The sequence below is a fragment of the Rhineura floridana genome, chromosome 16, assembly GCF_030035675.1.
Source record: "Rhineura floridana isolate rRhiFlo1 chromosome 16, rRhiFlo1.hap2, whole genome shotgun sequence".
NCBI lineage: Eukaryota > Metazoa > Chordata > Lepidosauria > Squamata > Rhineuridae > Rhineura > Rhineura floridana.
Window position 1 is genome coordinate 39,103,373 of NC_084495.1, and position 144,179 is coordinate 39,247,551.

Consider the following 144,179-nt stretch of genomic DNA (forward strand, 5'->3'; position numbering starts at 1 on the left):
CAAACCATTTACTGCTTTATATGAAGACCAAAACCTTGAATCGGGCTCAGCAACAGACGGCCAGTGCAGATCTTTAAGGACCAGGGTTGTCTGGTCTTACACAGCAACTGTTGTGGCTGCATTTTGCACTACCTGCAATCTCTGAAACTTCTTGAAGGGCAGCCCCACATAGAGCACCTTGCAGTAGTCTAACCAGGACGCTAGCAGGGCATGGGCTGCAGGAAACAGGCACTCTTTTCCACTGCAGACACTTGTGCCTCCAGCAACAAGTCAGGACCAAGGAATCCCACTGACTCTGTCCTTGCTCCTTTGGGGGAATGCAACCCCATCCAGAATAGGCTGCTCCCCTAATTACTTGGGCCACTTAAGTGGGTTGTTTTGTGCTTAGTTTTACAATTGCAGAAGAATGGAGTGTGCACAAATGGCAAGATCTTGAAACGAGTGGTTGCTGCCCAGCTCCAGGCGCTATTGGATGAAACCAATTATCTAGATCCATTTCAATCGGGTTTTAGGCCCGGTTTTAGCACCGAGACAGCCTTGGTCGCCCTGTACGATGACTTATGTTGGGAGAGGGACGGAGGGAGTATAACTCTGTTGATTCTCCTTGATCTCTCAGCGGCTTTTGATACCATCGACCATGGTATCCTTCTGGAGAGGCTCATGGAGTTGGGAGTTGGGGGCACTGCTTGGCAGTGGTTCCGCTCCTACCTGGCGGGTCGTCTCCAGAAGGTAGTGCTTGGGGAACATTGCTCGACACTGTGGGCTCTCCAATGTGGAGTCCAGCAGGGGTCAGTTCTGTCCCCCATGCTTTTTAACATCTACATGAAGCCGCTGAGTGCGGTCATCAGGAGTTTTGGAGTGTGCTGCCACCAGTACGCTGATGACACGCAGCTCTATTTCTCCTTTTCATCTTCTTCAGGTGAGGCTGTCAATGTGCTGAACCGTTGCCTGGCTGCGATAATGGACTGGATGAGAGCTAATAAACTGAGGCTAAATCCAGACAAGACTGAGATGCTGTTGGTGGGTGATTTCTCTGATCAAATGGTGGATATGCACCCTGTTCTGGATGGGGTTACACTCTCCCTGAAGGAGCGGGTTCGTAGTCTGGGAGTACTCTTAGATCCTTCCCTGTCACTCGAGGCTCAAGTAGCCTCGGTGGCATGGAATGCGTTCTACCAACTTCGGTTGGTAGCCCAGCTATGTCCCTATCTGGACAGGGAGGACCTCACCTCAGTTGTCCATGCTCTGGTAACCTCTCGATTGGATTACTGCAATGCGCTCTATGTAGGGCTGCCTTTGAAGACGGTTCGGAAACTACAGCTTGTGCAAAACGCGGCGGCCAGGCTGATAACGAGGACCAGGCGGTCCGAACATATAACACCTGTTCTGGCCCGCTTGCACTGGCTACCTATATGTTTCCGGGCCAGATTCAAAGTGTTGGTTTTGACCTATAAAGCCTTATACGGCACGGGACCACAATACCTCCTGGAACGCCTCTCCCGATATGAACCTGCCCGTACACTACGTTCAACATCGAAGGCCCTCCTCCAAGTTTCGACTCATAGAGAGGCTCGGAGGATGGTTACAAGAACCAGGGCCTTCTCAGTGGTGGCCCCCAAATTGTGGAATAGTCTTCCCGTTGAGGTGCGCTTGGCACCAACATTGCTATCTTTTCGGCGCCAAATTAAAACCTTTCTCTTTGCTCAGGCATTTTAGTTTAATATGTTCAAATTGGTTTTAGATTTGTGGATTTTTATATATATGTTTTTGTACCGATTTATGTGATTTTATTGTACATACCTTCTGTTGTACACCGCCCAGAGAGCTATGCTAGTGGGGCGGTATAAAAATCTAACAAATAAAATAAATAAATAAATAAATACAAATGAAGTGATTGGCCCATGGAATGGCCAAAAAGAAAGGCTGTTCTTTCCTCCATGTCATTTTCATTGCTATGGCTCAACTGCATCCTACGCATGGGACTTTCTACCCAGGACCTCTTCCTGCCTTCTGGCCTGGTGCAGGCAAGGCAAAATGGACAACCTTAGGGGAGAGGAAGCCTTCCCACAATCCTAACCTAGTCACAGTGAAAGCCATTTCTGGTGTTATCTTCTTTGCTCTCAACTGTGCAAATTGTAAGGAGGAAACAAACCAGGTACTCTGGTGGCAGGACCCAAACACTTTACTATGCCACTGGGGCACTTCTTAGGTAGAGGGAATTATTGGACCATGCTTGCTGTGCTGCAGTGCCATCCTACAGTAGCCAGAGAAGGTACTGCTGCTTTTCAGCCTAGCTAGAACAGGTGACTTGAAGACCCAATAGGAGCCTTGAGACTTCTGTATAACTTCTTTAGTCTGAGCAAATAGTCTTACTATTAGAATGCCTTCTCCTTGTCCTTGTCTGCTGGATCCAGAACCTGGTTATCAGCCTGTCTTGGACCATGCAATCTCCCTCTGAACTTGCTTGGCCTCAAAAGTGCCCAGGAATCACCCCTCTAACGAACCATATTATTTTGGGGTGCGGGGTAGATATTTATATCTGTGTCTTGCCTAGAAGTCAAGACTTGGCTATGCTGAGCAGTTGTGGGGATTCTTGTCATACTTATTACTTAGGACTAGGGCTGTACACTGATTCATCTGAATCCCAAACTGAATCAGGCTGATTTGGGCTGATTTGTGTCCTGTCCAGATCTGGTCAAGGCAGTTACAAATCACTACAGAGTGGGTCGGATTGATCTGAATTGATTTGTAGCAATTTGTGCTGATATGTAGCTCAAAACAGTCTCTCAGAAAGCCAGGCAGACTGTCTCCAAAATGTTGCAAAAATTACAAACACCACCATATAAGGAGAATGCTAGGCTGGGGAAAGGGGAAGGGGATGGTGGAGGAGGATGGGAGCTGAACATTTCTTATTAGAGCTGAAGGGATAGTATCTTACCCCACCCAACACTCTCCAATCACAGTGCTTGAGGGGAGGTACAGCTTTAAAATGCAGAACCCTTTTGTTTGAGAAAGAATTTGGTGGCATTTGTTCAGCTTGTGCTTTGTTTCCTTCACAGTCGCCTACCCAGCCTTATACCTCTTTGTTTCCCATCATTTCCCAATCACTACCAGTCCTAAAGTTACTTAGTATTCCCCCTTCCTTTGTGGCTCTAGTTTTTAGGTAAAGATTATTTACAGCTGTGTTCTGTTTTCTGTGTCTGCTTTATTAATACTTTGTTATGTGTGTGTGTATCAGTAAGTCTTGTGAGTACATTGAACACAATCCAGTTCACTGTACACAGTCAGCACATATACAGTGTTATATTACATACATCAGTGCAGTATAGTATTTTAAAAAAATCTTTTTTGAAAAACAAACAAACCTTAAAGGTGACTAGTACACACACACACACACACACACACACACACACACACACACACACACACACACACACACACACACACACACACACACGAACAAACAAAACCCTGGAGCTGCCTGCCTGCAATTTGTCAGGATTAATCCCCTCTTGAGGGTCAACCATATCTCCAAATTTCATGCACCTATGTGAAACAATAAGAAAGTTATGGCCATTTTAGCTTGGGTCCAAAAGGGTCTGATCCAGATCTACAAATTCAGATCACAAATCAGATGGGGGAGTATCCATGCACAACCCTGCTGAGGACCAACCACGCATGTAAGTCCTTTTGGCATTAGGAGTTGTGGAATCCAAATGCTAAGTCTTCAGACGTTGTAGTCTTTCATGGTCAATATAATTAAGAAATGGGAGGAGGAGAGTGGTGGGGCCAGCACTGCAGGCACAACTTTTGTTTCCTCATCCCCATGGATCAGGGCCAAATTCACAGCTAGGTAGATGAGAGGGACACATTTGGCCAAACCCCAAGTGCCTTCAGGAGAACAGCCAAATGCTCTAACTGTGGAGTCCTCACGGTGCTTTTTGCAACCTCCTATCATGGTCTTTTTGTTTACTTGCAGTCCATCAGCTCACAAGACTTCTCATTCTTCCCTTCTTCAACTCAGCCTCTTTTCCGTTAGTGGAGCGAACCCTCGACAGAGTTGCCCACTGTATATACCCAGTTAAGAGAGGGAAGGTGTGTGTTTCTTGCAGACCATCACCTCCCAGCTTGGCAAAGGAGGCTGGATTTCATTTAGAAAACTAGCAACTTGGGAAACTGCTCCTGTCAGCAGAAAACAGCTGTCAGGTGAACATGGGCAGGTTCTGTACCCCATCCGTCACGAGGGAAGGGTGCAGGAGACCAGCCATCACATCTCATCACTTAATTGTACTTAACTGCCACTGTTAATCATCGTTTCATTAACATGGAGCATTCCTAGCGCTCACTTTTCTCATCCTCCTGCCCTTGAGCCTACTCTTGCACTGCACACAGCTAAGGGTTGCACTGCACACAGCTAAGAGATGCTGTCACTCGGGAAGTGCCCTGACCTTTCCCCTCAACTCAGCGGAACCCTTCCTTCCTTCCTTCGAATACACCCGTGGGGTGTGCCCAAAGTGTAATGATATGCATCCAGTGACTGTGTCGATGCCCACAGAGCTCTTCTCCCTCTCTTCTAACCTTTCTGAGAAGAAAACACAACACTCTCTCTGGGGTGGGGGTGAGGTATTTCTCTCCTTTTTGAAAAATGGAAATGGACTGCCTTCAAGTCCATGTCAACATGCTATTCATAAAAATTCTATGTAACATTTGCCTAATGATTTTGGGGGGAGGGTCTTCTTCTTTGTGCCCCACTCCCTTTCAGCACAACCCTTGATATGTCTACTTACATTTGTGATTTGAGTGCTGTATGAAAGTCCTAGTGGAGCCAAGTGCATCTACTGAACTTGAGCAGGGTCTCCCTCTGAGTGGGAAAAGCACACATCATCCTCTCTAACCAGCCAGGAAAGACCCCAAATGACTTGGCTCTTTATTTATAATGGATTTTGGTGGGTGCTCTGTGCATTTTGGGCCTGATCCTTGAAACAGGCTGGGGTAGGGCAGCAGGAGTCATTGCTGAACTGAGCTGCCTGGTTAGTGATGAACTGTTGCTTTAGGCTCAGATGCTGCTTGAAAGCCACCAGGCATTCTAAAATTTATTTTAAAACATTGTTACCATCTTAAGTGCATTAGCTTTCCTTGGCTTCTAATTGTACATTATCTGCTGGCTGTTTTGAATGTTTCATTATTATCACCATCATTATTATTATTAGCCACCCCCTCCCCAAAAGTGAAACTTCAAGCAACTTACAAAAATAATCTTGTTTTGATTTTTGTAAACTACCTTGAAATCTCTGATAAAAGATGGTATATAAACGTTTTCCTGAATAAATAAATAGTGGACTCAACAAAAGGCAGCTTAGGCAGACCAGGTGCTTAGGGGAAAGCAGCACATCCCTCCCACAGCTGCCTCTCCTTGGCAATATCTGCAACACAGACAGCTAACAAGCAAAACAAAAATGGCTCCATCACTGAACTACCAGTGTGAGAGGTGAGCTTGCCCCATGTGGAACCTGAGTTTAGTTTACCAACACTCTCCCACAATTCTTCAACTGATTAACTATTAGTGTCATTCAAACAACGATGTCCAATCAAGGAGGCCATCCGAATGCACAAAATATGATATAAAATTCCGGCTGTGCTCTGATTCCCGGCCATTGTATGTTTATAATGCAGACATGTATGCAGGGAAGGAAGAAGATGCCCCAGCAACTCAAAGCCTTTGCCAGGCAGTGGCTGATAAACTATCAACACGTTTACAGTGTTCTGGCTCGAACACAGCAAATGAGAACTTCTTTACCAATGTGCTACTGGGCTGGGGATTAGCTAAGAAAACACTGACTCTGGTTGGCACATTGTGAAAACAAACCAGAAATGCCTCCAGAGATCCTTGCCTGCAATGCTGACACAACAGCATATTTGGTTTTCAAAAATATATGAAGCTTGGAAGTTATGTGCCAAAGAAAGAATGGGCAGTAATTCTCCTTTCTTTTTGGCAGAATGATGCAGTAATCTCAGGCCAGAATTCCAAGCCTGAGACAATTCTCCATAAAATGAGAGGAGGTGTGGACACCTGTGGTGTCCACATACACTTCCAAATGCATGGTTAAATGTCAATAGTGCTTTCTCCCTCTCAACCATAAGATAGACATGTCTGCTTAAATCCTTATATTGTTTGAAAGGTGAACAACCGACAGTGGTATGAACAGGGCTGGCACCAAGCATGACTGGGCCCTAGGGTACCAGCCTGGCCAGGGCCCATGGCACTGTAGTGTTACGAGGCAGGGCCATGGAGCCTGCTAAACTACAATTCCCGCCCCACACCCCCACCTAATGGTATGGCTGGTTATGCTTTCCCAAGAGGTTTTGTGCAAAGAGTAACAAGGGCAGAAATTAAGATACAAAACTAAAGCTACAGCATAAATGTTCTGCATAAATGTTATCTCTTCCTTTGGCAGACTTCCCTCACCCACAGTGAATCCCATTGTTTGTTAGGAGCCTTAGTTTTCAGGGTCAGTTAGAGATGCACACACACATACACAACATCACCAGACTTTCCTACCCCCCTTGGCAGGAGGGGGAGAGAGGAAAAAGTCTTTTAAAACCCAAGGCTTGAAGGTAGAGAAAAAAAGAAGAAAGGAAAGAGGAAGGGGGGCCGAGGAACATCAGAGCTCCCACACACGTGTACGAGCTCTCAAGAAACACATCAAGGACTGCAGGGACAGAACTGGGGAGACTCGGGTCTCGGTGCAAAACCTTGAGACCAAGAGATTCCTTCCTGGTTTTGGATCAGAGCTCTTCCACATAGCTTCAGCTGCATTCAACCGCCCACTCCGGGCATAGGATAGGTAATCTCTCATACCTTTCACCTCTTATAGTAATAGGGCCCTTTGATTTCTTAACTTTAAAGTTATGAATGGGTTAGGGTATTAATGATTAATGCTGCCACACACCCAAGTAATTCTGTAATGTTTTTCTACTCTTTCTCTCAATAAAAGAAAGCTTTGCTTTATTTTGGTTTGCACCTGCATTTCTTGGGTTAAATAGATACACCATTTAGGCACATTTCAGGGCAAAGCGCTTGTTTTATCCCTAGCAAAAGATCCCCTCCTCTCAAGGAGGTGTGTTTCATGGGACATGAGGGTGGCAAATTCACACACTCAGGTTCCCAAGAGCACATGTCGTAACAGTAGCTCAACACCCTCCTAATACAGGCGGCGTGCAGCTAATAAACCTACCTGCGCACCACACCTACCTCTTGTGTCGTGTAAATTATGTGTGTGTGTAGTGTGTGTAGTTATGATGCCTGCCATCAACCAAGATGGTAGCAGGGCCATTAACCCCTTAGGAAAGCCCCCATCACCATCTTGGGTGATGGCAGGCATGCCTGCACAGTGCACACAGCATTCACACTGATGGGAGAGGTAGATGGGGCTTGTGTGCAGGCTTATGAAGTCCACACTGTCTGTATTGGGGGGGGGGCTGGAAGCTCCCTCTCTGCAATCCACAGCAGGGTCTGCTTGCAGGACCCAACCCTATCACAGATCAAAGATCAAAGAACAGGAGTGCTACCCTCTCACTCTGAGGAGGGACCCTTCAGGAGCCACTTTGGGCTTCAGGGGCCCTTGGCCAGGGCCCAACCTGGTCACTCTCTGGTGCTGGCCCTGGGTGTGAACATCCCAAAAGATTGTCTTCCTAGTATTTCTACGTCCAGAGTTGGCCAAGCTCTGCGCTGAGGCTAGAGACATAGTCAGTTTGCCTAGGATGTCAAAACAGGCGGCCCCAGAGCTCATAAAAACAAAAAATCATTGCAACAGTGTGTGCCATGTATCCATTTGTCTGTCCTACTCATGTAGTTGTGAAATGTGGTGATTGTGCCATAGACTGATCAGGTGGTGTGAGCTATGGTTGCAAGGTTTGTGTGACATGTATTGTTGTTTCTAGTCATTCACAACTCATGATTTTTCTACTGTTATGTTTGTGCAACCATTATAATTACATGTATGTTACTGGCACAATATGATTTTTATCATTTTTTTTAAAAAAATGTGGGGTCTGTTACACCCCACAAATAACATGCATCAGTTTTTGCACTTTGTGTTGAAAGCTATTGTTGATCCTGATTAATTATGTGCAACTATATTGTTTTACTTTAAGGGAAGGTCCCAAGAAAGGCACAGCTGCCTTATACGGAGTAAGACCACTGGCTTCATCTAGCTCAGTACTGTCTACACTGACTTGGCAGCAATGGCTCTTCAGGGCATCAGGCAGGAGTCTCCCCCAGCCCTGCTGGGAGATGCATGGGCGGTGTTTTTCACTGGCAAATGGTGTCATGTTTAATCCTCCTTGAGGTCTCAGTGGCTTTCGATACCATCAGCCATCGTATTCTTCTGGAGTGGCTGGCTGAGTCTGGGGTGGGTGGCATTGCTTTGCAGCAGTTCTGCTCCTACTTGGATGGTTGCTGTCAGAGGGTGGTGCTTGGGGAGTATTGTTTGGCCCCATGGAGCTTTCAGTGTGGTATTCCACAGGGTTTGATTATATCCCCCATGCTATTTCAGATCTACATGAAACCGCTGAGTGGGGTCGTTGAGACTCGGAATGTGTTGTCAGCAATATACTGACAACACACGAATCTGTCTCTCCTTTATATCTCCAGGTGTGGCAGTGGATGTGCTAGATCGATGTCCTGTCTCACTAATGAATTGGATGAGAACCAATAAACTAAAACTTAGTCTAGACAAGTATGAGGCACTGTTAGTTGGTGCTTCCCTAGACCAGATGGGTGGGGCATGGTCTGCTCTGTAGGAACAGGGACATAGCTTGGGGTACTCCTGGATCCATGACTGTTACTTGAGGCTCGAGTGGCCTTGATGGTGTGGAGTGAGTACCTTCCATTAGCTTTGGCTGGTGGCCCAGCTACGACCCGTTCTGGATGGAGATAGCCTGACTTCTGTTGTTTGCACTCTGGTAACCTCTGGGTAAGACTACTACAGTGTGTTATATGTGGGGCTGCTTTTGAAGCCAGTCCAGAAGCTGCAGCTTGTGCAGAATTCAGCAGCCATATATTCAGCAACCACTGGGAAAAGACGGTCTGAGCACGTAACACCAGTTCTGGCACAACTGCGCTGGTTACCAGTTCGCTTCCAGGCTCAGTTCCACGTGCTGGTTTGGACCTATAATGCCGTATACAGTGCAGGACCCCAGTACCACCACAAGGGCCGACTGTCCCCATATGAACTAATCTGGACGCTGTGCTTGGCACCTGAAGCCTTTCTTTGCATGCCCCCCGAGGGAGGTGTGGAGGGTGGCGACACGAGAGTGGGACTCCTTGGTGGTGGCCCCATGTTTTTGGAATCCTCTCCCCAGGAAGGCATACCTGGTGACATCATTACCTATTTTTAGGCACCAGGCAAAAACATCTCTCTTCTCTCAGGCATTCAGCTCCTAATCTTGGAGGGCTGTTGATGCTGTAGCCTCTTTTATGGGGTGGGCTGTGTCACTACCTTCACATTTATGTATCTTTTTAAAAAAATGTTTTAATATTTTATTTACTATAAGTCACTTTGAGATCACCTTGTAAAGAAAAGTGACTAACACATTTAATAACTAAACAAATAAACAAAATGTTTAATGATTTCCACCTGCCATTTTATTTGAATGGCTTTCTTGGCATACATTTTGCCCCAGAATCAGTTAGCAAAGTCATTTTTTCTATCAACAGAGAGTTAATAATTTTTTTTCTTGGCACATAGAAAGAGATGTCTTTAGGAATGTTCACACCATCATGGTTTCCAAACAACATAAGCATTTATGTAGGCAATGACTATCCTATTTGAGGAAAAACCTCTGTGGACCATTATTTGATCATACACTTGGAAATGTATGTGTTTTTATCAATTTAGTTAATCCTTTATCTTCCCGCAATTGCAATTTATATAATAAAATGTTATTCTCCAATCTTCATTATAATATATTGGTATAAGCAGGGATAATCCTCAGCTTGTAGTAGAAGGGTTTTCCTTGGTAAGATCCTGCCAAATTCACTGCAATTCTAGAGTGTTTTTTTTTTTAAGTTCAGTTGATATATCATTCCAAGATCTATATTAAGGCAATGCCTTTGCTAGGTCAACCAAAACCAGAGCTTGGAAAAGTTACTTTTTTGAACTACAACTCCCATCAGCCCCAGCCAGCATGGCCACTGGATGATGAACAGGGAGTTGTAGTTCAAAAAAGTAACTTTTCCAAGCTCTGAAAATATCACAAAATGATATGGAAGCTTAATACCTGTTTTCCACCTACCAAAGGACCTGCCGTTTTGTCTAAGGATGGAAACAGGCCTGGCTAACAGTCAGGTCTTGTGTTGTGAGAGATGGAGAATCAGCCTTTTTCATGCTTGTGCCCTTGATGCCATCTGGAATGCATACAGCACCTAAACAGCCTCATTTGAAGATGTGCTATTCATCATTAAGACTGTGACCAGATGCACTTTCCATGCCTTCAGTGTCAGCAAAATAAAGAAATACCCCCCTCCCCCGTTGCTTGGATTACCATCTAGCTTGATGAGTTCTGGAAAACTCAGACACTCGCACACAATTTTGTGATATTTTTGTTGGACTAATAAAAGATATTGACATACTTTTGAAAGTTTCTTATGCAACAAAATAGCTACCTTTGCTTTTTTTTTTAACATCTCATGTATTTCCAGAATTATTGCCTTATCTGGATTAATAATACTTTTTTAATATACTGCATATGTAAAGGAGGAGTGGGGAATCCAAAGCAGGCCTCCCTGCCTTGCCCATGGGAGCCTGCCTAGGTCACACCCTGGCCCTTCCCCAACCACCCCCCTCTCCCCATGTCACACCCCTCACTGGCAGTGCTCCAGGCCCTCCCGGAGTGGGTCCCTGATGGCTCTTTCCTGGGTGGAGGACAGAGAGGAGGGGTGTGTGTGTTTAGAATCCCCCTACTGTGCAGAGGTAAAATTTGCATCCGTTGCTCCGCCTGCTTTTGCCTCTGGCCCTGCCCACCACCACTGGCACGTGGCCCTTGGGAGGCTGCCCAGAAGAAAAAAGATTTCCCCAGCCCCTAATGTACAGACCCCGCCCCCCCGCTCTTTCATTCATTAAAGCAAAACACTTTCTATGGGTTTCTTCCCATTCCATAAGAAATTTGGCATCGGGTTTTTTTTACCAATTAGTTATTGCTATAGTAGGTACTGGCAAACGTATTTTTAACCCCCCAAAATAATATTTTATAAAAATATTATTCATTTTTAAATGTATTTGTTAAATTTAAGGTAATACATTCATTTTTAAAGCCAATATTTTTTTCTGTCCAAGAAATCTTTGAGTATGATCACTGTGTTAAGTCTTCATGGACTTCCTGCATGAGTTTGCTAGAGGATTTAGAGTTGTTGTTGTTATGTGCCTCCAAGTCGACTGCGACTTATGGCGACCCTAAGAATCAGTGACCTCCAAGAGCATCTGTCATTAACCACCCTGTTCAGATCTTGGAAGTTCAGGTCTGTGGCTTCCTTTATGGAATCAATCCATCTCTTGTTTGGCCTTCCTCTTTTTCTACTTCCTTCTGTTTTTCCAAGCATTATTATCTTTTCTAATGAATCATATCTTCTCATTATGTGTCCAAAGTATGATAACCTCAGTTTCATCATTTTAGCTTCTAGTGATAGTTCTGGTTTAAGGATTTAGAGTTAAATCCTCTGAATTTTGTGTGATCCTAATATCTGACTGGGGTGAATGTGTCTAAATTAAACATGATATGTTATTTAATTCCTTGACATTCACTCAGACTTTGTGATATTAATTTTGTCTCAGGAAACTATATGAAATGTGCTGAAAAGGTTTAAGAGGTTTGCAAAAGACATTAAAATGATTGATAAAACAGTTAAAAACAAAAACATTTTAAAAACAGCAACAGACAAAAAATTAAAACACAAATTTTAAAATTTTGATTGAAAAGTGTAATAGGTTTATAGGACAAATCCTGGTTTAGGCAAATCCTATTATTCTGGGCTTGAGGAAGAAGCTTTGGGAAAACAGTTGACCTGTCAGTACCAGAGGCTTTTGTGTTATTTTTCCATTTCTTTGGTAGCTTTTCTGTCTATTTTTAACTGACATCTTACTCACTCCCCCCCCCCCATTCCATGCCCTTTCCCTTTACACAGAGTGGCAGGAGCAGAGCAGGCATGCCATATATTCCATCAGAGATGGAAAGGTGACTATGGCACCGCCCATGTAAAAACCCAGGAAACAGTCTTTTCTTACAAAAACAACACACACACACCGTGCTTTGTACTTTTGATGTTGGGCATATTTGGGCATTGGGTTCCATGTCTTTGGGGATATACACAAGGAAATGTGGTGGGCTGTGGTTTTTTTTGTGTATTGATGTCATTTGTCATCAGCTATCTTGGACTTCCTCATCAAACCTTTCCTATGAAAACTAATGTGAGTTGAGCTGTGGCTCTTTCCACACTTTTGGCTCATTTGCAACAGAATTTATCTCTGTTTAGCTGCAATCCTAAATATATTTACCAGGGATTAAGTCTTATTGAATACAGGACTTACCTCTGAGTAGCCATGCATAGGATTGTCCTGTTAGTTGTTATATTCATCTCTCTTATCTGTTTTAACTGGCTTTTTATATAACCGTTAATGTTGCTGCCTTTGTTAGTTTTAATTATTTTCATAATTCTGTATTCACTGTACTTTACGATACTATTAGTATTGTAAAGGCAACATATAGATCATTTTAGAAATAAACACATAAATGTTTGTCGGCCTCTTTGCTCTTTTTCTTGCCCCATGGTTATTTTTTTTTAAAAAATGTTATGACTTTTTTCAACTGCACCTTTCATCCAGTAAGTTCAAGATGATACCCCTCCCCCATCCTCTTGAGTTTGGCTAGGCTGAAAGAGAGAGAGTTTTGACAGGCCACAAAACTGACTAGGTGATCTTGGGCCAGTTTTTGTGGCAGTTCTCCACAGATTTAGTCCAACTCACTAACAGCAACCTCCCCGCCCCACCCTGCAAACAACAACAGCCCTGGCTATTAATTTCTAACTGAGATACTCCTTAAGCTGGCCTTTGATGAGCTGCCTCCTTATATCATACTGGTATTGACTTGCTGAGATTTTAAATGGTGGGTGTGATATACTTTGCACATGTTCAGTGGCAGTTTCTTTCTTTTTTTATTATTGCTGCACACATTCCAGGGCTGAATGTCTTCCCCCACATCTACTCCCACAAGAGGCAATGATGGCCACCAACTTGGATGGCTTTAAAGGAGGATTAGACAAATTCATGGGAGGATTAGGCTACCAGTGGCTACTAGCCATGAGGGCTGTGCTCTGCCTCCACATCAGATGCAATATAAACATCCCACAAGCACACCAGGATGAATGCAGGGCAAATGTTTACTGTCATATAACCTCCCCACAAGCAAATCAGAACAAATGCTCAATAATCAGGTCCCCTGGAGGGCCCTTCATCAGATGCCTGAAGTGCTATCCGGAGTGGCAGGTACATATTCATGATTGGGGATAGGAGGATCTTAAAAAGTTAGGCCAGAGGGAACTGGAATTCCAAGGGGGGAAAATGGAAATGGAAATAAAACTGAAATCCTAAGCATCCCCCCCCCACTTAAAAAAAACAATAGGGCTTCCTTCAGAGAAAATATGGTACTGGTTAGATTAATATCAATGTGAAATATATCATTATTGAAAATGTAGAGGAATGCTCCCTCCATGTCCTTTTACCTGTCTGTGTCTCCCTACATGTTTCTTTCTAGAACAGCCTCTAGTCAGCGGGGTGTGTGTGTCTTTTGAGCACCTCTGTCACTGATAGCCAGGAAATCAGGAGAGAGACCCGTCATCTCTTCACTTGACTTCAGCTCACTTCAAGGCTTAAATGGGGTCACAACCCCCCAGAGGAGGTTTCAAGAAGGGGGGAGAGGAAGGGACAGGCCTCCACCTGGTCGTCTTCTTTGCTGGATGTGGTGATGCGGAGGCCAGAGGGGTGGTGTCCAAGAGCACGCAGAGTGGGACTGATACCCAGAGAGTGTATTTATTTCCACCACAAGAAATCTGTTGGGTTGGGTTAAATGGTTGGGCTGGCTCTGAAGTGCCAGCAGGGCTAGAGTGGGCAGTTCTCAATCCCCATCAGAGATGGCAATTTCTCTCCTACAGGGTTGTAGTCGTCCAGGGTCTCAGGTGGGACTTAAACCCTTTATGTTTTGGGGAGCAAGGTCCCCATGTCTCCAGCATCCTGTGAGCCAATCAGCATGAAAAGAGAGTGTGTTAGCCACTGAGAAGAGTCTTCTAACATGCTTCCTTGACCTTCCTGCTGATTGGAGCCAGAGTGAAAGGAGGTGAGTCAGCCACTGAGAAGATTCTCCTCAGTAGCTAACACTCTCCCCTTTTGTGCTTATTGGCTCCTAGGGATGTCTGTTGTGGGAGAAGGCATTAACAAGGATCTCATTCTCAACTCAAAGCAAGAAAGGGAAGGGGGCGTGGCTGTGTCCAACAAGAATTTATTTATTTTATTTATTTATTTAATTACATTTCTAAACTGCCCTATAGCAATAAGCTCTCAGGGAGGTGTACAACAAGTTAAAACCACAATTAAAATACAAGCAATTGTAGATTATAAAACATATTAAAAACAAAATTAAAATACAACTAAAAATAAAAAATACAATAAAATTAAATTTAAAATTAACATTAAATTAAGGTTAAAATGCCTGGGCAAAGAGGTAGGTTTTTACCTGGCGCCGAAAGGATAACAAAGAAGGCGCCAGGCGTATCTCATCTGGGAGGGCATTCCATAATTCGGGGGCCACCACTGAAAAGGCCCTAGATCTAGTTGCTGATCTCTGGGCCTCCTTATAAGTTGGGACCCAGAGAAGGGCCTTAGCTGTCGAGCGCAGTGAACCGGTAGGTATATAGCGGGAGAGGTGTTCCATCAGATATTGCGGTCCGATGCCATTAAGGGCTTTATAGGTAAGAACCAACACTTTGAATCTGGCCCAGAAACATATTGGTAGCCAGTGCAGTTGGGCCAGAATAGGTGTTATATGGTCGAATTTCTTCGTCCCAGTAAGAACTCTGGCCGCAGCATTCTGCACTAGCTGAAGTTTCCGAATCGTCTTCAAAGGTAACCCTACGTAGAGTGCATTACAGTAATCCAATCTAGAGGTTACCAGAGCGTGAATAACTGAGGCGAGGTTCTCCCTGTCCAGATAGGGTCGTAGTTGGGCTACCAGCCAAAGCTGGTAGAACGCATTCCGTGCCACCGAGGCTACCTGAGCCTCAAGTGACAGGAGCGGATCTAATAAGACCCCCAAACTACGGACCTGCTCCTTTAGGGGGAGTGTAACCCCATCCAGGGCAGGTCTGACATCAACCATCTGGGTAGAGTGCCCTCCCACCAACAGCATCTCAGTCTTGTCAGGATTGAGTTTCAGTTTATTGGCTCTCATCCAGTCCATTATCGCGGCCAGGCAGCGGTTCAGTACATCGACAGCCTCACCTGAGGAAGATGAAAAGGAGAAGTAGAGTTGCGTATCATCAGCATATTGCTAAAAACGCACTCCAAAACTCCTGATGACCTCACCCAGCGGCTTCATATAGAAATTAAAGAGCATGGGGGACAGAACTGAGCCCTGCGGGACCCCATATTGGAGTACCCAGGGACTCGAGTAGTGCTCCCCAAGCATCGCCTTCTGGAGACGATTCCCAAGATAGGAACGCAGCCACCGCCAAGCAGTGCCTCCAATTCCTAAATCCGTGAGTCGCCCCAGAAGGATACCATGGTCGATGGTATCAAAAGCCGCCGAGAGATCAAGGAGAACCAACAGAGTTACACTCCCTCTGTCTTTCTCCCAACAGAGGTCATCATACAGGGCGACCAAGGCCGTTTCTGTACCAAACTCCGGCCGAAAGCCTGATTGACATGGATCCAGATAATCAGTTTCATCCAAGACAGCCTGGAGTTGGTGAGCGACCACACGCTCTAGAACCTTGCCCAGGAATGGAACATTTGCTACCGGTCTATAGTTGTTGAAATTATCGGGGTCCAAGGAGGGCTTTTTTAGAAGCGGTCTCACCACCGCCTGTTTCAGGCAGGGTGGGACCACTCCCTCTCGTAAGGAGGCATTAATCACCTCCTTGGCCCAACCGGCCATTCCATTCCTGCTAGCTTTTATTAGCCATGAGGGGCAAGGATCCAGAGCAGAAGTGGTCGCCCGCACCTGTCCAAGCACCTTGTCCACATCCTCGAGCTTTACTAACTGAAACTCATCCAATAAAACCGGACAGGACTGTGTTCTGGACACCTCATTAGGTTCAACTGCTACAATATTGGAGTCAAGGTCCCGGTGGATGTTAGTGATCTTATCTTGGAAGTGTCTCATGAATTCATTACAGCGGGTTATTGATGATTGAATTGCATCCGGAGGACTAGAGTGTAGAAGTCCCCGGACAACTTTAAAAAGTTCTGCTGGGCGGTTACAAGATGACTGAATAGAGGCAGAAAAGTACTGCTTCTTTGCTGCCCTCACCACCTTCACATAACGTTTAGAAGAGGCCTTCACAAGAGCATAATTACAGCCGTCGGGAGTTCGCCTCCATTTGCACTCAAGCCGTCTCCTTTCTTGCTTCATCACTCTTAGCTCCGAGGTAAACCAAGGGGCCAATTGAGCTCTGCAGCGGAGAGGGCGCACCGGGGCGATTGTGTCAACTGCCCGGGTCATTTCTGTATTCCACAGAGTGACCAGGGTTTCGACAGAGTCGTCAGTTTTATCAGCCGGAAAATTCCCCAGAGCCCTTTGAAATCCCTCAGGATTCATTAGTCTCCGGGGACGGACCATCTTAATTGGTCCTCCACCCTTGCAGAGGGGAGAAAACAGTGTGAGTCTAAATCTCAATAGGCGTTGATCTGTCCATGACAAAGGAATAGATGTAAGATTCCTCACTCCCAGATCACCATTCCCTAGCCCAGTGGCAAAAATCAAGTCTAGAGTATGTCCCGACACATGCGTAGGGCCAGTAACAAATTGAGACAGCCCCATGGCTGTCATGGATGTCATGAAGTCCTGAGCCGCTCCAGACAAGGTGGCCTCGGCATGAATGTTGAGATCCCCCAATACCAGAAGTTTGGGGGATCGCAACACCAAATCCGAGACCACCTCCGTCAGCTCAGTTAGGGAAGCTGCTGGGCAGCAGGGTGGACGGTACACCAGCAGTATTCCCAGTCTGTCTCGCTGACCCAACACAATGTGCAGACACTCCAGGCCATTAGCCACCTGGATAGGGTGCCTAATGAGAGGAATGGAACTTTTATAGACCACAGCGATTCCCCCTCCCCAACCCTCGGATCTACCCAGATGCTGGACCGAATATCCAGGTGGGCACAACTGGGAGAGATTAATACCTCCCAGATCGCTCACCCAGGTTTCGGTAATACATGCCAGATCGGCCGCCTCATCCACAATTAAATCATGGATGAGGGAGGTTTCGTTATTTACCGATCTGGCATTAAGAAGCAGCAACTGGAGATCCGAGGGTTGGCTGATAAGACTACCAGCAATCCTGTGGATGTGAGGAGGACCGGAACACGGTACAGCCACCAATTGTCTGGGCTGAGTTCCCCTTAACTGGCATGTCTTCCTCACAACGCCATACCTCCCATTACCCGTCACTGCACTAATTGGGGCCCCCTCCAAGGAACAAGAAGGAACCCCGCACGTCTGAATTGGACACCACACAATTGCTCTCCTATAGTAAACATGTATGTATGTATACACTACTGTGTTTGATCAAGGTGAACAAATTGCCTTCATTATATATGTTTCCACTGAAAATGTCACAATGTGATGTCTCAGTCACCATTTGTGCTTCTTCACCAATTTACTCTTGATTTTTTAAACTAGGGGCTCCCTATTCCTCCTTTTCTACAGAGTGAGTAGCTATTAGAGGAACCAGAAGCTGGATGGAATGTGGAGCATGTGCAAGGTGCTATATTATCATCTCCACCCCACCCCCCGCTGATTCTCAAGCCCAATCCCCCATTCGTGAGCCACCTCTGTACCTTGGGGCAATGTATCATATTAACAAGTGTCTAGTCAGCAAATGCTGCCTGCAGACCAGAAGGTAGCTGCACATGACTCTGCCAAGTGGTCCAAGGTGCAAAGAGGGTAACAGCCTATTGAAAACTTGAAGCCAAAGAGAAAAAATTTATAAAGACTGACAGAAAGCTTAGACTTCCCAAAATGTGATGCTTCTACTACCCTGTTTCAGGCCACAACAAGACCAGTAAAACCAGAGTCTTCCAAACAAGACTTGCTGCTGAAATGCACAAAATGTAGGTTTTAGATGACTGACAAGAAGCCCTAGTAAATCCAGTTCAACCTGTAGGTGAAAGCATTGGCAGCAAGTTCTGGGCAAAGTTTGGCTGAAACCATGCCAGTCTTTGCACTGATGCTATCAGGAAAGGACCTGGCTGGAGCCAGCTCTATACTGTGGAAGACTCCCGGAGCAATCTGCTGGGATGAGACAGTTGGGATGCAGTGGCTTGTTACATCCTGTGCCCTGGATGAGCCAGACATATGCTGGGGTACACCTCTCACCCCTGCTTATCCAGGGCTCAACCAGCATCCCGTGTACTGGCGTAACTTGCTCTGGCATAATTACCAAAAAGGGGGCATTCTGGCAAGGCAAAGAGAGATGGACACCCTGTTCCAAATGAGATGCAACTCAGTTTGCTGGGGTTTTCATGTGGAAAGATAGACAGAGGGGAACCTCGGTGCTTCCTAGACTGTCTTTCTGACATGACCTGTGCTGACCTTCCTTCAGGTGCTAGAGTGGTACTCTTAGGGTTGCTTGTTATGCATTAGCAATTTACCTGAGCTCAGCGGAGATAAGAAGTGCATGCTGCATGATTTTCCTGAAAGGAGTAGGCTTTTACCCTGCATTCAAATCACTGAGATGTTGGACACTGTAAAATTACGAAAGCTGCTTTATGTATAGAAATACGTAGTTGATAAGAAAGGCATAACTAGTTCGAATTAACTCACTAAGCTGGAGGCACAATGGCCAGGCTTGACTATTGCTCTCTTCCTTCTGGAGAGAGGAGCAAAGACAAAGCTGTCTCCTCTCTCACCTGGATGAAGAAGAAAGTGAACAAGAAGGAGAGTCAGAGATGAGGTCAGCTCCCTGAGAGTATCAGTTTACAGGAAAGAGGACAGATAAGATGAGTACAGGTCAGTACAGCCTGGCCACCTTGGAGGACTCCATCTCCCCTCAGGCATACAAGAGAACCAAAAAGGTGTTGCTCTTGCCACACTTCCCACATTGATGACCTCATTTCCTGCTCCCCCCCCTCTTCTTCATCATCCCATCTTTCCTTTGTCTCTCTCTCCTGCAGAGGTGAAAGTGCATGCCTGGCTCTTTGCAACTCCAACTTTAGTTAGCTAGAACTAGGATCTTTCCTGCCCAGCATGTATTTTCTACAATAAATGTTAAGCTTTCTTGTTTTCCTCAACCCAGAGTCTCAGTGTGATTATATCCAGGGCAAAGTGGTCTCTTCACCAGGGATCCTGTTACAGTTCAGCTTCTGCCAAGCATTCAACTCCAAATGCTAACACCAAACCCCTTCAGCTCAGTCATATAGCTGAGTAATGTGGCAGGAACAGGCAGGCAAAAAAGGTGATGTAAGTCAAATTCCTCCTGAATGGAGTTTGGAATAGAGCTAATTTATACTGGCATAATTTATGCTGTCATAAATTATACTAGCTTTCTGTAGTTAGGATTGCTTTGTTAGAGATGATGGTACCTGCTTCATAGAAGGTTGATATGATTTCTAAAGGCACCTGTCATGGTTGCTGGGGATGCAGAATGTTGGGTGCTTCTTTTGTTCATAGGTGGGATCCTGTATCAGGAAATGGTTCAGATATAGTAAATGTTATCCATCATATAGTGGGCTGTCTTTTCTGAGAGGAGCCAGTTGTCCTGTTGGGAAGACCTCTTAAAGTCAGACAAGTTGAGAGATAGAACCTGATAAGCAAATATACTCTCAGATAAGAAAGAACAATTGATTAAAACATGGAAGTGGCAAAGATGACATGGAGAAAATAGGCTCAGAATAAATCCTTTTGGGTAAGAATTGGCTAAAATGTGTGGGACATTGAAACTCTTGTTTTTGCTCATGTTTTCAATATCTAGTAACCTCCAATAATCATGGTGCAATTTCCCACTCTTCCCCCACCCCACTCGCATTATTGTGTATTTTGTTATTTCATTATGTGAAATTTAAATAAAAATATTTTACAAAATGCTGCCACCCTTTCAAATGGCACAGCCAGAAGAGGCTGAGGAGGAGAGCTGTCCAGTCCTTGGAATAGTTGCCCTGGTGGTCTGTGTGCCAGGGTGGTGTGTGCTGCAGAACTTTGAACATGGTCATGTGTCACCTTGTGAAAGTTTTGGGCCTGGCGGCCTCCAGCCTTTGGCCTAATTCCTACTGCCTTCTGCAAATGCCTGCTGCAAGATCTCTGTCAAGAGCAATCAGCCTCTCCCTTGAACATCTCTGGGCAGAGTGGAGAAAAGGGGTGGCCAAGAGAAAGCAAGAGATGGAAAGTGGGTGGCAGAAAGGGGGGGAAGAGGCGGTCCTGCCCACTTGTGGCTCTGGCCCTGATCACCACTGGCTTCAGCTCCACCTAGGCCCATAGCGAGAGGCTCTACAGGGCCCCGCCACCTTCAAAGTTTTCTGCCCCCTATTTTATTTTTACAAAAATAAATAATTAAATCCTTCCCCCTACTTTTTTTTTGCACCCCCTGAACTTCTAGGCTTGCTATGGGCCTGACTCCACCCACTACCAACAGAACCAACTCCCAAGGGAAATTGGCCTTGAGAGACAACAGTCTGCTGAACCCTGGTCTAGACAGTTGCTGTGGTGCACTGCTTATGATGACATGTAAGAAATGTCTCCACTAGTCCTTTCTTGCCACTGCAGATGTGGCCAGTGTTGACTGTTGAGCTTCCTCACCAGGGTTTATTCCAAGCTTTTTTCCCTCCTGCACAAGCAGTCAGCGCACTGCCCGGCCCTGAACTAGTCAAGGAATTATTCCAATAATATACTATTACTATAAGGTTATGAAGATTTTAAAGGAACAAAAATCTATTTTCATTTTCTATTTCTTATCTTTTCTTACCTATTTCTTTTTTAGAAACAACCTAGGCTCCTTATTAAATCCCATATGTCCAACTGCACAAAAACATATTTCACGCTGCACTTTTTTTTTTTACATTGCACAAAATGTGTCGAGCTGCATGTTACAATAAACCCTGCTCCTCACAGGTTAATAATGCAACAGGTTTACAAAACAGGGTTCTATACAGTTCCTGGGTGTAGCTTTAATCACAGGCCTGCAGGAGGTTTCTCCTACCCCAAGGAAAGAGAGGAAGAGGGCGGTCTAGAAGTTGGGCTGCCTAGCAGACAATGCCCAGTTAAGCCCTTGTGCCAATGCAATCCTGGATTGTGGAGTTTTCCCATCTGTCTCTGACTGTCAGCCAAAGATCCACCACCAGTGCAATTGATTGCTCATGTCTTTGACTTGTTGTAAGAGAGAAGCCAGAAGGAGACCCCCAGAAGACTCCCTGTTCTTATCTTCGGTTCAGAGTGAATCATAGCCTCACTTTGTTCATGGGGTGGTATAATCCAGACAGTGTTGCCATGTAATGGGAACGGCACTCTAAGCCAAGCATAAAAGGGCAAGATTGTTTTTCTGCCACACCTTCATCCTGTGCAGACTAGGAAGCTCCAGCCTATGACACAGAGTGAGGCAACTGGACTGGGCTTTCCCCACTGGGGCCTGAGCAGAACCATGCAAAAAGGTGTTTCCTGGCTGCTAGCATTGTGGTCACAAGCTACTTTCCTTGTTTGGGGAGAAGCAGTTCCCGAAGGCTGTGGTTTGGGGCACAACAAAAACCCCACCCATTGTCCCCCGGGATAAAATCACAGTGGGGAGCATGTTTTTTCTACACCTGTGCCTAGGGAGACCGGCTCAGAGGGATGTCTCTGCCCTCATGGTGTCTCTGTGCCCCTCTCATTTGTCTGTTGTTACGCAGTGGTCTCCAATCAGGACTTCTGTGTGACGGGGTCATTGTCAAGCGCCAGAGCAAATTCTGCTGCCTCCTGGCCTGTTCAGTTCCTCTGCTGTTTCTTATGCCTCTTTCTCCCTCCCTGCCTCCCTCTCTTGGCATATTCCTGTTGCTCCACCTCCTTCCTCAATTTTCCTCATGTGTCCCCCCCCCTCCCCTGATTCCTACGTTCATAGACTTGGAAAAAGAGCTCCCTGCATTGCCTCAGTGGTCCCAGTCAGTTGCTAAGCAACACAGCATCAAATGGAGTTCACTCAAATATACAGAGGCAATTTCCCATCTTCTCCTTCATGTTGGACACTCCCAGCCATCTCCCACATTGGCGGCTGGGCAGTTCACACCCTCCCCCCGCAACTCACAATGCCAGAGCAGGAGGGGATCCCCTCTCCCCCATGCAATGTGGGGCCTCTGTCTGCAATTGCAAAGTAACACAACACCAGAGCCAACCTGTGCCATCCAGGAAAGCCCCCCCCCCGTGGGGAACCAAGGGCTGCTGGCCTCTCCCACTGATGCACAAGGCAATGCTTGCCATTCCAGGGTAACGAAAGCCAACCTGAAGCCATCAGTTTTGCATGAGGAATCTTTGGGGGTCTCACTAAGCATGTTGCTAAGGGTGATCTGGCAATACAACAGTATAAAGGAGGAGAGCCTTCCCCAGCCAGGTGCTGTTGCGCTACAGCTCCCATCATCATCCCCATCCCTGCCCAACGGCTGTGCCGGTGTTGCTGGGGCTGATTGGAATTAGAGCCCAACAACCTCTGGAGGGCATCAGGTTGTGGAAGGCTAGAGTAGGATTTTGAAAAAAGCTTTTAACAAGCTCTTCCTCACCAAGACGTTTTCCTGCAGTAGAAAATCCGCTGCTGCTGCCCCTAATGCTGGCCTGCTTTTTCCAGTAGCTGTACCACTTGCAGATGGCAGGAAGAGGGATGGCCATGCAGCTGCCAGCCCAATGGGATCAGGTGACCTGAGGAGCCAATAGGGTCCCTCCTGGTCTTGTAGAAGTGTTGCTGACTCTGGCCAGGCCCCTTGCGTCCAGCAGCGTTGAGTTCCTCTGTTCAGGCTGAACTGTTCATGGGTGTCTTGGAGACCCACGTGAACCTATACTGGACTGCTGGCTTGCCTACTTGATGGTCTACAGCACTCCCAATGCAGCCCCCTGCCCCCTTGAAAACTAGCAGTGGGGCCCCTAGTCCAAAGGAGTTGCCCACCCATCAACAAGGGGTTTTATTTATTTATTTATTTGGTTTATATTCCACCCTTCCTCTTAGTAGGAGCCCAGGCCGCAAAGGTATACTTGAGGAAGCCTCCAGTTGCTCTTTCTAGAGGGAGTCTCTGCTTCAAGTGAAGCCATGTGGAGTGCCTGCCTTACCTCTGGCTCTGCTGCTGCCATTGTGGCCACCAGCACCTCTAATTTCCGTCCAGGCTCCATCACTTCCTCCGCTCCTTTTCCTCTGCTCTTCTGCCGGCTCCTTGGCTTCTTTTGAATATTCTGCATCCCAGCTCCCAGAAGGGCCTTTCTCTCTTAACTACCTCTCTTGTTTTTGGCCTCAGCACTCCACTCTGGAGGCTTTCAATTATGCATGAGGACAGCATATACTTGCAATGAGCTTTGCTGGGGCAGGTAGTGACTTGATGCCTCTTCATCTTGCAAGTGCTGCTTGGTCCACCCTGCTCCTAGGTGCATAAAGGTGCGGTTCTCTGGCTGCCACTTGGCCACCATCTCTTTACCTGCTCTGGAAATACTTGGAAAAATGTTCAGGCAGGTTGGTAAATCCCAAAATCTTCTAAGAAAACAGCACTTTTCTCTGTGAGATGCTTCTGCTTACAAGTTTAATATTTGAGTTTCTCTGAAAGGCTGAGCCAAAAGATTGTTTTTTTCATGAATTCTTTTGCAGTCTACAAAAGGGTGCACCCCTTTTGCCAATGGGGTGGGGGCCCTGTGAGCAGGGCCAGAGCATTTGCTGAGAATTGGCTTTATGATGTTATGTAGCAAAATCTAACTGGTTGTGTGAGATCTGATGTCATCATGTTCAAAATGTAATCCCCAATTGGCTGGGATCACATCACCAGGAAGATGAAAAATTGTGCTGAGAAGCAGCAGGTTGGGGGGTGGGAACAGGGGTGGGCAACATGAGTGGGAGGCATTTCAAGAAACATTTGCCATCCTCCTCCCCAAAAGCTGCCCCTTGAGCCAAAAACTTCATACACAAACATTTCTGTGCAACACCGTTATTTTATTTATCACATTTTAAGCTCTCTTCCTCTAAGAAGTGCAGAGTAGCATGCAAGCCCCTCCCCCATTTCATACTCAAAATAACCCTGTGAGACCTAGTCACTGGCTCACGGACACTATAGACTTTTTGGCTGCATGAAGATTTGAACCTGGTCTCCCCTGTCCAACCCCATATTTCCTGGATGCCTGCCTCCCCCCTACCTTCATGGACCCATGGTCTGGGGGCAGGACAGCTATTCCCCTGCTAAGGACGGTTGGATCTGTCACCTTCCTAACCTGTTTTTGGTCTTGGAGGATCAGTCAAAAGTCTGCAATCCTCTGTTTCCTGCAGGAAAGTGGGGAGACCCCCCCCTTTTCAGACAGGGCAAATGGTTTGACTAATGTTCATTTAATACTTAAAATAAGCATGTGAAGTGAGCTCTCTTTTGCCTGAGTTGGAAGCATGGCCCCAGAGTCACAGCCCCATAACCGTCTTGGCAGAGGACCTGCTCTACATGCAGAGGGTCCCCATGCTCTCTGGGCAGGGCTAGCAAAGGCCCCTGTCTACCACCCAGAATGCTCTTAGTCAGTGGAGACCATACTGGGCTAGCTGGCCCAGTGGTCTGACTCTGTATAAGACCAGCTTCCTACATTCAGTGTTCCCCCTGGCCCTACCTCCAGACCAATGACCCAATACAAGAAAAGTGTCACTGCACTCTTCCCAAAGGACCATGCAACAGCCCCCACCCACACTGATCTCTCGCTGCTCGCAGCATTACAGGCTCTGACCCAGCCTGCTTACTTGGGATTCAGACAACAGACTCTGATGCTCCGGAAAGCTGCCTGTCAAGCTTTTTGTGCCCAGCTGTCTCAGACTAACCGCTGTAGAGCAGGCAGCGTAATCACCAGAAGCTGGTGCGCCTCTCTTGCTTCCCTTTACACAAGAAGCGGCCTATGGAGTCAGGCCCTGGGGCTGTCAGCTCAGTATTGCCTGCACGGACTGGCAGCAGTGGCTCTCCAGGCTTCAGGCAGGAGTTTCTCCCAGCCCTGCCTGGACACGCCACTGGTGACTGAACTTGGGACTTTCTGTGTGCCAAGCAGGTGCTCTGCCCCTGAGTGACAGTCCTTTCCCAGGTGACATGCATGTGATCTTTAGGAGGATCAGCACCTCTCAGTTTAATTTAGACTGGAAATTGGGGCAGGGGTGGCAGGGGGGGATTACTAGGAAACAGATAAATGTGTTTCACTTCTGCATAATACTGGAACTAAAATGCACCACTTGAAATTAACATGTTATAACTAACAAGGGATGTTGCTGTAAACTTATTATTTGGCTTCCCTGCAAAGTGCTCAAGGGACATACAACTCATTTGTCTTTGTCTCCCACACAACATCCCTTGGAACTCCCTGCTACAGGCTCCTTCTGGGAGGAACGGCGGGATATGCTAGCCAAATTCTGGGAAAGAAATGAGGCAGAGTCCTGGGGGTTGGATTCTCAGTAGCCAGCTATTGCTTCAGGTGGACAAGAAGAATCATGGAACCCTAGAGTTAGAAAGGGCCTATAAGGCCATTGAATCCAACCCCCTGCCCAGCGCAGGAATCCAGCTTAAAGCACACTCTACAGGTGGCTGTCCAGCTGCCTCTCGAACGCCTCTAGCCTGTTGGAATATATGGGGTTCAACTCCAACTTGTGGGTTGAGGCTGCATGGGGCTAAAGGCGTAGCTAGAGAGGAGACCTCTTGGTTGCTAGGCTATACCTGTCCTTTGATCTCCTGCTGTCTCTTCCTTCCTGCTAGACTGATATGCAAAGGATGCTGATCCCTGTTCCTTCCCCCCTTCCAGTTTTCTTCTTTCTCGAGAGGGGAGCAGACATATTTCCTTTGTCTCTCCCTCTCATCCAGCATGAGGGCTAGCACTGGGACCAGTGCCAGCTGCTCCAACATAGGTAGTTAGTGAGATATAGGACTCTTTCCTATGAAACATGTACTTCCAGAATAAAGTAATTGTTTCTTATTTTAACACTTAAATCTGTTGGAATGTATGAGGTTCAACTCCAACTTGGTGGGTTGAGGCTGCATGGGGTTAATAAGGGTAGCTAGAGAGAGCTAGACCTCTTGCTGGTTGAGGCTATACCTATCCCTTTGATCCTGCTGACTCTTCCCTTCCTGCTAGGCTGATAAGCAAAGGAATGTTGATCTCAGTTCCTTCCTGCCTTTCTCAGTTTTCTCTTTCTCTCGAGAGGGGAACAGAAATCTTCTCTTTGTCTCTCCTCTCAAACAGGATGAGGGCGAGTACTGGGACCAGTGCTCGTTGCTCCAGCATAGCCAGTTAAGCTAGATATAGAACTCTTTCCTATCAAGCATGTACTTCCAGAATAAAGTAGTTGTTTCTTATTTTAAAGCTTAAAGTCTCTGTCTGACTAATTTGCAGGGAAGGTAGAATCTTAGCAAAGATTCAAACACACACACACAGCTCGCTTAATACTCTCCGGTCCGCAGCGCTATGCAACTTTGCTACGCATCTCAATAGAGAGAAATTCCGACAAAAGCCTCTGTCTGACTAATTTGCAGGGAAGGTAGAATCTTAGCAAAGATTCAAACACACACACAAGCTCACTCAAAACTCTCTGTTCCGCTACGCAACTCTCTGCAGGGTCCTACAGGACATTGGGCCCAACGTCCTATACAGCCCACCCTCATCTGCCCTAACATGCTGTGACTGGCATGTGAACATGAGAAATGGTCACCACTCTTCTTTTCTGGGGCTCAGCTTGTGCTGCCACCTAGTCAGCAATGGTCAAAAAGCTGCTGTTGCTGCCTCTGCAGCCAGCGTGGGGTCCAGCAACCTCACACCATCCAACACGGGTCCATCTAACGGGCAGGGCTCCCTGGGGCAGATGGGGCACAGAGCAGAGTAGGGTGGCTGGCGGGTGGGCTTCAGGGGGCACCCACAGACCACACAACCCTTTGCTGATCTACATGGCCAACTGCTTTGTTGCACCATCCAGGTTTTGCTTGGGGTTTATCTCAAAAACATGCCCTCCAGAGTTGATGGGCGGCAGCAGCAGCCCAGGAGGAAAGGGATGGCCGTGGGGAAGCTGCTTCTGGGGTGAGGATGCCTTCCCATCTTTGGAGAAGCCGCCTTCCCTCTCAGGGCAGAGCCTGGGGTGAAGACCCAGGTCTGGATTGCTTCAGCCTCTTTGACCCAGCCTGGGCACTTGGTTGCCACACATTTAAGCGGGAAAGTCTATTTGGAGGTTGGTGGTGATGCCATTTCAGTAAGCAATTCTAGGGCACAATTAGCCACCCTCACCCCAGATGGATCCTTTCTTGCCTTCCCGCCAAGCAGCGCTTGCCTGAAGGCGATCTTCCCTTCCCCAGCCGGCTGCCCCCAGATGCCTTTCCCAGGCTGGCCCCGATGGAAGCTGGAGTGTAACAGCATCTGGGGGGCGTCGGGTCGGGGAAGGCCGCCTCAAGGGATCCCTCTCCCTTCCTAGGCCCTTCGGGGCGGGGAAACCCTCCCGCTCGTCCACCGCTTTGCTTCCAAGGGCCAATATCGGGGCTGGGACTGGGGGAAGACAGTTGCGCACATTCCAGGCTTTTCACAAGCCAGCAAGGGTTAATGTTCTCAGATATGACGTCAGAATGCATTTTTTGGGGGGGTGAAATTTGCCCAATCTTTCCCCAAACTGCTCCTGCCTGATTCCGCCCCCCCCCGTGACTGTTCTATGCATCGATCCGGAACAATCCGCGTTCAGGTTGCTCTTGAGACGCAGCTCTGCATAGGCGCGGGGAGGGCGCTCCTCCCCCTTTCTCTGGGTTCTCCCTTCCCTTTTCTCCCCCCCCCCGCTTTCAGCCTCCCCCGTTCCAGCCCCAAAGTGCCGCCTTCCTCTTCCTCGTCTCCCCCACAAACCTCCGCAACTGGTCCTGGCCGCGGCAAAAAGCCTCTCCTAAAAATAGAGACCGGGACACGCGGAAGGGAGGAGAGGTTTCTTTCCCGGCCGGCCGGCCGGCCAGCCTTCCTCCTCCTCCTCTGCTCTAGGCTTCTCCTTCCTCGCCCCCCCCCCGGGAAGGCAGGAGCGAGGCAGCCTCTGCAGGGCTGGACGGCGGAAAAGCAGGCGGGGGGGAGCGCGACGCGGGGGGAGCCGGGGGCTTTTCCCTTCCCGACTGTCCCCCTCCCTCCTTCCTTCCGTACGCCTCGCCGTCTGCAAGAGTGGATTTCGCGTTCCGCTGAGTCCATTCGCGGGCGCGGATTCCATTCCCCCCCCCCCCGGGGACTTTATCCGCCGCCTGAGGATGCCTCGCTGAGAGGATGCTGGATGCCAGAAGAAGCCGGTCCTTCCGTGGGCACTGAGCGCCGGGGATTTCTGCCCCGCGCCTCTTTTTTAAGCCGCTTGGTGCGATTTTAAGAAATAGGGCGAGCGGGCGGGCGAGTCGCCGCTTGCTCCTTTTTCCGTCTTGGGAGGGCGACCGACGGGGGGGCTGCCTCCCCCTCCCCCTCCCCTCTCCCCTCCCCGTCAGCCCGTCTTTCCTTCCCTCCATGGTGGTGGTGGAGATGTGGAGGCTCCAGGCAGACAGGCTGAGTGGATGCGTCTCCGCCTTGGCCGCTCTTTGTCTCGCCTGCTGCGCGCAAAGGTAAGAGGCGCTTGGCCTGGCCCGGCCTGGCCGGGGGGCTGCGGGGCGCGGGTGGGCGGCGGGGCTGCCGGGCACGGGCATCTCCTCCTGCCTGGCTTTCCGGGGGCCTGCACGAGGAGGGCACCCGCGCGACACACGGGGGCTGGTGGCCGCTCGCTTGGCAACTCTGCCTGGGAAGAAGCAGAGGACGCGAAGGGAGCTCCAAAGACCGGGCAGGGAGACGAGCCCACCCAGAGCCAGCCGGCCGCCCAGCCGCACACCGCCTGGGCATGTGCCGGCGCTATCAGAGCCCTGCATGCGAATGGCACGACAAAGGGACCCCGGGAGCTCGCCGAGCCAGGCACGGGCAGCGCCGCCATTCTCTGCCACCTGCCCTTGCCGCGGAAGAGCCGCCTCCGTCTCAGCCGCCGCCGCAGCCCGTTTCTGGGGAGGGACGTGGAGCGAAGGGAAGGCTGCCTGGACTCAGAGGCTGGTGCCGGCAGCTGGTGCCCACTGGCCAAGGCGGGCTTGGCACATGGTGCAGAGAATTGCTGAGGCTCCTGCCTGCCTGCTTGCCTGCCTGTCCTCTCCCTCAGTGAGAGAGATGGAATCCACAGACGGACTGACAGACAGACAGACAGAGAGCGAGAGACGGTATCTGCACACCTGATTCAAATCCCGCACAGACCAGCATTCCCTGCCGTACATTGGCCTGTTCCCTGGAGCCTAGACAGAGATGCCCCACCTTTAACAAGGCCTTGGGAAGGGTTTGGAGAGATTGAAAGCAGGATAGATGGGGAGAGTGAAGGGAAGGGGGTAGCATTTCTTGCTCAAACAGACTCTGTTTGTGAGCTCCAGACTTCAAAAGAAATGAATGCTGGCGCTTGAATTTCCAGGCCTTACTGGAATCTTGTTAACAAAAAGCAGAGAAGCTGGCAAAGAGCAATTTGAGATGATGACAAATTCAGCACAGTGACTTTTTGCCGTTTTGGAGGAAACTCCCCCCACCCGCTTCCCAAGATTGTCTTCAGACCAGGCTGAAGATTCTTCAGCATCTTTTCTGAATGAAAATGTATCCAGATTGTGCCCTTGAGGGTTCCAGGCCCTGGTGCACACACTCATTTCATCACCTCTCACCAGGACTGATGGGCCCAGTCTAGACAGAAGCCAAAGCCTAAAGGAGCTTTCTGGACATCCAATTGAAGCCTGGAAAGTTAATATAGGAAAGGACTTTGCGTCTGAGGCAACCAGTATCCAGATTGGCTAGCTATGGTTTTAAAACAGGATAGCAAGCCTTCCCAACTGATGAAGAGTTCTGTGCAATTCAGAAGCTTGCAGCAAGTACAGCTGGCCTAGTAAGGTGCACAATCTAAACCAGGTGTGGGGAGCCTTTGGCCCTCCAGATGTTGCTAAATGGCAACTCCCACCATCCCTGGCTATTAGCCATGCTTGTTGGAGCTGATGGGAGTTGTAGTTCAGGAACATCTGGAGGGCCAAAGGTTCCCTACACCTGATCTAGACCCTTATTGTAGCACTCACGCAGGGAAAATTTTGCAAACAGCTGACGTCTAGGCAAGCAGGCACAGTCATCTACTTTCACATCTACAAGTAGGCATGGCTTAACCTGGGTCTACACACAAACATGTAAGAGGAAGCAAGACCTACTCCATAGCAATACATTAATCAGCAGAGACTTGATGCCAAAATAACCTGTCGGCTTTCTCTGACATATCCCAATGGAAGATCCATGTCTCAGCAATTCATGTGCAATTCTAACCCATGTTCCTAGATTTGCATCCATGCACACTTGTGCTGCATATACCATTACTAAACGTAGCAATCACTGTCAGCTCCCGCTGGGGCTGCATGATGCTGGGCTCCTGCTGTTGCTGCTGCTGCCTGCATCTGTGGCTTGCTTTGCAACTGCCAGTGTCTGGCGTGTCTTTTCTTCCAAGGAAAAGGGGTACCTTGCTTGAGGCCAAGCGGCAGCCATGGAGGAGAAAAGGAGCCTGAACTACCATGACCTGCATCTCAGTTGGCTAAGGAGCCAGGTGCTTGTCTGATTTTGATCTAGGATTCCAGTTCTCTCTCTCTTTCTCTCTCTCACACATACACACATCATGGCTGCATTCATGGGAATAAGACCAGGCCTCCTTTGCAGCCATAAAAACATGCCTGTAGAGGTGCAACTTGCCATTCCCATCTACACTATTAATATTATGTCCGTAATGTATATGCCTCATATCCAGGTATGTGAGGAGGAGATGGAGCTGCCTTTATTTGGATATACATTACACTCTCAGGAGCCAGCTCTGTTTGGGTGGGCAAGTGACGTGTTTTCACCTCCAGCAGGAGCCTGACAAAGGAGCACCTGTGGGCTGTCAGAGAGGTCTTTTGCCTTAGGACTTGGAAATCACTCTCATGCTGGCATGCAAACCCAACCTCCTTGCATAAAACAAGGCTCACAGCTGGATTTGGAGGATGGGGTGTAGAGGCAAAGTACACTCCAGTTGCATTTCTTAACGTGCAGTCCTCCCCTTCCTCCACTACCATCACAGTGCTTTGCTACCTTGCCTGCTTTTCCCCCCTTGGCATTTGTAAGGTCCCCCACCTCACACACATGGCAACACGCACATGCCTCTTGGTGGAAAACAACAGTGAGCTTCAGCCTCTGGGTGGGAAACAGCAGCCTTAGGAGCCAAGGCTGATCCACCCACCATCACACAGAGGCAAAGATGGAGCTTTTCCTTTCGCAGGCTGCATAAGGCCACTGAGCAAAGAACATCCATTTTCAGAGACTTACAAATGACGAAGTGAAAATAGCAAACTGGGTTGGGAGGGGGAGTGTCAATGAGGTGGGTGAGGCAAAAGCAAAATGGGACTATTTTGTGTGTGTAAAAGGCGGGTGTCGACTGACTGAATGAGGAGGCTTGTGAACTGCATGCAGAAGCTGTACATAAGATGGACGGAACAAATGTTGTGGTTTGTAGCAGACTGTTAGTAGGGCAGACAAAGGGAACCATAATGAGAATTTGCTTAGGGAGGGGCACCCACAGTGTTCTGTGTCTAGTGACAGTGAGAGAACAGGCTGTGGATGCCAGTAGCATGAGGGAAAAGATTAAGGTTTGCAAGAGGTCACTGTCATGGAGGCCTGTGGTGTGGCCCTGGAGACTTCAGTGGGGCCCAGGCCAGATTGAGCCTGATAGGTCAAGGCAGCCTCCCCCCACAGGCTCTTCTGGTTGTGCCCCCCCCCCAAAGCAGACTCCTGTGCAGCTCATGCATGCCTCCAAGAGAAAGCCAAGAGTGTGACCTAATCTGTGTATGCATCTTCAGGTGTGTGTGCGGAGGAGGAGGAGGAGGAGGAAGGGTGGGGCTCTTCGTGTGGCACAAGAGAGATGTCAGGCATCTGCTTGTAAGAGTAGATCCAGGTGTGGAACTTCCATATGTTATTGTTGCTTCCTTGTCTGCTCTTAAAACACACCCTCATGCTGAACTCCCTCACTTCCTGCAGTGGTCTGCATGGTACCATGAAACGCCTGCCCTTTGAGCCACCATCCCACTGGTCAGCTCCAATACAGGCAGGAAACATGCTGGCTTTTCACAATGTGCCAGGATTGATGCCCTTCTGAGATTCCAAAGGCCAGGCAGTTTGTGAGTGGCCTTTGTGGTGCACTGTGGCTTGTGTCTTCTGTATGAATGTGGGTGTGAGGCAGTGATGGTGACCAGGCCATGTTGCTCTTCTCTCTTCCAGTCCATCCACTGGGAATATTTCGGTGGTAAAAGACATTGTGGACAAACTGCTGAAAGGGTATGATGTCCGCCTCAGGCCCGACTTTGGAGGTACGCAGATCTTGTTTTATTTTATACTCAGATTAAGGGACATGAAGGCATTGGGGGCCATTCTGACTTCCTTTATCACAGGCCATTTGCTGAGAAGGCACCGTCTGAGACTCTTCTGCGTCCCACCTCCCCTCTTTTTGTGCACTCTTCTATTGGCTTTCCCAGAGTCTCCTGTCCCCCCTTTTCTCATCTCCTTCCATGCCCCCCCAGCCCCACTTTCATTCCCCATTTCCTCCTCTGGCTCTGATCTGCAACCAGATGAAGGACAGGTCAAATCCAGCCTCCTTCATAGTCCACCCAGTGCTGAGTTGGGGGAAGTCAGCCATTGTCTGGGGCTGGCATTTCTGCAGTGGCTGCAACTCTGATGCTGCTTTGAGACACATCTGTGCTGTGCTGGTTGTGCTCCCCTCCCTGCAAGACTCAAGGCCCTTCCTAACCTCCACACACCTCCCTCTCTCACAACTGGCTGGCTTGGCCACATGTTGGCCAATCCTCCATCTGTCCATCATCCATCCATGTTTCCTCAGGCTGAGTGACTCGTGTATGTGGAGCACTCACTTGGGTTGTTTCTCTCAGGGCTACTAATACAGGATGAAATATTCATTCAGGAACAGCCAGCTGTTTGCTCTGAGATGTTGGAGTCTGTTAATTACTAAACAGGGGAGCCTCAAGACAGCCCAAAGAATTAGAAAACCCTTCCAGTTCTGATGTGATGCTGGTCAGTCCCACAGTTTGGCCTTTGATTGGCATGATGCTCACATTGGAACATTTGTTATTTTGTTTTGTTGGTATAGAATCATAGAATAGTAGAGTTGGAAGGGGCCTATAAGGTCTTCAGGTCCAACCCCCTGCTCAATGCATAGGTTATATACTGCAGATTACTTCACCTGCTTATGCAATCTTGATGCCCCATCCACATCCACTGTTATCCCCAGTGAGGTGTCCAGTGCAACATCTGCTGCAACTTCTTGGGAACGGTTTCAGTTGATGCAGTCTGATGATGTGGACAAGGTGCTTGCGATGATGTGGCCAGCAATGTGTCCTCTCGACCCTTGCCCTTCTTGGCTTATTAAAGCTTGCTGAGGGAGTTTGACCGAGTGGTTCCAGAGTGTGGTCAATGCATTGTTGTGGGAGTGAAAGATGCTGTGATCCGACCACTCCTGAAAAAGCCCACCCTGGACCTATTGGTTTGTGACAATTACTGACTGGTCACAAATACCCCCTTCTTAGGGAAGGTGATTGAGAGGGTTGTGGCACAGCAATTGCAAGTACTCTTGGATGAAACAAATTATCTTGACCCATTCCAGTCTGGGTTCGGGCCTGGTTATGGGGCTGAATCAGCCTTGGGCGCTCTGATGGATGACCTTTATTGGGAGAAGGACAGGGGGAGTGCGACCCTGTTACTCTTACTTGATCTCTTAGCAGCTTTTGATACCATTGACCATGGTATCCTTCTGGGCTGACTTGGTGAGATGGGTATTGGAGGCACTGTTTTACAGTGGTTCTGATCCTATCTCCGGGATCATTTTCAGAGAATAGCATTGGGTGATTGTCTTTCGGCCCCTGGCAGTTGTGCTGTGGGGTGCTGCAGGGTACCATCTTGTCCCCCATGCTGTTTAACATCTATATGAAAGCCTTGGGAGTGGTCATCAGGAGATTTGGGGTGAGCTGTCAGAAAACTCTGGAGGAACAATAGTTCCGGATGCATGAACTGAGTGCAATGGTGCCAGGTTTTATTGAAAGAACCACAAAGACCCAGTTCCCATGTGCAGTTGGGTAGCTACTTGAAGCACAATCATGTGGGTGAAGCTTCTAATGGCAATCCACTTATACGAATTAACTTTCCATTCGGTTGCACTATTAAAATTTCCCCCAAAAGAGGCGTAGCTTCAGAGAGCTGAAATTGCTGCAGCATGAGTGAGTGTGTATGGGTGTGTGAGTGTGAGAGATTGCTTTCGAGTTCTGCTTTCAACTGGCTGCCAAATGACAATGTGTGCTGTGTAAACTGGGCCAAAGTGTTCTTCCTTTTAACTGACTGACTCCAATCACCCACATGGATCCAACTACATCTGACCAGTTAAGAACAGTAGAGATGAGAAAAAACTGGGAGAAATTCATGCCACAACCTAAAATTCCAAGGATCTTCTGGCAGGAAACAAAGGCAACTTCTCTTAGCACTTCCACTTGTGCCTGGAGGAAACAGCCCTCATGAAGGACCAGACCCGCCATCACCTGTGGAACTCCTTCCTCCATCCTTTCCATGTCCAGTCTCAGCATCGGGGAGGCCACGCAGAACATAGGTTGATATGGCTCACAAAGTCCCTGCTAGGCTCCAGGCATGTTGGTGGCAAGTCAGAGTATAACAAAGGCTCATTGGCATTGTTGGGCTGGAGAAAGAAGGAAGTCTGGGTGCTGTTTATCCCAAGAAGGAGTCCCACCATGGAGGAGAGGGGTGCCTGGCTAGCTACAAGGCAAGAGCTGGGCTTTCTTTGTCAGACCAAAGGCGTGGATCAGCATTGAGCCCTTAATGACAGCAGGAGAGGAGAGGATTAAATTAATGCAAGATAGCTGTATCAAAGGCCCCTAGCCACAATGGCTGCGCTCTGCCTCCACTGTCAGAAGCAGGATGCTTCTGAATAGCAGTTGCTGGAAACCGCAGGAGGAGAGAGTGCTCTTGTACTCAAGTCTTACTTGCAGGCTTCCCACAGACATCTGGTTAGCCACTGTGAGAACAGGATGCTGGCCTAGATGGGCCATTGGCCTGATCCAACAGGCTCTTCTTAGGTTCTTAAACATAGTTTTGTGTTGATGGAAGCAAAATGTAGGTTGATAAGTAGGATGATGAAAGCCAGGATCTTCAAGGTAGCTTCATTTGAAATACTATCTGTTCTATGTGCAGGGCCAACCAGAGCTTGGAACATTACTTTTAAAAAGTAATAAATTACAATTACTGTTACATGGCTCCCAAAAGTAATACATTACCATTACAATTACAGTTGCTCTAAAAGTAATTGATTACTTTATCGTTACTCAAAAGTAATCACTACAATTGCACTTGAGTTACTTTTTAAAAAATGGAGTGCCTGAAAGCTGACCTTGGCTGCTGCACGTCTAAGTAGTCTAAAACAACATTAAAAATAAACACACATGCACACACACATATGGGGGAGCAGAATATTTTTTTAATCCATAAGATCAACAGAATGGCATAACAGAATCAATCCCCCACCTCCACCCCAGCAATGGCGATACCCCAACACACGTACACTTTTTCATCTGAAATAAAATTTTACATTTGAGATGCTGCTTTTACAATACATTTCTGTTATGTCTCATCTTTGCTCAAAGAGCACGTCAGACAAGGAATGTCTCTTTACAGTCATTATGTTGCCACCAGTACTGAACAGGCGTTCTATTGCACCACTTGAAGGCATGCCTGTGTTGTGCTGCAAAAGACAACGCAGCACCCCTTTCAACTAAAACACATTTTTATCAATATGGCAATGCCCTATCATCAAAGAATAATGCAAACTTTAGTACTTTACTAGTCGCCTTGGTAATTTCGTTTTGGTCAACAGTATAACTTGGAGGTAACAATCCTGTACTACTTACCTGGGGGTAAATCCCATTGAACTCATTTGAACTATCAGAGGTAGAACTTAAGAGACATAATGTAGGTAAACAGAAAATGCACATATCAAAAGTAATCCACCAGAATAAACATTCTCCCTTCTCCTGCAATTAAAAATGTAGTCTTGCACAGCATATAGTGAAAGTGAAACGATGGAATTTGCTACCACAAGAAGCAGTGATGGGCACCAACTTGGATGGCTTTAAAAGAGGATTAGACAAATTCATGCAGGATAAAGCTATCAGTGGCACCTAGCAACGCTGGCTATGTTCTACTTCCCCTGTCAGAGACAGAATGCTTCTGAATATCAGTTGCTGGGAATACAAGTGAGGAGAGTGCTGGTCATGCACTCAGATCCTGCTTGTGGGGTTCCCTTTAGGGCATCTGATTGGCCGCTGTGAGAACAGGATGCCAGACTACGTGGGCCACTGGTTGGATCCAGCAGGCTCTTCTTATGTTTTTGTATGTATTGCAACAAACAATAAAAGTTACTTGTGGGGCAGTACAGACCATGGGTAGCCAACGTGGTACCCTCCAGATGTTGCAGGACTACAGTTTCCATCATCCCTGATAATTGGTTATGTTGTCCGAGACTGATGGGAGTTGTAGTCCAACAACATTTGGAGGGCACTATGTTGAAGACCGCTAGTGTGGTGTAGTGGTTAAGGTGTTGGACTACAACCTGGAAGACCAGGGTTCGAATCCCCACACAGCCATGAAGCTCACTGGGTGACCTTGGGCCAGTCACTGCCTCTCAGCCTCAGAGGAAGGCAGTGGTAAACCACCTCTGAATATCACTTACCATGAAAACCCTATTCATAGGGTCGCCATAAGTCAGAATCAACTTGAAGGCAGTCCAAGAGTGGTGTTGAAGACCTAATTAGATTAACACAACTTCCTTCCCACCTACCCACTTGTTTCCAACACGTCCAGGAAAGTATGTCTCTTAAATTCTATGTCTGACAGTGCATTCCTTTCAGAGGTAAAAATTAATCTGCGATCCTATATACTTAGCCATTTACCTCAATGAGGCTTAATTCGGAGTAGTCATATATAGCACTGGACTCCACCAGAATACATTTCAGCATTTCAGGGGCTATACTTTATTAATGCTGTACCAACTACAATTACCAACTGCTGTCTCAACTTAACCTACCTCATAAGGTTGTGGGGAGAATACAAAGGTGGAGTGGCAGGATTAAAATGTAATAAATAAAGGTGTCAAACATCTCCTTCTTCAGAAAAGTGTTAATTCACAGCTGAACATGAGCGCTTCCCTGAGATCAGCATTTGCAAAATGCTCAGATGCACAACATCTCTTGGAAGACGGGGTAGTGGTGGTGGTGGTGGTGGCTTTCCCACCCCACCCCCCACCCCAGTGCATTTTCCCCATCTGGACAGGTGCTTGGAAGGACACTTCCTTTCATGATCAGGGCCTGTTTGATTGCTACATATGGGGTGGGAGTCTTCTGCCTGTCTGGCTCTGGTTTTTAGGGGGAAGGGGGAAGAGGCACCTCTTAAAGGTGGAGAGCAGGAGGGGGTGGTTGCCCTAAAAGGGAGAACTTTACCAGCTGCTGTAAAACTGCAAAGTCCCTAAAATTGAGGTTTGGTCAAATATGCAAATATGTTCTGAATCCAGAAAGACTTCTTCACACAATACAGTCAAACTATGGAATCCAACTATCACAAGACGTAGCGAGTGTGACTGCCACCAAATTGGATGGTTTTAAAAGGAGGTTATACAAATTCTTGCAGGGTAAGACTATCAGTGGTGACTAGCTATTATGGGCATGTAGTATCTCCAGACCTGGAGGAATATGCCTCTGGATACCAGTTGTGGAGAAGGCTTCCCAGGAGAGGCATCTAGTCGGCCTGTGTGAGAACAGATGCTGGACTTGAAGGGCTTTTGCTCTGATCCAGCAAGGCTCTTCTTATGTGCTTAACAGACACACCCAAGATTTCGGCATTTAAGCAAAACTATGGCAATGCAGATGTCATTCATTCATTGGTGATCACTCGTGGCCGAGTAAGATTGTCTTCCAAAATAAGGTCTTTAGCAGTGGGTCCGTAAGTGTCTGTGGAGGCCAATTCTGGATCCACACAGCCTCCCACTGTGAGGACATAGGTTTCCAGATGGAAGATGGTCGCGATGAGGATTTGTTTGACGTGCCTTCTGCCTAGCTCCTTTGTCCCGTTCGCCCTGTATTCGTGCTTCTTCAAAGTCCACAGCACCTTTGATAATAGCCAACTTCCAATTGGGATGTTCGTGGGCCAAGACTTCCCAGTTCTCAATGCTCATGTTACATTTTTTTAGATTCGCTTTAAGAACATCTTTAAACCTCTTATAGGATAGGGGATACCAGGTGTAGCAATAGTACATGTGAAGAGGATCTCAGGATTGCAGCTGATCACAGTCTGAATGTGAATCAGCACTGTGATGCAGCTGGAAAAAAGGCTAATACAGTTATGGATTGCATTAACAGAATCTGAGTTTCTAAGATGTGAAGTAATAATTTCACTTTTATTCCACACCAGTAAGGCTTCATCTGGAATAGTGTGTCCACTTCAGGGCACTACAGTTTAAGAAGGATGTACCCCAGCTGGAATAGGTTCAGGGAAGAGAAATGAAGTTGGCCAGGAGTATGAAAAGTAAGTTCTACAAGGAAAGGGTTGAAGGAACATGCTCTTTAGCTAGTCTTCCCCACTCCAAGGCACTGGTTGAATTGTATTGCCTCATGAGCCTACATTCAACTGATTGCAGAAATCCAACTCTGGTTAGCCCAACATTGCTTCCCATGGGGAGGGGGGCTGTGCTTCAAGAACAAATGTGACCTTCTATAACCTGGCACCCTAAAAGAGACCTTCTGGGGGCAGAGCTTGAACCACCTTCTCCTTGTGGCTTAGTATTTGTAAGTATTTAATAAAATGTGTTATCCACTTTTCATTCTAAAATAATCTCAAAGTAGGGTATAGTTCTGATAAAACACAATAGAATCATACTATCTCTCTATAAACAATGCACAGCCAAGAGCACTTACACAGTCAAATAGCTATGACAAAGTGTAGCCACACAGATTCATCGAAAAGCCTGAGTGGATAAATGGATCTTCAGCTGATACTAAGAGAGCTTTAAGACTCAGCACCAACTGTAGCTGAGGTGGGAGGGTGCTCCACAATCAGGGTGCTGGTACTGAAAATGCCTCTCTTGGGTTGTCACATATCAAATCCCTGGCAAGTGTGACATCCTCAGGAGGGTGTCCCTTCTAGATCTTAATATATGGATGGGTACATGAGACAGAAGCTATTCTGGTATCCAGGTCCCAAACAATGCACAGCTTTATGTGTCAACACCAGGGCCTTGAGCTTGGCTCAGTAGCATATCAGGAGCTTGTGCAACTCTTTCAGAAATGGTGTTATAATATGTCTTCAGCAGGCTGTTCTGTGGTGTTTTGCACTAGCTGCAGCTTCTGGGTCAACTTTAAAGGCAGCCCCCCAGACTATATTGCCATAATCCATTCTCTAAATTACTAATGGTCAGGCTATCCCTATTGAAGAATGGCTGGAGCTTGCACGCCAGCTGGAGCTGAAAAAAGGCACTCCTTGCCATGGAGGTCACAGTGGTGGATTTAGGAGCAACCTTAGACTATGCACCTGTTCTTTCAGAGGAAGTGCAACCCAATCCAGAACAGGGTACTTCCCTATTTCTCAGACAAGGAAACTGCCTATCCACTGTGTCTCCATCTTATCATAATTCAGCCTCAGTTTATTGGCCCTCATCCAGCTCATTGTGCCTCCCAGTCACTTCTATGAACCAGAATTTTCCCAGGGACTGATGTCATGTTGATTGGACCTGGGAAGTACAGACCAGTCAGCCTGGCATCAATCCCTGGGGAAATTCTGGAGCAGATTATAAAAAGGTCAGTCTGTGAGCACTTTGAAAACAATGCAGTGATTACTAGAAGCCAACATGGATTTATCAAGAACAAAACCTGCCAGACTAATCTTATCTCATTTTTTGATCTGGTAATCTCCCTGATAGACTGTGGGAATGCTGTGGACATAATATATCTCAACTTTAGCAAAGCTTTTAACAAAGTGCCCCATGATATTCTGATTAGCAAAATAGCTTGTGGGCTGGATGGAACAATTATCAGGTGGCTCCACAGTTGTCTATAGAATCATACTCAAAGAGTGCTTATCAATGGTTCCTTTTCAAACTGGGGGGAGAGGTGGGGTACCACAGTACTCAATCCTGGACCCAGTGCTCTTTGATATTTTTATTAATGACTTGGATGCAGAGGTGCATGGAATGCTTATCAAATCTGCAGATGATACAAAATTGGGAGGGATAGCTAATACCCTGGAAGACAGAAACAAAATTCAAAGTGATCTTGATATGCTGGAGCATTGGGGTGAAAACAACAGAATGAAATTTAACAGGGATATGTGCAAAGTTCTACATCTAGGAAAAAGAAACCAAATGCACAGTTATAAAATGGGGGATTCTTGGCTCAGCAATATTACATGCGGGAAGGATCTTGGAATTGTTGTCGATCACAAGCTGAATACGAGCGACCAGTGCAATGTGGCTGCAAAAAAGGCAAATGCTATTTTAGGTTGCATTAACAGAAGTATAGTTTGCATGTTGCGTTAAGTACAAGTTCTCCTATTCAGCACTGGTTAGGCCTCATCCTGAGTACTGCATCCAGTTCTGGATGCCACACTTTAAGAAGGATACAGACAAACTGGAACAGTTCAGAGGAGGGCAGCAAGGATGATCAGGGGACTGGAAACAAAGCCCTATGAGGAGGGACTGAAAGAACTGGGCATGTTTGGCCTTGAGAAGAGAAGTCTGAGGGGAGATATGATAGCATTCTTCAAGTACTTGAAAGGTTGCCACACAGAGGGCCGGGATCTCTTCTCGATCGTCCCAGAGTGCAGGACACGGAATAATGGGCTCAAGTTACAGGAAGCCAGATTTCGACTGAACATCAGGAAAAACTTCCCAAAGATTACAGTGGTACAACAATGGAACCAAACAATGGAGCCAATGACCTAGGGAGGTGGTGGGCTGTCCAACCATGGAGGGCTTCAAGAGGCAGCTGGACAGCCACCTGTCGGGGATGCTTTAAGTTGGATTCCTGTACTGAGCAAGGGGTTGGACTCAATGGCCTTTGAGGCCCCTTCCAACTCTACGATTCTATGTTTCTAAGGCCCACTTTGGCAAAGCCCTCCAGAGAGTTGGCCTTGCCTTTGCTGGCAATTGTTCTCCCTTTTCAACCAGGGAGGGAATTTGTTTTTTTATTTATTTAAAAATAACCCACCCTTCATCAATATGGCACAATAAAGAACAACCTTGCAATGATAACAGCATTTCAAACATAACATCCAAAATGAAGGCAGGTAAAAAACCCAAGAAACACAGATGACAGTGATGATGATGAGAATGAGGATGATGATGATGATGAGTCAGACTCTTAAGCCTCTGCAGGCAAACAGGTATGTCTTAACCTGGGGCCGAAGCAATGACGACATCAGTGCCAGACATACTCCTTTAGCCCACTGCCCCTCCGCAGAGAAGACTTACCCCACCCCACCCCACCCCCACCCCAGTGAGGAAGTTCTGCCCAGCCCGGTGGTGATGATGATGAGCTCTGTCTCTTGAGGATTAGAAACAAAAGCATCCCCCAGGGAACATCCTCGCTATCCTCCAGGCTTGCCCATGTATTGACTGTGTGGAAGGAATTTGCTTTGCTGCAAACATTTGGGTGGGTCACCTCATCAAGGGAACTGGAACAGATGTTGCCAAGTTGTGCAGTCAACCCAGGCTCTAATCCTGCCTCCTTGTGTTTCAGGTAACCCTGTTACAGTGGGGATGAGCATTCACATCTCAAGCATCGATCAGATTTCAGAAGTCAACATGGTAAGTACTAAAACCAGTGATGAGAGAGTCATCTGTGGCTATAGCCAGATTTCTAAGTGTTGTGCTCTGACAACTCCAAACATGCAGCAAATCCAGCACAGCGCCATTAGGACCGGCAAGGGAAAGGCTGACTTTCCTTAACTGACTTCACTTGCAAACCCCAATAAAGGTTCAGTAAGCAACAGGGACAGGGAAGAGACACCTCTCTCTCTCTCTCTCTCTCTCTCTCTCTCTCTCTCTCTCTCACTCACTCACTCACTCACTCACTCACTCACTCACTCACTCACACACACACACACACACACACACACATTTTCTTAACCTTCTTTTCCATGTGCTTTTCCTCATGGGAACCTTTCAAGCACCTTCCCTCCTGGTTGAGGCAAACGTTATGCTAAAGGAGGCCTTTAGGATGCAACAGAAAGATCTGCCTTGAATTGACACAAGGTCCTGTGCTGTATTCAAACTCTGCATTGCAATCTTAACTTGAGCCCAGACCCTCCCTCTCCCTTTGGACCAAGAGAAGCCCTGCTGCAGGCTTGGGTTAAGAGCCCTGCCACCAGGGAAGTGTATAGAATCTGGTATGTTACCAGGAGCTGTGTGGGGCCTGAACCAGCTGTCAAGGTTTAACACAGATGCAACTGGCCATTTTGGCAAGCCTGCATAAACTCAGTAGTGCTCAGGGTGCTGTTATGGAGAGCAAGAGGAGCTGCCCTGGAGATGGGAGCAGGAGGCCAAAAGCTCTGCTCGGTTTGGCTTTGGGTGTTTTAGGGACTAGAATTAATCTGTTTGTATTTATATGTTGGAGCATATATTGATCACCTTTCCTCACTTGGATATCCCTCCAAAACTAGATAAAACTTTCCATGTTCTTTGTGATCTTTCTGTTTGTGCCACAAATGTGGGATGGTGAGGTGGGCTTCCCTTCTGTTTGGATTGCATGAAGCTAAGGTGGTGCAGATTCCGACATTTCCCTGATGGAAATAGATTGTAATCAACATGCTTTTTGGCTATGCAAAATCTTGTACACTTTCCCCCTCTAAAATTTGTCTAAAACTGTATCTGTGGAGAAAGGGTAGAAGGATTTTTTTGTTATCATCAGCTTGGAAAGAAAGGGAATAATTTTGAGTTTGGACTTGCTGGAACAGGTATCTAAGAGGTTATTGAGACTGGTGGAAACATTTTCCAGGATGCCAGATGGTGACCTGATGTTCTTGCTTCTCATTGTTTATTATAAAGGGCACTACAAGCCCCCAAACTCCAAAGGGAAACAGACCTTTAGAGCAGCCAGAATGATCAAAGGGATGGAGCAGCTCCCCTATGAGGAAAGGTTACAACGTTTGGGGCTTTTTAATTTAGAAAAAAGGTGAGCAAGGAGGCACATGATAGAGACATATGAAGTTGTGTGTGGTGTGGAGAGGGTGGACACAGACAAGCCCCCCCCTCTCATAATACGAGAGCCCAGTTGGATCATCCAATGGAGGTGAATGCTGGAAGATTCAGGACAGATAAAAGGAAGTCCTTCTTCACACATTACATAGTTATACAATGGAACTGGCTCCCACAAGAGGCGGTGATGGCCACCAACTTGGGTGGCTTAAAAAGAGGGTTATAAGGCTATCAATGGCTACCTCCACTGTTGGTGGCAGTATGCTTCTGAATGTTAGTTGCCAGGAATCACAACTGGGGAGAGTTGCTGCTGCACTCATTTTCTGCTTGTGGGCTTCCTTTTGGCCGCTATGAGAACCGGAGACTGGGCCAGAGCGGCCACCTTTGGAATGATCCAGGTACAGGACTTCTCCTATATTCATCTATCCTTACCTTGTAAAAGACAGTCCTGGGATTCCACCTGCTGAGGAAAAGTGGGGAGCAGCAACAAGGTATTGATAGGTGAATAGCTGTATGGCACTTGAGGGTCAACATAGTTTCCTTATTAGCAGCCTTTGATGGCTGGTGGCCATTCTAAACCACTGGAATTTGTGTCACATTCCCCTGCCAAGGTTCAGGCAGAAAGGAAGTGTTTGGACCTGCTTGAAAAAGGCAGCTAAGGAGACAGCTGGACATGATCCATGATCAGCTCTCCTATGGGCTTTTTGAGGGGAACCTGCAGCTGTGGGGTGTCTCCAGGTTCTGGTCAGGCCTGTGAAATGGGGGAGGGAAGGGTTAACACTCTCTGCATGCCATTTCGGTAATGCAGATTTCCCCCACTGGAACTATTTGCCCCATGGGGGAAAAACTTGGGGTGCCCAGTGTTGTGACCTGTGTGGATGCCCACCACTCCTAAGCAAGGGTGGAGCAGAAGTTCCTCGTTCCCCAGGTGGGCAACTCAGTAAGGCAGGGCAAAGCAAGGGTCAGCACCTTCGAGGGAGATCAAGGGGGTGGGTTTCAGGACCATGGATAGTGCTCCTGCAGGGGATGCCAACCATCTGGGTTTTCTCAGGGAGGTCCTAGAACAGCTGACTGAGTTGGCTGGGGAGTCACTGACTGGAGGCCACACCCATTGAGTGCTGCCTCCTGGCCAGTTAAAAGAGCCAGTGGTGCCTCTTTCTGCAGCCATTGGCTTGTTTGGGACAGTGAGATTACCAGCAGTGGGGATCTCTCCTCAAGCCTCTCTTAGTCCCCCAAGGAGCCTGGTGGCAGCAGAGATGTCTTCTCAAGGGAGGGAGGGAGGCCCTGGTACCTGTGGACTCACACAGGATGGACCAAGGAATGTATCCATCTCCTCCCCAGAGCTGCAGTTGCTTCTGAGGAGACCTGGTATGGGAAAATGACACCCACATGGATGAAAGTTTTTTTTATAAAAAGCTCTTCAGCCCTCAGCCTGAATCAAGTATGCTGCATTTGCTCTTAAAAACAAAACAAAACAAAACACCAAAGTGATCATGGATCCTGGGTGCAAGAAAATTCAGAGTATGAAAATGGAAACTCTGCAGCTGAAGGGGAAGGAGTCTGGCTAGACTAGAGCTATGAGGAGGGCAGAACTTCCTTACTGGAAAGAGTCAGCAAAGTTTTTTTACAGTAGGGTCTCTCCCCATGTCCCCCCACCCCTGGGCCCCTTAGCCACCCCCAGCTGAGCAGGAGCAAGCTTCCCGTTGGCTCTCCTTGGGGGATCTGAACTCTGGGCACCAGCTGCTCCCAGGCGCAGACAAGCTTCTTTCAAGCCTTTGTGCTCCATATGGGAACCAGAGCTGTGCTGGTGCCCCAGGCTCAGAGCCCTGGAGAAGTCGCATCGGAATACTGCTCCAAGGGCTCGTGGAGCTCTTCCTGGTTGAGCTGCATGTCTCTGTTCTTAACTCTTTATTCCATACTTCAAGCCCAACTGAGATAACTCAAAGGGCAGCTTGTTTGGAAAAAACAGTTGCAAAAAATGAGGCAACTGAAAAACTCCACACATTATTTATTTATTCCGCACCTGTCTTTTCACAAAGGAAACCCAAGGTGGCTTACATATGGTTCCCAGGCGGCCTCCCATCCAGGCACTGACCAGACCTGACTCTGCTTAGCTTTAGCAGGGAGCTGGCCTCATGGGCCTTCAGACCAGCTAGAGCTCCCAGGACCAGTGAGAGATGTTTGCTTTGGGGTAAGGCTGTGTGATGTGCAGGGCACACACATTTTTAGTAGGTGGGAAAGAATTAAAGAGATAGACATACCACCGAGCTAGTATTTCTGTTCCAAGATCTGGGCAAAAGAAGAGTCCAGAGCCTTGAGCAGGACTTTAAGTGTTAAATCTTTTCTCTGTTGCAGAAATTGGACTCCCAGACTCACTGTTCAAGAGCTTTTCTAACTCCACAGCTTTTCTAACTGTCATGATTATTAACAGAAGAGATAAAGGCAGATTGTTCCAAAGGTGAAACTTTGCTTGGTTCTCTATTTCTCCCACAGTTTAGAAAAACAGGAGGCAGCCTCTGGACTGAGTTGGCCCATTGGTCTATCTAGTTCATTGTCTACACTGACTGCCAGCAGCTCCCTGCGGTTTCCAACAGGGGTTTATCCTATTGAGATAGATGGCATTGGGGATTGAACCTGGAACCTTCTGAAGATCTAGAGTTGGGGAGAACAGTCAGTGTTTGCTTATGATATCAGATTGTTCAAGGTTATTAAAACAAACTGGGTGAATGGATAGTAAAATGGCAAATGCAATTCAAGGTAAGCCAATGTAAAGTGATGCACATTGGGGCAAAAAATCAAAGTTTCTCATTTACTCTCATGGGGTCTGAACTGGCAATGACCGACCAGGAGCGAAGTCATAGTGGGGAATTCAATGAAGATGTTGACCCAGCATGAGGCAGCTGGGAAGAAGATGAATGCTATGCTGAGGATCACTAGGAAAGTGATTGAAAACAAAACTGCCACTATCCCAATGCTGTTATACAATCTATGGTGCCACCACACTTGGAATACTGTGCACAGTTCCGATTTCCTCATCTGAAAAAGGCCATTGTAGAGGTAGAAAAGGGTTAAGAAAGGGGCAACCAAAATGATCAGGGGGATGGAGTGACTCCTCTGTGAGGAAAGGCTACCACATTTAGAGCTTTTTAGTTCAGAGAAAAGGCAAGAGGTGACATAACATTAACATGGTGTGGAGAAACTGAAAAGAGAAACATTTTTCTCCCTCTCTCAGAACACTAGAACTCGTGGATATCCAATGAAGCTGACTGTTGGGAAGATTCAGGACAGACACAAGGAAGTCTTTCTTCATGCAGCGCAGAGTTAAACTATGGGATTCGCTCCCACAAGAGGAGGCAGTGATGGCCACCAACCTGGATGGCTTTAAAAGAGGATTAGACAAATACATGGAGAATAAGGCTATGGATGGCTGCTAGCCATGATGGCTATGTTCTGCCTCCACTGGTGTAAGCACTTTTCTAGCTCTATAATTTCCTTTTTGTAGCATATTGCAGCAATTGGAACTGGACACAGTATTCTGAATGTAGTCACGACAGATTTTTTCTAAATGCAGTTTTATTTCTATTTGCTTTCTGAAAGAGATGCAACATGGAATTCCTCGTTTCCTTTGTTTTTTTACATGTGCAACAAATTGGGATTCACCCTAACCCCAAGATACTTTTCTTGGTCATGCGATGCCAACTCAGATCCCACTGTGTATATGTGAAGAAGCTGGATATTTTGCCCCCTTGTGCATTGCGTCACACTTATTTGCATTGAACAATACTTGCCAGTTGCTGCACATTCACCCAGTTTGGAGATAACCTTCTGAAGATGTTCATAATCCCTTTTTGTTTTTACTGGGTTCACGCTGGGAGGAAGGGTTGGATATAAATCAAATAATAAATAAACAAATAAAAAAATAAAATACCACCCTAAATAAAAGCCACCCTTATCAACATTGCTAGCTATTGGGGGTTAAACAGTCAAGCCCTGTTAGGGAATCCAATGCTAACCTGGTGTCAAGAGCAAATTTGTTCCTTGCCTGAGGTGAGATTCTTACTTTATTTTGGCTGCATAATGAGCTAGACCCTGTATCAAGGCACGGACTATACTGGCAAGAAAAGCAAGGTCATTGCCCATGCTGTATGTAGTGAAGCAAGGACCAATCACACAAAAAACTGAAGGTATGCAAGCACAGCTGAGTTGCTTTGGAGATGGGCTAGTAACTTCTGCTGCTGTACAGTTCCTTATAATACCATTAATCCCTAAATATACCTCCATCAGAAGAGTTCCCTTTAGATCTCAAGCAGTACGGAGTAAGAGGCCCCAGTGTAAGGAGGTCCTTGTCAACAAAATTTTGCAAAGCATTTAGGACCTGTTTGCCAACCATTCAAATTCTAGTCTCATGATATGCTGGAAATTAGCAAGGGGAGATCAGTATGCTCTTGAAAAGATCTCCCGCTTCTAAGCTTGTAGGCTCGGCCTGCCTCTTTCCAACCAGGTACGTGTAGGTGGTGGTAGTAGCAGTAAAAGTAGTATTCTCAGCACAGCCAGGCCAGGCCAAGAGAGTTATGAATGTGAAGCCTCACCTGTTTCTAGGACTAGGGAGATGGACTTCCTTCACTTCACAAAGCTCCTTTGCTGGCTACATATATACCACCATTTTGGGACATACACAGCTTTCCCCCATATCCCCAGAGTCTCATTCTGCCGTCCTGTCCACAGTCCCCAAAATTCTATAGATTGTTTTAAAAGGCAAGAGTCTAGCAGATCATTTACAGACAGGGAATGATGGAAAGAAAGGAAGAACTGTAATCAAGTCTGCAATAATATTTCAATTAAATTCTCATACTTTGTGGAATTTTGGGGACAAATATAGGGTTTTCATGTTTTAGGGTCTCCTTTCCTTATTGCAGTACTAGCAAAGGCGAGGGTGAAACTCCTCTTTGCCAATATGCATTTCTTCCAGATGATGCTTGATTGCATCCCGAATTCTGACTGCCACCTAGCAGAGGAAAGGCCTCGGGCACAAGCTATCTGGGCTGGGAAGATGTTCTTTGAAGGAAACCAGAGTGGTACCTCTTCCTAGGGGCAGTTTCTCTTTCACCACCTCCAGGACCATTTCTTATCATAATTGCCTTTAAGGAAGAGCACGCCTTTTGGATTCCTTTCAACTATCATCCTAACATCCAAAAATTGGGACTAACTAACATGATCAGTTACCCTGTACCCTGTGACAGAAGCCACTTAGATTCTAAGGCTGGTATTTCACCTCCAAAAAAAAGACCAGGGACGAGCGCAAATGCCACTCCAGCATCCACTCATACTCCACCATATGTATCTACATGTCAGGAAATTCAACTTGTACAGATGTGTGCAGGTCATTCTGAAGATACAACAGATTCAGGGTGTTCCTCTGCTTGTGGAGCTTTTGGAGAGACCAGGGCTCAGAGGAGCAGCCCAACCTCTGCATGCAGAAGGTTCTACCTCTCCGCTTGAGAAGGACAGCAGGGATCAGAGGCTGTGGAAGAACCTTATTTCTGCAAGAGGCACTGTAGCAGGCTGTCCTGGTTAGATGGGACAGGGATCTGGCTCGGAACAGGCGGCTTCTCTGGTGCCTAGGGGTCGCACTGGCCATCCTGGGAGACTCAGCAGCAACCTATGGTGACAATTGCTCAACTCCAAAAGAGTCAAACAGAGCAAGTAGACATGTGCAGGATTGCACTTTAAAAAGGTAACTGAGAAGGATTCCTGCATTTATCAGGGGGTTGGACTTGATAGCCTTGTAGGCCCCTTTCAACTCTACTATTCTATGATTCTACGAAGGACAATAGGGAGGCAGACAAGCAAAGCTGGCTTGCAAGCCATCAGGGGACACCCACAGAATCTCTGCACACTTCAGGCAGAGAAGCCAAGGAAATTACGCTTCACCTTCTCAGTGCAGTTAGTAGGGCATGGCAAAGGCACTTTTTCTTCCAGCAATCCAGGCAAATTACACCTGAATATTAAGTGTCCTATATTAAACTATAGCAGTTTGGTACAAAGTACTCTCCCCAAAACCTCTTTCCCCATTCTTTCACAATTGTCTACTAACACAATTTTCTTCTCCTTTCAATATGTAATCCCAGTGGTTACAGGGATGGAAAGATCTGTCAATTTCAGTTCTCTCAATTTCTCATTTTTCCAATCTTGAATTCAGTTCTCCACATTTCTGCAGCGATTTGCATTTAAAAAATAATAATAATGCAAATTTCTCCTCATAAGCACATTTTTGTAGGGAGTTTTGACTAACACACACATTTTTGCAAGTCATTTCTCATCATATAATGCCATTTATGCATTTTATTTTCACTCATATATTCATTTTATGCACACCTTTCCCCAATATATGTATTTTTGTAAACTCTGTTGGGTTGGTAAAATGCATCTCAAAATTCAAATAAGTGCAAATTTCGAAGGATGGCTGTGTTTCAGTTCTCATATTGTTTGATAAAGTTGGCTTGAAATGCAAACTGAATCAAAATTCTCACTCATCCCTAGTGGTTACCCAGAGATTTACCCCCACACATGTTACAGAAGTGGCTGGTGCCCACCAGACCTGATAGGGCTGCTAAGAGGTCACAGAGGTATGGCCAAGTTATCCTTGTTTCTCCTCATCTTCCTCACAAAGCTACTGTGGACACTTAAGCATTACAATTTTACAAATAGTTGGCACCTACCTAAGCTGGTTCAGAAGGGGCTTCTGCTGTCATAGTTGCTTCTCTGTTGGGATGAAAGTGGTGTGGCCCCCACCTTTTCTGGGTCTTTTCCAGTCCTATCCACCTCCTCTGTAAAGAAACAGTGGACATGTAAACACTGCAGTTTTATTAATACTTTGCACTGAAGTGTTTTATCTTGGTTCAGAAGGGGTCCCTGCTGTCATAATTTCTAGAGTAAATTCATGTCTATACATTATTCAGAATGAAGCCCCACTGATCTCCACGGGGATTGCTCCCTGATAAGTATATACAGGGCTGCAGTCTGAATTGGTCAATCTTAAAGGTGCCACACAGTACTGTTAACAAGGCCCCCCATAAATTTCCATGCTTATGGGAAAAGATGATTCCCCTTCCCCAGCTAATTAACTTCTATTTTCCCCCTTCCTCCCAGTAGGAGCCCAGGGGTATGACAGAAATGATCTATATGCAGGCAAAGTTTATGAAGTAATGCAGATCCACATAACACATATAAAGCACATCCAATCCACATATAAAACGCATGACTTCCTCCAAAGAATCATGGGAAGTGTAGTTTCCCCCTTACAGTTATAGTTCCCACCACCCTTAACAAACTACAGTTCCCAGGATTCTGTGGTGGGATTCATGTGCTTTAAATATATTATGTGGATCTGCCCTAGTATGTTGTGCATTCATTAATGAAATGAAATGAACAGTTTCAAAATATATATTTTTTAAACAGGGCTGTAGCTCAGGGGTACAGGCTTTGCATGCAAAGATCCAAAATTCAATCTCTGGAAGAGACTCTTGCCTGGAATCCTGGAGACCCAATGCTAGTCCATGTCAGCAGTACTGAGCTGGATGATACCAAAAGTCCTGACTCAGTATAAAAGAAGAAAGAGACCCAAGGGCCACAGTGACTCAGAAATCTATTTATATATTTTATTTACAACATTTATATACTGTTTTATTGTAAAAAAACCTCAATGTGGTTTACAGAAGGAATTAAAACAATAAAATTATTGGCAAAAACAGTTAAAAGACAGGTATTTTAAATCATTCAAAATAATAGAACCAACAATGAGTTGAAAACAGATAAAAACACAATAGCTTCTACCTGCCTGGGTAGGGTTGCCTGAACAAAAATGTTTTTAGCAGGTGCCAAAATGAGTACAATGAAGGCGCCTGCCTAATGTCAATAAGCAGGGAGTTCCAAAGCGTAGGTGCTGCCACACTAAAGCATTGACTTCTTACAACAGCAGAACAAGTACTATGTGGACCCCATAACATGGAAAGCACACCTCGAACTTGGCCTGGTAGCCAATCAGCAACCAATGCTGATTTCAGAGCAGAGATATTATATGCTGATGGGTGTCACTCAGAAGTCAAAAAAGAGATGCAGGAGGGCGCTTTGTGTCTTGGCTTAGCCCGTTGGACTCAGACTCGCTGATGTATTTTTCTCCAGTATGTTTAATGAAAATCTTCAGTTTAGAGTGCTAGACAGTTTTCACTGGAGCATTGGGCCAAATTCCTTCCCACCATGTTTCATTGATCTTTATTCTCAGGTCCTCCTCCCAAATTTCCCAAAGGCCTTTTGTGTCTCGTGTTAAACTATCTATAAGTTGTTTATATATTTCCAAGGCTGCCGAAGTAGATCTCTCTTTAGCTGCCGAGCAGATCCAGCACATAAAGCCTCAAACACTGTCAGGGAGCGTAGACCCATACCTGGATAAGCCTGCCAGCAAAAGCCTGAATCTGCAAGAGCTGGAACCAATTAACTCTAAAACACCTTAATTGCTGTTGCAGCACTGGCACTGAAGTGGGATGGGCCCATACTACAACATCTTTAATTTAACATAAACCTTTGGACTTCCACGCTTCAAACTGTTTATATTTATCTGCATGCCAAACATTAGAATGGTTCAAAATGGGGGTGAGAGGAGAAACCCCTGGAACCCACTTACCACTCCAACCCTGCCACACCAACCTAGTCACTTTAAAAAACAGATTTTTGAAGTTTACGTATAGCTGCCCATGGAAGCCGCGAAGAAGGTAGCACCTGCAAGACTGGTGTGGAGGGGGTAAGTTCCACTTGCACCCATGGAATATGTGTGGAGCCTTTTATTATGCAAGTAAGTTGCTTCAACTGAAAGGCTTCGTAGTAGAGGCACAAACTAGGTGTGCCCAAGCCCCCTTTCAGACATGCCCTATACATAGTATTGTTTGTAAGCCTACTTTGTTTCCCTTTAGTGGTGAAACCATTTATTAATCATTATCATTTTTAAAGACTTTCCTTAGGAACACGGATTGGGAGAATGACTGGTCTGGAAACCAGTCAGCCTGACATCAATCCCTGGGAAAATTCTGGAGCAGATTATAAGGCGGTCAGTCTGTAAGCACCTTGAAAACAATGCGATGCTTACTAGAAGCCAACATGGATTTATCAAGAACAAATCCTGACAGACTAATATCTTATTTTTTGATTGGGTAACTTCCCTGGTAGATTGTGGAAATGCTGTGGACATAATATATCTCAACTTCAGCAAAGCTTTTGACAAATTCCCCCATGGTATTCTGATTGGCAAAGTGGATCCACAGTTGGCTACAGAATCATGCTCAAAGTGTTCTTATCAATGGTTCCTTCTCAAATTGGGGGGAGGTAATGAATGGGGTACCACAGGGCTCAGTCCTGGGCCCAGTGCTCTTCAACATTTCTATTAATGACTTGGATGAGGAGGTGCAGGGAATGCTTATAAAATTTGCAGATGATACAAAATTGGGATGGATAGCTAAGACAGAAACAAAATTCAAAGTGATCTTGATAGGCTAGATCATGGGGCTGAAAACAACAGAATGAAATTTAACAGGGATAAGTGCAAAGTTCTACTCCTAGGAAAAAGAAACCAAATGCACAGTTATAAGATGGGGGATACTTGGCTCAGCAATAGTACATGCGACAAGGATCTTGGAATTATTGTTGATCACAAGCTGAATATGAACCAACAATGCAATGTGGCTGCAAAAAAGGCAAATGCTATTTTAGGCTGCATTAACAGAAATATAGTTTCCAAATCGCGTGAAGTACTAGTTTCCCCTATTTGGCACTGGTTAGGCCTCATCTTCAGTACTACGTACAGTTCTGGACACTGCAATTTAAGAAGGATGCAGACAAACGAACCGGTTCAGAGGAGGGCAGTGAGGATGATCAGGGACTGGAAACAAAGCCCTGTGAGGAGAGACTGAAAGAACTGGGGATGTTTGGCCTTGAGAAGAGAAGACTGAGGGGAGATACAATAGCACTGTTCAAGTATTTAAAAGGTTGCCACACAGAGGAGGGCCAGGATCTGTTAGAGATTCAACAATGGAACCAAAGACCTAGGAAGGTGATGGGCTCTCCAGCACTGGAGTCATTAAAAAGTCAGCTGGACAGCCACCTGTCAGGTCTGCTTTAATTTGGATACTTGGACTGAGCAGGGGGTTGGACTCAATGGCCTTATTGGCCCCTTCTGACCCTGCGATTCTATGAACTTTGGTAGAATGGCCATCTTTATAGTGACAAGCCTTCTAGCCAACTTAGATTCAAATATTTCCAGCTTTTTAGCAGGGACCAATTATCTGACCTCTACATGGGCTTTTGGACCCTGTTCTCTCCCAAAAATCCATGCAGCCAATTCACACACCATGTTGCTTGATAAGCCAACTTGGTTGGGAATCAGTTTCAGTTGATGTGGCCTGATGACTTTGACAAGGTGCTTGCGACAATGCAGCCAGCAGTGTGTCTTCTCATCCATTGTCCTTCTTGGCTTATTAAAGCTTGTGGGGGGGGAGATATGACTGAGTGGATCCAGGGCGTGCTGTTTGCTGCCCTGAAAGAGGCCACTTCTGAAAAAGCCCACCCTGGACCCCTGTTACAATTATGGCTCGGTTGCAACTACCTCCTTTTTAGGGAAAATGATCGAGAGGGTTGTGGCGCAGCAATTGCAAGTACTCTTGGATGAAACAGATTATCTTGACCCATTCCAGTCTGGGTTCAGGAATGGTTATGGGACTGAATTGGCCTTGGGCACTGTGACGTCCTTCCCTGGTTCTCCCTGCCAGGTTCCCACCTGCTTGTGGCTACTGCCTTTCACTAGGCACCACCAGGAATACCACCAGTCCGGACCGTCCTTTATATGGTTTCTCACTCCGCTCTAGCACAGATCTCACTAGATCCCCCTGCTAGGCAGCACCACCAGTCACGTCCTATAACCAATACTCCCAGAGACTTTGCCTGAGTCTCTCTCTAGCTGGTTACTTTTGTGACTGCGTGCTTATGCTGTTCCCAACCCCCTTGTATCTTTATAGATAACGCATACAACTCTGGGTTGCTCTGGATACTTGAATTGTTATTATTCCTCCCTTCACCGCTGCCACCATTAGATACTGTTTCTGTTCAGCCTTGGTAATTACCTTGCCCTCCCTTCTGGTATGTATATCCCCCAGCCAAGGATCAGGCCTTTGGTAAACCAAATAAGTATTTATTAAATATCAGAAATAACAAGATTAGTTTTAGAATGTTTCACAAGCGTATGGTTTCATCTATTCCTGTTTTGTACTTGACTTATTATTAATCAGAACTCCAATTCCCTCTTTCTTCACACTCCTGACATCCCCCCTCAAACACCTCTTTCTTCACACTCCCAACATCCACCTAGATTCAACTGTCATTCTTCCATTTATACTCCCAGCCATTCAAACGCTCAGCCAATCATCCAGCATTCTACTGCTCATGTACTCCCCCCTCCTCTCTAACTCCACTTACCATATGTCTTCTATATAAACAGCGCTTACCATATTTACATTATAAGCAGGAACATCACAGGCACCCTGATGGATGACTTTTAACAGCAGAAGGACAGGGGGAGTGCGATTCTGTTATTCTTATTTGATGGGTGTCGGAGGCACTGTTTACAGTGGTTCCGATCCTACCTCCAGGGTCATTTTCACAGAATAGCATTGGGTGATTACCCTTTGGCCCCTTGGCAGTTGTGCTGTGGAGTGCCACAGGATACCATCTTGTCCCCCATTATGTTTAACATCTATATGAAGCCCCTGGAAGCAGTCATCAGGAGATTTGGGGCGAGGTGTCAGCAGTTCATTCATTGGCGATCACTCGTGGCCGAGTAAGATTGTCTTCCAAGATAAAGTCTTTAGCGGTGGGTCCGTAAGTGACTGTGGAGGCGAATTCTGGATCCACACGGCCTCCCACAGTGAGGACATAGGTTTCCAGATGGAAGATGGTCACAATGAAGATTTGCTTGACGTGCCTTCCACTTAACTTGTTTGTCCCTTTCGCCCTGTTCTAGTGCATTGGGTGATTACCTTTTGGCCCCTTGGCAGTTGTGCTGTGGAGTGCCGCAGGATACCATCTTGTCCCCCATTATGTTTAACATCTATATGAAGCCCCTGGAAGCAGTCATCAGGAGATTTGGGGCATGGTGTCAGCAGTATGCTGACAATAACCAGCTCTATTTCTCTGTAACATCTGAATTGGGAGAGGCCATGCAAGCCCTGAACCAGTGCCTGGGCTCAGTGGTGGGCTGGATGAGGGCCAATAAACTGAATCTGAATCCTAGCAAGACAGAGGTGATGTGGGTTGGTAGTTCCTGAGTTCACATAATTGGTCAATTGTCTGCTTTGGATGGGGCCGTACTCCCTCTAAAACAGCAGGTCCGTAGTCTAAGGGTGCTCCTGGATCCACCTTTGTCCCTGTAGGCCCAGGTGACCTCAGTGGCTGAAAGTGCATTTTACCAGCTTTGGCTGGTAAGATACTTGTGGCCGTTTCTGGACCAGGATAGCCTGACTACTGTTGTCCATGCACTGGTAACCTCCAGGCTGGATTACTGTAATATTCTCTATGTGGTGCTGCCCTTGAGGTTGGTCTGGAAGCTGCAGCTGGTGCAGAATGTGGCAGCGAGACTGCTCAGTGGGGCAGGATATCGCCAGCATGTCACCCCACTGCTGAAAGAACTGCACTGGCTACCTATTAGTTACCAGGCCAAGTTCAAGGTGCTGGTTTTGGTTTACAAAGCCCTGTACAGCTTGGGACCAGGATAGACCATCTTATCCCTTATATGCCCAGTCAATCACTGCGCTCTGCATGTGGGGGGCCTCCTGCAGATACCATCTTATCAGGGGGTCTGTTCTGCACAACATAGGAAAGGGACCTGTAGTGTTCGGGCATCTACCCTTTGGAATTCCCTTCCCTTAATTATTAGACAGGAGCCATCTCTGTTATCTTTTCGGCACCTACTGAAGATTTTCCTCTTTCAACAAGCCTTTTAAGTAGAGACATTATACCAGGCCGTCTTGGAATTACTTTTTAACATGTTTTTTAAGCATTTTTGAAAAGATACTTTTATGATGTTTTGTTTTAAGATGTTTTTAAAGATGTTTTGTTTTAATATTTTTAAAAGTCTTTTGTTTTTGTTTGGCACCCTGGGTTCCTTCTGAGAAGATGGTTGGGATATAAATTTAATAAATAAATAAGATGTACTGCCCTTCCTCCTCCTCCTCTTCCTCCTCCTCCTCTCTCCCCCCCTTATCATTCCTTCCTCATGTCCCAACAGAACGCCACTTCATACACCCTGGCAGTGGCAACAAAGAGAAAGACCCTCTCATAGTCCAGGGCCACTAGCCCTGAGCCCTGGTAGCATCAACCTCCCTTCTGGCCCTAAAAGGTTTGAGGTCAACTGAAGGTAGGTCATACTAAGGGAACAGAATGCCTGCCAAGATTCCCTAGCAAACATAGAAGGACAGTTATAGCCTTTACTGGACAGTATCAGGAATGGTCAAGATCCTGAAAGTAAAAAGGCATGTGTGGGTTGCATGTGTGGGTCACCTCAGCAGCCCTGCTGTGGCTTGGGCAGTTGGTTGACAGGCATCAAAGCAACATGCGTAGAGTCCCTCGTGGCTTCAGCCCTGCTGTGGGGACATCATCATCTGTTGCATAACTGTCTGTTCTGGTGTGGAATTTGTCAAGGATGTAGGAGCTTCCTGAAGCAAGGAGGCTGTCAATCTCATGGAGGGAGAGCTGTAAGCACCCTGGTCAGGGCCAGTTCCAAAGGGCGGCCAGGTGGGGCACTGGCCCGAGGGCCCCGGACTTACAGGTGCCCCTGAGGGGGCCGTGAGGGGCCCTCTGCTCTCCTTCTGCGAGCCGCCCGAGCTGCCCACCCCCCCGCTTCACCTACCATTCTCTCTGTTGTTTTTTGCAGTGCGCACAGGGTTGCCATCAATAAAGATGGCAGCCGAGGTTTCTGTAAGGAGCTGAAGCCTCTGCCGCCATCTTGATTGATAGCAGCAATGCGCGCGCTGCATGCCATCAACTACGATGGCGGCAGAGGCTTCAGCCCCTTACGGAAACCTCGGCTGCCACCTTGATGGATGGTAACCCTGTGCGCACAGTGCGCGCAGCCACAAAAAAACAGCAGAGAAAGGTAGGTGAAGTGGGGGGATGGCGGGCGGCTCGGAAGCTCCTGTCCAGCGATCCGCAGCACGGCTCCTGCCGCGGATTGCAGAAGGGGAGCAGAGGGGCCCGGGGCAGGTTGATGCCCAAGGGCCCTGGCATGCCTGGAGCCGGCCCTGATCCTGGTCATGGCTGCTGGTTGGGGGAGATCTTCCCTCCCAATCTGCAAGGAAGGGGTGGGGTGGGCTGGATCGTCCAACTGTGGGAGAGGGAGGGGAGACACAGAGACCGGCAAGCAATAGTTGGCAGTCAGAGCACATTGTCCCTGAGGGTGGTTGTGCAGTAGTAGCAGGTGCATGAGAGAGGGTGAGAGAGAGAGAAGAGGGTGTGGTCCCACCTGGCTGCATGCTCCGCCAGCGTTTGTGCCTCGGCATTCACACACACCCTCCCCAGTGCCGCTGGGCCAGAGGGGGAGACTGCAGTGGCTGTGATGGTGCACAGGGTATCATCCCTTCCCCCTTGGTGGCTACAGCAGTGGAACTCTGGCTGTATGGTGGTGCTGACTACTTGCTCTGCTGTGGTCTTGCAAGGCAAAAATGCCCATCATGAATGTTTGGCCAGCACAGCAGTGTGTGTGGCTGGTGTGATGAAAGGTGTTTTCCCTGTGTGGGAGACACTGGTCCCTCCTGTGGAGGAAGGAGGAAAAATGGGGAGGGGGGGCTGTGGAAGAGGAGGGTTAGCAGTGTTCAAGATCTTCACAGTGTACTGGAAATAATAGGACTGCAAAGTGCTCCCTTTGTGTGCGAACTGTCCTTCCTCCTTGTTTCCCACCACCAAAACCCCCTCTTTTGAGTCTTGACTGTGTGGAACATGGAGCCACCCTGCACACTTTGTCCTGTTAATTGTTTTCTCCGTGTGTGGAGCATATATGCATGGTGTGCTGTCATTTGTTGCTGAGTTATGCTACAGTCTATGCTCTGTCATAGGGACATGGCATGGGGTGGAGAGGTCTTCATTGTAGCAGCTATTTTTTTTAAAAAATGTTCCCCTCCCATTGAAGTCACCATATTGCACTAGGTCCAAGAATGGTGCAAAGTTCTACTAGCAATGGAGGAGGTGTGCTCATGGCCTGGTGATGATAATGTTATACCATCTGATACACAGGGCTTATCCACATGGAACATTTCTTCGTACTAAAGATGCTGCTTTTACCATCATAATAGATTTGCAAGGTCCACACTTCATGCTCAATGGTAGCTTCAAATCCACTATTTTTCATTCAAACAAGCAGGCGTTCTTCTGGGAAGGATTAGTGTTGCTGTTTCCTTGTGGCCCTGCCCTCTAATTTTACATTTTTATTCCCTCTGGTTGCTCAGTTACTGGGCATGTGCAAATATTTTTGACCTGAGCAGTATTTCCACTCCCTCCTGCCCCCACCACTTCCTGAAGTTTGGTGGTTGAAAAGAAGTGGGGTCATCTCCTCCTCTTTCGCCACTGACCCTTACTTTTTCTGTGTTAATTTTTCCCTGCTGAAAAAACAAATCAACATAATATCTATATATATATTTAAAAATAAATATCAATATATTCTGAAAATATCAATATTGATATTTTTGAGGCAACTTTCTTTTTTTAGGAAATAAAAGGAGTGAAGGAAGTTTGCTCGGGGAGAAAGGGAGGAAAGAAGGGAGGGCTGCAGTAAACTGTGAAGTGGGGAGGACAGAGCAGTCGGAAGTTGCTGGATAAACCACTGGAAACAAAACGGAATTCATGGGAGAGTTAGTGGATGGAGAAAGGAGAACAGCTGAAAGTAATGATTCACCCACCCACTAAAAAGCATAGAAGCAAACCGTCTTCAAAGATGTGTGGAGCAGAGTAGAGCTGTATTGTTCTAAACTTTTCATATTATCAGTGGATTGGGCTAGTACGGATTTACAGGGGGAAAACTTCTGTTTGTCAGTAACTTCATGTGAACCATGAGAATTAAAAGGGGATGCAAATAGCACTAAACATACACTAAACCACAGTGTAGATGAGCCCACAGCGTCATTGTGCTTCTCCCCCTTGGCTACTCTGGGCATGCTATGTTAATTTTATGTACCGCATAAATAGTTTTTCCAATAGTCAAAAGTAGTTGAACTGAAGTCTATGGCTGGGGGGAAAACAATAAATGTACAGTGTGATATAAATGTTATATGCAAACAAATTCAAAGCTTTATTAGGAAATAATAATTAGGATATGTTTTAAGAATTAACTCAAGCAGCTTATACTTCCCTTTTCATGTTTACATTTGAAGAAACAAACTGAAGATACCAAAAACTGTCAACATATTAATTTTAGTGTGCCTGGAGAACTATGTGTGTAACTAAATGTGCTTCCAAGTACCTGATAAAACTTAATTATAATGCTGTTTTTTTTTATTTGGCTAGTATGGTACCCATTCCAGCTGCCATAGATGTTATGTCCACTCATCATGTTACTAATTAATTATATGGAATAATGCATTTCTATAGATGGATTTTTTTGGTGTTTGTTTCCACTATAGGAGTAAAAAATTTTCTTCTGCATATCCCTGATGTAAATAAACAAAATAAAAATTTATCTCGCTGCTGAATGACCTAACTCCCCCCTCCCCCACACATCTGGGTCAGAGGTTGCAATCAGATTTGCAGATCAAACCACTCCCTTTAGATGTTAACCACTAGACTCTTCTGGCTTGAACAGATCTCTCCAACCTCCCCTTTGGTCACTGTGCTGCCCTCACACATCTCTCTTTCTCAAGCCCTTGAAGCATCTCCCTGCACTGCAAACCTACATTCCACCACCACCCGGATCCAAGCCCACCCCCAGCGTATGTCTTCCAGCCTCCAACCTGCAAGAAAAGTTGCCTGCTGCCAACCTCTTGTCACTCAAGTTCCCTGTCACCACACTGTGCCACTCCTCCTCACCTCATCCTGGACTGCATATGTTGGCAGGGTTAATTGACAGGACACCTGGTGGCAGGGGGCAGAGAAAAGGTGGGTACTGTGTTGTCCTAAGGTTACAGTATAGTAACCAGAGCAGATTGCTCTGTGTGTGTTACAGGTTATACTGGGGTCCCTAAAGGACCTGATAACTCCCCCCCCCGAGTCAGGAAGTGAAATGTGACATGAAGAGAGAGATAAGGCCAAAAAGGTAGCTGTCACAACACATTTCATACAATGTCTTGTGACAGCATAAAGACTTGGTTATCCTAGCACACGTTCATTCCACTTTGTCAGATGCGTGAAGTTATCCTCACTTAGGCAACTTGGATGGCCGCTTTGTCCTCATATCTACTCTAGCAACCCTATTACAAGACTGAATAATGTTAGCCACAACATCACCTGCTCAACGAACAATGTGATAGGTGTTTGGTGCATCATCTGCTGCATGGTATGTAGTACAAAGAGGCCAGTCTGAATGCAAAAGAATACAGTGGCATCAGAAATGGCAACATCTAGAAACTAGTAAGAGAGCATTTCAAGCTATTAGGACACTCAGTAACTGAACTTATGGTGGCCATCCTTGAACAAAGGAACTTCAAAGGAAAACATCAGTGGGAAACTACAGTTTATCAGACAATTAAGTTCTGTAGCCTCTGGCTTGAATCAAGATGGTGTTTTTTTTTTAAATCACACTACATGGATCACTTACTTTACCGATGCCAGGATTTGTGCCACCAAAGCTGCCTTGTTAATTAGTCACTTTTTGTTTTGAGGTAATCATCACTGTCTAATCTCTTTGCAGTTCATTTCCCTCTGAATCCACTCCCCATCATTCCTGCCTCCCCTCTCCTGGTCACTGTCATGACCCCTAGACCACCAAGGTACTGGGTTCATGCATCAGACTCAGACCCCCACCCCTAGGGAAATGAGGCTGGAACCAAAAGTTACTACTTCACCCTTGCCAAGGCTGTGTACGCTCACAACAACCCTGCAAGGTAGAAGGTAGGCTGCCACCACCCCTGTATACTGGTCCACTCAGAGCCAGGGGATCTCTGAGCCCAGAAGATATATAAAACCAAGGTCCTAAAAGGCAAGTGTCACAGTTACACTCCTTGCCAGGCACCTCTGGTTTAACACTTAAAATCCAAGCCTTTAACTTCTTAACCCTCTTTGGTAGTTAATGACTGAGATGGGTCAAGGTACTGAATCCAGAACCACCCTTTCTCTCAATGAACACACCAGGTTAAATAGAAGTAGCTTTATTAAGATATATAAGTGCACATAACATATAGCAGCAAGTAATCCTTTAAGACCATTCACCCAACAGGGGTTTAGGTTCTTACAAGAGAATTCATACACACAACAAGAAAATAACAAACTAACTCACCTAACTACTTACACACGAGGTAGTTTATTTATTTTATTTATTTATTTATTAAATTTATATACCAATTTATATAGTTGGTTGCGTGGCACCTCTCCTAAGAGAGATGGATGTTCAACATAAAGCAATGGAACCAGACATAGGTTGCCTTCCCATAAGCAACCCCTGGAACCATAAGGCAGAAAGGTTTGGAACTCTGGTGCCAGTCAGCATAGGCAGAGAACAGAGAACAAAGGCTATGGGTCTCTAGCCCTATACTTAAAGAAAAAGGATCCTAATAGTCCACGTTTAATTGACCAATCAGGAATTGGCTGATGTAATGTTCTTCTTGATGTTTCTCACATTTTCGCGCCTTGCGGGCCCCTCTCCCAACTGTGTTTTCCAACTGTACAGGCCAAGGATGACCTTGGGTACCAGGCACTTGCTAATCAGCAAAGATAAACAGGTGCAGCTTGTTAAGACTTCTCTAACCATCTTCAGCTGGGAAGTGAAACTCAGAATTGCAAATTGGCAAAGGCTTGTCTTTTCTAACTGTAACCATCTCCCAGAGTCCCTTGCTGGAGCCAAAGTATTGCTATTAAATTTTTAATAACTCATGAACATTACAGGTTCATGACAGTCACCATGTGTAAAATATGCTTACCCATTCAGAATAATACTTCATGCATTTGATGAAGTGACTGTGGCCAACACTGGTTAGTCTCAGGTGCCATAAGAATCACCACACCCAAGCAGTGATTCAGGACATTCACAGCCTATCCAGCATCTGCTGGAAAAGAGACATAAAGCTGGATGTCACCCACATATTGGAGTGACACCTCAGACCAAATTTCCAGCTGACTTCTCCCAGTTTCATGTAGATGTTAAACAGCATGGGAGAAAGAACAGAACCCTGTGGGATCCAGAAGGACAACTGCCAGGAGGCTGAGCAATAGTCCCCCAATGCTACCTTCTGGAATTGGTCCCCCCTCAATCAATGCCCCATCCAGCTCAGAAAGGATACTATGGTTGATGGTACTGAAAGCTCCTAAGAGGTCCAAGAGAATTCAATAGGGTCACCGTCCTTCCTTCCTTCCTTCCTTCCTTCCTTCCTTCCTTCCTTCCTTCCTTCCTTCCTTCCTTCCTTCCTTCCTTCCTTCCTTCCTTCCTTCCTTCCTTCCTTCCTTCCCCCCTCTCTTTTTCAGTAAAGCTCATCCCACAGGGAGACCAAGATGGTTTCAGTCCCAAAACCATTCTGAACCCTGATTGAAACTGACCCCCAAAATAGGTTTCATTCAAGAGTGACTGGAATTGACCAACACCCATCCACCCCCCCACTCTCTTGAGCAACTTGCCTGGGAAGGGGATGTTGGCCATTGGCATAGAGTTCCTAACCTCTTTCCAGTTGGGTCCAGGCTAGGTTTCTTCAGGAGCTGTCCTCAAGGAAGAGCCCTTCCCTTCCTGCCTGCATTTTGGGGACACAAACTAATAGGGACCAAGAGAGCTATGATATGCAGCATCCATTATCAGATCTCCTGATACACTTCTTTCTATTTTCTTTTAAAGCAGCAGGGAGTGTCTCTGATTTTGTTTGTAGCAGTGGCATTGGCAGAGGAGAACCCTCCCCATCCTCATCCCCCCCATCTAAATCCTCCTCAGGTGTCTTGGTCCCAGACTCAGATGCTTCTGATGCTATGGAGAATGGGTATATTTGGGGGCAGGACCCATTGCCAGAGAGAGCCTTGGAAATACCCCACTTGCTGGATACTCCCACGAGGGGAGAAACCCGGAAGCTGGTGCTACAGGCGCTGAGGAATTAGCTCTGCCTCCCGCCTCAGCCTCAGCATCCCAGGAGAACATTCCATGGAACAGGAGAATGCTTCTTCCCCACCGTGCAGAGGCAGCTGTAGGCTCCTTAGCCCTCACGGACCAGCAACTGGAGGACAGGGAACAGCGCCTTTATGTTGCAGCAACCTTCCATCAAAGAAATGAGCGGGGCGGGTGCAGGACTATTAAAACTCATGTTTGGCTTCAGGCCATTGCTGGAGTAGCATCCCAAGCATGCTTGCTTGCCTCTGGCTTCTGAGGATTGCCCAGTCTTGACCCCATGCAATGGGTGTGTCCTCTTGAAGGATCAGGGTCCCAGGCTGATGTTTGTCCCACACTCAGGAGTAGGCGGTGGTGGTGGTGGGGAGGAACAGTGATAATTGTAATGTGCTATGTCTTCTCCCACCATACCTCAAATGGGACAAGCAACAGCAGCTTAGGAAAGAAAGCCTGCAGCCCTACACTTGAACACCTGCCCAGGGTCTCCAGTTCTTATTGGTACCAGATGTCTCTCTCTGTCTCTGTCTCACACACACTGCTAAAAATGAGGAGGAGATAATTCTAATGTCATTCTCTTATGTTGAACTTAGGTAAAAATTCTCAACTAAAAAACTTTACTTCCGCTTTTTGGAAAATAACTACAATGTTAAATGTGTGCAAAATTGTGTTTTAGCTCCAGTTTAATCAAATGGAGCATCCCTTGGTAGCAGAAAATGTAAGAGGAGCTAGAGTGCTGGATCAGGCCAAAGACCCATCTAGTTCAGATGCCCTAATGGAACTTGAGTGCTACAGCACGAACATCACCATACCTGCTTTCAATAATGCCAAACTGGATATATATGAACTGAAGAACTGTTCTTTAGTATGGGTGGCTTCCATTAGTGATCAACTCTTTCACACCTAATATTATTTCCATACAAGTATCAGGAGGAGAAGGTGCGGGCCCATCACCTGAGAGTTGTCTGTACATGTGCACATGTTTGGAAGCTTTGTAGTGCTGCTCTGTTTTCCAAACAAAGCAGAATAGATTCATTTGCAGCACAGGCCACCTCTGTGAGTGCAGGAGGCCATTGTTAGGAATCTTGTCAGATAGGAGCGAGTGTGTGTGTGTTCCTCTCTGCTGTGGACATGGTGGCAGATAATAGAAAGCCGAGTGACTCTGCTGGAATGAGGCACTCCTAAATATTTATTTCCAGTCCATCCCCCCCACCTGCTTTCATGTTTCCAGGACCCTGGAGAAGTCAACTGCATTCACAGGGGCGATGGCAGCAGCGATGGTGGGGGTAGGGGTGGGGGATGCTTAGTATTCAAGTCTATGTGTAGTTGCTAGGCAACAGGAAAGGCAAAAGTGTGGCTGTGGAAGGGAGAGGATCCAGTAAGATCATGGAGGATCAGGTCAGCTGGGCTCTCTAGGCAGACAAAAGGGCTGCAATTATGCGATAGCTCATATATAGAATTTAATGGGAAGGGGAGGGGACGACTCCTGCATCCATATTCTGTAAGCAATGCCCCTCCCTGCAGGAAAAGGGGTGAGCACAATGCCGGGTACTCACCCACACCCAGAGATGCTTCCTTCTCATATAAGAAATAATTGTAATGCTTATTATTGGTATAGTGCATGCATCTAGGTGCTACATACACAGAATTAAGGGGATGGCCCAGCCTTCTGGTTTAAACCTGCAAAAGAGCCAGCAGGTAAAAATCTAGCAGAAGCAGCCACCTTAAGCCCAGCATGCACAACAGTGGTAAAGACAAAATTGGTGTAAGGAAATACTAGGGAAGGGGATTATTACTTCTTTTTTTATTAAATTTCTAGCTCACCCATTGCAGCTTTACTCCCAGAAAAGTGAATATTGCATTAAAGCTTCATATTGGGAAGGTTTTCAAAACAATGCCCTCTTGAACAGCCCAGGAAAATGTAAACTTGTTTGACTTCTGGCACACAAGAGAGAAAAAAACTGAAAGATATATTCTTACTCAATTTATGCAATTTTTCAGATAAGCAGGAAAAAACAACAATTTTCTGGCATTGCAATGTGGTCTAGGCACTACCTGGAGGGCAACAAATCACAACCCTGACTTCACTTATTGGCTACAAACCTGAAAGGGCAGGATTAGAGCAGCCTGCTATGAGCAGATTTAAATGAAGTTGTGGGGGGGCTGACATTTTGGTGTATATCTCATGAACCAGACCACCTAGAAACGTTTTTTTAAAATGAAAGCTGGCGATTAAGGTGACTTACCCAGAGCCCCAAAACTCCCCAAATCCAGAGTCTCTGGACAAAAACCGGACATCTGGCAACCCTAGATGGAACTGCTTTTAAGGATGTTTTTATAGCTTTTTGTTTTAATATTATTATTATTATATTACATTTATATACTGCCACATAGCTAAAGCTCTCTGGGCAGTTTACAGCAGTTAATATGTTTGTAAAGATGCTTTGTTTTAATATGTTTTATTTATTTTTTGTTTTTAGGATGTTTTAGAGCACTTTCAGTTTTTGTTTGCTGTCCTGGGCTCCTTCTGAGAGCAAAATTCAAAGAAGCATGATTTTTGAAGGATGGCTGTGTTTCAGTTCTCATATTGTTTCAGAAAATGCACATTTGATAGATTCAGATTGAAATGCAAAGTGCCTCGAATTTCTCACCCACCCGTAATTCATATGCTGCCTTTATGGGACAGGGAGCCATTGCTGTGTGGTCCCATCATGCTCCGATGTTGTTGTTATGTGCCTTCAAGTCGACTACGACTTATGGTGACCCTATGAGTCAGGAATTGGGTTGAGTTGGGCTGGCCTGGCATGATGGCAAGGGTCCTTCCTCCCCAGGGGTGGCAGGGAGCACTGGCAGGCCTGTCCTTGCTGTGACCTCCTTTTCATAGACAGTGTGAGACTGGGGCACTTGGAAGTGGATCCCACCCTGCAAAAATATAGCATTTGACTTGAACCAGACCATCTTCCAGAGGCAGCTGCAGGCTCTCCTGTTTGAACAGATATTTTGTGACTGAGTGTGAGAAACCAGTTTTTATATGTAATCACCTCGCTTTCCCCCTTTCTCACTCTTATAGGGGTTTGTTCACTTTCTTCCATTCATTTGTAACCAGCTCAACCCAAGAGGCTCAATCCTGGCAGCAGCAACCCTTCAAACAGTGTCCCTGGCCAGGAGAAGAAGCAACCCATGAACAAACACCAGCTTGTTCCCCCAGAAGGAGGAACTGTTTGACCCCCCCACACACACTGTCTGCAGCACATGGATTGTGGGACAAATGCAGGAAATGGGCCCTCCTGCCCCAGATAATTCAAAAGTTAAATGATGTAATGTTCTCTCTGAAGCTTAGCGAAAGCAACTAGCCAAGCAAAGTGGCACTGCTGCACTCTCTCGCTGTTTCTATATGCCTGCAGCCCTAACATAGTGCAGCACATTCAGCCACTGAAAACTGTAGACATGCAGCACTGGAGAGGAGCTGCTAGCAGGTCTTTTGCACAACAGCTTCTGACCAGGCAGCCCAAACTTGGCATGTCAGCAGCAGCAGCAGCAGACACATCCTGATATCTCCACAACCAGACTAAATCTACCCTGCCATTGGTTCCTGGGATAAGAGGGGCATGAAACTGAGAGTCTGCTCCAGCCTCAGAGATCATTTTCTACTGCTCTGATGATGGGCCACTTCCCATCGCCAGCAGACCATCTTCTCTACTAATTTTTTTTATTTATTTATTAGATTTATATCCCACCCTTTCTCCCAGCAGGAGCCCGAGGTTGCAAACAAAAGCACTAAAAACACTTTAAAAAATCATAAAAACAGACTTTAAAATATATTAAAACAAAACAACCATTAAAAACATATTAAAACAAACCATCTTTAAAAACATTTTAAATTGTTTTTTAAAAAATAAAAAAGGTTTAAAAGCATATTAAAAAGCAATTCCAACACAGACACAGACTAGGACAAGGTCTCTACTTAAAAGGCTTGTTGAAAGAGGAAGGTCTCCAGTAGGTGCCAAAAAGATAGCAGAGATGGTGCCAGTCTAATATTTAAGGGGAGGGAATTCCAGAGGACAGGTGCCACTACACTAAAGGTCAATTTCCTATGTTGTGCAGAACAGACCTCCTGATAGGATGGTATCTGCAGGAGGCCCTCACCTGCACAGTGCAGTGATCAACTGGGTATATAAAGGATAAGACGGTCTTTCAGGTATCCTGGTCCGAAGCTGTATTGGGCTTTGTACACAAACACTAATTGCCTTTCTTATTCCCACCATCCCAGCCAAGCAAATTGTGGTGACTGGATTTCCTCCCTTCTCCCACTTCCAGATGAGCAGAGACACAGAGTTTTCTTTCTTTCTTACTGGTTCACTGTTGAGAACAATGTTTGCCCATGACTGGTGTCTCCTGGGTCCAAATGCCATTCCTCAAGCCCACTGTAGGCAGGACTGCCCTTGGCATGGTTTGAACTGTGCGTCCTTGCAATAACGCAAAAGGTCGAATGTGATGAAAATAGTCATGAAAAATAAATGCAATGAATTATACCCTTATATTATGAGATGCCAGCCCAGTCCAGCATTTATGCTGAAAGTGCCCTGCCCTCCAAAGGGAGAGGGATGATTTATTTGGTTAGGCTGAAGGGTCACGTACAGCAATTAAAACCTGCAAATTAAAATAAACCTGGCCTGACAGCAAATCGATAGGAGGAGAACTCCAGGAAAACAAGTCCCCTGGCAGCCTGATTAACTTGTGCCCATTAAGACAAAGGCTTGGCTCTTGCAGCAGCTTGGCAATGAGCCTCCAAAGACAACACTACATAATGGGACCATGTGCCAAGAGGGTCTGTTTGGAACCACCACTCTAGGTCCCAGTTAGAATTACATTTGGCACTGGCGCACACACACACGCCCTGGACCATTTCAGGTTGCAGGAAGAGGGCGCCTCCCTAAACAAACAAACAAAAACTTTCCTCGTACTTACAAACTAGCATATTAGAGGGAAAGCTGCCATTTTGCCTCTCCCCCATCCCACTGTAACTAGTTTTGAACAAGTGTTGTGTGTCTGATTCAACATTATGATTTGCCTCCTGAACCCAGATACTGTGTAGCTAAACTCCACCCCAAGAGACAATGCCCAGCCTCTGTGGAAAGAGATGGCATTACATGTGGCTTACTCAAATTAGTTGACTTCTTGCATAGCATAAGGTTTGATTGCAATGTGTTTCTATTTAATAGCATTTAGACTAGCAGGTTTTAATATGAATAATATTTGCACCCAATTCAGTCCTGACACAACTGAGGTAAGGAGAATGGTGACGTTCTGAAGTCTAAGCAGGGCTGTTTTCCCCATTTGGGGCTTGCTCTGAAGAAAGTGCTCTGAGGGGCCCAGGCTAGAGGCCAGCCAGATGGGGAGAGTCCACCCCTAACAGCCATTGCTTCAGTTGCTGAGACCTGTGCTCTGATTTTGATTCCCATTTGAGCACCAAAGACTGTGCTTTAGTTCTGTGAACACATTTCAGGGCATCTTTAGTCTGCTGCCATCAGCCTCTCTTCAGAAGTAACTCTGGATACAGAGTTCCCAAAACAGGCTGTTTTCAAGGAGAGTAACCAAACAATCTAGGCAGGGTGCAGAACTGAACCCCTTTTTGGACATAGCTCTTATGAAGTAGAGATGATTTATTATAGCAAAGAAGATGATAAAAAATAGCACAATACAGGAGTCCTCTGTCAGTTCTCTTTTTTCACCACCTGGCCTGGATGGATGTGCCAAGTAGGGCTGAAGGCTTACATATGTGTTCCAAAAGTCCTTTGGCTGAAGTCTTTTCAAAGTGTGCAAAGTGGCTTTCCCACCCAGGCAACAGGAAAAGTGGCAGCTGAGATTCCCAGAACTGCCTCCTCTTTAAACAGCTGAACCCCTTAGGATTGTGTAAGGAGTATCCAGCCAGGAGATCTGAATTAATTGCTTAGAAGCCTGTTCTGGCATTAAGAATAATCATCGCCATCAATAAAAGAGAGAGTGAGAGAGATTTTGTGAAAAGGCAAGCAGGGAAAGCACAAGATATGGTGGATTCACATAAAGCACACAGAGTGTAGATCAAACCATGGGAAAAATAGTTTGGCCAAAATGTATAAACTTACTCCTAGAGTGTGATTCAGAGGGAAAAACACAATAGAACTGACAGGTTAGCTGACTCCTAAAATGGAGTTGTGTGTCCTTTTAAAATGGGGACCGGTATTGTCAAACTGGTTGGATATAGAACTAATATAGGTCAGGAAAATCACAGGGTTTGTGGCAACATTCATTCAGAGCTGGGAGAAAGATGTCAATCACTCCAGACCCCATTGAGAATTTATTTATTTATTAAAATTATATCCCACCCTTCCTCCCAGAAGGATCCCAGGGTAGCAAACAAAAACACTAAAAACAGTCTAAAACATCTTAAATACAAAAGACTTTAAAATGTATTAAAACAAAACATTTAAAAACATATTAAAGTAAAATAGCTTTACAAACATCTTAAGGCTGTTCCAACACAGACGCAGACTGGGATAAGGTCTCTATTTACAAGGCTTGTTGAAAGAGGAAGGTCTTCAGTAGGGTGCCGAAAAGATAACAGAGATGGTGCCTGTGTAATATTTAAAGGGAGGGAATTTCAAAGGGTAGGTGCCACATGACTTCAGGTCCGTTGGAGGAATGTGCAGGAGGCCCTCACCTGCAAAGTGCAATGTTCAATTGGGTATATAAGGGGTAAGATGTTCTTTCAGGTATCCTGGCCCCAAGCTGCATAGGGCTTTGTACACCAAAACCAGAACCTTGAACCAGTGCAATTCTTGGCGATACCCTGCCCTAGTGAGCAGTTGCGCCACTGCATTTTGCACCAGCTGCAGCTTCTGGACTAATCTCAAGGACAGCCCCACATAGAGCGCATTGCAGTAATCCAGCCGGTGCCTCTGATACTCTCCTCACCAGAAGGCTCAGAAGGATAACATGCTCAATGATATCAAAAGCTACTGAGAGATCAAGTAAGAATAACAGGTTTGCACGCCCCCATCCTTCACCTGATAAAGGTCATCCATCAGGGAGACCAAGGCTGATTCAGTCACACTATAGACCTGAACCTGAAGCCAGATTGGAATGATAATCTGTTTCATCCAAGAGTACTTGCAATTGCTGCGCCACAACGCTCTCAATCACTTTCCCTAAAAAGGGGGTATTTGTGACTGGGCAATAGTTGTCACAAATCAATGGGTCCAGGGTGGGGTTTTTCAGGAGCGGTCAGATCACTGTCTCTTTCAGGGCAGCTGGGACCACTCCTTCCTGCAAAGACACATTGACCACACCCTGGATCCACTCAGTTGTACCCCCTCAGCAAGCTTTAATAAGCCAACAAGGGCAAGAGTTGAGAGGGCTGGCCGCATTGTTGCAAGCACCTTGTCCACATGATCAGGATGCATCAACTGAAACTGATCCGAAGAAGTTGCAGCTGACGTTGCACTAGACAACTCACTTGGAACTACAGTAGATGTGGATGGGGCATCAAGATTGCTATGGAGGCGAGCAACTTTACCCTCAAAGTGCCTTGCAAACAATTCACAATGGGCATCAGAAGGGTCTAAAACTCCATTTCTTGGAGCTGATGTCAACAGACCCCTGACAATACAGAAAAGCTCCACTAGATGGCTGCTTGAGGATGCGATGGTGGCAGAGAAGTGGGTCTTCTTCACCACCCTCACTGCCACACAGTAGGCATGGTTATGATGTTTTACTCATGCCCAATCAGGCTCACAGCACCTCTTTCACCACCTGCACTCTAACCATCATCCACTGGCACCCTTAGTTCACTGGAGTACCAAGGTGCAAACCAGACTCCACAATGCTGGAGAGGGCATTCAGGGGCAACCTTGTTAAGAAATAGCACTGCACATGCACATCTGGGTGCACATATGCATGCACACACACTCATTTCCATTTTTTATTGCAAACAATGCAAAATGAATGCACAGATTAATGTTGTCAGTGAGAATCCAATAGGAGAGGCATCACAACCCCTTGCAGAATCCTCCTCCCACCCCCACCCCATTGCAACAACAGCAGCATCTAAATACACCACCACCACCTCACCAGCAGCAGATAATTGGGAGGCACTGGCACCCTTACTCAGCAGCATCAGTGGTAGCGGCGGCTTCCATAGTCTTGTCCTATACAGTGGCCCTAATGGCTCATTGCTGTACCCCAGGCAGACCCTGCTCCCGGATGTTGTTTGTTCTTCATGCATAGGCACTGTCATCCAGATCTGTGACTCCCCCCTGAAAGCCCTCCCACCCCCTAGTCTGCCTTTGGGCCTTTCCCCAGGAGACCCCATTTTCTGTAAAGTGTCCTGAGATCCTCACTCAGCACTGGAGCAGGACAGAGCCAATTGGGCCACTTTTCTGAGATTTAACCATTACTATGTTTGTCCTCCTAGGACTACACCATCACCATGTATTTCCAGCAAAGTTGGCGAGACAAGCGTTTAGCCTACAGTGACCTGCCTCTGAACCTCACACTGGATAACCGTGTGGCTGATCAACTGTGGCTTCCTGACACCTACTTCCTGAATGACAAGAAGTCCTTCCTGCATGGGGTGACAGTGAAGAACCGGATGATCCGTCTCCACCCAGACGGGACAGTCCTATATGGCCTGAGGTGAGTCTCCTCAATCAGCCCTCACATTGTAAGGAAAGGTCAGGCTTGAGAAAGCTTCACTGCTGTGTGATTTGATGTGATATTTCATCCCCTGATTTGACTGCATTTAAATTTTTTTAACGTACCAATGTATTTGTGTTCCAGTAGGTTATGGACTGCCTTCAAGTCGATTCCGACTTATGGAGACTCTATGAATAGGGTTTTCGTGGTAATCAGTATTCAGAGGGGGTTTACCATTGCCTTCCTCTGTCCAGTAGATTAGTTAAATAAATTTAATCTGAGTTTTGATGATTTGTGCTGCTCCACAATGCAAAGCCTGATGGCCTTCCAAAATTTCGGAGCTCTAAGTACCAGTTAGAAATGAAAACTGGTGGACCCCCCAACTAGTCCATTAGAATGTGTGTAGAGAGAGGGGCTGTGATTTTTCTCACTGATTGGGGGGGTTGCACTTACAAATTGTGACCTAAATGACAATTTACATGGGTCACACAAACTCATTATCTGAATGTTTACAGGACAATTGCAACTCCTGCACAGAGTTCTGAATTAGGTGCAGCCTGCACGGAAGGCCTCCCTTCTTCTTTCAGGTTCCCATGTCTTGGGAAAATTGTTCATTCCATGATCCTGTATAAGAAGCATGGAATGTGTCCACACAGAGCGGGGATGATCTAGGGCAATTGCCTAGGATGTGGGTTGGATTTGTACTGTGCTGTTTCACTTTCATTCATTCTGAGAATTTGTGCAACGATCATGGATCGGCTGGGAAGGGGCAGAGCCTTACATCAGACATTGCTCCTTTCAGACCAACCACACTGCACTGCAACAACATTGAGATGTTCAGATACTTGTTATATGGAGCTAAAATTGCGATGGACTGAAGAAGACTCTTATGTAGTGCTGTGTGAACTCCCACTGAGCGCAGGATATTGGACTAGCTGGCCCCCAGGGCCCCTCCAACTCTATGATTCAATATTTGGTTTACTGTTGTAGTTGCAAAAGAGCTGATCAAGTCATGTCCCCAGTAAAATAGGATCTAGAGAATGAGCTGAAGGCCCAGGGTGTTGCTGCACTGCGAAAACTATGTAGGTTTCAGTGTGGATGGGATATAAACCATTCTGGTGCTCCTGAAGAAAGTGCACAATGTAAATGTAATAAGCATGTGACTAAGATAACATTCACTACACTAAGGCCCCGAGACAAAAGGAAAACTTTGGATCTGAACACAAATTTTGGCTTTCTGAGATTTAGGAATTCTGCTGTGCTTTTGTTCAGTTGTTTGGACTGTTCTAAATGGAATAACATTTTATTGGCTTTTTAGTTTTAAATTTTAATGTTTATTATGTAATTTGTAGCTTTAATTGTCCTGATGAGTCAAGGTCGCCAGGATTTCATTTTATGAAAGGCAGTTTAGAAATTAATATAACATAAATAAAATTACTATGAACTTATAAATACATAAATTTCAATATGTCCATTTCCATGGAGTTTCACAGTGAGTGAATAGGAGTGGAAGGAGTTGCCTCTGTTCTGCTGTCTGCCCATCTACCTAGGTGCCCACTTTTCACAGTATTGCAGCCCCATAAGAATGGAGTTCTCCTTTAGTATGAACTCCAGAACCTAGAAATGCTGCCACCTTGAACGCCTCTTTGACTTGTAAAGCCACAGGTTTCTTCCACCAGATGTGCTGGCAGAATGAATAACTGCAGGAGTCACTTGGCAAAGCTGAATAATTCCAAGCATATTTCTGAGGAGCAGGGGAAAAGAAATAAGTTGGAAATGAAGCACAAATGTAAATGTTTCTACAAGTTCAGATTTATTTTTTGCTACAAGAAAGGTCTGTGCCATCGGATGGCCCCAATCCTGCCACACCACAAGTGAATGGGAAACCAGCCTCCACCCCCTGCCCCAGCCATCTCCACAGTCCCCAATTCAGTGCCCAGGAATCTGTGTCATAGAATCACAGAATAGTGAAATTGGAAGGGGCCTCTAAGGCCATCAAGTCTAATCCCCTGCTCAATGCAGGAATCCAAGTTAAAGCATCCCCAACAGGTGGCTTTCCAGCTATCTCTTGAATGCCTCCAGTGCTGGAAAGCCCACCACCTCTCTAGGTCATTGGTTCCATTGTTGTACCGCTCTAGCAGTGAGGAGGTTTTTTTCCTGATGTTCAGTCAAAATCTGGCTTCCTGCAACTTGAGCTCATTATTCAATATCCTGCACTCTGGGACGAGTGAGAAGAGATCCTGGCCCTCCTCTGTGTGGCAACCTTTCAAATACTTGAAGGATGCTATCATATCAGTCTTCTCTTCTCAAGGCTAAACATGCCCAGTTCTTTCAATCTCTCCTCATAAGGCTTTGTTTCCAGTTCCCTGATCATCCTTGTTGCCCTCCTCCAATTTGACTGCATCTTTCTTAAAGTTCGGTGTCCAGAACTGGACGCAGTATTCAAGATGAGGTCCAGCCCATGCTGAAGAGAGGTGAACTTGTACTTCATGTGATTTGGAAACTATATTTCTGTTAATGAAGCCTAGAATAGCATTTGTGGTTTTTTTTGCAGACACTTCACACTGTTGGCTCATATTCAGGTTGTGATCAACAACAACTTATGAAATTTTGTGATAGTATGGAAAAAAGATATTGCATGTGAAAATGGCTGCAACAGCTGGCTTTTGAGGAGACTCCCAGCCCCCACCTGATAGGCATTATTCACAACGCTTGCCCGAGCAAGATTCCTGGGGGTTTGGACAGCAAAAAGGTGTCAGTGGCCTGTATAGCTCTTTGCCCCATTTCAAGATTAGCATCATCATTATTATAAATTAAGCAAATCTGTGTCACATATCAAGGTTGCAGAATTCTGTTTCTCTTATTAGACTCAAACAAGGTGAGGGCTCCCATTCTACACCTTTCTTTTACCTTTTTTGAAGACCTGAGCATGGCAGACAGTTCCAAAGCCTTCCTGGCCTGCAAGCCCCTGACAGGTTGTTTATTTATTTATTTATTATTTATTGCATTTATATACCGCCCCACAGCCGAAGCTCTCTGGGTGGTTTACAACAATTAAAAACATTAAAAATAAATATACAAATTTAAAAACACATGTTTAAAAAGCAATTTAAAAACATGTGCTAAAATGCCTGGGAGAAGAGGAAAGTGTTTGAAAATGGAGGTCACTGACTAGAGCCCTGTCCAGGCAGGATCACCTGAACATTGTCTTCATTTGGTAGCTCCCCCTTGTCTGTCTTTGGCATGAGAAACCTGAGCCCCCCCCCTCAAACAAACTGGTACTGCTGCTTCCAAAGGGGTGGAGCCAGGAATTTTTAGACTAGGGTGGGCAGAAGGGGCAACTGAGCCCTCTTGAAAGCCCATAAACCAGGTAGAACTGAGCTACTGCTGCGCCACTTCCATGCATAGTGAGGAGGAGGAGATAGTGGCGTTGTGCCCCATGCAAGTGTGCAGTCACAGGAGATAGATAACCATTGTGTCAGGGGGTGGGAGAAGCAGCACCAGTTCTTTCTTTCTGGAAGAAGACAAGCTCCAGCTTGTGCCCTTTTTCCCTAGTGCAGCCTCCTAAATCCACCCTTTCCCAAGGTGTAGCTGTAGGTAGCTCCACTTTCTTTGGCAAAGCGGGGCTAGGCAGTAGGATTAGACTCCAGATCCAGGCCCACTCACCTGCAAAGGATACTATCAGCCCATTCCCATTCCATGTTCAGCCCTTAAAAAAAAAAAGGAACAAAAGAGCAGTTTCCCACAAGTTAAAAAAGAGGTTGTAAAATGGAAATGGCCCTTAGTAATGTCATAGTGGCAATAATTACTATGTAACCAAAATTCACAGAGCTCTGCAAACTACAACAAATGTGTGTGTGTGTGGGGGAAGGGTTTCATTTGATCAGCTGCTTAGCATTGTGTTTTGAGCACCAGCAGTATGAAATTTTCCTGCAACAGCAGCATTACTGGTGGTCAGATCTGTAACCACAATGCAAAGATGTCTGGATTCCCACAATGTGTAAAGCCTCTAAATCTGTTGCTGAAAAAAAATCATCTGACAAGGCCCTAAGAAACATCTCCCATGTTTTTACACATCCTTCTCTGTCCAGTTCAGACATCTGATGGAATAGGCTATTAAGTAACATAGTGAGGTTCTTGCCGCAATGAAATGCATTTCACTTGAAGATACCAAGGGATGTGTTTACCCGCAACAGTGGCATTCTTGATGAGCAAGGAGGCAGGGTCTTTTCTGATGCAAAATCGGCAGGCTGAGCTGCTGCTGCTGTCAGTGTAAAGGCAGTCCATCCAGCACATTCATGGGGCCCCACGAGCCTCCTGATTGCAAGTGGCAGCTGATTCCTTCCTGCTGGAAAGCCAGAGGGACTCTTGAAAGCCAGACCAGGCTTTCTTGCAACCATCCTTGTCTCGGCATTCATCTTAGAATGAACCTTCAGGGAGGTTTCAGCCCACAGGGTCCTGCACATGAGCTGGAAAAACATCATGTAATGCATTTTTGCATCTCACACTAGGGGGATAGAAGATAATGCCATTTTGGCTGCTGCTGCTGCCCACGGGTGCAGTGTAATATATGCAGAGCAAGCGATGTGTGGCAGGCAGGATGAGTCACAGGCATTTGCAGCCCCTCAGTCTTCCAGAGCTGCAACTCTCAGAGAGCTGGGAATGCCTTGTGAGGATGGTTCCCCTGCTGGTGTCTAGGAACAAGATCCAGAAGAGGCAAGGGGTGAGGGTGGGGGTGGTCTGGCATATTGTTTCCCACAGAAAGGACAGACTTGAAACCTGGCAGCACTTTACTAAATAGAACCCACATCTCCCCCAGGTTGTTGCAAATGGTTCTTGCACTGCCATCCTACAAAAGGGTTAAGCACCTTTCCCCACCCATCATTTGCAATGTAGCATCTCCACTCTGTGAGGATATATATAAATTCCCTCCGTCTCTTTGGATCTATTTATAGCACGTCAGGCAGAGGCACTCCTCAAGGCTTCCTACAACCATCATCACAGACAGCAGAGAGATATATTTAGTACACCACAATTCTTAAAGAGATAGGGGCTTGGTCAGGCTGCTCCCTTCCCTCCTGGCTGTCTACTATCCTGCCTCCATCACCCTTTGCCTACCCCCTTGCTCCCCCCCCTTGTGATCTCTCTTTCTCTCTTCCTCCTCCTCCAAGGCTCATGGGAGGAGGGAAAACAAAGCTTCCTGGTTAACAGTTGGCTGGTTATGCTTGCATCATAAAATGTGCTGCTGCTTGATTAAAGCCTTATGGATGATTGATTGACAAGGGTGGATGGAAGCTGATCATCATTCATCCCTGGATGGATGGGCTAGGCACACAGGCAAGTGGGCCAGGACAGACAAGGGCTACCCTGGGAGATTTCAGGGGCTACTAGTAGGGATGGACAAAAGTTGCCCAAGATGGATGGGAGTTTCTAAAAAAGTAAGTTCTAAAAGAGTAGTGGCAAACAATTCCATCAAGGAAAAAAGGTGGAAGACAGCAGAAGAAGCCAAAGTGGCATCACAGAAAGCTTAGAGAAGACCTGAAAACAAAACAGGACACATATAGGAAGTGGAAGGAAGAGTCCAGACAGGTAGCATGGAACTGCAGGGATGACATCAGGAATGCTAAAGATGAGAATGCGCTGAGGTTAGCAAGAGATGCCAAAAGCAACAAAAAAGCTGGCTTCAGGTAACATTCATAGTAAAAGGCAGAGAAAAGAAATGGTGATTCAACTTCTCAGTGAGGATGGCAAAATAATAACAGATGACAAAGAAAAGGCAGAAGTGCTCAATCCCTACTTTGGCTCAGCCTTCTCCCAAAAGAGGGTCTGTGACTCCCCTGGCAAACGTGAAGTTGAAGGGCAAGTCCAGGGCTTGCATGGCCTCTCCCAATTCAGATGTTACAGAGAAACAGAGCTGGGTATCATCAGCGTCCTGCTGACACTTTGCCCCAAATTAACTGATGGCCCCTCCCAAGGGCTTCATATAGATGTTAAACAGCACTGGGGACAAGATGGTACCCTGCGGCACCCCACAGCACAACTGACAGTGGCCTGAAAGACAGTCACTCGATGCTATTCTCTGAAAACGACCCTGGAAATAGGATTGGATCCAGTGTAAAACAGTGTCTCCAATACCCATCTCAGTCAGCCCAGAGGAATACCATGGTCAATTGTATCACAGAAGCAATGAAGATGAAAGCTGCTTCTCCTTGCTGACTCAGCCAGAAAGCCTCTGGGGAAGGGGCAGAGCTGCATATGTTGAGCATCTGCAGTTTTTGAAACTGCCTCGATTCTGCATATGCAGCAGGCAGGCAGACTAAAATTCTTAATTTTCCCAGGCTGGCTATGGTGTCTGTCATTGACTTAAGAACAATGGAAGGCAAAAGCAGGCTGATTTCTCATAAAATTGACAGCAGACTGCCTCCACATTTTGCTTTGTATCTCTGGATCCACAAGGGCTAGAGACTTGCTTTTAATTTTAAAACAAAAGCTGGGAATCTGGGCCACCTAATGGGCTAAGCGGGCAATGGGTAACATGGCTAGAATATGTAAAACCCAGCTTACTGGACAATATGGCAACCCTACTTTACCTGCACATTCCTTTTTTGCCACCCACTTTATATGTGAACAGGGCAGGCGTGTGAACAAACACATCTGCTAATAATGTTGCTGTCACATCTAGTTTGGCCCCAAAGGCTGCTTCCAGATTGAGGGCTTCTTTATGTTGCAGTGACACACTAGCTGCCTCTTGCATGGTCTTGGTAATGCTAAGGGATGTAGTCATCTGGGATGTTGAGGGGTCTTAGACTCCTTTCTTTTTTGGAGTAGGGTCTCAGTAGGATCCTCATGTCTCCAAGGTCATACAAGCCAATGAGCATGGAAGTGTGTTAGCCACAGAGAAGAGTCTTTTAACATGCTTCTTTGTCCTTTCCTGCTGATTGGAGCCAATCAGTGAAAGGAAGTGAGTTAGCCACAGAGAAGACTCTTCTCAGCAGCACACTCCCCTTTCATGTTGATTGGCTCTGTGGAGTGTCTATTGTTGTGGGAGAATGTTTGCACAGGAAGGACTGAGGAGTGTGCTGAGTGAGGCGACATGGCTGTGAAGGGGCATGGCATGACTGTCATGAAGGGTCCCTGCCCTTCTGAACATGCAACTACCTACTGGTAATGATTGAACAAAAATGGCTGGAGGTTTGCACTCAGTTATCAGAGCACAGGAGTACACAATCTTCAAGACCAGTCTATTATTTAGGCAAGTGCTGTGAACTTTTATTGCTTTTGTAACCCTTAATTTAATTCTACCTAACTGATTTTTGCTGCTGACCTTTTGTGTTGTTTTAAGATTATGCACTTTTATTTTATTTTGGGGGGTCTTATTGTTATTCTGATGTATTGTAAACCTGGTAGAATAAACATTTAAAATGTATTTTTATTTATTTTAAGATATTTATATATACACTCTTCATAAGAACATAAGAACATAAGAAGAGCCTGCTGGATCAGGCCAGTGGCCCATCTAGTCCAGCATCCTGTTCTCACAGTGGCCGACCAGGTGCCTGGGGGAAGCCCGCAAGCAGGACCCGAGTGCAAGAACACTCTCCCCTCCTGAGGCTTCCGGCAACTGGTTTTCAGAAGCATGCTGCCTCTGACTAGAGTGGCAGAGCACAGCCATCATGGCTAGTAGCCATTGATAGCCCTGTCCTCCATGAATTTGTCTAATCTTCTTTTAAAGCCATCCAAGCTGGTGGCCATTACTGCATCTGGTGGGAGCAAATTCCATAGTTTAACTATGCGCTGAGTAAAGAAGTACTTCCTTTTGTCTGTCCTGAATCTTCCAACATTCAGCTTCTTTGAATGTCCACGAGTTCTAGTATTATGAGAGAGGGAGAAGAACTTTTCTCTATCCACTTTCTCAATGCCATGCATAATTTTATACACTTCTATCATGTCTCCTCTGACTCGCCTTTTCTCTAAACTAAAAAGCCCCAAATGCTGCAACCTTTCCTCGTAAGGGAGTCGCTCCATCCCCTTGATCATTCTGGTTGCCCTCTTCTGAACCTTTTCCAACTCTATAATATCCTTTCTGAGATGAGGCGACCAGAACTGTACACAGTATTCCAAATGCGGCCGCACCATAGATTTATACAACGGCATTATGATATCGGCTGTTTTATTTTCAATACCTTTCCTAATTATTGCTAGCATGGAATTTGCCTTTTTCACAGCTGCCGCACACTGGGTCGACATTTTCATCGTGCTGTCCACCACAACCCCGAGGTCTCTCTCCTGGTCGGTCACCGCCAGTTCAGACCCCATGAGCGTATATGTGAAATTCAGATTTTTTGCTCCAATATTCATAATTTTACACTTGTTTATATTGAATTGCATTTGCCATTTTTCCGCCCATTCACTCAGTTTGGAGAGATCTTTTTGGAGCTCTTCGCGATCCCTTTTTGTTTTAACAACCCTGAACAATTTAGTGTCGTCAGCAAACTTGGCCACTTCACTGCTCACTCCTAATTCTAGGTCATTAATGAACAAGTTGAAAAGTACAGGTCCCAATACCAATCCTTGAGGGACTCCACTTTCTACAGCCCTCCATTGGGAGAACTGTCCGTTTATTCCTACTCTCTGCTTTCTGCTTCTTAACCAATTCCTTATCTACAAGAGGACCTCTCCTCTTATTCCATGACTGCTAAGCTTCCTCAGAAGCCTTTGGTGAGGTACCTTGTCAAACGCTTTTTGAAAGTCTAAGTACACTATGTCCACTGGATCACCTCTATCTATATGCTTGTTGACACTCTCAAAGAATTCTAATAGGTTACTGAGACAGGACTTTCCCTTGCAGAAGCCATGCTGGCTCTGCTTCAGCAAGGCTTGTTCTTCTATGTGCTTAGTTAATCTAGCTTTAATAATACTTTCTACCAGTTTTCCAGGGACAGAAGTTAAGCTAACTGGCCTGTAATTTCCGGGATCCCCTCTGGATCCCTTTTTGAAGATTGGCGTTACATTTGCCACTTTCCAGTCCTCAGGCACGGAGGAGGACCCGAGGGACAAGTTACATATTTTAGTTAGCAGATCAGCAATTTCACCTTTGAGTTCTTTGAGAACTCTCGGGTGGATGCCATCCGGGCCCGGTGATTTGTCAGTTTTTATATTGTCCATTAAGCTTAGAACTTCCTCTCTCGTTACCACTGTTTGTCTTAGTTCCTCAGAATCCCTTCCTGCAAATGTTAGTTCAGGTTCAGGGATCTGCCCTATATCTTCCACTGTGAAGACAGATGCAAAGAATTCATTTAGCTTCTCTGCAATCTCCTTATCGTTCTTTAGTACACCTTTGACTCCCTTATCATCCAAGGGTCCAATTGTCTCCCTAGATGGTCTCCTGCTTTGAATGTATTTATAGAATTTTTTGTTGTTGGTTTTTATGTTCTTAGCAATGTGCTCCTCAAATTCTTTTTTAGCATCCCTTATTGTCTTCTTGCATTTCTTTTGCCAGAGTTTGTGTTCTTTTTTATTTTCTTCATTTGGACAAGACTTCCATTTTCTGAAGGAAGACTTTTTGCCTCTAAGAGCTTCCTTGACTTTGCTCATTAACCATGCTGGCATCTTCTTGGCCCTGGTGGTACCTTTTCTGATCTGCGGTATGCACTCCAGTTGAGCTTCTAATATAGTGTTTTTAAACAACTTCCAAGCATTTTCGAGTGATGTGACCCTCTGGACTTTGTTTTTCAGCTTTCTTTTTACCAATCCCCTCATTTTTGTGAAGTTTCCTCTTTTGAAGTCAAATGTGACCGTGTTGGATTTTCTTGGCAATTGGCCAGTTACATGTATGTTTAATTTAATAGCACTGTGGTCACTGCTCCCAATCGGTTCAACAACACTTACATCTCGCACCAGGTCCCGGTCCCCACTGAGGATTAAGTCCAGGGTTGCCGTCCCTCTGGTCGGTTCCATGACCAACTGACCTAGGGAATAGTCATTTAGAATATCTAGAAACTTTGCTTCTTTTTCATGACTGGAACACATAAGCAGCCAGTCTATGTCTGGGTAGTTGAAGTCACCCATTACTACCACATTTCCTAGTTTGGCTGCTTCCTCAATTTCATATCTCATCTCAAGGTCTCCCTGAGCATTTTGATCAGGGGGACGATAGATCGTTCCCAGTATTAAGTCCCTCCTGGGGCATGGTATCACCACCCACAACGATTCTGTGGAGGAGTCTGCCTCTTTTGGGGTTTTGAGCTTGCTGGATTCAATGCCTTCTTTCACGTATAGAGCGACTCCGCCACCAATACGTCCTTCCCTGTCCTTCCGATATAGTTTATATCCAGGAATAACCGTATCCCACTGGTTTTCTCCATTCCACCAGGTCTCGGTTATGCTCACTATATCAATGCTCTTCTCTAAGACCAAGCACTCCAGTTCTCCCATCTTGGTTCGGAGGCTCCTAGCATTAGCGTACAGGCACTTGTAAGCAGTGTCTCTCTTCAAGTGTCTTTGGCACTTGTGGTTAGGCCTGTGGTAATTTTGCTCTTCTGAATTTATATCCTGTGCCCCTGCTCTCACAATGCCTATTTCTAGGCCTACCCCTTTTAAAATTTCATCATTTCTTTGGTTTTTATCCCAGGGGGGAGGTTTATTCCGAACCGGACCTTCCAGTTTCTCAAAGCAGTTTGCAACGAACAGATAATTAAACTACATGGATAATTAAACTAAACAGCCACAAAAGACTTCAACTAAAAGTCAATTTTAAAAAAGGTTTGGATCTAACCTTTCCTACTTAGAATAGACCAATTGAAATTTATGGGACTTAAGTAAATCATAACTAACTTATGCCACATTAATTTTTATGGATTTACTCTGACTGGATCCAGCCCTGTCTCTTACAGCCCTTTCATAAAAAGAAAAGAAAGGAGGTTCTGGAATGGCCACTGTGAAAGGTTATTATTTCTTTTTTATCATTAATTTTTATTCAAATTTTCAAAGACAAAAAACAAAACAAAACAAAAACAATTAAACAATAAAATAAATTGTTGACTTCCGATTTGTCGCAGATCAGTTATAGGTCTACGATATATAACAATCCTGTCTCTAAAATTATATTATAAAATCACTTTCCTCCAGTAGTTATCTTAATTAATCATCAAATCTCATAAACATTACTTTATTCTTTCCACAAAAAGTCAAAGAGAGGTTTCAATTCCTTGAGAGATATATCTTTCAATTTTTCTCCAAATAAACATGTCGCTTAATCCATCTGATTCAAATCTGTTAGGCCCAATAATTTCAATAGCCATTCTTCCATTATCTGTATTAATTCCATCTTCCATCTTCAATAATCCTGTTAAGTCCAGTAATTTCAGTAGCCATTGTTCCATTATCAGTATCCCATAATAATCTTGTTGTCATAGCCATAGTCCAAATAAACATATTGATTAATCCATCTCGTCAAATCTGTTAGGTCCAATAATTTCCATAACCATTCTTCCATTATCAATATTAATTCCATCTTCCATCTTCAATAGTCCTGTTAAATCCAGTGGTTTCAGTATCCATTCATCCATTATCAGTATCCCATGATGATCTTGCTGTCATAGCCATAGACATATAACAAGAGTCTGATGGGAATTTCCCCCATCACAAATATGTCCTTGCCATCAATTCTGAATATGTTGCTGAAATATTGTTGTAAAGTCACATCTCTGCTCTTCTTTTTTACAAAATGCACTGGCTCATCTCTTAAAAGTTTTTCCATTGTCACATATTTGTAGTTAATTCCATAATTTTTTTCTATGTCAAGCCCCATCACATCATTCCAGTCAAGAATTCTGAATATGTTGGTGAAATATTGCTGCAAAGTCATATCTCTGTTCTTCTTTTTTACAAAATGCACTGGCTCATCTCTTAAGAGTTTCTCCACTGTCACATATCTATAGCCAACTCCATAGATTTTTTCTATGTCAAGCTCCATCACATCATTCCAGTCCAGAAAATTATCCAAGACATTGATAACTTTACCACCAAAATCTTCATTAATTTCTTCAGAGACAACGTTGAATTCCAAACAGTAAACTTTATTTCTAACATCCATAAACTCCAAATCTTTTTCCAATTTCACATTTGTTCCAATCTCCAGGGTTTGTAGCTTCCCTTTAATTTTTCTTTTCTCATCTCTAATCTCATCAAACACCTCTCTCACAGAATCTCCTATTTCTTTAAGCTCCTGCGTCATTTTGTTAAATTCAATTTTCATCTCCTTACTACCCTGTCTCAGGGTTTGTTTCGTTATCTCAATCTCACCCATTATTTTCTGAAACGTAATTTCTTCCATGGTCTCAATCACTTTCCTGGTTGTCATTCTTAAAACCACAGAAACAAAAATTATTTCAGCCACAATTGGGTTAATATTACAGGCTTGCTGACATCAGTGTAGACAATACAGCCTGCCTTATCTTTTATGTGTTCAGGAATACAAAACAAACTTAGTTCCCAACATCAAAACAATTAGTGGCGTCATGAACAAGCAGATTCGTCAAAATGAAATAGACTAAAATAATAATAATTTTTTTTTCCCTCCTCGAAATAGAAATCCCTCTTCCGTTGGTATCTTTAGAATGCACCTCCAGGACAGCTTTTTGCAATAAAAACAAATATAAGCTTTTTCGATTTCTTTCCTCTTTAATTTCGTTAGTGAAAGAGAAAAGCCATAACTCACCCAGAAGTTCTTCACAGCTGATTCATTGAAAAATCTCTTTTTTGCTGCAACAATTTAAACCAAGTGAAAAAAGAAAATAGAGAGAAGGATGCTTATCTGCCTGTTAAAGTCCGTTTTTCTTTGAAGAAAAGATAAACGTGTTGTTGTAATCAGCTAGAGCTTGATGAAAGTCCGTCCGGCATTGCAGTTTGAACCTTCTCTCATAAATAAATGAAATCCAGTCCTCCCCACAAAAACAGGCTTTGTGGTTAATCTCTACGTTTCTCCCTGTCCGGGAGAAAATCTTTACCAGTCAAAAAGAACGTTTTGACTGATTTTAAAGCTGAAAAAGCTTCTTCTGAGACGAGAGCTCGACTCAGAGGCAGCACAGGCAAAGCAACCCTTCCCGGAAGTCTGTGAAAGGTTATTATTAATTATTATTATTAATTTATTATTGTTGTTATTATTATTATTGTTATTATTATTATTATTTACATTTGTATACCACCCCATAGCCGAAGCTCTCTGGGCGGTTTACAACAATTAAAGACAATAAAAACAAATATACAAATATGCAAATTTAAAAACACTTAAAAAAACAATTTGGGGGAGATTCCTGCCTGGCCAACTCTGCACCTTGAACACAAGCCCATCTGTCTGTTCAAGAACATGAAGGACAGTCTAGCATCAAAAGTGGGTGGCTCTCTTCCCTCCACCCTCAAAGGCAGCACTCTTCCTCATCCATTTCAACCAGGGGCTGGTGGTGAGGCTCCCCTTCAGAGCCTTCCTCTGCAGCCACCTGCTGTGGGGCGGCTGCCTGAAGCAGGGCCACTTTGTAGGAGGCTGAAGAGGGGCCAATTCCACAGAGGTGTTATGTGCTGATAGGGTCTCACTCACATCAGCAATTGTGTCACAGCGTTCTACACTAAGTGCAACCCCCGGGTCAGGTTGTGCTGCATGGGGATTTCTGTGACCTTGGCTGACTGGCTGCCAGGATTTTTTCAGTTTTGGTTAGGAATCCTGACTTGTTGGGGATGCTGAGTTTTCTGCCTTACTCATAGGAAACCTTGTTGTTATGGTATTGCATTTAGGAAATCATCATTGTCTTTTCTTTTTCTTTTTCTATTTGCATTTCATTTACCTTTATCCTCACTCCCTTTCATCCATAGAAGCCAATGTGGTTCCATGCACTCAGCTCAACCCCCTTAAACCCACTGATGATGCACCTTGTTGGTTGCATGACGGTTTCTTTCTTGTTCAATAGTGGTAAAAGAGAATTCACATACTGGGAAGTGTGGTTGTTCCCATGCTACTGCCTGTGAAGGTATACAAAACCATGTGTGTTTTCTCACTGTCAATTATTATTCACTGGCATTGGGTTGGCTTTCAAAATGAGTTTATAGCAGCCCACAGGGTAGACAGAAAAGGGGAGATAACCTTCTTACTCATTTCTTAGACCTCTTTCTGAAGTGAAGGGTCAAATTTGTAAAGCGGTTTGGAGCAGCCATGTTAAAAGGTAGGGGCAGGGCATTCCAGGCAGGGGGTTGCTACCTGTGAAGGCAGAACAAACCATGTGTGTTTTCCAAGTTGTCTTTGAAGGCAGGCCCACATAGAGTACATTGCAGTACTCAAGCCTGTCCAGAAAAGGACAAAGCCTTCCAATAAACTAAATATGGAAGAAGGCAACAACATTAGGCTCTTAACCTGTTCATGGAGGATTACAGAAACTGCATCAGTCACAGGCAGACAAATCCCTTCCACACCACAGTCATTCCCTATAAGCATCATTTCATCCTCTGTGGATTCAGTTTTAGCCTCCTCTCCCCCATCCAGTTGACCACAGCATCAGATATTCTATAGCGCAACAAAAGTTCATGGTCCATTTTGCAGTAACTAAAATTACTGACAGGTCCAGCAAGAAGGAATTCCATTGTTTGCAACTTTTGATACTCTACTATGGACCGTGATATTTTGTTGCACTACCGAATACCTGGCAGGCGTTTCAGGGAAAGTTGCCCAGTAGATATGATGAAGAAGGTGATTCTCCTGGGCAACCAAAACCATTCTTTATCCCATGAGCTGCTTGTGCAGCCTGGAAAACATCTTCAAGAAAAAAACAGAGGAAAGAGAAAAACTTTTTTGTAAACTGTGGGCATTCAAAAAGGCACAGCTAAGCCTAGGACAGCTCTGTGGTGCATCTGGCAATAGTGTCATTGGCACCATCCAGCATTTATTTATTGAAATATTTATAGCCTGCACTTTCATAAAAAGATAGCAAGGCAGTATATAACATAAAAACACTCCAATAAAACCAATGAAATCATCAATAAAATCATCAATAAAATCATCAATAAAATCATCAATAAAATCATCAATAAATACTGGCTGGTAAAAAGAAATCCACATTTCAAAGTCCTGTCTGAATAACAGCATTTTCAGGAAATGTCTAAAAGCAGGCAAGAATGACCTCTAAAGGCAGGGAGTTCCACAGGGCAAGGCTTGGTCCCTAGTAAAGGCCAACCAAACCTCTTGGGGGTGGGGAGCCACCTGAAGTGCCCTATCAGAGGATCTATGTGATCATGGTGCAGCATAAGGAATCAAGCAGTCCTTACAGTACTTTGGGTCCAAGTTATTTAGGGCTTTGTGAATTAACACAAGAACCTTGAACCTGCAGTAGGTGCCAGTGATGCCTACACCTCCACAGAAAAACATTTCGGGATGATATTTCTTGCTGGGCTATGAATGACTCAGACTAACTAGCTTGTGCCAATGTTCTATGTGCTAAGAAGCCAGCAACAGCAGTGCTTGCACAGGCATCATTGAGTGGATGAGAAATGGGTATGTGGTCCTCTCAGGAAAGCCCAGGCCTGGAAAAGCTCTAACAGTTGCGTAGGAGGGATAATTTGGCAACTGGTGCTGTAGGAGATGCTCAGTCCATCTGCCATACTTCCAGTTCCTCTTCAAGTATGGTGGCGACAGCAACAGCTGCTGCCTTACTCCATGTGCATGGCTGCCTCATGGCAGCAAAGACTAGGAGGGAGAACTGACCTGCTGTTGCCGTGTTCAGACCCAATAAAGCTGCCCCAGCAGACTCTGGGGGTGACTGTAGACTGAAATTGGACCTCATTCCATGTGTTGATTTTGCATTTGTATAGTGGCATTTCCCATTTTGGCATTTTGGAATTCATGAATTCGTAATTTGCTTGTATGTGTTGGTGAATTGGGATTATATAACTTGTTTACATAATTAATGGTTGGTGGTTGGTGGGACACGTGCCACAGAACCAAGTGGGGAAAAGGTGTGTGTTTGCATTTTAATCAACTTATGGAAACATTTAGAAACCAAAATGCCTTGCCAGATGCAATGTTTAAGTCCGATTTAAAACTGCCGATTTTGCTACTGAGTCTCTCCTAAAAGTGCCAAATAGATGAGCTGTGTGTGCATTTTCTCTTTTATAGATCTATTTTCTTACAGACCTTCCCTGCACCATCATCACAAACACAAATGTCTCTCTTCCCACTCTTTCCCAAGCACTCTCTGTCTTCCTCCCTCCCTGAGAAGAGAGAGTGCCTTGCTGTAACAGAGATGCAGGGCCAGTTGCAGTGAGTCACAAATGATTTAAACTATGCAGTTGATGTTGAGACGAGCAGCGCTCACCTCCTCCCTACACACAGTCCTTCCCTACAGTTTCATTCTCTGGTTGTCATAGCAACAACAGCCCATCATGATGATTTGTCTTCCTTTTCTCTCTCCAGAATCACCACCACAGCTGCTTGCATGATGGACCTGAGGAGATACCCCCTCGACCAGCAAAATTGCACACTGGAAATTGAAAGCTGTGCGTATCCATCAGCCTAGCCTGTGCAAGGTTCCTGCTTTGGCCACTTGGGGGGACAGCCTTGGAGAAAACGAAACAGTCTAGTTTCCCTCTAGTTTCCCCTGCCTTCTTCCAGCATGGGAATCAGCTTTATCCTCTCTTGCCTAGTGCTCAGCCTCAGGCAGATTGCAGAATTGTTCACACCTGTATTACTTGCCTAGTACCAATTACAGCTGGACTAAATAATATTCTGTAATATCAGCTTGCAAATGTCATTATACCTTTGCATCATTTTCAAGTGGGATTTCCTCAGTGTCTATTTCCAGAAGTGCGATTTGACCAGGTTCAGCTGGATGTAATTTCATTTCTGTTCTACTCACAGCTAACTGCTAGCAGGCTCCTCATCCCAGAGCCAGTTTGGGACCAAGGCCATTGGCTCTTCTTCTGCCCATGCCATCCTAACTAGATTTGCCAGAGCCCTTGGTGGTTTGCATTGGAGCTCAGGCATATGGGGCACCCTGGCAAAGAAAACCAGTAGTCATTGGCGCAGTTTCCCTCCTTACCCCTTTTCAGAGCCCCTTCCTACTGTCTTACTGGTGCAGGGACTCTGCCCAACTGGCTGGCCAGCCACTCTTCCTCCTGCTTTCCTGACTGCTTGATGAGCACCAGGCCTCAGGCAGCTGCTTTTGCTGCTCCCACAGCCTCCCCTGAAACCAGCAAGTGCCAGGGCTCCTCCCACCCTTCCTTCTGGTCAAGTCAGGACGCCCAAGATGCCTGTGTGGGGAGGGCCACAGAGGAGTTTAGGCCACACTTGGCAGCTACCGCTGTGGGACTGACGAGGCACAGGATGGCTCCAGCTGCTGCAGTCCTTCAGCCTAGTTCTGACTGTGCCCTTCTTTGCTTCCTCTTTCATCCAGATGGCTACACAATCGATGACATTGTATTCTTTTGGCAAGGAAATGACTCCGCTGTGACTGGGATAGAGGTGCTGGAGCTGCCCCAGTTCACTATCATTGAGCAGAAACTGGTTACCAGAGAAGTTGTCTTCACCACAGGTGGGCTCTTACTTTAGGCACATGATTGGATTATCTGGGCCATGAGGCAAGTAGCCGCTTCCTTGAGTACTGAGGGGGGCTTGGTGCGTGGCTGTTGGAGGATTTGACACCCCATCTCATTGTTCAGTATTATAAAAATACCAGAAAGAAATAGGAACTAATTTGGTTGGTCCTATTTCTTAGCAGAGATATAAAAATACAAGCAGCAGAATGAGAATAAACCATCCCCACCTTTCTCTATATAAACAACAACAGACACAATCTTTTAGGTAAAAGAAAAGAATATTTACTTACGACCTAATATGTTAGGAACATAAGCTCAAGAAAATAGGAGTCTCAGTTCATTTTAGTGGTTTAGTATTGATGCTCTCAGAGAGCATCTGTGCCGTGCGGCCTCTCTCAATGGTGGATAGATCAGCAATGGAGAATATTCAAAAATCCCCCAGGACAAAGGAGGAGGAAGTCAGGTAAGTAATCCCACCCATTAGGAAGTTACATCATGGTAAAACAGGTACATGGGATATTCCCCAAATATCCCTTAAAGGGAACATGCAACATTTGCCTATTCCAACACACCTCCTCAAATTTGCATGCATTAATCTAACAAGCCCATTTTGACATGAAGTCTCTGGAAACAGTCTCTTGGTAATGGCTTTGTCAAGATGTCAGCTGTCATCTCTGCAGTTGGACAGTAGTTCATCTTGATGAATCCTTTCTCTGTCAACTCATGTACAATATGGTATTTTATACCTATATGTTTAGTTCGTGGAGTGATTCTCTCAGTCTCAGAAAGTCTAATACAACTTTGGTTGTCTTCCATCATTTGGATAGGTCTCTGCACCTTTATTCCAAGGTCCTTTAGTAGTCTGTTGAGCCAAATGGCTTCTTTGCAGGCTTCTGCAGCAGCTATATACTCAGATTCTGTGGAAGAAAATGCTACTATGTCTTGTTTGTGACTAGCCCAGGAGATAGGTCCATCTCCATACATAAACAGAAAGCCACTAGTTGTCTTGGAGTCTGAGCTATCTCCAGCCCAGTCAGCATCAGTGTAACACACAAGCTTTGGATCACTATTAGCTGGCAATCTCATCTTCATAGTCCCTTTCAAGTATCTAGCCACCCTTTTGACAGCAATCCAGTCCTTTTGTGTGGATGTGCTAGTTTTCCTACATAGGATCCCTACTGCACTTGCTATGTCAGGTCTGGTGTTTGTGGTCAAGTACAAAAGTTTCCCTATTGCTGTTCTGTACTTGTTATTATTTGGTAAAGCTTCACCTACATCATTGTCTTTAAGAAAGTCTGTTGCCATAGGCGTTGCTACAGGATAGGCATCCTTGAGTTCTAGAGTCTCTAAAAGATCAACAATCTTTTGCTTTTGGTTGTGTAGGTAGGAGCCATCTGCTTCCCTTTCAATCTGGATGCCTAGGTAGTATGTTGCAGTGCCTAGCTCTTTGATTTCAACCTCTTTGTTCAAATGATGTACAACTCCTCTGTAGTCTTGATCTCTTTGAGTTGCCACAATCAAGTCATCGACATAAATCAGAATATATGTCAAATGTCCATCTTTGCTTCTGGTGTACAGGCATTGGTTACCTCACCTTGATTGAAGCCTAGCTCCTTGAGCATTTTATCCAGTTTCTCATTCCAGGCCCTTGCAGCTTGCTTGAGTCCATACAGGCCCTTTTTAAGTTTGCATACAAGATGTGCTTGCTTCTGGTTCACGAAACCTGGAGGTTGTTGCATGTACAACTCCTCTGGTATTTCTCCATGCAGAAAGGCAGTCTTGACATCGAGGTGTCTGACATGCATCTGTTTGGAGGCTGCCACACTTAGTAGCATTCTTATTGTGCTGTGTCGGACAACAGGAGCAAAAGTAGCATCATAGTCCTCTCCATATTTCTGCAGGAAATCTTTGGCAACTAGTCTTGCCTTATAGCGTTCAATTTCTCCTCCTGCATCTTGCTTCACCTTGAACACCCATCTGCATCCTATGGCTTTCTTGCCTGGTGGAAGTTCTGTCAGGGTCCAAGTCTTATTCTTGTGCAGTGCATCCATCTCCTCCTGAGCGGCTTTTCTCCACTGAGCACCCTCAGATGCTGGCATCTGCTTGATCTCCTCCAAAGTCGATGGTTCTCTGGGTAGCACCAACTTTGCGAGGTAGGACAGGCGTAGAGGTGGTACACCTTTGTTGGTTCACGATGAGGATCTGGGAGCTTGTTCTGGGATCTGGTCTAGCTCTGCAGCATCTTCCAGTCCAGTCATCTCATCATTCTCATCTGTGTCTGTACCTCTCTCAGCCTCATCATCACTTTCTGCAATGTCTGCCTCTTCCTCTTGTTCAAAGCTTGGGCCAGGTTGTGCAGATATCTGTGATGTCACTGGTATTTTGTATGTGGGTACTGGCATATCTATAAGAGATTGGACGTGGTGTCCTTGCTCTTCTGAGAAATCTAGCACAGTCCCTCTTTTGTCGGCTCTGCTTCGTTCGTTGAAGTAGACAACGTGCCTTGTGCTGACTTCACCTGTCTTTAGGTTCATAACTCTGTAGCCTTTGCTACCAGGAACATATCCTATCAAAATAGTCTGTTCTGTTCTAGCATCTAGCTTCTGCCTCTTTTGTTTTGCTATGTAGGCAAAAGCAATGCTTCCAAACACTCTGATATGTGCCAGGTTTGGAATCCTCCCATGCCACAATTGGAATGGGGTATGTGTGGTACCCTTGGTTGCCAATCTGTTCTGGATATACTTTGAAGCCATGATCACATCACCCCACAGCCTTTTGGGTAGATCAGCGTCAGCAAGCATGCATTTTGTCATTTCCAGAAGAGATCTAAGTCTCCTTTCAGAAATCCCATTCTGCTCTGGAGTATGACTGACAGTCCTCCTGTGCAAAATGCCTTGTTCCTCCAGGAAACTTTGTGTTTGGTGCGATATAAACTCACCACCGTTGTCATTTTGTAGAGCTTTCGGCTTCCTTTCAAATATTGTGCTCACCATGGAGATGTATTTCTTCAGCATCTCATGCGTTTGACTCTTGTCCTTCAATAAGTAAGTCACACAGTACCTTGAAAAATCGTCCACAAGAATGAGAACATATCTATTCTGCCCAAGTGAGGGTACATTAAATGGTCCACAGAGGTCACTGTGTATGAGATCTAGCACCTTGGTGCTTCTCTTTTCAGTCTTTGGTGGAAATGAGGGCCTAACACCCTTTTCCTCAATGCAATTTACGCACCTGCTTGCTTTATCATAGTTCTGTTGGTTTACTTTGATACCTGTGGCAAGGTTCTGCTTTTGTAGCTGTAGGATCGCCTTTGGATCGTGATGTCCCAGTCGTCTATGTCAAAGTTCTAGGCTGGTCTCTTCCTTGTCCACCATGGCTGTGTTTGCTTGTTCAGCTGTAAGACTCAGTTCATAAACACCACCATTTTCATAAGCTAGTGCAAGTAATTCATCATATTTGGTCACTGTACACTTTCCATCCTGCAGATGTATTGCAAATCCTTTCTTGTCTAAAGCTGAGATGCTCAGCATATTGCAATTTAAGTCTGGGACATATAAAACATGATCTGCCACATTGACTATGGTTTGATCGGATACCTTGCATCTAAGAGCAATGGATCCGGATCCATTAATGTTCATATATTGACCATTGGCAGTCTGGATTCTTCCTTCAGTATCACTGTTTATTTCATCAAATAAATCTTCATTATAACAACTGTGGTTTGTACATCCACTGTCTAAAATCCAATTGTTTGATTTTTGCTTATATTTATTAGCAACAAGACTCTTATGAGTTAAAAGGAAATTTCTTCCTCTCTGAGGTTCCTGCTTTTCCTTTGAGAAAGCATGCTGCCTTTGTTCTCTTGGTTTAAAACTTGGAGAGCTACCATTGGCTGTTGACCTTTTGGGTGAGTCACAGTCCCTAGCCAGGAGACTGCGCCTCCCACATGAAAAATAGCATTGTGATTGGCTCTTGGGAGGGGCTTTTCCCTTCCCTTTATCTCTGCTAGCCATGTAATTTGATCCATTATCATTTGAGTCTCTTTGAATCACACATTCCTCTCTTAATTTTGCAAGGGCTTGTTCAAACTGAATCTCAGGATTGTGGTTTAAAAGAGAAATAAAAGGATCAAATTTCTTTCCAAGAGATCCCATTAGGAAGCCCAGTTTCTGTTGATGATTAAAATCAAGTCCAGCCAATTTCAATTTGTTGAAAATAAGCAACAAGGGTTATGTTTTTCACAATTTTCCTTTGTCTGCAATTTTAAATTCACTATCTCTCGAATCAACATGGTCTGACATCTAAAACTTTGAATTCCAAAAGCTATCTGGAGTTTGTCTAGCATCTCCGAGGCAGATTTACACTCATTCACATAAATAAGCTGATCATCCTTCAGAGAATCAAATATTATAGCTTTTGCAAGATAATCTTTGTCTTCCCAAATGCTAGCTTCTATGTCATTCCCTTCTGGTTTAGGATTTTCAATACAGCACAGAATTTTCTCTGCTGCTAGGATAATTCTGATTCTACTTTTCCACTGGTCAAAGTTAGCAGCAGATAGTTCAGGCATTCTTCTTGAAAACCCTCTATTGCCTTGCTGATACATGCTTCCTGGTCTGAGAAGAACTTTTGTTATGCTAAAACAACTCAAAGAAGTAACAGCAGCAAAAATAGTCTCTTTTAAAGCTGGTGCTTGATACAGAACAAAGGGTGAAAACAAAATATGCCAAAAAATACTCAAAATAAAACCTGAAAAATCTGGCTTAATTCTCAACTATTTCCGGGCAACATAACCTGTTCGGTATTATAAAAATACAAGAGAGTAATAGGAACTAATTTGGTTGGTCCTATTTCTTAGCAGAGATATAAAAATACAAGCAGCAGAATGAGAATAAACCAGCCCCACCTTTCTCTATATAAACAACAACAGACACAATCTTTTAGGTAAAAGAAAAGAATGTTTACTTACAACCTCGTATGTTAGGAACATAAGCTCAAGAAAATAGGAGTCTCAGTTCCTAACATATGAGGTCATAAGTAAACATTCTTTTCTTTTACCTAAAAGATTGTGTCTGTTGTTGTTTATATAGAGAAAGGTGGGGGTGGTTTATTCTCATTCTGCTGCTTGTATTTTTATATCTCTGCTAAGAAATAGGACCAACCAAATTAGTTCCTATTACTCTCTTGTATTTTTATAATAGCAAACAGCAGTGTGATGCTGCGGCAAAAAATGCAAATGCGGTTTTGGGATGCATAAAAAGAGCTATAGTTTCCAGGTCGAGGGAAGTAATAGTCCCACTATATTCTGCATTAGTCAGGCCTCATCTGGAATACTGCGTTCAGTTCTGGGCACCTCATTTTAAGAAAGATATAGACAAGTTAGAGCGGGTTCAGAAGAGGGCGACGAGGATGATAGCCGGTATGGAGAACAAGTCTTATGAGGAAAGGTTGAAGGAACTTGGCATGTTCAGTCTGGTGAAGAGAAGGCTGAGGGGTGACATGATTACACTCTTTAAGTACCTGAAGGGCTGTCACATAGAGGAGGGTACAGATTTGTTCTCTGCTGCCCCAGAGGGTAGGACTAGGTCTAATGGTTTTAAGTTGCAGGAGCGTAGATTCAGATTGGACATTAGAAGGAACTTCTTGACAGTAAGGGCAGTTCGGCAATGGAACCGACTGCCTAAGGAGGTGGTGGGATCCCCCTCGCTGGATGTCTTCAAGCAGAGGCTGGACAGCTATCTGCGGGACATGGTCTAGCTGTGGATTTCCTGCTGTGAGCAGGGGGTTGGACTCGATGGCCTACAACTCTATGATTCTATGATTATTTTCTTTTACCTAAAAGTCAGTGTGGGCAATACTAAGTTATGTGGACCAGTGGTCTGACTCAGCCCTTCTCAGGTGGCTCCTATTGTGGATGGGGACTGCTTTCCCCCAGTGTCAGAGGCACTGTGCTCCTGAGTACCTCTTGCTGGGGTTCACCGTTGGGGAGAGGGCTGTGGCAGTCAAGTCCTGCTTGTGGGCTTCGCAGAGGCATATTCTTGGCCAGTGTGGGGACAGGATGCTGAACTGGACAGGCCTTTGGTCTGATCCATCAGGGCTGATCTTGGGTCTTGGGCAGGAGAGCGCCAGGAAAAGGAAAACAACAGACAACAGAGAATTGTGGTGAGTGACATTTGACTGTGACGGAGAAGAGATGGGGAGATTACAGGAACAGTGGTAGAGAAAGAATGTTATTGCAATGAAGGAATCCTATAAACATTCCATATATTAGTGTTGGTATTTCTGAATCAGGTGACTTTGAGCAATCATAATTCGTTACCTTTTTCTGATTTTCTCTTTCCCCTTTCTAGCTGTTTCATTTTGCAAAATCATGAGCTTGTAGTGTCTTAATTATGTAAGCTTTCAAGGTCTTTGCTTTAGAATAGATTACATTCATATTCAACTTAGCAAAATACTAGTATGATTTCAGAGAGAGAGAATTCTGTGTGAAGTATTTAGCAAAGTCTTCGTCCTCCATGCAGAGGAGGGTCAGGGCCCCAGGAGGTCTCTGCCTGCTATCCAGATTCTTTAGTATCTACTTTAAGTTTGGTCTGGACTCAAGACTTTATTTTCTTTGCCTCTAAATCATTAACCAGATAGGTAAACCCCCTAGTACCTCCTGTCAGATCAATGGATATCTACATTCCTTTTATGTTTGCACAACCTTTACTTTGTTTCTTTTTTTAGATTAAGGTTTTGCATTTATTTGTGCAAACTGCTTCATACTATTTATTTGTGAAATGTACTTCATGTTATTTATGTTATTCTGACTTGTCAATTAGTCCATCCTAGCCATTTCTAGATTTATTTTCTGAATACATCTTGTAGATGCTGGATGTTTTTAAAATCCAGTAATTTCATTTTGCACCATATCGGGTCCCCAGTATAATATCACTTTGTGCAACTTTGTATTTGCTGTGGTTAACAAACTTGCAATTGGAACTATTGCTGTCTGTCATTGATCTAGTTTCCTGGCCACTCCTATCCAACAATTTGGTGGGAAATGCATCTGTTGGAAGAAAACACTTTGTCAGATAAACAACCAGATGTGTTAATGATGAGTCAGCTGTTGGGTTTTGTGCTGCTGTCAAAAGAAGAGAACCACCCAGCACTCTCCCTTTCCCTAAACATATTGTTGTTTTATTGTCTAATTGACAGGCTCCTACCTTCGATTATCCCTTAGTTTCCGGATCAAAAGAAACATTGGCTACTTCATCCTGCAAACTTATATGCCTTCTATCCTCATCACCATCCTCTCCTGGGTCTCTTTCTGGATCAATTATGATGCCTCTGCTGCCCGCGTTGCACTAGGTATGCCTTTTGTCCAACAGCTCTGTCACAGGCTCAAGAGTGGGAGGGCTGAGACAGCTGAGACACGGTTTTAGGAAGGAGAATAGGTAGAAGGAACCTTATTGCACTCAGAAAGGTTGTTGTTGACACATCACATCGAGAGAGCTTTTTGCATAAATCACCTTGAACGTCTCTTGGGACCCATTCCAGTTAGACTGAGGGATGGCCTGCATACCAGATTGATTTATCTAGCTCAATATTGTCTCCACGGATTGGCAGCAGTTCTCTGGGATCCCAGGAATGACTTTTTCTTAGCCCTGCCTTGGGACCTTTTGCACATAAAGCATATGGTCTGCCACTGAGGTAAGGCATGTCATCCAGTCATCCAGCCTGACCCAGATGATAGTGTTTCACAGCAATCACCAAGAAACTCAATGCATAAGAGCATAAGTCAACCCATTTTATGTCTAGCTGTTTATTTTGCAGTTTTGACTCTGAGGTTTTTTAGAATTAGGTGCATCCTTTGATAGAGGCAGTAGCAATGCTGCCTGTGAAGGAATAGGATTTTCAGACTTTTATGTTTAGTTTTTTGTTTTAAAACTTGGATTGTAATATTGATTGAATTCTTTTAAGGGGTATCCTGCACAAGAGAGTCGAAAGTTCACTGAGAAAGTTTTGCACAGTGTGTGTGTCAAAGGTTCCGCCTAGGAACTTGGCAGTTAAGAAAAAATAGAAAGGTAAGCAGGAGTCTACTCTCCTTCTGATAGGCTAAAAGGTTAGGAGGGGGAGTAAAATACTGTATATAAGTCAAGCTAGGGAAGGATAGTTGAAGTGCTGAAGAGTTAGGGACTTAACTACAAAAGAGAGAGGGTGCTGGAGCACTGGAAAGTATTCAAGAGCAGATAAAAGCAGACTTTGTTTTTGAAAACAGAATGATGGGGAATAGGTCGGGTCAGTTAAAACCCAAAAGGGTGAAGGAATACCCAGTCATCACCAGTAATGTGGGCCATGAGGGCTATGCCATGACAAGCAGGAGAACTCCTGCAGTGAGCCTTCGGCCTAGTACTTGCACACAGGTGGTGCTGGTACAGGTGAAAGGGCAGTTGAATGGAGGCAGCTGGAGGGAAACATAGAGACTCATATGCTGGCAGTGGCAAAGTTAAGAAGAAAAAGAGATAGCTGGTTTGGCTAGTCTGCTTGCCTTACTTCCCTCTCATGGTGCAGACTATATCCCATGCTGTCATACTTCCAATTAGAACCACATATTGCTTTAGGTCCCTCCATCTTTCTGTGGGGTTTCTTTAAAAATAAGAAGAATAGAGGAGATCATCTGGAGATTGTGCAGAAGACAGGGATTCTTGAATGTTGTGTCCAGTGTGTGAACTGAAGCTTAAGGCTAAGGGCCTTCAATGCTGGCTGGGCTGGAATTTGAAACCAGAACTGTGACTGCTTCTGTCCAACACTTCCACAATTGTACCGCTGTGAAATCTGCAAGTGGAAGAGTTGGTTGCTTCATTATTTATTTCTTTATTAATTAGATTTATATCCTGCATGTCCTCCCAGCGGGAGTCCAAGGTGGCAAACAAAAGCTCTAAAAACACTCTAAAACACCATAAAAACAGACTTTAAATATATTGCAACAAATAATCCTTAAAAGCATATTAAAACAAAACAGCTTTAAAAATATCTTTAAAAAAAAATCTTTAAAAAATATCTTTAAAAACATTACAAACAATTCAACACAATTGCAAACTGGGATAAGGTCTCTACTTAAAAGTCTTGTTGAAAGAGGAAGGTCTTCAGTAGGCGCTGAAAAGATAACAGAGATGGCACCTATCTAATATTTAAGGGGAGGGAATTCCAAAGGGCAGGTGCCACAACACTAAAGGTCCACTTCCTATGTTGTGCAGAACAGACCTCCTGATGAGATGGTATCTGCAGGAGGCCCTCACCTGCAGAGTGCAGTGACTGGCTGTATATATAAAAGATAAGACGTTCTTTCCGGTATCCTGCTCCCAAGCTGTACAGGGCTATGTACACCAAAAGCAGAATCTCGAATGTAGGCTGGTAGCTAATGGGCATCCAGTGCAATTCTTTCAACAGCCGAGTGATATGTTGGTGATACCGGGCCCCAGTGACCAGTCACACTGCTGCATTTTGAACTAGCTGCACATTCCCAACCAACTTGAAGGGCAGCCCCACATAGAGTGCATTACAGTAATCCAGCATGGAGGTTACCAGTGCATGGATAACAGTGGTCAGGCTACCGTGGTCAAGCAACAGCCACAGCTGTCTTATCAGCCAAAGCTGGTAATAGGCACTCCTAGCCATTGAGGTCACCTGGGCCTCTAGCGACAAAGATGGATTCAGAAGCACCCCCAGTCTACAGACCTGCTCTTTCAGAGGGAGTATGACCCCATCAAAGTAGGCAACTGACCAGTTATCCAAACTTGGGAACCACCAACCCATAGCGCCTCCGTCTTGCTAGGATTCAGATTCAGTTTATTGGCCCTCATCCAGCCCACCACCGAGTCTAGGCAGCGGTCGAGGGCTTGCACGGCCTCTCCCAATTCAGATGTTACAGAGAAATAGACCTGGGTATCATCAGCGTCCTGCTGACACCTTGCCCCAAATCTCCTAAGGACTGCACCCAAGGGCTTCATATAGTTGTTAAACAGCATTGGGGAACAAGATGGTACCCCGAGGCACCCCACAGCACAACTGCCAGGGGGCCGAAAGACAATCACCCAATACTATTATCTGAAAACGCCCTGAAATAGGATTGGAACCACTGTAAAACAATGCCTCTGATACCCATTTCACCAAGTTGGCCTAGAAGGATACCATGGTCAATGGTATCAAAAGCCACCAATGGTATCAAAAGCCACCATAAGAATAACAGGGTCCCACTCTCCCTGTCCTCCTGATAAAAGTCATCCATCAGGGCGACCAAGGCTGATTCAGTCCCATAAACAGTCCTGAACCCAATTTAAGCCAAGCTCCTTGGATTTTACACAATTTTACACAATATTAGAAGCTCAACTGGAGTGTATACTGCAGATCAGGAAAGGTACCACCAGGGCCAATAGAATGCCAGCATGGTTAATGAGCAGCATCAAATAAGCTATTACACCCAAAGCAGGAGACTGTCTAAGGAAGCGGTTGGAACCTTAGATGGCCAGGGAGTCAAAGGTGTGGTAAAGCAGGATAAGGAGATTGCAGAGCAGCTAAATAAATTCTTTGCATCTGCCTTCACAGTAGAGGATATAGGACAGAACCTTGTGCCTGATCTAACATTTGCAGGAAGGGAATTTATTTATTTATTTTATTATTTGATTTATATTCCACCCTTCCTCCCAGCAGGAGCCCAGTGCAGCAGAATTGAGGCACACAGTGGTGAAGTAGTCGTTAGAGAGTTGGGCTAGGACCTGGAAGACCAGGGTTCAAATCCCCACTCAGCCATGAAGCTTGCTGGGTGACCTTGGGCCAATCACTGCCTTTCAGCCTAACCTACCTCACAGGGTTGTTGCAAGGAGGAGAGGGAGGAGAACCATGTGCGCCACCTTGAGTTCCTTGGAAGAAAGGCGGGATATAAATGTAATAAATAAATAAATAAATAAATATTGATGACGAGAGATGAAGTTCTAAGCTTAATAGACAAAATAAAAACTGACAAATTGCTGGGCCAGATGACATCCACTCAAGAGTTTTCAAAGAACTCAAATGTGAAATTGTTGATCTTCTAACAAAAATATGTAACTTGTCCCTCAGATCCACCTCCATACCTGAAGACTGAAAAGTGGCCAATGTAACGCCAGTCTTTGAAAAGGGATCTTGTGAGGATCCCAGAAATCACAGGCCAGTTAGCTTAACATCTGTCCTGGGAAAACTGGTAGAAAGTGTTACCAAAAACAAATTAACCAAGCATATAGAAGAACACGCCTTGCTGAAACAGAAGGAAGTCCTCACTAACCTATTAGAACTTTTTTAGAGTGTCAATAAACATATAGATAGAGATGATTCTGTGGACATAGTGTACTTAGACTTTCAAAAAGCTTTGAACAAGGTACTTCATCAAAGACTCCAGAGTAAGCTTAGCAGTCATGGAATAAGAGGAGAGGTCCTCTTGTGAATCAAGAACAGGTTAAGGAGCAGGAAGCAGAGAGTAGGAATAAATGGACAATTCTCCCAATGGAGGAATGTAGAAAGTGGAGTTCCCCAAGGATTGGTATTAGGACCCATGCTTTTCAACTTGTTCATAAATGATCTAGAATTAGGGGTAAGCAGTGAGATAGCCAAGTTTGCTGATTATACTAAATTGTTCAGAGTTGTTAAAACAAAAAGGGATTGCAAAGAGCTCCAAAATGAACTCTCCAAACCAAGTGAATGGGCGGTAAAATGGTAAACAAAATTCAGTATTGAACAAGTGTAAAGTTATGCATATTGGAGCAAAAAATCTGAATTTCACATATATGCTCATGGGGTCTGAACTGGCAGTGACTGATCAGGAACGAGACCTTGGGGTCATAGTGGATGAAGCTTGATGAAGATGTCGACCCAGTGTGGGGCAGCTGTGAAAAAGGCAAATGCCATGCTAGGGATCATTAGGAAAGGTATTGAAAATAAAACTGCTGATATCATAATGCCGTTGTATAAACCTATGGTGCAGCCGCATTTGGAATACTGTGTACCATTTTAGTCGCCTCACCTCAAGAAGGATATTGTTGAGTTGGAAGAGGTTCAGAAAAGGGCAACCAGAATGATCAAAGGGAAGGAGCAACTCCCCTAAGAGAAAAGGCTGCAGCATTTGAGGCTTTTCAGTTTAAAGAAAAGGCAAGTAAGAGGTGACACGATAGAAGTGCATAAAATTATGCATGGCATGGAGACAGTGAATAGAGAAAAGTTTTTTTCTCTCTCTCATAATACTAGAACTTGTGGACATTCAACGAAGCTAATGCTGGAAGATGACAGCCCAAAGGAAGTACTTCCTCATGCAGCACATAGTTAAAACTGTGGAATTCACTCCCACAACAGGCAGTGATGGCCACCAACTTGGATGGCCTTGAAAGAAGATTTAAAAAACGCATGGAGGATAAGTCTATCAGTGGCTGCTAGCTATGATGGCTGCGCTCTGCCTCCATAGTCAGAGGCAGCATGCACCTGAAAACCAGTTGCCAGTAGCCACAGTCGGGGAGAGTGCTCTTGCTCTCAGGTGCTCCTTGCGGGCTTCCCATGGGCACCTGGTTGGCCACTGCAAGAACAGAATGGACTAGTGGGGCCACTGGCCTGATCCAGCAGGCTCTTCTGATGTTCTTAAAAGTCCTCTTAGCATGAGTGCCCATTGCCATTCTTTCTCTGGCAGCTGGGCCGGCTCCTCTGAGCGACCTGAGTAACCATGCATGCCTTCCATTTTTGCAGGGGTCACCACGGTGCTCACCATGACCACAATCAACACCCACCTGAGGGAGACCCTCCCCAAGATCCCCTACGTCAAAGCCATTGATGTCTATCTCATGGGATGCTTTGTTTTTGTGTTCCTGGCACTCTTGGAGTATGCATTCGTCAACTACATTTTCTTTGGACGAGGCCCCCATCAGCAGAAGAAACAGAATGAACGCATCAATAAGGCGAATAACGAGAGGCACCGCTATGAGGAGAAGAGAGTGAGAGAGCAGGTTTGTCACCCTCCTTTTTGCAGAATCCCAGGTGAATGACAGATTATATCCAAATAATGTCCTAATGTATGTGGGTTTTTAAAATCATTTTAGCACTCCTAGGAGGCTGGGATTTTGATCAAATGAGCAGTAGTACCTTTCCCTGCTTGTCATTTTTCTGGTCAAAATTCCTCATTCCCCAACTGATTCTGCATGTTCACAAGGACAATTATCCATCACATGCATTGAATCCATATTGATCAGCTTTATAAATATATATAAATGGAGGCTGGGCCTGGCAACCAAGAGGTCTTCTGTATCTTTAAAAGTTGTGCAGGGGGAAGGGAGAATTCCACCTTGTGGTTTTTCCCATTACAGGGTTGCAAGAACACCTGCACTTGGCTGACTTTCTCTTCTCCTAAAGATACAGGATCAGGATCATGCCCTGAGCCTGGCAACCCTATTCCAGCAGCCCTAGCAGCCTAGCACTGAGGTTTTTATGCTGGACCTGATTAACAATGCCCCAAACCTCAGCTGACTCCCATTAATTCCCTGCAGCCAGACCTTTACTCTCAAGGAGTCCTCCGCTCCCAAGGAGACAAGGCCTGTTGTTGGCCTGGATGTGGAGTTTAAGACTGGGAAAAATGAGAAATCCAAAAAAACCAACATGGACAGATTCTTCCATTCCTACAGCACACTTGGCTGTCCCTTCAGCTGCAGTTTCAAAGGCAGCTCCTCTTGTGCCACCACACCTCCTCCTGGGTCATTAAGGGAGAAAGACTGAAGGGCTCCAAAAGCAGGGGCTGCTGAGCTCAAGAGTGAACAAGGCAGGTTTTGTTCTTGCTGCTGAATTCATCACCCCACCTTTGAAAAGAAAGCCTGGGGCAAACTGTTGCTGTGCATTCACCCTCGACTACAGCCCTGGGGCAGGGGCTGGTGCTGAAACAGAGCCCTTGCAATACTTACTCTGGGGCCACTGATTGAGCAGATCAAATGTTCACTCTGTGCAATCTCTCTTTTTCCCCAGGTTGACCCATATGGTAACATCCTTCTCAGCACTTTGGAAATGAACAACGAGTTATTGGCTACAGACATGATGAGCACAGTGGGGGACTCCCGAAACTCTGTCATGTCCTTTGAACGATCAGGACTCCAGTTCCGCAAGCAGCTGGCCTCCCGAGATGGTTTTGGAAACCACCCTACCTTAGACCGCCATGTCCCACTGGCCCACCCTGCTGCTGCTCGCAATCGTGCTAACTGCCGACTCCGCCGGCGGTCTTCAAAGCTGAAGCTCAAAATCCCGGACCTGGCAGATGTCAGCACCATTGACAAGTGGTCAAGGATCATTTTCCCCATCACCTTTGGATTCTTCAACTTGGTGTACTGGTTGTATTATGTAAATTGATGCCTGCAAGCCACAGACGAAATAGTGAAAGACATTCATAATGACAACAACAGAGGAGTTGCTGCAGTCTTTGGGGTTTGGGTTTTTCTTAAATATGACCAATGCTCAATTCTCACCCCATCCCCACCTTTGGTTTAAGTTTCTCCTACTTGTCTTTCCAGCACATTATGAACACACAGAGTATGTGTGGTGGCAACATGGGTTGTGGAGGAGGGGAGGGGGGAGTGGCTTTTATGGATGAGCAGGAGGGACATTCTTTCTTTGGCTGCATACTTTCTTTGGGGGATTTTTTTTCCTTATACACACACACACACACACACACACATTGTTGAAAATGACTCAGTGAACAGGGTGGAGTTGCTTAAGTTAACCTTGCAATGTGCTGGCAAAAGTACACAGTCAACACCATTTGCTCACAAATCTGTTACTTCCTTATTCTTGGGGTCATTTTGTCTCTCTCTTGCTCTGTTTCTCATTCCTTTGAAAGATGGAACTACATTCTCAGACTGCATGAGCCTTTTCTTTCTCTCTGCCTCATAAGTACACAAGAGTCTGTCTGAAAACAATGTAATATCTATTTTGCAACTGTTTGGGCAGAAATGGGAAATTGTTTGTGGGAGGGAAGACCCAGTCAGAATCAAAGGTGAGCTTGTAAGCTGCCTTAACCTTCATGGGTTTGGGTGCAGTTTGTTTTTTGCTTATGGTGCGGATGTATGGGGGAGTGTGGGTAAATGAGTGTGCAAGCACATTTTTTATGTTGGGGAGGGGTTTGTAATGTCTTTTGTAGAAAAAGGATATCTATGAGCTATAAATGGATGTGGGGAGTCCTCTGTGTGTGTATTGTGGTGAATCCTAGGAACATAGGATAGCATCCCAACCTCAGGTAGGTTTAGGCAGCTACATGCAGCAGTTTAGAAGGGGTATAATTGAAGTGACACCTGCTGTTTCCATTCCATCTGCTGTCCCACCTCTTGAAGGGGTTGGGGGGTGCAAGCAGAGGAGATTTCCTCTGCTGTGATCTTCAGAACGGGCACTTTTCCTGCATCATCCTCTTGCTCTCTGCCACGCCAGGAAAAGCAGCTTCTGTGTGCCAGTGAAGCCTGCGACTGATCCTGCAACTCTTCTCCCAAACAAGTTTGGGCAGTGTGGAAAGGCCTCACAGGTGCTTGGTCCTTCATGTGGACCTTAGCTAGTGTGCTGGATGGACCACAAGCACTTCCCCACATTCCCTCTGAGAATCATACTTGATCCCACATTTTGTACACCTGTAGGAAGCCTCACAGGTCAGCAATGAGGCTGAAGGGGCACCTCTGAACTTGGCAGTGCTTGTGGCAGTTCACAGTCATAGAGCGACCATTTTACTTCATCAAGTGCTTTGAAAACAGGGAACTAAAACTGTCCCTCGTCACTACGTGCAGCAAATGATATGTCAGAAAGCTCAGAAATGTACAAGGCACATGCTAAATCTTCAACAGGAGGGACCACTATCGCTATTTTGTACCATTTGTGTAACACTCTGCCTTGGCCCAGGATTGCACTTTTCTGTCTTCAGCACCTCTTCCATCCTCGGTTCCAAAAGACTAAAACTGAGAGCATCTCTAAGCCAATGGATAGTCAGCCTCATGACATAACAGATGTAAATGCTTTTTGCAACATAACTGATGGTTTATGACACTTTGGGAATATCACTTATGTTTAGTTGTCTTCATCCCTGGTTCTTATGCTGGGTTACAATATTTGAAAGATCCTCCACCTTGATGTGCCACCCATGACTCTAGTTCAGTCAATTAGGGACTGCTTTTCATCACTCTCAGGCCATCCTGTGCATAGATAGATTTCTTAGTCAAATATTTTGCCAGTCAGCTTCAGCTGTGCAGATGTGTTTATCAGCTGAAAGAAGAAGCAATGTGTCAACATATAGTGCTGCAATGGTGTGTGTACATGTCTTAGCTGGAGTTTGGGCACATGCAAAATTATGTGACACTGTCTAATTCTGGACAGAGGTCCCTGTGAAGAAAAAGTAGCTATCTACATGTGTGTGAGAGAAAGTGTACACACACACACAGGTCTGAGGCATGATACAGGCACCTTGCTGAACCTAAGAATGTCTGGATTCTGGTCAGTGCCTGTATGAGAGATTGCCTGGGAACCTCTGTATGCTGCTTTTAGCCCCATGATGGAAGAAAGGCCACATAAATGTAAGAAAGAGAAAGAGAGAGAAAGAGTAATCTTTTCTACTAACAGATCCTAAAAATATTTATGATTGCACAGTCCATCTTTGATCAATCATTCTGTCTTATAGTTCTCGCTCTCTCACACATGTACACAACAGACACCTGTTTCCTTCAACAATACAGTCAGATGAGCTTCAGCTCTGTCTGTGCCAGAGAGGCTATTTCAGTTGCTTGAAACTGTACCTGATGTTGCAATCTAGGAGCCTTTGTTCTTTGAAATGAGAATGGGGCTCAGTAGCCAAGTGATGAAGGGGTACAGCAGCTACCACAGCTACTTGCCACTTTCTGGACAATGGCCGCAGCTGCACATTCAGGACTGCCCTTTCCAACACCTGCTTTCTCGGAGTCTCTCACCATAGTTAATGTCTGTTTGCTGACTGCACCTGGCTGCCATCTGTACCAAACCAGCTTCATTTCCACTATTCAAACCATCAGTCGAGGACTCGCTTAGTCATCATCCTGGCAGTTCAGGAGTAGCCAGGGCTTCCTGTGCATCCATGCTTTGCCTTGCTGGCAAGAGCTTGAATTGGGATATCCCATCTCTTGCCTCAGGTCTTTGTCATCTGGAGTCTCTTGCCTAGCAGGTGGACTTGCTCTGCTTTCTTCCTGGCCATTTTGGATATCTTAGTCAGTGTTTCTAGGCACTCTCGCCTTCTTGACCTGTCCTCCTTTATCCATGCAAAGAGTTTCTATTACTCCAATACTTGTGACTTCCGTGTTGTTGGAGAATCAACAAAAGCAAAGGTAGGAATGCTGAGTAAGTGACCAATGGGGGGGGGAGCAGGGATGGTTCTGGGGTCATTTGACAGAGCCACTCTCTGTTTTAAGCACAGGCTGGGCCTCCTGCCTCTGAGTGAGAGCATGGAGGGGGGCGTGCCAGCTTTCTGAGCTGGTCATCCTGGTCTAGTATGAGGACCCATATGGACCCATATGAAGGTTTACAGTCATCAGTATTCCTTTTTCTGTGATGTGGGGGAAGAAGAGGGAATGTCAGAAATCTCAGGACAGCGCAATCAACATGCGTGCTTCATTTTCTGCTGCTGGCACAATTCAGGCCATCACCACTCAGGGACTTTTATGAACTGGGGACTGCCATCCTACAAATCTCTCCCCCCCCATCTACCCAGTCTCTCCACACTCCTCCTCTTCCTTGGAAAATGGGGAGAGAAATAAGAAAAAGGGGCATGAGAGTCAAATGCTGGGTGGGAGAAGACAAGATGCCTCTGTGGATGGAGGCAATTCCTAAGCCTGCCTATTGGTTATGTAGGAATGTTTACCATGCATACAACATTGAGGGCTGTATGGACATGTGGCGTGCGTGCTAGGAGAATCATGTCAGACATTATGAAAGCAGTTTGCAGGAAAGTGGACCAGGGTTGGCGTCCCCTTCACTGAGAGTGAACGGGACACCTTGGCTTCCCAGAATGTGAGCAATTTGAGAGAAGGGCTCTTGGAGAGGTCTGACAAAGGAAGTGAGAGATTTTGAAGCTGGCATTAGTTTACTAGGGAGTGCAAATAAAGTCTGTTATGTATCATTATATGCATTTAGGGGTGTGGCTGCAATGGGATGGAACCAATCTATTTAACTGTAAGGGAGGGCAAGTAGTCTATTATGCAATTCCAAAAAGGTTAGATGGGTTGGAGAGAGTCTTTGCAGAAGCAAGTGGTCTACAGGGAAACTCCGCAGCCTGTTTGGATTCTAGGTGAGGAGAAAAGGATGAAAAAGAAGCGACTGGGGTTCTGGAGTAAATCAGAAATAGATACTACTGTGCCTACTGGTTGATAGATGGTCAATCCATGCCACCTTGGCCAAATATGACACATGGCTATGGACAGGGAGTAGGTCCCAGAGGAGGAAGGAGGATCTTCAGACCTGAAAGGCAGGGAGTCTTTTTGTAAGGGGAAGACCCTCTACATAGAAGAACTCAGTCACTCACTAGCAGAGGGTATACTTTGCATGCAAAACACCCTTCGTGCAGTCCCTGAACTCTTCAGCTAGGACTGGGCAAAGGATGCTTCTGAAGCCCCATAGATCCACTATCAGTCATTCTAAAGGTAGCACTGAGCTCAATGGATCCATGGTCTGGATGTGCTATGTTCCTATGAGGTTGGTACAGGATATATCCGGGTGGGGAGAGGAGGAGGGGTTGGGCTGGGCTGGAGGGGGCTGTATATAGCCTTTGCTTGGGCTTTGTTTTCAATTGTGGTTTATTTAATGACATTTTAATGTAAACCAAATAAGCATGGCCATTCAGGAGCAAAGTGGAATGAACAGTGGACAAGGCCAAAATGTCATGTTCAGTCCAAGAACACAGCAGCTGCAGTTTTGAAACAGTGATCGTGAGGGATGGGTGCAGATGTGTGCAATGCCCCCACCATGTCTCATGACAAGCTTTATGGCTGGCTTGCATTTGCTAAGAGCAGACTATGCCAACAGTGGGTGAAAGGTGGAACTCAGTGATTTGCCAGTGGCTTGTCATGGTCCTCACATATGAAAGAGTTTTCAGGGAATTGTCAAGTCTGAAAGGAAAAGGAGCGGCTGTAGCTTTTTAAGGCAGTGTCTCATCTTCAGGGCACAGTGGTGCCAAGGCTTGCCATTGTGGTAAACATACGATACAAGAAGAACAAAAGGATTTGGTCGGTGACAGAGATTATGCTCCAAACTGCAGTGCAATCTAAAATACTAGTCCTGTATGAGAAGAATTAGACAGACAGATTATTACCAAAGTGATTTAGAGGGGTGATTAGAAAGCAACATTTGTTGTGCTGTAACATCATGGCATTGAATGCCTAATCCCTTTTGTTAGTAGATTAAACCTGAGGGGTATGCTACAAGGTATCTGTAAGAATTTGTAATTTCACATATACGCTCATGGGGTCTGAACTGGCGGTGACCGACCAGGAGAGGGACCTCGGGGTTGTAGTGGACAGCACGATGAAAATGTCGACCCAGTGTGCGGCAGCTGTGAAAAAGGCAAATTCCATGCTAGTGATAATTAGGAAAGGTATTGAAAATAAAACAGCCGATATCATAATGCCGTTGTATAAATCTATGGTGCGGCCGCATTTGGAATACTGTGTACAGTTCTGGTCGCCTCATCTCAAAAAGGATATTATAGAGTTGGAAAAGGTTCAGAAGAGGGCAACCAGAATGATCAAGGGGATGGAGCGACTCCCTTACAAGGAAAGGTTGCAGCATTTGGGGCTTTTTAGTTTAGAGAAAAGGTGGGTCAGAGGAGACATGATAGAAGTGTATAAAATTATGCATGGCATTGAGAAAGTGGATAGAGAAAAGTTCTTCTCCCTCTCTCGTAATACTAGAAGTCGTGGACATTCAAAGAAGCTGAATGTTGGAAGATTCAGGACAGACAAAAGGAAGTACTTCTTTACTCAGCGCATAGTTAAACTATGGAATTTGCTCCCACAAGATGCAGTAATGGCCACCAGCTTGGATGGCTTTAAAAGAAGATTAGACAAATTCATGGAGGACAGGGCTATCAATGGCTACTAGCTGTGATGGCTGTGCTCTGCCACCCTAGCCAGAGGCAGCATGCTTCTGAAAACCAGTTGCCGGAAGCCTCAGGAGGGGAGAGTGTTCTTGCACTCGGGTCCTGCTTGCGGGCTTCCCCCAGGCACCTGGTTGGCCACTGTGAGAACAGGATGCTGGACTAGATGGGCCACTGGCCTGATCCAGCAGGCTCTTCTTATGTTCTTATGTTCTTATGTTTAAGAGTACGACACATGTGCTCCTACTCTCATGTGGGAGTAATTCCTTTGCGGCCCTTGTGCAACTTTGTTAGGCCATTCCGTAAGAGGCAGCGTATCAGTTATTGCATTGTGTCTGGGGAGCATGACTGGCCCAGATGTCACTCTAAGGCTGTGTTGTTGTCAATGGCAGCACTCACCATATGACATTCCAGAACTTCTTGGCATTTTGTTCCCTTGTCCAGTTCTTATTTTGATGTGTTTCTCATTCATGCATTCATCTTCTGCCCACAACTGCCTGCCATTAAGAAAATGATAATGAATTTGTAAAGTGCATCTGTGAACCATTCCTTCCCCCTCTACTTCCTCCAAAAATCAAGTTGCCAAAAATAAGCACTCTTAAAGTAGGGGAAGCCTTGAGTTAGAGGTGGCCAAGTTTAGCTTCTGCTGAAAAGGACACTAGCAGAGGACAGTACCAAGGTGTTGAACATGAATGGTTGCAGGTAAAGCAGGTAAAGCATAATTAAAATAAAGAATAAATTAAGATTAAGCATTAGGTACAGTCCCATGGATAAAAAGGCTGCCAATTTTCTTTTGCTCTATTGGCAATCTGTATGATGTAGTTAATGGCCTTTCAAGTTCATAAAAAACAAAACAAAAGCAGGGTAGAGGTTGGGAGCAAGAAGCCCATCAATCCCCTTTTTGACAGATGTTACCCTCATCTATACATCTCCCCAACAGCAAGCCAAACAGTCTGGCACATATCTGATCCAGGGTTAAATAAAATGATGGCTGAGATTCCATGCCTTCCTCCAAACCTAACCTCCAAGCAGGGCCCACCAGTTGTGGCCTGGTTGCTTGGGGTTGGACCAGGCAGCTATGCTTCTTGGGAAATCAGCAGGTGTGGATTTGAAACATACTGTTGAATCAAAGATGGGGTCAGGGGTAGGCACTGGCCTTCTGAAGAGAGCTCTCTTCTTGCCCTGCTTTTGGAAAAGGTCATGTTATAGTTCTACATTCCTTCCTTCCATTTCGTTCTCTCTCTCTCCCCCGTCTCGTGTGTATGTGTGTGTCATACCAAGTATCCATTCTGCACTTCTATTATCATTGCTGACCACTGGGTGATATCTGGGGCAGATTTAGGGTCCTTCAGACTACACAAAGGACATTATTTCCCGCTATGTGACTCTCTTGCCACGTGGCATTTGGACTTGGAGTGACCTATATTATTGAGCTGGCTATGATATGCTAGAATGTAGTCGTACCCATAAGAGCAGGTTGCAGAGTGTCGTATGCCGCACATATTTTAAATAGTTTTCACCTGCTGGTGTGAAAATAATTCCAAAGTGCGGGAGATACAGGGGAGCTTATTGGAATGTTGCATTAGACAAGCAGCTTCTGCCTCCAGTTTGACCATTTGTTGGATGGATATTTGATTTGTCCAGTACAGCCTGCAAAGGTGTCAAGATGGCAGCGGCCCACTTGCTCCCCACCAGCACTGCCATCTTCCTGTGCAACTGCTATACAAGGCATTTCAACTAGCAAGAAATGAACAGAAGAATAGGAAGAGGCATTGTTTGGCCTGGGAAGGGGGGAGGAGGTAGGGGAAAAGATTGCCAGAGAGAAGAATCAGATATGCTTGGAAAGAGGAGAAAGGCAGCGGGAAATGGAAAAGGGGCTGTTGCCCAGAGCCGAGCCTCAGGCTGGGCTCTCAAAGGGCTGTGCCTCACAATGGGAAGATCAGCCTCTATCTCGTTTTGTGGGCAGGCTTCCAAAAAAAGTCAAGGGTCCTTAGAGAGGCATCTTGGATAGGACCTTGTATCATTTTTCTGTCTAAAAAGTCATCTCACCAGCCCAGTCTAGCAACTTGTTGCAAACTACACATACTTCCTAAATGCAACACAAATTGTGAAAACAGCAGGATGTATGTTCATTTAATCTGGAGATGCTACTTTGTGAGTTACAATAAGGAAGGAATGAACTGATGAGTGACTCTGCTATGGTTGGTTGGTGTATCCATGACATACCAGTCCCAATCCGCTCCGTAAGGCCTTTGCATAAACTGAGGGCTTTTGTCATGCTGGGCATGCAGAATGAGACATGCTAGGGTCAGTGTTTTTGAGGTTGATCCTGTCAGGAACCCCCATGCAACTTACACCAAAAGGACATTCCTTAAAAAATATAAAATGGTGCAAAGGCCAAGAGGGATTCTGTACCTTTAACGTTGAGGCAAAAGAAGGAATTTTAGTGGGTGCAGCCCTGTCATACAGAGGTGAGAAAATCTTCCCCTCTGATTTTAGAGTCCCTCCAACCCTTCCCAAGATGTTGTCCCAAAGATCATTGCACTGTCAGTTTCCTATGGCAACACTCCTTTTCATTCTTATGCTTCAACCAGAATTGACCACTCCAGCTCCTTTTAGGCTTGTGCTGAAGCAAGTTGCACACAAAACAGCCCCTTTGTTGAACCGAGGTCAGTCAATCGTGTGTTTTAGGGAAGAGGCAGAAAACAGAATCTAAATGTGTGCCTTCAAGATCAAATACTGATAATATGGTATATTTTACAATTGGAGGCTATAATATATACAGGCATCTGCATTACACAAAATATTTCATTCTACCTAATGAATATGTTTGTGGAATCAGAAGATAGGTATATCCTTATTAAAACCTATTATTGTAATTGCTTATTCTCAGAGCCCAACATTGCAGCAGGAGTCTCTTCCAGTCAAGGCTGCATGCAGAAGCAGTTGATTGTAGTAAAGACACAGAGAAAACTATAGGAAAGACTTCAGCAAGTTGAGGACTAGTTCTTTGGAGGATTGCTAGCTCAGGACATTTTCAGGACAGTAACAAGGCCACAACAGACACCCTGGTGGTGGCGGTGGTGGCATCTTTTGGGTAGTTGCTGCCTGATAGACAATAGCATTGTTTGTCATTTTAACATGAATTGTGTGAGTTCTCTCCACGTGAATTGCAACATTATTTAACAAAAAAGGCAATTGCCCAACAAGGCAGAGAAACACATAAGTTCCTTAACCAAAAGGCTGATTTGGGAGACACAACTTCACACCATTTGTGAATGGCCTGGAGGCACCAGGTTCAGAAGAAGCTGAATTAGATGCATCCACCTCTTCTGATGGCCAACACAGAGGCAACATCACCTTTACCCGGGACACATGAAGTTAAATAAAACAAGGAAGAGATGCCACCCATGTCACAGTCATGGCATCTGCATGTGTGTTGTAGAATGAACTGCTGTGAACCATCTTTAGCCTCCTCTGAGTGGCTACTTTGCATCCTGTACAGTGTTTCCAACTAAACAAAAAGGGAAAACACCTGTTTTTATGACCTTTCTTTTATTTGCATTTTTCTGCATGAAAGTCCTTGATCTTTGTCTTTTTTTCCCACAAAAGCAGATTCTGCTTTAAAAATGTACAAACCAGAAAAGGAAATAATGTTTCTAGCGAAGCGATTTAGATGTAGTTTTTTTGTAAAAGAAACAAAACAAAAGGCAAGGAAAAAAAAAACCACAAAGAAATAAACTAAAATAACCTAAAGAGCCATCTTTGTCTACAGGCATGAAAATGTGATTGGTGAGCAAACACTTCCTGTTCTTAAGCAACCACTGGCTCTGACTGGACAGCCATCAAGAATCCACGTTCTGCAGAAGGGAAGCAGCTACGTCAGGAAGTGGAGATTCACCAATTGCTTCATGTGTGTCCTTTCAAAAACTGTCTCCTTTAACATATCTGTTGGCTTTTCTTTTTAGTGATCCTGTTACTTTCACAGTGACAGTTTTTGGAAGATGACGATGAACAAATGTTTAAAAACAAACTTGAAAATAGTTTACAGTTTTGTATAAAACATGGTCAATATTAACAAAATGTTTTTTAAAAAAATGATCATAACAATGCCAAACAAATGTAATGTGTACATTAATGTTTTTGTTTTTTATTTTGAAAAAGTTGTTCAAACACACAAACATGCACGCATGGACACACACACACACACACACAGAGTTCCTTTTTTAAAAAGAAAATGACAATGTACATGGACTAAAATGTGTTTTAAAATTGTTAAATATCAATTGGACAGGAATCTTTCTTGTTTTTTTTCTAACCCAAAAGAGAAATTACACTTTAAATATACCACCTTGAAAGAAAACATGTTCATTTCTTTCTCCTGTCCCTTTGAATGTGGGATGTTTTGCCTTGTCTTCTACATTGGGGTTCACGGAATAAAGCAACTGTGCTCTATCTCTAGCAGAGTAAAAATAGCAAAAACACAATTGAGCAATAACTGCCCTCACACAGTTTAGCACAATAAAGCAAAAAAAAAAAGTCTCATTTACTAAACTATATAAAATAATTTTTACTCACAACCTTTCCATATATACAATGATACAGGCTTAGGTTAGGAAAAAACAGAAAGAAGAAATGAAGTTACTTCGGTCCATAGTTTCTGCTTCTGCAGAGTAGCTCCACTTCTGCTTAGTCCATGTGGTTAATGGAGGAATAAAAAAAAAAGACACATCCAAGAAGAAAGAGGATGGGAAGGAGAGAAACAACAGGAAACGACATACAGAGTCTGGCTAGAGATGACTTTTCTTCCTTACTGTACTAAAGTACAGTATGTACATTCCTGTCCCCTAGTGGTAGCATGCAAGGTTGTCTATTCTCAATACCCTTTCTCAATCTTGCATGCAAGAACCCTCAGGTCCCATTTTGACACACAGGATCTCAAACTGATATCTTGGCAATAATTTGGTCAAGATGTCTGTTGTCATCTCTACCCTTGGACAGTAGCTCATCTCAATGACTCTTTTTCCAGTCAGCTCATGCCCCACATGGTATTTAGTTCTGATGTGCTTAGAGCATGCTTGGATCTTCTCGGTTTGAGAAACTCTAATACAACTCTGGCTGTTTTCCATAATCTGAATTGGTTTTTGTCTGTCAGTAACAGGTAAAGCCACATTAATTCTCTGCATGCTTCTGCTGCAGCTATGTATTCAGAGTCTGTGGAAGAGAATGCTATTACCATCTCCATATACAAAGAAGAATCCACTGGTGGATTTGTAGCCTGAGTTGTCTCCAGCCCAGTCTGTATCAATGTAGCCTACAAGGATTACTGTTGGCTGGCAATCTCAGCTTAAATTCCATAGTCCTTTTTAAGTATCTAGCCACATTTTTGACAGCAGTCCAATCCTTTTGTGTAGGTAAGCTAGTTTTCCTGCTTAGAATCCCTACAACAGCTGCTCTATCAGGTCTGGTAGTGGTAGTCAATCACAGAAGTTTCCCTGTTGCTGTTCTGTACTGGCTGTTATTTGGCAAAAGTTCATTTTCCTCATCGCTTTTAAGACTGTCACCATGGGCATTACTATAGGGTAGGCATTTTAGAGCACTAGAGACTCTAAGGGTTCAATAATCTTGTGCCTTTGACTGAGGAGGTAGGAGCCATCTCCTTCCCTTTCAATCTGAATGCTTAGGAAATGCTTTGCATCCTCTAATTCTTTCACTTTCGCTTGTCTGTTTAGATGATGCACAATTTCCATGTAGTCTTGATCTCTCTGAGTTGCTATGATCAGATCATCCATATAGGCCAAAATGAAAGTTAACTGTCCATATTTGCTTCTAGTATACAGACATGGGTCTGCCTCCCCTTGCTTGAAACCTTGCTCCTTGAGCATTTTATCCAGTTTCTCTTTCCAGGCCTTTGTAGCCTGTTTGAGTCCACAGAGGCCCTTTCTGAGCATACATACAAGATGTGCCTGTGTCTGGTTTATGAAGCCTGGGGGTTGCTCCCCCAGGCACCTGGTTGGCCACTGTGAGAACAGGATGCTGGACTAGATGGGCCACGGGCCTGATCCAGCAGGCTCTTATTATGTTCTTATGTTCCATGTATAGGTCCTCTGTTATTTCCCCATGTAGAAATGCAGTCTTCTTATCAAAGTGTTTGATGTATATCTGTTTGGAGGCTGCCACACTCAGGAGCATTTGGATTGTGCTGTGCTTGTCAACAGGAGCAAAGGTTTCATCAAAGTCTTGTCCCTACTTCTGCAGGAACCCATTGGCTACGAGTCTTTCCTTGCAGTGGTTTACTCCTTCTGCATCTTGCTTCACCTTGAACACCCATCTGCACCCTATGGCTTTCTTGCCTGGTGAAAGCTCCACGAGCTAGAGGGAGCCCCAGCTAATGAAGCATCAAGGCCCCAGCTGACAAAGCGTCAAGGCGAGTTAAAGCATCAAGGCGAGTTAAGCAGCATAGCGAATTCGGCAGCAGGGCGAGGCCAGGGCCCCCCACTCTGCCCGTCTGTTCCCTAACCTCAACTAAACTGCAGTCTCCAACCCATTGACATAATAAACCTTAAACAAAACTATGCAGGTAAGAAGCCAGCAGGGGTGTGGGGGCTTTCCAGTGTTTTGCACCACCAGCAGCATGTACGACTATCTGCCTGTTGGACAGAAGTTGTGGGTGTGCTCTCGGTGCAATGAGCTCCTGGCTCTCCGGGAACGACTTCATTTCCTTGAGGCCAAGGTAGCGGACCTGGAAAAGCGGAGAGAGGCAGAGAGGTGTGTGGAGGAGGCCTTCAGGGACGTTATAGCTGTGTCCTACTCCAACGATGATAGCTCTCCTGCTATCATGGAGAACGATGGTCTCGGGGAAGGAGACCATCCAGCTGAGGAAGTGGGAAATGATCCCTTAGAAGGGACCCATTCCTTGGGGGATGAGCAGCTATCCTCTCGTGCCGAGGATATATCTCCAGGGGGGGGAAGTATCCTTCTAGTGGGTGATTCAATCATTAGGAACATAGACAGTGGGGTGTGTGATGGGCATGCAGACTGCAAGGTGTTTTGCCTGCCTCGTGTGAAGGTTGCGGATATCGCCAGTCGTTTAGATAGTTTGGTAGACAGTGCTGGGGAGGAGTCAGTGGTCGTGGTGCACGTTGGCACCAACGACATGGGGAAATGCAGCCGTGAGGTTCTGGAAGCAAAATTTAGGTTGCTAGGTAGGATGCTGAAAACCAGGACCTCCAAGGTGGCTTTCTCTGAAATGCTACCGGTTCCACGCGCAGGACCAGCCAGACAGGCCCAGTTTTGCAGTCTCAATGCGTGGATGAGACGATGGTGTCAGGTGGAAGAGTTTGGATTTGTTAGGCACTGGGGAACATTTTGGAACAAGCCGGGCCTGTACAAGAGGGACGGGCTCCACTTGAACCAGAATGGAACCAGACGGCTGGCACTTAAAATTAAAAAGGTAGCAGAGCAGCTTTTAAACTGACTGAGGGGGGAAACCCGACAGGAGCTGAGGAAGGTCCGGTTCGGAATAAACCTCCCCCCTGGGATAAAAACCAAAGAAATGATGAAATTTTAAAAGGGGTAGGCCTAGAAATAGGCATTGTGAGAGCAGGGGCACAGGATATAAATTCAGAAGAGCAAAATTACCACAGGCCAAACCACAAGTGCCAAAGACACTTGAAGAGAGACACTGCTTACAAGTGCCTGTACGCTAATGCTAGGAGCCTGCGAACCAAGATGGGAGAACTGGAGTGCTTGGTCTTAGAGGAGAGCATTGATATAGTGAGCATAATGGAGACCTGGTGGAATGGAGAAAACCAGTGGGATACAGTTATCCCTGGATATAAACTATATCGGAAGGACAGGGCAGGATGTATTGGTGGCAGAGTCGCTCTATACGTGAAAGAAGGCATTGAATCCAGCAAGCTCAAAACCCCAAAAGAGGCGGACTCCTCCACAGAATCGTTGTGGGTGGTGATACCATGCCCCAGGAGGGACTTAATACTGGGAACGATCCATCATCCCCCTGATCAAAATGCTCAGGGAAACCTTGAGATGAGATATGAAATTGAGGAAGCATCCAAACTAGGAAATGTGGTAGTAATGGGTGACTTCAACTACCCAGACATAGACTGGCTGCATATGTGTTCCAGTCATGACAAAGAAGCAAAGTTTCTAGATATTCTAAATGACTATTCCCTAGACTAGTTGGTCATGGAACCGACCAGAGGGACGGCAACCCTGGACTTAATCCTCAGTGGGGACCGGGACCTGGTGCGAGATGTAAGTGTTGTTGAACCGATTGGGAGCAGTGACCACAGTGCTATTAAATTAAACATACATGTAACTGGCCAATTGCCAAGAAAATCCAACACGGTCACATTTGACTTCAAAAGAGGAAACTTCACAAAAATGAGGGGATTGGTAAAAAGAAAGCTGAAAAACAAAGTCCAGAGGGTCACATCACTCGAAAATGCTTGGAAGTTGTTTAAAAACACTGTATTAGAAGCTCAACTGGCGTGCATACCGCAGATCAGAAAAGGTACCACCAGGGCCAAGAAGATGCCAGCATGGTTAACGAGCAAAGTCAAGGAAGCTCTTAGAGGCAAAAAGTCTTCCTTCAGAAAATGGAAGTCTTGTCCGAATGAAGAAAATAAAAAGGAACACAAACTCTGGCAAAAGAAATGCAAGAAGACAATAAGGGATGCTAAAAAAGAATTTGAGGAGCACATTGCTAAGAACATAAACCAACAACAAAAAATTCCATAAATACATTCAAAGCAGGAGACCATCTAGATTGGACCCTTGGATGATAAGAGAGTCAAAGGTGTACTAAAGAACGATAAGGAGATTGCAGAGAAGCTAAATGAATTCTTTGCATCTGTCTTCACAGTGGAAGATATAGGGCAGATCCCTGAACCTGAACTAACATTTGCAGGAAGGGATTCTGAGGAACTGAGACAAATAGTGGTAACGAGAGAGGAAGTTCTAAGCTTAATGGACAATATAAAAACTGACAAATCATCGGGCCCGGATGGCATCCACCCGAGAGTTCTCAAAGAACTCAGATGTGAAATTGCTGATCTGCTAACTAAAATATGTAACTTGTCCCTCGGGTCCTCCTCCGTGCCTGAGGACTGGAAAGTGGCAAATGTAACGCCAATCTTCAAAAAGGGATCCAGAGGGGATCCCGGAAATTACAGGCCAGTTAGCTTAACTTTTGTCCCTGGAAAACTGGTAGAAAGTATTATTAAAGCTAGATTAACTAAGCACATAGAAGAACAAGCCTTGCTGAAGCAGAGCCAGCATGGCTTCTGCAAGGGAAAGTCCTGTCTCAGTAACCTATTAGAATTCTTTGAGAGTGTCAACAAGCATATAGATAGAGGTGATCCAGTGGACATAGTGTACTTAGACTTTCAAAAAGCTTTTGACAAGGTACCTCACCAAAGACTTCTGAGGAAGCTTAGCAGTCATAGAATAAGAGGAGAGGTCCTCTTGTGGATAAGGGATTGGCTGAGAAGCAGAAAGCAGAGAGTAGGAATAAATGGACAGTTCTCCCAATGGAGGGCTGTAGAAAGTGGAGTCCCTCAAGGATTGGTATTGGGACCTGTACTTTTCAACTTGTTCATTAATGACCTAGAATTAGGAGTGAGCAGTGAAGTGGCCAAGTTTGCTGACGACACTAAATTGTTCAGGGTTGTTAAAACAAAAAGGGATTGCGAAGAGCTCCAAAAAGACCTCTCCGAACAGAGTGAATGGGCAGAAAAATGGCAAATGCAATTCAATATAAACAAGTGTAAAATTATGCATATTGGAGAAAAAATCTGAATTTCACATATACGCTCATGGGGTCTGAACTGGAGGTGACTGACCAGGAGAGAGACCTCGGGGTTGTAATGGACAGCACGATGAAAATGTCGACCCAGTGTGCGGCAGCTGTGAAAAAGGCAAATTTCCATGCTAGCGATAATTAGGAAAGGTATTGAAAATAAAAGAGCCGATATCATAATGCCATTGTATAAATCTATGGTGCGGCCGCATTTGGAATACTGTGTACAGTTCTGGTCGCCTCATCTCAAAAAGGATATTATAGAGTTGGAAAAGGTTCAGAAGAGGGCAACCAGAATGATCATGGGGATGGAGCGACTCCCTTACGAGGAAAGGTTGCAGCATTTGGGGTTTTTTAGTTTAGAGAAAAGGCGGGTCAGAGGAGACATGATAGAAGTGTATAAAATTATGCATGGCATTGAGAAAGTGGATAGAGAAAAGTTCTTCTCCCTCTCTCATAATACTAGAACTCGTGGACATTCAAAGAAGCTGAATGTTGGAAGATTCAGGACAGACAAAAGGAAGTACTTCTTTACTCAGCGCATAGTTAAACTATGGAATTTGCTCCCACCAGATGCAGTAATGGCCACCAGCTTGGATGGCTTTAAAAGAAGATTAGACAAATTCATGGAGGACAGGGCTATCAATGGCTACTAGCCATGATGGCTGTGCTCTGCCACCCTAGTCAGAGGCAGCATGCTTCTGAAAACCAGTTGCCGGAAGCCTCAGGAGGGGAGAGTGTTCTTGCACTCGGGTCCTGCTTGCGGGCTTCCCCCAGGCACCTGATTGGCCACTGTGAGAACAGGATGCTGACTAGATGGGCCACTGGCCTGATCCAGCAGGCTCTTCTTATGTTCTTATGTTCTTCTTATGTCAGAGTCCATGTCACATTCTTGTGCAGTGCATATATTTCTCCCTGAGCAGCTGTCCTCCACTGAGCAGCCTCAGCTGCTGGCATCTGCTTCTGCTTAATCTCCTCCCAGGATGAGGAGGACCTTGAGAGGTAGGACCTTGTGAGATAGGATAGGCATCAAGCTGGTACACCTTTGATGGATCACGATGAGCAACTGGGAGCCTGGTTTGGGATCTGGTCTGGTTTTGCAGCATCTTCCACTCCAGACATTTCAACATTTGCATCCCCTTCTCTTTCTGTACCACTCACAGTCTTTTACTTGCTTTCTTCATCCTCTGCCTCATTCCTGTGCACAAAATCTGGGTCAGGCTGGGCAGTTGCCTGTGGTGTCTTCGGTGTCCCATCTATGGGCACTGGCATATATATGAGGGCTGGACATGGTGCTCTTGCTCTTTTGTGAAATCTAACACAGTCCCTCTTTTGTCTGTTCATCAAAATAGACTATGTATCTTGTGCTGACTTCACCAGTTTTTAAGGACATCACTCTATAGCCCTTGCTTCCAGGAGCATAGCCAATCAAAATATTATGTTCTGTTCTGGCATCTAGTTTTTGCCTCTTTTGTTTTGGAGCCATGATATTAAAAGGCTAGGTGGCAGTTCCTGGAAAGGTGCGGGTGGCAGGCCATGCCAGTTTAGGGGAACAAGGGATAGATGCATAATATCTATCCCCTGTTCCGGGCCTGTCCATCACCAGAAGACAACTGGGGGACGCAGGACTCCATCCGACCTTCGACTGTTGTTGTGTAATGCCAGGTCTGTGGTACAGAAAACAACGCTCATCCATGATATGATCCTGGATGAGAACGCAGACCTGGTGTGTATTACGGAGACCTGGCTGGATGAGGCCTCAGCTGCTACGCTTGAGGCCATGTGTCCAGCCGGTTTCCAATATGCTCAGCAGCTGAGGGCTGGTAGGCGGGGAGGGGGAGTGGCAGTCATCTATCGAGGGTCCTTGGTCTTCGCCAGGCCCCCCCTCCATAAGACCAAGTTTGTTGATTGCATGTACTGGAGGTTGGGCCCAAAGGGCAGTTTAGGGATTCTACTTGTTTACCGCCCACCCCACAGCACAGCAGACTCCCTGACCGAGGTGCTCGAGGTGGTCTCGGGTGTACGAATGCTCTCCCCCAACCTATTGGTTTTGGGGGACTTCAACGTGCACGCCGAGACCGTCCTCACTGGAGCCCCTCGGAATTTCATGGAAACCATGACTTCCTGGGAACTGCACCTTAGTAATATGGGGCCCACCCATGTAGCCGGTCATGCTCTTGACCTTGTGTTTGTCTCAGGAGGAGAGGGAAGTGCTCTGAAAATGGGGGCTGTTTCTTCTAACCCCGTGTCATGGTCAGATCACTACCTGGTGAATATGGACCTCTCAATGCCACACACCCTCCGCAGGGGACAAGGACCTACTCAGATGGTCTGCCCCAGACGCCTGAGGGATCCTAAAGGATTCCTGAATGCGCTGGGAGATTTGGAGCCGGCTGAAGGCCACCCGGTCGAAACCCTGGTGATGGAGTGGAATAAGGAGATCACTAGGGCAGTAGACCGGGTGGCTCCGAAATGTCCTCTCCCCCTGAATAGAGCTCAGATAGCACCCTGGTATACACCACGGCTCCGGGGTCTGAGACAGGAGGTGAGACGACTAGAGCGCCGATGGCGGAAATATTGCTCTGAAGATGATCGGACACTGGTTAGAGCAGCAATAGCTGCCTACCACGTGGCAACAAGGGCAACAAAGAAGGAATTCTTTGCTGCCTCTATTGTGTCCGCAAAGTGGTTGTGTCCCAGGAGGTTGTTCCAAGTGGTCCGAAATCTGGTCGGTCCAGTTGTTCAGGAACCCATGGAGCATTCTAAAGCCTCCTGTGACACATTTGCTAAACACTTTGCCGATAAAATCGAGCGCCTGAAGAGCATGATTCCATGCGCCGTGGATACAGGAAGTGAGCCAGAGCCGGCCAGTTGCATTCCGGTACGGTGGGATCGGTTTCAGCCTCTTCCCTCTGAGGAAGTGGACAAGGTGCTCTCTACTGTGAAGCACAAATAGGAGGTCAAAAACCAGAATGCTGGAAAGATGTAGCTTTATTCTGTGCACAGAGGCACCATTGATTTCTTGTATATAAAAAAAGAAGAAATTTCTGTGTAAAATATGCTAAAGCCCAACGCGTTTCAGCTTGTGCAGTCAAGCCTTCATCAGGGGAAAATTAAACTCTTCAGTAAAATATTAAGACCAACTTTATTCTTGACATGATAAGGAAGATACCAGAAAAAGTTGGTCTTAATATTTTACTGAAGAGTTTAATTTTCCCCTGATGAAGGCTTGACTGCACTAGCTGAAACGCGTTGGGCTTTAGCATATTTTACACAGAAATTTCTTCTTCTTTTATATACAAGAAATCAATGGTGCCTCTGTGCACAGGATTAAGCTACATCTTTCCAGCATTCTGGTTTTTGACCTCCTATTTGTGCTTCCAGTGAATGCTTCACACTTTTATCTTGTTGCTCTCTACTGTGAAGCCAACCACCTGTCTGTTGGATCCTTGCCCCTCGTGGCTCATTATGAGCTGCAAAGAGAGACTGAGCGAAGGGATCAAGGCAATAGTAAATGCATGCTTGGAAGAGGGTGCAATGCCATTAGCCTTCAAGGAGGCAGTTATAAAGCCCATCCTGAAAAAGTCCTCCTTGGATCCCCAAGAGTTGAATAACTTTCGCCCAATCTCTAATTTACCATTTCTGGGCAAGGTGATTGAGCGAGTGGTGGCTAAACAGTTACAGACACACTTGGATGAAGCAGATTATTTAGATCCATTCCAATCGGGTTTCAGGACTGGACATGGAACGGAAACAGCCTTGGTCGCCCTGGTGGATGATATGAGGAGGGCGTTGGATAGGGGAGAATTCGCCTTCCTCATCCTCCTGGATCTCTCAGTGGCCTTCGATACCGTTGACCACGGTATCCTTTTAGATCGCCTGGAGGGATTAGGAATAGGGGGCACTGTTTTACGGTGGCTCCGTTCCTATCTCTCAGACAGGCACCAACAGGTGGCATTGGGGGATGAGGTTTCAGACCCTTGGCCTCTCAATTGTGGAGTGCCACAGGGCTCTATCATCTCCCCCATGCTATTCAACATCTATGTAAAGCTGCTGGGGGCCATCATCAGGAGATTTGGGCTGCAGTGCCACCAATATGCAGATGACACGCAGCTCTATCTCTCGTTTAAGTCCTCACCAGAGTTGGCAGTGGACACCATTTTCAAGTGCCTGGAATCCATAAGTGAATGGATGGGAAGGAATAGGCTGAAACTGAATCCTGACAAGACCGAGGTGTTGCTCGTGGGAGACAGGGGCAGGTTGGGGGATATAGACCTGGTGTTCAATGGGGTAAAATTGCCCCTAAAAGACCAGGTCCGCAGCCTCAGGGTCATTCTTGACTCCCAGCTGTCCATGGAGGCTCAGGTCTTGGCAGTGAGCCGGGCAGCTTGGTATCAATTACATCTGATAAGTAGACTGCAACCCTACCTTCCTGCCCATCTGCTCCCACGGGTGATACATGCCCTGGTCTTCTCCCGCTTAGACTACTGTAATGCGCTCTATGTGGGGTTACCCCTGAAAACGGTCCGGAAATTACAACTGATACAGAATGCGGCGGCACGTTTGATTAAGAACAGCTGTTGCCGTGATCATATCACTCTGGTGTTAGTAGTTGTTTACCGGGCCCAATTCAAGGTGTTGGTGCTGACCTTCAAAGCCCTATATGGTTTCGGCCCAGTTTATCTGAAGGAGCACCTCCAGCATCACCAATTATGCCGCCTGATGAGATCAGCCACACAAGACCTTGTCTCGGTGCCACCAGTTAAGATAGCGAGGCTGGTGCGGACCAGAGAGAGGGCATTTTCGATTGTGGCCCCTACCCTCTGGAATTCCCTTCCTTTTGATCTTCGCCATGCTCCTTCCCTGATAGGTTTCCGCTGGGCCTTGAAGACCTGGCTGTTCAGGCAGGCCTATGGGATCTCTGGGGTAGGTTGCTTTTAATATTGGTACATTAATTACTGTTTTGGTTCTGATTGGTTTTTATTGTATTTTACTATGTAAATGTACGTCGCCTAGAGTGACCGTTAATTCAGCCAGATAGGCGACTCAAAAATAAAATTTTATTATTATTATTATTATTAAGTAGGCATATGCTATACTGCCAAAAGCTCTGATGTGTTCTATGTTTGGTGCTCTACCATACTGTTGGGTTAAGAAAATGAAGGTTGATATAAACATGATATCGGTTTATTTCCCCCTGACCTGACCCCACACTCCAGGTGGCTGGGTAAATAAAAGCCTGAATAAACTGGAGATGACTCCCTTCCTTCCTTATGCATTCAATATCAATACCCTATAGATTGTATCATATTGCTGACCCTGAGCACAAAGAAAGCTAATGTTTCTTTTAACATGTCTATAGATTTCTACACATATCTGTTTGTAAATGCAGAAATGTAACCTGAATGTATCCCCACTGAAGGGCCTCTCTTGTTTCAATACTCCCCTTTTCCTATCTGTACTTTGTTCTTTTGGCTCCTAGCGCTTATCTCAAGGTTGCACAAACTATGCAAGTGAATGTCTGCAAAAGAAGCAAGATGTTCCTAGTTTTGTTACTTTAAGCACCCCTCTTTATATATCTAAAAGTTACTTTGTCTACCGTTATTTTTCTTGTAGTTTATGACATCTGCTCCCCATTTTTGTAACCACTGGGGAATCTATATAATCTACTGTATTTCAATAAATGGGGTTCCCACTTCTGAAAGGCAACTTACTGGCAGGTTTTGGGACCGCTTTGCAAAGGCAATTTTGGCAACTTATTTCCTGATCTCTGGCAGTGGGTTATTGCTCTCAACTCCGCACCTTCCCGGGTGGATGTGAGCTGAGTAGACAGTGACGGCTTGCGTGTTGGGTTTGGACCTAACAATACCATAATGGAAATGGTGTTTTTGTGGTGCCCTTGGTTGGCAATCTGTTCTGGAGATAACATTGCAGTGACAATTGCATCATCCCAGAGTTGGCTGGGTAGATCAGCATTTGCCAATGTGCATTTTGTCATTTCCAGGAGGGATCTTAGCTTCCTTTCAGAAATTCCATTCTGCTCAGGGTTATCCAGAGCTTGGAAAAGTTACTTTTTTGAACTACAGCTCCCATCAGCCCAATCCAGTGGCCATGCTGGCTGGGGTTGATGGGAGTTGTAGTTCAAAAAAGTAACTTTTCCAAGCTCTGGTTATGACTGACACTCTTCCAGTACAAAATGCCATGCTCATCCAGGAAAGCTTGCGTATGATGTGAGATAAACTCACAGCCGTTGTGTTTGTAGAGCCTTTGGTTTTCTTTCAAACTTGGTGCTGACCATTGCCACATATCTCATGCATCTCACTCTTCTCCTTTAACAGGTAGGTAACACAATACCTTGAAAAATTATCCACAAAAATTAGGACATATTTATTTTTTCTAAGTAAGGGCGCATTAAATGGACCACACAGGTCACTTCTCCTTTCAGTCTTTGACTGAAAAGAGGGCCTAAGTCCTTTTTCTTCAATACAGCTTACACACCTGCTTGTGCTGTTGCTGTCCCATGGGCTTACCTAGCTATCTGTGGTGAGGTTCTGGGTCTGTGGTTAAGGATCACCTTTGGATCATGATGTCCCAGATATCTGTGCCTTATGCACTTGGGCTGTGTTTCCTTGTCAAGCTGAAAGACCTAGTTCATAAACACCATCATTTTCAAAACTTTGGGTGAATAAAACATTATTTTTGGTTATTGTTGCAAATCCTTTAATGCTGATACACGCAGCATATTGTAATGCAGTTGAAGAATGAGTAACACATCATCTAAGTTTTCTATCAGGCAGTTTGGATTTTAGAACACCACTTCCAATTCCTGGATCTACATGTATTCTCCATTAGCAATTTGGATTTTTTCTTGAGCACCTCTGTCAATGTTGTTAAAGTAGGTATCAGAAAATGTACTGTGACTTGTACAGCCACTGTCAAAAATCCAATTGTTTGATTTTGGCTTACACTTATTAGCCATCAGATTCTTTTGCTTTAAAAGGAAATTGCTTTTTTTGTATCCTGATTTATATACATTTTGTTAGGATAAGGTAAAACATGCTGTGTTCTCTTAGTTTGAAATTTGGAGAGCTACAATTGGCTGAAAACTTCATGAGCAAAGGATAGTCTTTTGCATGATGGCCTCTCCCATAACAAGATTGGTTCTTGGGTGGGGCTTTCCTCCTATCTTTCCCACTAGCTTTATTTGAGCCACTTGAGCTTGAAACAGCTTGAAACAGTGCGGAAAAGTGACTTCCCAGAGAGCCAGACCCACCAAATTCACCAGTACCACAGGACTGCATGGGAGGCATGCCATAAGACACAAAACACCCACAAAAACCACATTCCGATATCCGTTCCGGGCTCTAATACTCTTTAACGTAAAACAGCCCGGAACGGTGACTTCCTAGCGAGCCAGACAGGCCAAATTCACCAGTCCCACATGACTGCATGGGAGGCATGCCACAAGACAAAAAATGCCCACGAAAACCATGTTCCAATACCGGTTCCGGGCTCTAATACTCTTTAATGTAAAACAGCACAGAAAAGTGACTTCCCAGCGAGCCAGACCCTCCAAATTCACCAGTCCCACACAACTGCATGGGAGGCATGCCATAAGACACAAAATGCCAACGAAAACTACGTTCCGATACCCGTTCCGGGCTATAATACTATTTAATGTAAAACAGCCCGGAACGGTGACTTACAAGCGAGCCAGATACACCAAATTCGCCAGTCCCACACGACTGCATGGGAGGCATGCCATAAGACACAAAACGCCCACGAAAGCCATGTCCCGATACCCGTTCCGGGCTCTAATACTCTTCAACATAAAACAGCCCGGAACGGTGACTTCCCGGCCAGCCAGGCCCACCAAATTCAGCAGTCCCACACGACGCAACGCGGGGCACACCGTAAGGCCCCAACCGCCCCCGAAAACCCATCCCGCTACGTGTTCCGGGCTCTAATACACTACAACATAAAACAGCCTGGAACGGCTACTTCCCGGTGAGCCAGGCCCACCAAATACACCACTCCCACACGACGGAACGTGGGGCACGCCATAAGGCCCGAACCACCTCCGACAACCATGTCCCCCTACCCGTTCCGGGCTCTAATACTCTTCAACGTAAAACAGCCTGGAACGGCGACTTCCTGGTGAACCAGGCCCACCAAATTCACCAGTCCCACACGACGGAATGCGGAGAACGCCGTAAGGCCCCAATCCACCGCAAAAACCACGTCCCACTACCCGTTCCGGGCTCTAATACTCTTCAATGTAAAACAGCCCGGAACGGCGACTTTTCGGCGAGCCAGGCCCACCAAATTCACCAGTCCAACACGACGGAACGCGGGGCACGCCGTAAGGCTCGAACCGCCCCCAAATAGCATGTCCCGCTGCCCGTTCCGGGCTCTAATACTCTTCAATGTAAAACAGCCCGGAACTGCGACTTCTCGGCGAGCCAGTCGCACCAAATTCACCAGTCCCACACGACGGAATGCGGGACACACCATAAGACCCCAACTGCCCCCGAAAACCACATCCTGCTAGCCGTTCCGGGCTCTAATACTCTTCAACATAAAACAGACCGGAAAGGTGACTTCCCAGCAAGCCAGGCCCACCAAATTCACCAGTCCCACACGACGGAACACGGAGCACGCCGTAAGTCCACAACCGCCCCTGAAAAACTACGTCCCGCTGCCCGTTCCGGGCTCTAATACTCTTCAATGTAAAACAGCCTGGACGGCGACTTCCCAGCGAGACAGGCCCACCAAATTCACCAGTACCACATGACGAAACGCGGGGCAAGCTGTAAGACCCCAACTGCCCCTGAAAACCACGTCCCGCTACCCGTTCTGGTCTCTCATACTCTTCAACGTAAAACAGCCCAGAACAGGGACTTCCGGGTGAGCAAGGCCCACCAAATTCACCAGTACAACATGACGAAATGCGGGGCAAGCCGTAAGACCCCAACCGCCCCCGAAAACCATGTCCCACTACCCGTTCCGGGCTCTAATACTCTTCAATGTAAAACAGCCCAGAATGGTGACTTCCCGGTGAGCCAGGCCCACCAAATTCACCAGACACACACGACGGAACGCAGGGAACGCCGTAAGCCCCAAATGCCCCCGAAAACCATGTCCCGCTACCCGTTCCAGGCTCTAATACTCTTCAATGTAAAACAGCCCGGAACAGCGACTTCCCAGTGAGCCAGGCCCACCAAATTCACCAGTCACACACGAAGGAACGCGGGGAACGCCGTAAGACCCCAACCTCCCCCGAAGACTATGTCCTGCTACCTGTTCCGGGCTCTAATACTCTTCAACGTAAAACAGCCCAGAATGGTGACTTCCCGGTGAGCCAGGCCCACCAAATTCACCAGACACACAACACGGAAAGTGGGGCACGCTGTAAGGTCCCAACCGTCCCTGAAAACTATGTCCCGCTATCTGTTCCGGACTCTAATACTCTTCAACATAAAACAGCCCAGAACGGTGACTTCACGGCGAGCCAGGCCCACCAAATTCACCAGTCCGACACAACAGAGTGTGGGGCATGCCGTAAGGTCCCAACCGCCCCAAAAACCACATCCTGCTACCCGTTCCGGGCTCTAATACTCTTCAACATAAAACAGCCCAGAATGGTGACTTCCTGGTGAGGCAGGCCCACCAAATTTACCAGACACTCAGGAAATAACGCGGGGAATACCGTAAGCCCCAAACGCCCCCCAAAATCATGTCCCGCTACCCGTTCTGGGCTCTAATACTCTTCAATGTAAAACAGCCCGGAACGGCGAGTTCCCGGTGAGCCAGGCCCACAAAATTCACCACTCTCACACAACGGAACGCGGGGCATGCCCTAAGGCCCCAACCGCCCCCGAAAACCACATCCCGCTACCCGTTCTGGGCTCTCATACTCTTCAAAGTAAAACAGCCCGGAATGGTGACTTCCCGGTGAAACAGGCCCACCAAATTCACCACTCCCACATGACAGAACGCAGGGCACGCCGTAAGGCCCCAACCGCCCCAGAAAACCAAGTCCCGCTACCAGTTCCGGGCTCTAATACTCTTCAATGTAAAACAGCCTGGAACGGCTACTTCCCGGCGAGCCAGGCCCACCAAATTCACCAGACACACAAGACGGAAAGTGGGGCACGCCGTAAGGTCCCAACCGCCCCCGAAAACCACATCCCGCTACCCGTTCCGGGCTCTAATTCTCTTCAACATAAAACAGCAGAGAAAGGTGACTTCCCGGCGAGCCAGGCCCACCAAAATCACCAGTCTGACAAGACTGAGCGCAGGGCACACCGTAAGGCCCTAACCGCCCCCGAAAACCACTTCCCGCTACCCGTTCTGGGCTCTAATACTCTTCAACATAAAACAGCCCAGAACGGTGACTTCCCGGTGAGCCAAGCCCACCAAATTCACCAGACACACACGACGGAATGCAGGGAATGCCGTAAGCCCCAAATGCCCCCGAAAACCATGTCCCGCTACCCGTTCCGGGCACTAATACTCTTCAATGTAAAACAGCCCGGAACAGCGACTTCCCGGTGAGCCAGGCCCACCAAATTCACCAGACACACACGACGGAACGCGGGGAATGCCGTAAGCCTAAAACGCCCCCCAAAACCACATCCCACTACCCGTTCCGGTCTCTAATACTCTTTAAGGTAAAACAGCCAGGAACGGTGACTTACTGGTGAGCCAGTCCCACCAAATTCACCAGTCCCACACGACGGAACACGGGGCACGCCGTAAGGCCCCAATCGCCCCCGAAAACCAAGTCCCGCTACCAGTTCCGGGCTCTAATACTCTTTAACATAAAACAGCCTGGAACGGTGACTTCCCGGCGAGCCAGGCCCACCAAAATCACCAGTCCAACAAGACTGAGCACGGGGCACACTGTAAGGCCCTAACTGCCCCCAAAAACCACATCCTGCTACAAGTTCCGGGCTGTAATATTCTTCAACATAAAACAGCCCAGAACGGTGACTTCCCAGTGAGACAGGCCCACCAAATTCGTAAGTCACACACGGAGAAACGCAGGGAACGACGTAAGCCCCAAATGCCCCCGAAAACCATGTCCCGCTTCCCGTTCCGGGCTCTAATACTCTTCAATGTAAAACAGCCCGGAACAGCGACTTCCCGGTGAGCCAGGCCCACCAAATTCACCAGTCACACATGAAGGAACGTGGGGAACGCCGTAAGACCCCAACCTCCCCCGAAGACCATGTCCTGCTACCCGTTCCGGGCTCTAATACTCTTCAACGTAAAACAGCCCAGAATGGTGACTTCCCGGTGAGCCAGGCCCACCAAATTCACCAGACACACAAGAGGGAACGTGGGGAAAGCCATAAGCCACAACCGCCCCCGAAAACCACGTCCCACGACCCGTTCCGGGCTCTAATACCCTTTAAGGTAAAACAGCCGGGAACGGTGACTTACCGGTGAGCCAGTCCACCAAATTTACCAGACACTCAGGAAGGAAAGCGGGGAATGCCATAAGCCCCAAACGCCCCCCAAAACCATGTCCCGCTACCCGTTCAGGGCTCTAATACTCTTCAACGTAAAACAGCCCAGAATGGTGACTTCCCGGTGAGCCAGGCCCACCAAATTCACCTGACACACACGACGGAATGCGGGGAACGCCGTAAGCCACAACGGCCCCCGAAAACCACGTCCCACTACCCATTCCGGGCTCTAATACTCTTCAACGTAAAATGGCCTGGAACGGCTACTTCCCGGCGAGCCAGGCCCACCAAATTCACCAGACACACAAGACGGAAAGTGGGGCATGCCGTAAGGTCCCAACCGCCCCCGAAAACCAGATCCCGCTACCCATTCAGGGCTCTAATACTCTTCAACATAAAACAGCCCAGAACGGTGACTTCCTGGCGAGCCAGTCCCAACAAAATCACCAGTCCAACAAGACTGAGCGCGGGGCACACTGTAAGGCCCTAACCGCCCCGAAAACCACATCCCGCTACCCGTTCCGGGCTGTAATGTTCTTCAACATAAAACAGCCCAGAACGGTGACTTTCCAGTGAGCCAGGCCCACCAAATTCATAAGTCACACACGAAGAAACGCAGGGAACGCCGTAAGCCCCAAATGCCCCCGAAAACCATGTCCCGCTTTCCGTTCCGGGCTCTAATACTCTTCAATGTAAAACAGCCCGGAACAGCAACTTCCCGGTGAGCCAGGCCCACCAAATTCACCAGTCACACATGAAGGAACGCGGGGAACGCCGTAAGACCCCAACCTCCCCCGAAGACCATGTCCTGCTACCCGTTCCGGGCTCTAATACTCTTCAACGTAAAACAGCCCAGAATGGTGACTTCCTGGTGAGCCAAGCCCACCAAATTCACCAGACACACAAGAGGGAACGTGGGGAAAGCCATAAGCCGCAACCGCCCCCGAAAACCACGTCCCACTACCCGTTCCGGGCTCTAATACCCTTTAAGGTAAAACAGCCCGGAACGGTGACTTACTGGTGAGCCAGTCCCACCAAATTCACCAGACACTCAGGAAGGAAAGCGGGGAATGCCATAAGCCCCAAACGCCCCCCAAAACCATGTCCCGCTACCCGTTCCGGGCTCTAATACTCTTCAATGTAAAACAGCCCAGAATGGCGACTTCCCGGTGAAACAGGCCAACCAAATTCACCACTCCCACATGACAGAATGTGGGGCACGCCGTAAGGCCCCAACCGCCCCCAAAAGCAAGTCCCGCTACCCGTTCCGGGCTCTAATACTCTTCAACGTAAAACAGCCCAGAATGGTGACTTCCCGGTGAGCCAGGCCCACGAAATTCACCAGACACACACGACGGAATGCGGGGAACGCCGTAAGCCACAACGGCCCCCGAAAACCACGTCCCACTACCCATTCCGGGCTCTAATACTCTTCAACGTAAAATGGCCTGGAACGGCGACTTCCCGGCGAGCGAGGCCCACCAAATTCATCAGACACACAACACGGAAAGTGGGGCACGCTGTAAGGTCCCAACCAGCCCTGAAAACTATGTCCCGCTATCTGTTCCGGGCTCTAATACTCTTCAACATAAAACAGCCCAGAACGGTGACTTCCCGGCGAGCCAGGCCCACCAAATTCACCAGTCCGACACAACAGAGTGCGGGGCACGCCGTAAGGTGCCAACCGCCCCAAAAGCCACTTCCCGCTACCCGTTCCGGGCTCTAATACCCTTCAACATAAAACAGCCCAGAACGGTGACTTCCTGGTGAGCCAGGCCCACCAAATTCACCAGACACTCAGGAAGGAACGCGGGGAATGCCGTAAGCCCCAAACGCCCCCCAAAACCAAGTCCCGCTACCCATTCCGGGCTCAAATACTCTTCAACATAAAACAGCCCGGAACGGTGACTTCCCGGTGAGCCAGGCCCACCAAATTCACCACTCTCACATGACGGAACGCGGGGCATGCCCTAAGGGCCCAACCGCCCCCGAAAACCACATCCCGCTACCCGTTCTGGGCTCTCATACTCTTCAACATAAAATAGCCAGGAATGGTGACTTCCCGGTGAAACAGGCCAACCAAATTCACCACTCCCACATGACGGAACGCGGGGCACGCCGTAAGGCCCCAACCGCCCCAGAAAACCAAGTCCCGCTACCAGTTCCGGGCTCTAATACTCTTCAATGTAAAACAGCCTGGAACGGCTACTTCCCGGCGAGCCAGGCCCACCAAATTCACCAGATACACAAGACGGAAAGTGGGGCATGCCGTAAGGTCCCAACCGCTCCTGAAAACCACATCCCACTACCCGTTCCGGGCTTTAATACTCTTCAACATAAAACAGTCCAGAAAGGTGACTTCCCGGTGAGCCAGGCCCACCAAAATCACCAGTCCGACAAGACTGAGCGCGGGGCACACCGTAAGGCCCTAACCGCCCCCGAAAACCACATCCCGCTACCCGTTCCGGGCTGTAATATTCTTCAACATAAAACAGCCCAGAACGGTGACTTTCCAGTGAGCCAGGCCCACCAAATTCATAAGTCACACACGAGGAAACGCAGGGAACGCCGTAAGCCCCAAATGCCCCCGAAAACCATGTCCCGCTTTCCGTTCCGGGCTCTAATACGCTTCAATGTAAAACAGCCCGGAACAGCAACTTCCCGGTGAGCCAGGCCCACCAAATTCACCAGTCACACATGAAGGAACGCGGGGAACGCCGTAAGACCCCAACCTCCCCCGAAGACCATGTCCTGCTACCCGTTCCGGGCTCTAATACTCTTCAACGTAAAACAGCCCAGAATGGTGACTTCCCGGTGAGCCATGCCCACCAAATTCACCAGACACACAAGAGGGAACGTGGGGAAAGCCATAAGCCACAACCGCCCCCGAAAACCACGTCCCACTACCCGTTCCGGGCTCTAATACCCTTTAAGGTAAAACAGCCCGGAACGGTGACTTACTGGTGAGCCAGTCCCACCAAATTCACCAGACACTCAGGAAGGAAAGCGGGGAATGCCATAAGCCCCAAACGCCCCCCAAAACCATGTCCCGCTACCCGTTCCGGGCTCTAATACTCTTCAATGTAAAACAGCCCAGAATGGCGACTTCCCGGTGAAACAGGCCAACCAAATTCACCACTCCCACATGACGGAATGCGGGGCACGCCGTAAGGCCCCAACCGCCCCCAAAACCAAGTCCCGCTACCCGTTCTGGGCTCTAATACTCTTCAACGTAAAACAGCCCAGAATGGTGACTTCCCGGTGAGCCAGGCCCACCAAATTCACCAGACACACACGACGGAATGCGGGGAACGCCGTAAGCCACAACGGCCCCCGAAAACCACGTCCCACTACCCATTCCGGGCTCTAATACTCTTCAACGTAAAATGGCCTGGAACGGCGACTTCCCGGCGAGCGAGGCCCACCAAATTCATCAGACACACAACACGGAAAGTGGGGCACGCTGTAAGGTCCCAACCAGCCCTGAAAACTATGTCCCGCTATCTGTTCCGGGCTCTAATACTCTTCAACATAAAACAGCCCAGAACGGTGACTTCCCGGCGAGCCAGGCCCACCAAATTCACCAGTCCGACACAACAGAGTGCGGGGCACGCCGTAAGGTGCCAACCGCCCCAAAAGCCACTTCCCGCTACCCGTTCCGGGCTCTAATACCCTTCAACATAAAACAGCCCAGAACGGTGACTTCCTGGTGAGCCAGGCCCACCAAATTCACCAGACACTCAGGAAGGAACGCGGGGAATGCCGTAAGCCCCAAACGCCCCCCAAAACCAAGTCCCGCTACCCATTCCGGGCTCAAATACTCTTCAACGTAAAACAGCCCGGAACGGTGACTTCCCGGTGAGCCAGGCCCACCAAATTCACCACTCTCACACGACGGAACGCGGGGCATGCCCTAAGGCCCCAACCGCCCCCGAAAACCACATCCCGCTACCCGTTCTGGGCTCTCATACTCTTCAACGTAAAATAGCCAGGAATGGTGACTTCCCGGTGAAACAGGCCAACCAAATTCACCACTCCCACATGACGGAACGCGGGGCACGCCGTAAGGCCCCAACCGCCCCAGAAAACCAAGTCCCGCTACCAGTTCCGGGCTCTAATACTCTTCAATGTAAAACAGCCTGGAACGGCTACTTCCCGGCGAGCCAGGCCCACCAAATTCACCAGATACACAAGACGGAAAGTGGGGCATGCCGTAAGGTCCCAACCGCTCCTGAAAACCACATCCCACTACCCGTTCCGGGCTTTAATACTCTTCAACATAAAACAGTCCAGAAAGGTGACTTCCCGGCGAGCCAGGCCCACCAAAATCACCAGTCCGACAAGACTGAGCGCGGGGCACACCGTAAGGCCCTAACCGCCCCCAAAAACCACATCCCGCTACCCGTTCTGGGCTCTAATACTCTTCAACATAAAACAGGCCAGAACGGTGACTTCCCGGTGAGCCAAGCCCACCAAATTCACCAGACACACACGACGGAACGCAGGGAATGCCGTAAGCCCCAAATGCCCCTGAAAACCATGTCCCGCTACCCGTTCCGGGCACTAATACTCTTCAATGTAAAACAGCCCGGAACAGCGACTTCCCGGTGAGCCAGGCCCACCAAGTTCACCAGACACACACGACGGAACGCGGGGAATGCCGTAAGCCCAAAACGCCCCCCAAAACCATGTCCCACTACCCGTTCCGGTCTCTAATGCTCTTAAATGTAAAACAGCCAGGAACGGTGACTTCCTAGCCAACCAGGCCCACCAAATTCACCAGTCCCACACGACGGTAGGCGAGACACGCCGTAAGGCCCGAACCACCCCCGAAAACCACGTCCCGCTTCCCGTTCCGAGCTCTAATACTCTTCAACGTAAAACAACTCGGAAAGGCGACTTCCCGGTGAGCCAGGCCCACCAAATTTAGCAGTCCCACACGACGGAAGGTGAGACACGCCGTAAGGCCCCAACCGCCCCCGAAAACCACGTTCGCTACTTGTTCCGGGCTCTAATACTCTTCAATGTAAAACAGCCCGGATCTGCGACTTCCCGGCCAGCCAGGCCCACCAAATTCACCAGTTCCACACGATGGAATGCGGGGTTCGCCGTAAGGCCCCAACCGCCCCTGAAAACCACATCCCGCTACCCGTTCCGGGCTCTAATACTGTTCAAGGTAAAACAGCCCGGAACGGAGACTTCCCGGTGAGCCAGGCCCACCAAATTCACCAGTCGCACAGGACAGATCGCGGGGCACACCGTAAGGCCCAAACCGCCCCCGAAAACCATGTCCTGCTACCCGTTCCGGGCTCTAATACTCTTCAACGTAAAACAACTCGGAACGGCGACTTCCCGGTGAGCCAGGCCCACCAAATTCACCAGTTCCACACGATGGAATGCGGGGTACACCGTAAGTCCCCAACCGCCCCCGAAAACCACGTCCCGCTACCCGTTCCGGGCTCTAATACTCTTCAACGTAAAACAGCCCGGAACGGTGACTTCCTGGTGAGCCAGGCCCACCAAATTCACCAGTTCCACATGATGGAATGCGGGTTATGCCTTAAAGCCCCAACCGCCCCCGAAAACCATATCCGACCACATGTTCCGGGCTCTAATACTCTTCAAGGTAAAACAGCCCGGAATGGCGACTTCCCGGTGAGCCAGGCCCACGAAATTCACCAGTCCCACACGACAGATCGCGGGGCACGCTGTAAGTCCCCAACCGCCCCGGAAAACCACGTCCCGCTACCCGTTCAGGCTCTAATATTCTTCAACGTAAAACAACTCGGAACGGCGACTTCCCGGTCAGCCAGGCCCACCAAATTCACCAGTTCCACACGACGGAACACGGTGCACGCCGTAAGGCCCCAACCGCCCCTGAAAACCACGTTCCGCTACCCGTTCCGGGCTCTAATACTCTTCAAGGTAAAACAGCCCGGAATGGCGACTTTCTGGTGAGCCAGGCCCACCAAATTCACCAGTCCCACACGATGGAATGCGGGTTACGCCGAAAGGCCCCAACCGCCCCCGGAAACCACGTTCCGCTACCCGTTCCGGGCTGTAATACTCTTCATCGTAATACAACTCGGAACGGTGACTTCCCGGTCAGCCAGGCCCACCAAATTCACCAGTTCCACACAATGGAATGCGGGGTACGCCGTAAGGCCCCAACCACCCCCGAAAACCACGTCCGACTACATGTTCCGGGCTCTAATACTCTTCAAGGTAAAACAGCCCGGAATGGCGACTTCCCAGTGAGCCAGGCCCACCAAATTCACCAGTGCCACACGACAGATCGCGGGGCACGCTGTAAGGCCCCCACCGCCCCCGAAAACCACGTCCCGCTCCCCGTTCCGGGCTCTAATACTCTTCAACGTAAAACAACTCGGAACGGCGACTTCCCGGTCAGCCAGGCTCACCAAATTCACCAGTTCCACACGATGGAATGCGGGGTACGCCGTAAGGCCCCAACCGCCCCCAAAAACCACGTCCCGCTACATGTTCCGGGCTCTAATACTCTTCAACGTAAAACAGCCCGGAAGAGTGACTTCCCGGTGATCCAGGCCCACCAAATTCACCAGTTCCACACGATGGAATGCGGGGTACGCCGTAAGGCCCCAACCGCCCCCGAAAACCACGACCCGCTACATGTTCCAGGCTCTAATACTCTTCAACGTAAAACAACTCGGAACGGCGATTTCCCGGTGAGCCAGGCCCACCAAAGTCACCAGTCCCACACGACGGTAGGCGAGACACGCCGTAAGACCCCAACCGCCCCCGAAAACCACGTCCCGCTACCCGTTCCGGGCTCTAATACTCTTCAACATAAAACAGCCCAGAACGGTGACTTCCTGGCGAGCCAGGCCCAACAAATTCACCAGACACTCAGGAAGGAACGCGGGGAATGCCGTAAGCCCCAAACACCCCCCAAAACCAAGTCCCGCTACCCGTTCCGGGCTCAAATACTCTTCAACGTAAAACAGCCCGGAACGGTGACTTCCCGGTGAGCCAGGCCCACCAAATTCACCACTCTCACACGACGGAACGCGGGGCATGCTCTAAGGCCCCAACCGCCCCTGAAAACCACATCCTGCTACCCGTTCTGGGCTCTCATACTCTTGAACGTAAAATAGCCAGGAATGGTGACTTCCCGGTGAAACAGGCCAACCAAATTCACCAGTCACACATGAAGGAACGCGGGGAACGCCGTAAGACCCCAACCTCCCCCGAAGACCATGTCCTGCTACCCGTTACGGGCTCTAATACTCTTCAACGTAAAACAGCCCAGAATGGTGACTTCCCGGTGAGCCAGGCCCAATAAATTCACCAGACACACAAGACGGAACGTGGGGAAAGCCGTAAGCCACAACCGCCCCCGAAAACCACGTCCCACGACCCGTTAGGCCAACCCTAACCCTAACCCTAACCCTAACCCCAACCGCCCCCGAAAACCAGATCCCGCTACCCATTCAGGGCTCTAATACTCTTCAACATAAAACAGCCCAGAACGGTGACTTCCTGGCGTGCCAGGCCCAACAAAATCAGCAGTCCAACAAGACTGAGCGCGGGGCACACTGTGAGGCCCTAACCGCCCCCGAAAACCACATCCCGCTACCCGTTCCGGGCTGTAATATTCTTCAACATAAAACAGCCCAGAACGGTGACTTTCCAGTGAGCCAGGCCCACCAAATTCATAAGTCACACACGAAGAAATGCAGGGAACGCCGTAAGCCCCAAATGCCCCCCAAAACCATGTCCGGCTTTCCGTTCCGGGCTCTAATACGCTTCAATGTAAAACAGCCCGGAACAGCAACTTCCCGGTGAGCCAGGCCCACCAAATTCACCAGTCACACATGAAGGAACGCGGGGAACGCCGTAAGACCCCAACCTCCCCCGAAGACCATGTCCTGCTACCCGTTCCGGGCTCTAATACTCTTCAACGTAAAACAGCCCAGAATGGTGACTTCCCGGTGAGCCAGGCCCACCAAATTCACCAGACACACAAGAGGGAACGTGGGGAAAGCCGTAAGCCACAACCGCCCCTGAAAACCACATCCCACTACCCGTTCCGGGCTCTAATACCCTTTAAGGTAAAACAGCCGGGAACGGTGACTTACTGGTGAGCCAGTCCCACCAAATTCACCAGACACTCAGGAAGGAAAGCGGGGAATGCCATAAGCCCCAAACGCCCCCCAAAACCATGTCCCGCTACCCGTTCCGGGCTCTAATACTCTTCAATGTAAAACAGCCCGGAATGGTGACTTCCCGGTGAAACAGGCCAACCAAATTCACCACTCCACATGACGGAATGCGGGGCACGCCGTAAGGCTCCAACCGCCCCCCCAAACCAAGTCCCGCTACCCGTTCCGGGCTCTAATACTCTTCAACGTAAAACAGCCCAGAATGGTGACTTCCCGGTGAGCCAGGCCCACCAAATTCACCAGACACACACGACGGAATGCGGGGAACGCCGTAAGCCACAACGGCACCCGAAAACCACGTCCCACTACCCATTCCGGGCTCTAATACTCTTCAACGTAAAATGGCCTGGAACGGCGACTTCCCGGTGAGCGAGGCCCACCAAATTCACCAGACACACAACACGGAAAGTGGGGCACGCTGTAAGGTCCCAACCGGCCCCGAAAACTATGTCCCGCTATCTGTTCCGGGCTCTAATACTCTTCAACATAAAACAGCCCAGAACGGTGACTTCCCGGCGAGCCAGGCCCACCAAATTCACCAGTCTGACACAACAGAGTGCGGGGCACGCCGTAAGGTCCCAACCGCCCCAAAAGCGACTTCCCGCTACCCGTTCCGGGCTCTAATACTCTTCAACATAAAACAGCCCAGAACAGTGACTTCCTGGTGAGCCAGGCCCACCAAATTCACCAGACACTCAGGAAGGAACGCGGGGAATGCCGTAAGCCCCAAACGCCCCCCAAAACCAAGTCCCGCTACCCGTTCCGGGCTCTAATACTCTTCAATGTAAAACAGCCCGGAACAGCAACTTCTCTTTGAGCCAGGCCCACCAAATTCACCACTCTCACACGACGGAACGCGGGGCATGCCCTAAGGCCCCAACCGCCCCCGAAAACCACATCCCGCTACCCGTTCTGGGCTCTCATACTCTTCAACGTAAAACAGCCCGGAATGGTGACTTCCCGGTGAAACAGGCCAACCAAATTCACCACTCACACATGACGGAAAGCGGGGCACGCCGTAAGGCCCCAACCGCCCCAGAAAACCAAGTCCCGCTACCAGTTCCGGGCTCTAATACTCTTCAATGTAAAACAGCATGGAACGGCTACTTCCCGGCGAGCCAGGCCCACCAAATTCACCAGACACACAAGACGGAAAGTGGGGCATGCCGTGAGGTCCCAACCGCCCCCGAAAACCAGATCCCGCTACCCATTCAGGGCTCTAATACTCATCAACATAAAACAGCCCAGAACGGTGACTTCCTGGCGAGCCAGGCCCAACAAAATCACCAGTCCAACAAGACTGAGCGCGGGGCACACTGTAAGGCCCTAACCGCCCCCGAAAACCACATCCCGCTACCCGTTCCGGGCTGTAATATTCTTCAACATAAAACAGCCCAGAACGGTGACTTCCCAGTGAGCCAGGCCCACCAAATTCATAAGTCACACACGAAGAAACGCAGGGAACGCCGTAAGCCCCAAATGCCCCCGAAAACCATGTCCCGCTTTCCGTTCCGGGCTCTAATACGCTTCAATGTAAAACAGCCCGGAACAGCAACTTCCCGGTGAGCCAGGCCCACCAAATTCACCAGTCACACATGAAGGAACGCGGGGAACGCCGTCAGACCCCAACCTCCCCCGAAGACCATGTCCTGCTCCCGTTCCGGGCTCTAATACTCTTCAACGTAAAACAGACCAGAATGGTGACTTCCCGGTGAGCCAGGCCCACCAAATTCACCAGACACACAAGACGGAATGTGGGGAAAGCCGTAAGGCACAACCGCCCCTGAAAACCACGTCCCACTACCCGTTCCGGGCTCTAATACCCTTTAAGGTAAAAGAGCCAGGAACGGTGACTTACTGGTGAGCCAGTCCCACGAAATTCACCAGACACTCAGGAAGGAAAGCGGGGAATGCCATAAGCCCCAAACGCCCCCCAAAACCATGTCCAGTTACCCGTTCCGGGCTCTAATACTATTCAACGTAAAACAGCTGAGAACGGCAACTTCCAGGCCAGCGAGACCCACCAATTTCACCAGTCACACACGACGGTAGTTGAGACTCGCCGTAAGGCCCCAGCCGCCCACGAAAACCACGTCCCGCTACCCGCTCCGGGCTCTAATACTCTTCAACATAAAACAACTCGGAACGGCGACTTCCCGGCCAGCCATGCCCACCAAATTCACCAGTCCCACACGACGGTAGGCGAGACACGCCGTAAGGCCCCAACCGCCCCCAAAAACCACGTCCCGCTACCCGTTCCGGGCTCTAATACTCTTCAACGTAAAACAACTCGGAACGGCGACTTCCCGGTGAGCCAGGCCGACCAAATTTAGCAGTCCCACACGACGGAAAGCGAGACACGCCGTAAGGCCCCAACCGCCCCCAAAAACCACGTTTCGCTACCCGTTCCGGGCTCTAATACTCTTCAATGTAAAACAGCCCGGATCGGCAACTTCCCGGCCAGCCAGGCCCACCAAATACACCAGTGCCACACGATGGAATGCGGGGTTCGCCGTAAGTCCCCAACCGCCCCCGAAAACCACGTCCCGCTACCCGTTCCGGGCTCTAATACTCTTCAACGTAAAACAACTCGGAACGTCGACTTCCCGGTGAGCCAGGCCCACCAAATTGACCAGTTCCACACAATGGAATGCGCGTTACGCAGTAAGGCCCCAACCGCCCCCGAAAACCATGTCCTGCTACATGTTCCGGGCTCTAATACTCTTCAAGGTAAAATAGCTCGAATTGGCGACTTCCCGGTGAGCCAGGCCCACCAAATTCACCAGTCCCACACGACAGATCACGGGGCACACCGTTAGGCCCCAACCGCCCCGGAAAACCACGTCCCGCTACCCGTTCCGGGCTCGAATATTCTTCAACGTAAAACAACTCGAAACGGCGACTTCCCGGTCAGCCAGGAACACCAAACTCACCAGTTCCACACGACGGAAAACGGTGCACGCCGTAAGGCCCCAACCGCCCCGGAAAACCACGTTCTGCTACCCGTTCCGGGCTCTAATACTCTTCAACGTAAAACAGCCCGGAAGAGTGACTTCCCGGAGATCCAGGCCCACCAAATTCACCAGTCCCACACGATGGAATGCGGGTTACGCCGTAAGTCCCCAACCACCCCCGAAAACCACGTCCCGCTTCATGTTCCGGGCTCTAATACTCTTCATCGTAAAACAGCCCGGAAGGGTGACTTCCTGGTGAGCCAGGCCCACCAAATTCACCAGACACTCAGGAAGGAACGCGGGGAATGCCGTAAGCCCCAAACGCCCCCCAAAACCAAGTCCCGCTACCCGTTCCGGGCTCTAATACTCTTCAATGTAAAACAGCCCGGAACAGCAACTTCTCTTTGAGCCAGGCCCACCAAATTCACCACTCTCACACGACGGAACGCGGGGCATGCCCTAAGGCCCCAACCGCCCCCGAAAACCACATCCCGCTACCCGTTCTGGGCTCTCATACTCTTCAACGTAAAACAGCCCGGAATGGTGACTTCCCGGTGAAACAGGCCAACGAAATTCACCACTCACACATGACGGAAAGCGGGGCACGCCGTAAGGCCCCAACCGCCCCAGAAAACCAAGTCCCGCTACCAGTTCCGGGCTCTAATACTCTTCAATGTAAAACAGCATGGAACGGCTACTTCCCGGCGAGCCAGGCCCACCAAATTCACCAGACACACAAGACGGAAAGTGGGGCACGCCGTGAGGTCCCAACCGCCCCCGAAAACCAGATCCCGCTACCCATTCAGGGCTCTAATACTCATCAACATAAAACAGCCCAGAACGGTGACTTCCTGGCGAGCCAGGCCCAACAAAATCACCAGTCCAACAAGACTGAGCGCGGGGCACACTGTAAGGCCCTAACCGCCCCCGAAAACCACATCCCGCTACCCGTTCCGGGCTGTAATATTCTTCAACATAAAACAGCCCAGAACGGTGACTTCCCAGTGAGCCAGGCCCACCAAATTCATAAGTCACACACGAAGAAATGCAGGGAACGCCGTAAGCCCCAAATGCCCCCCAAAATCATGTCCCGCTTTCCGTTCCGGGCTCTAATACGCTTCAATGTAAAACAGCCCGGAACAGCAACTTCCCGGCCAGCCAGGCCCACCAAATACACCAGTGCCACACGATGGAATGCGGGGTTCGCCGTAAGTCCCCAACCGCCCCCGAAAACCACGTCCCGCTACCCGTTCCGGGC

The 144,179-nt window shown here is 46.6% G+C and overlaps 1 protein-coding gene across 2 annotated transcripts; it reads left to right on the forward strand.

Moving 5' to 3' along the window:
* Nucleotides 1–28,908: 28,908 nt before the first annotated feature.
* Nucleotides 28,909–105,043, forward strand: GABRQ (gamma-aminobutyric acid type A receptor subunit theta). Of its 2 annotated transcripts, none has more exons than XM_061598314.1 (9): nt 28,909–29,018; nt 32,749–32,837; nt 42,324–42,391; nt 72,547–72,767; nt 89,221–89,303; nt 90,200–90,337; nt 97,539–97,691; nt 103,089–103,333; nt 104,352–105,043. In XM_061598314.1, the coding sequence occupies exons 1-9, from the start codon at nt 28,924–28,926 to the stop codon at nt 104,727–104,729; spliced, it is 1,470 nt and encodes a 489-aa protein (XP_061454298.1). In that variant the 5' UTR covers nt 28,909–28,923; the 3' UTR covers nt 104,730–105,043. The 2 variants fall into 2 exon arrangements, with proteins under 2 accessions (XP_061454298.1, XP_061454297.1); XM_061598313.1 differs by having other exon boundaries at nt 28,939–29,018; nt 103,089–103,345.
* The last annotated feature ends 39,136 nt before the right edge of the window (nt 105,044–144,179 follow it).

What these genes read in the sequence shown, in the direction of transcription:
- GABRQ (XM_061598314.1), top strand. Translation starts at nt 28,924, where the DNA reads ATGGTGGTGGTGGAGATGTGGAGGCTCCAGGCAGACAGGCTGAGTGGA. An exon ending in CCTCAGGCCCGACTTTGGAG is followed by an intron (nt 32,838 to 42,323) that starts GTACGCAGATCT and finishes CTTGTGTTTCAG; the next exon opens with GTAACCCTGTTACAGTGGGG. An exon ending in CACACTGGAAATTGAAAGCT is followed by an intron (nt 89,304 to 90,199) that starts GTGCGTATCCAT and finishes TCTTTCATCCAG; the next exon opens with ATGGCTACACAATCGATGAC.